This window comes from Sceloporus occidentalis, unplaced genomic scaffold, assembly GCF_023333645.1.
Source record: "Sceloporus occidentalis isolate IW3139 unplaced genomic scaffold, rSceOcc1.0.p SCAF_1, whole genome shotgun sequence".
Lineage (NCBI taxonomy): Eukaryota > Metazoa > Chordata > Lepidosauria > Squamata > Phrynosomatidae > Sceloporus > Sceloporus occidentalis.
In genome coordinates, this window is record NW_028316981.1 from 280,078,833 (window position 1) to 280,204,024 (window position 125,192).

At 40.8% G+C, this 125,192-nt stretch overlaps 2 protein-coding genes across 6 annotated transcripts in view; one reads left to right on the plus strand and one right to left on the minus strand.

Moving 5' to 3' along the window:
• The window catches only part of MTX3 (metaxin 3), a 25,935-nt gene extending 4,375 nt beyond the window's left edge, over positions 1-21,560 (minus strand). The window contains exons 1-9 of the mRNA XM_089494786.1: positions 21,469-21,560; positions 19,985-20,054; positions 17,945-18,021; positions 13,351-13,443; positions 10,773-10,955; positions 8,550-8,626; positions 6,595-6,752; positions 6,219-6,307; positions 1-2,474 (exon numbers count right to left, since the gene is read on the minus strand). The exon at positions 1-2,474 is cut by the window's left edge and continues 4,375 nt beyond it. Of these exons, the coding sequence (XP_089350912.1) occupies positions 2,364-2,474; positions 6,219-6,307; positions 6,595-6,752; positions 8,550-8,626; positions 10,773-10,955; positions 13,351-13,443; positions 17,945-18,021; positions 19,985-20,054; positions 21,469-21,549 (939 nt within the window). The 5' untranslated portion in view covers positions 21,550-21,560 and the 3' untranslated portion in view covers positions 1-2,363. The remainder of the gene's footprint in view (positions 2,475-6,218; positions 6,308-6,594; positions 6,753-8,549; positions 8,627-10,772; positions 10,956-13,350; positions 13,444-17,944; positions 18,022-19,984; positions 20,055-21,468) is intronic.
• A 15,375-nt stretch (positions 21,561-36,935) lies between these two features.
• Positions 36,936-108,282, plus strand: THBS4 (thrombospondin 4). Of its 5 annotated transcripts, XM_089512957.1 has the most exons (23): positions 36,936-37,103; positions 39,513-39,773; positions 52,424-52,627; positions 69,265-69,512; positions 72,483-72,588; positions 78,643-78,737; positions 79,687-79,738; positions 82,122-82,294; positions 83,201-83,338; positions 84,516-84,593; positions 85,539-85,691; positions 87,754-87,858; positions 88,995-89,102; positions 90,332-90,491; positions 91,153-91,271; positions 93,277-93,329; positions 98,117-98,310; positions 98,854-99,032; positions 101,096-101,144; positions 103,190-103,386; positions 103,612-103,784; positions 105,436-105,575; positions 108,078-108,282. In XM_089512957.1, the coding sequence occupies exons 2-23, from the start codon at positions 39,677-39,679 to the stop codon at positions 108,137-108,139; spliced, it is 2,883 nt and encodes a 960-aa protein (XP_089369083.1). In that variant the 5' UTR covers positions 36,936-37,103; positions 39,513-39,676; the 3' UTR covers positions 108,140-108,282. The 5 variants fall into 5 exon arrangements, with proteins under 5 accessions (XP_089369083.1, XP_089369092.1, XP_089369121.1 ...); XM_089512995.1 differs by lacking the exons at positions 36,936-37,103; positions 39,513-39,773; positions 52,424-52,627 and adding an exon at positions 54,361-54,385; XM_089512966.1 differs by lacking the exons at positions 103,190-103,386; positions 105,436-105,575; positions 108,078-108,282 and having other exon boundaries at positions 103,612-103,738.
• The last annotated feature ends 16,910 nt before the right edge of the window (positions 108,283-125,192 follow it).

The window sequence follows — 125,192 nt, forward strand, 5'->3', positions numbered from 1 at the left end:
AAGGTTAGTTACGGTTACAGCATTCTTCATGATTATTTGTTATGTTAGATACATTTTGGAAAAACAAAGTAACATAATCTCATTTGATGTTCTTTGTTGAGCATAATGTTAACATTTTCCTCTTTAACATACATTCTTAGGATTATAACCATGTGACTATATCTGCATCTTCAAATAAGTAAAGAAGTAAATTGATTCTTGTTATGCATTCAAAATAATTATTTTAAATAAGATTTGTGAAATAGTTTTACATTCATTCTTTTATAAAGTAATATTCTGTAACTACATTTGTACATACAATTTACAGGCTTATTTGTACAGCTGTTCCTGTACATATACAGAACACTGAAAGTAAATTGAGAGAAATGTATCAAGCTTGTTTGATTTGGCAAAATAAAGTTAGATTAAAAGAGATCTGCATTTTATACCTATCCCAAAGTTATTTATCTAAAATCAGACACCAAATGATCAAATGTTTAAGGGCAGTTATCACTCTGGCAGAGACTTGTTTCAAAAGTATTTGTGAATATATTGAAAATTCAGAAAATTTTAGAATAATGAACAGGTCCCACCTCATTTCTGTGCAGCCCATATTCCATGCTGAATCTATTGCAATTTTCTGGTGTTTGCCAAGTTGGAAAAAGTGCCTGAGAAAGTGGCAAGACAATCCCAAAATATCCATGATAAGTATTTTTCAGATTTCTTCCTGCTCACCGTAAACTGTGTTCTCTTGATGAAATGAGCTCACTCTTCTGTTAAATATGGTAATCAGGTCTAATTTAGAATAATAAATTAGCTCAGTCTAATTTAGAATAATACAATTGCTGGACTACTTGAGACACAGCTACTGTTAAGATAAACGTATCTCACATTATTCTAAGTTAATGCTACATGGTCAACCTGATTTAAGGATTTTCTATGCATACAGACATTGTCAGGCATTCAGAGATACTGCAGGGCCATTTGCTTTACTGCAGTTTCTGGAACAAACCTATGACTGCTTCAGGACTGAATGGCAGTCTGCAACATTAGTTTTGTTGCTTGGAGAAATGTATGCCTAACAGTGCCTCTGGGCATGGCAGAGTATCTGCAAAGCTTTGTACCAGATTGACATCCCCTTATTCAATTAAGTTACTTATACAACTTTAAAAATTACTGTGGTCTTGAGAGATTTATTAGGGATAAATGCACAAAAGCAAAAGCTAATGAATCTGGAAGAAGGCCACGTACACTGAAATAATGCCAATATGGTATAATGAGCTGGATCCAGATTTGAAATAACCAGAAGATGTGGAGAGGGCAAGCCCCTGAAAAGCTGTTCTAGGGGCTTGGGGAACGATCTGTAGCAGCATGAAAGGTAACACTAAAGGATGGAGGGGGGGGGGGGACAGCTAAACCTGCTGCAAATTTGAAGGTGGTGATGATATTATGGTCAAGCCTATCCTATTCTTGATAACAGCCAGATCTGAATAGAGCTTCTATATGAATATTATTTTTTAAAATGTACTTTTTAAAAACTGCATAAATGTGAAGCATTGGTTGCAAAAACATAGTACAAAGTGTCAAATATCTCCTTTTGTTCCTCTTTGTGCCAAGTAAGGCCTCAAACAGGAGTCCCACAAGGGCTGCCATCAGGCCGATCCAGGGGCGGGGTGTGCACATGACACATGTCCCCGCACTGCTCAGAGGCCACACAGACGCTGCACCAGGGCCGCCAAATGTGGCCAACAACCAGCCATGAAAGGAGTGGTTTCTCACCACTCCTTTTCGTGGCCCTTTCAGGATCATGGCACCAGGCACCCTTGGGACTGCAGCATCTGGCTGCCACTGTCCCATGGCAATTGGGGCAGGAGCAGTCTCTGGCCACTCCTACTGTCCCATCTGTTTCACCCCATTGTTGACAATCTGATTTCCCTAAACTATTTTAACCACATTAAAAATCTATAAAAAGTGGTGATTAAAGAAACTATTCTGACACACAATAACCCGTTCGAGCCATAACATGATTGCAAACAAAAATGAAGCTTAATCTGACAGAAGAGACTGATGTATTTGCATTATTTCCAAGGACAGAATTTTACCTTTTGGTTAAGCAATGTACTAACCCTAAAAGGCAAGCATTATGCAGCATCTGAGGTAACCTTATACCATACAGTACAATCAGTCAACAATTTGTAAGTGGTCAGCTTGGACATTTACAGTTTCCATTATATCCATAGGATGCACTGGTTAAGAGATTGTGCTAGCTCCAATTAATCAATCCACCTTTCTCCCTATGTTCATGTACATACACAATTAGTGCAAAGATCAATTAGAACAAAACACTGTATCAGAATACCCATATAAATATGACATGAAAACTCTCAGGGTGATAAGCGATTTGGGGAACTATTTCCTTCCCCAGCTTTAGACAGTTTGAGAGTTGTCAGCTTATGTGGAGGGTGCTGTGGGCTCTTTCGAAGATTATCATCCATCTGCAAAAACAACAGATGTGCTAATTCAGATATTAAAGAAAGGTATCTATAATAAAATCTTCATGAGCTAGCATTAAATTAGAGTGGGACTTTGGTATCCACAAAGGATCCATTCCAGACCCTCCCCCCCAATCAATACCAAAAAATGCAGGAACTCAAGTCCTGTTCTCCCTAATGGCAGCATGATGTGCACACACCCACTAGTGCAGCCAATAATGTGAACACACCCACTAGTGCAGCCACACACCCACTAGTGCACATGCTGCCATTGGGGACAACAGGGGCTTGCTATCCATGGATGGTTAAATCCACAGATGGCAGGTCCACAGATAAGGAGGTCCCACTCTATAGTATTTTACAAGGCAATTTATTAAACATACATATGATGCAGTCTCATCAAAATCTAAGGAACCAGATAAGACTAATGTTCAGTGACTCTCTTGCAGCAGCATGATTTAGCATTCCTTGATATTTCAACTGGCAAGTATTTCAGTATCTGAAAATATGAACCACCTCTAAGTAAGTTGTATTAACTGTACACAAGTTTAAATGTTAAATCTTAATGTATGAGAGAAGTGTTTCTGGTATTGCTCCTGCACAACTGGCATAAGGTACAAATAACTAACCATATGGAAACCATAAGAACTTGTTTGTCTCACAGAACTGGCATTCTGCCCTCTCATTACAGTGCAGATGCCACAGCTAAGACCCACACAATTACTCCATACTCCTGCTGCCCCCACCATAAAACAGAATACTACTACAGTTCCACAGGAGCCATTCATAAAACAAATCTCTCACACGACAGGATAACATTTAATAGACTCCTCTTACTTTTGAAAGCAACTTGCACTGGTGATTGTCACTCAGTACTGCTAGGCTGCAGTTTTAGAATTTAAGTAAATTTAACCTGAATGCAGGATTTGAAGTAACACTGACAAAAATTTGCATCCAAATGCATCCGAGGAAGTAGACTGAAGTCTACGAAAGCTCATGCTGCCAATTTCTTTCTTTCAGTTAGTCTCAAAGGTGCTACAAGATCTCTCTACATACTGATTCTACAGACTAACATGGCTATAACTTTGAATTCATTAACATAAATTATTAGCAATAATTAGGAACAAGCAGTGGCATCACTAGGGGAGTGCGGACTGCACCAGGTGACACTCGAAGGGAGGGGTCACACCACTGTTCCTCAAACATCTACCTTTGGGAAGAAACAGGCTGTGGCATTCATCTGCTACTCTTTAAAATACTTTAAGAGATGGTGAGAGTGGGGTGAACCTCAGTGGGAGGAGAAAAGAGAGGCTCCAGAATTTATTAAAATTAAAATTTCAAATTTCAATTTTTTTTAAAAAAATAAAATTCTAAAAAAATTCTATTCTTTTTCCAATTTCTTTTAAAACATCACATTTTAACCAAATCCTTATTTTGTATATGTAAATACATATAGGTTGTGTGTATGCTATTATAATTTGAAGGTATAAGTTTAATTTTACTTACAACTGTTAGTATGGCATTCGGTAGTATCTGGGAATTATGAATGATGAGTAAAATGAGTGCAAAAAAGCATTACTCGGGATTCTGTATAGCGTGAAATGTGAGGAGGAGGTCAATGGGGGAGGGGGTGACACCAACCCTAGTGATGCCACTGGTAACCAATACTGTTCAGCATGACATGAACATGATTCATTTAAAGAAAAAGAGAGGGATCAATCCTGATTAGATGGGGTTATTTAACAATATCCTCATAAGAATGTTATGTTTCAAAGGCAAATTATATGTATAAAATTCACAGTGTGCCTTTATGCATGTCTACATAAAAATGAGTATGACTGAATTTAGTGGGACTTGCTCCTAGGTAAATGCATACAGTGCTGCAGCCTTACCTACTTCTGCTGGGAACTGACAGAACAATCAACGTAACATGTGACCAAATTATTTTAAGTTTCTAACATTCTGTCTGATGATTACTGGAAGCCATAATCAAACTGTACATTATGAACTGATGTGACCAATGTCAGCCTCAATGTTCGCATGACTGTTATTGCTGGTAAAAGACTGCCTATTCCAAATCTGGATATGATGCCAAAGTTTGGCCTTAATTGTAATATTCCATCTAAGAAAATACAAGTGATCCAAGTACTGCTGCCTAATTCAGTTTTGAAGCAAGTGAATATGTGGATTTTAATAAACTAAGCATTATAACCTTTATAATAACTTTATAATTATTATAACTTCCAACTGTCATCCCCTCCCTCCTTCCAACTGTCATCGTCTGGCCTTAGAGGGAGTGAAAGGACAGGACCAACGCCATCGGGCCTGAAGAGGAAGAGCCCTCCCCTCCCTCCTTCCAACTGTCATCTTCTGGCCTGGGAGGGAGTGAAAGGACAGGCCCAACACTATCGGGTCCAGCCTTGATTAAAAAAGAGCCCTCCATCTGCCTTGGTCCAGGCCTCAGAGGGAGAGAAGAATGCTAGACCTGATCCCCTCCCCCCTCTCCATTCCCTTCTCCTTTTGTGTCGTGTCTTTTTAGATTGTAAACCTGAGGGCAGGGAACTGTCTATTATCCCCTCTGTTGTAAGCCGCCCAGATTCCCAGTGATTGGGCGGTATATAAATAAATCCTATTATTATTATTATTATTATTATTATTATTATTATTAATACTGTGCAACAAGGTCACTTAGCAGTGTATTGCTAAAACAATTTTTAGGACCAAATTAGAAATGACAGTGTCATTTTTATGTTTTTAAATAAGGCAGTAAAACTGATTTGGAAGGGTGCAAATCTAAAAGTGAAAGCTAAACTAGGATGAGTAAATGCAGAAATTATCCCTTCCTTTCATTTTTCTCCTTGCTGTTTCTTTCTTCAAATACTTTTCTCCAAGCAAGAGTAACTTTCGACTAATTTGGATGGGGGGGAGATGTTTTGTGAAGATAAGGTAGGGCAGCTAGGATAAATCCTACTCTCATCTATATGTCCACTTTCCTTCTGAGTCCTACACACTTTTTCTAAATGGCTGAAGACACAATTGACACAAACACACTCAACTGCTATCACTGGGACTGTGTACATGGGTGAAAAAAACCATCCTCATCCCGAGACTAGTGCTGCCTGTTCGCACAATGCAGTGGCTTCTGACGGAATAGTACAGGCTTTTCCCGTCAACCTGCCTTTGCCCCAGATGAGGTTTTGTGGCATGTGAACAGAAGGATCATCCTGAATTGGGCTGAGCCGGGTATTCACACACCAGATGTTATGCCACTCCCGTTCCTCATGCTGAGCAGTGCAGGGAAAGGGGATGACCTATCCCCGGACCCACCACCAATGCATACCTGCAGGTCCCAGTCATATGACTGAAGGATCCTTCCACTCTCTCTACACGTTGGTCACACAAGTGAGCCCACTATCAGAAGAAACAGTGGCACACTAAGTGGCCTGTGCATGGAGCTCCTGCAAGCACAGAAGCAGCAACAGCAGCTCCAGGGACAGGGGATGGACCAGCCATGTTGATGCAGTATCAAGCCAGCTGGCCTATGCAAACAATGCTGTCCTGCCTCATGGGTGTGGCCCAGTCTGTGTGGCTGCCATCATGGCCAAGCCGGGGCCAGTTCCAGAGCATAATGCTCTACACTGACCCCACACTTTTGCCCAGTGCAGACAAGAGCATCATATCCAGTTTAGTTCTTAGTGAAGAAAAAGATGATTTAAAAAACTGGAGATGGAATGAAACAAGGAGAACCTTTTCAATCAGGATGGATTCCTTATTTACAAGCTGTGTGAGTTTCTGCAGATTTGCATCAACTGTGTCTTGACCCACTGGAGAGACACCTAATAGCCAAAGCGCACAAGAAGAGAAACAAAATTAGAAAGAATTACAAATTCTCTTTGCAAGCTTTTATGGATTTTTACAGGAAGGAGAAAGTCAATACTTGCATACTCTAACCAATACAAAATTCAAAGTCCTTTCCCATCTCCATTTAAAAAATCCTCCAAATATTAAAAAATAAAAGACTTCCAAAATACTCTGGAAAAATAATCCTAATATTGTTTCAGTGCAACTACAGACATCCTTCTTTTGAAAATGGCACATGCTGAAACATAAATGGGTGGCTTACCTGATAATTGTAGTCTAAAGTAGCAACTGAGAATGTCATCACAGAAGCGACATAAATTGGGAAGCAACTTCAAATGATCTTGTAACTGGACTTTAGGAAATGGTACTTTATAGAGAGGAGCAAGAAAACCAAACACAAAGGCATCCAGAGTTGTAGGCCTTGAGATAACAAATAGTGGACACAGTTACCCCAAATTCCATAAGACACTTTTGAAACAGAAAAATATAAAACACCACTATGTTTTGAAGATTCCCACATTAGAATGCAACCTAATTCATGAGGGAACCACATGTATCTCACACAACATGTAGTGTCACTCACTATTTTCATGGTGGTTTACTGAAGTTGGGCTTTGTCATCATGACACTATCTTTATCAAATGGGTTACAGGAATAAATTGTTCATGGCATCCAATGGCACTTTTTTTATGTCAGGCAATATGACAGACACAAACTTATCAAACAAGGGATGTAACCAAGGCCCGGTACACACGGGCTAAAAGCGGCGTGGTGCAGCCAATACTAGGATTTGGAAGCGCGCAGCAACCCTACGCTCCTGAACCTTAGTATGTATGGCATCATGGCGGCCTTCCATCCATACAGGGGCAGCCATGATGCCACCACTGCCATACAGCGACCAGACGTCACTAACAGGAAGTGGCATCATGGCGGCACCCATTCCTGCTTCCAGCATCACAAAAAAGAAGCCACTCTAGGCAGCTCTTTTTTTGCAGCACATCTGTGCTGCAGCATGAGGATGCTGCAACACAGACATGGGGCTTACAGGAGTGGCACAGAACCTCTCGTCTGTATTGCCCCCAAGTTCACAGCCTGTTTCAAGACAACTGCCACATTCACACATCGCAATAAATAACCCAACATGCTAATACATGTTACAGAATTGCTCCTATTTGGTTCCTCTTGAAAATAGAAGCTGCTAAATCAGTCACATGTCTTCCAAATGTGGTATGTTTACTGATATTTGTGAACCAGGAACTTTAGCTTATCTCCAGAGCTTACAACAGATTACAAGTAATGATTTACAACCAATTACTCCAAGTGTGTAGTAACTGAGTACTAATATTATTACTTTTTAAAAATATAATGACATGTTGCAATATTTTTGAACAAAGAGTAGTGTTTACTTCCTAACATTAATCTATGGTTCTTTTTGATACATTTTGTTAAAAAAATCAACAGCTATTAAAAATAACTAAAAAGTAACATACCCCTAAAGGAAAAATATCAACAAGTTACTTTTTAAAGGCAACAGGGAATAAATAACATTGTTTTAAAAATAATAATTTTGCAAGCCTTGTCTGTCCCCTGACAAAGCAGTTAGAAGCCTGGGATTGTTGTTTGCATGTCTGAAGAATGACAAGTCACAGTTGCCCTTTTGCACACAGCCAGGAAATAAATTGTGAACAAAAAGTCCAAAGACTGTTTAGCCACTCCCACTTGCAGTGGGAGAAATGAGGCAGTGCGCCTAAGCAGACAGTTTGTAAACTATGGATGTTATACCCAGATTTGTTCTAAACTATGTCTGAACCAGCTGACTGTTATGCCCAAAATTAGCAAATATCAAACAGATGGAAACAGCCATTCAGTGTTCAGTTGAGATATTTTATTACTCCCTAGAACAGAGGCCTAAAAAGACACCCAATTCTGCACATTTGCAATAAAAGCCAGCGTTGCATAGCACTGTCTGACTAGTCCCTATGAAATTGATATAAAAATAACCTCTCAGATCCTAAAGCAGGTTTGGACTTCAGAAGACTTAGTCACACTACAGTTTGTGGCCATCACAAGTTGAAGAAGGGCTGATACTAAACCTAGCATACAAAAATGGGCCTTCCCAATCTGCAAGAATCAAAACAAAAGAACATTTTATATTACAATAATCATTTCGGCACTGACACTTCCATGGTATCTATGCTGTAAATATTCTGTACTCACATATTTCCAAAGAAAAATGGAGATGTCCCCAATCTGTGTGACAGAAGATTCAGGCACTCTTTGGCATCTCTGTAAATCTAAACAGAATGAAGAACTCAGTGCTTATCTGCAAACCATTATTTATAGATATTAACCTCAATTAATGCAGTACCTCTGTGATGGACAGCCAAGCATCCATGACAAACAGCCTGATTAAGCAAGGACCAAATATATAGTTCTAAATACATGACTTTATTAAACCTTAAAGCAGGGGTGGGCAGCTTGTTCAAGGTGGTTGCACATGACCCCTGTTGGGTTTCAGAGGGCTGTACCTCTCCATTTTTAATTTTTTAAAAAAACTCAGCATCACTTGTTTCATGAAGGAAGCATGGGGACAATTTTATCATGTACTCCCTCCTGGGTTGTTTTATGCCCACGAGAGGCCTTCTTAAACCAACAAGTATAACAGAAGTCATTTTCAGTTTACTTCCTGGTTATAAAAATTCTTAGGCCTGAAAAACCAGCTACAAGGAATGGGGGGAAATTTTGAATAAATAAATAATCTTCCCCCAGTGAGGGGCCTTCAGATGCCACAAAAAAGCCTTAGTAGTCCACCTGGGGCTCACAGGATTCACTTTTCCCACTCTTGTCATACAAGAAAAAGCAAGAGAAGTATAACACACAAAACAAGTTGAAAACACAATAGCACACAAAAGTGTTGTCCTTCTGTATGATAGTTTATTTTCTATTTTTTTTGCACATTTCCTAAACAATGCTTTTTTGTGGTATGAATTCTTATTCCCACATTCTGCTTAATGACACAAATCACATACTATTATCCGTGATTTGGCCATCTCATGAATTAATCACCACAACTGCTGTCTGTGAGTTTCCCCCTGAAAACTGTGGGTTTTGTTTTGCTTTATTCTATTTATTTTGCATTTTAAATCAATAATTACTTTAAGTAGTTTTTGTTTACTGTACCTGCCTACATGACAGAATATAAATATTTTGATAAAAATAAAGAATTATGTGATGTATATCTAGTGTACTTAAAAGCAGAGCTGAAAGTAAACAATGTCACTTGCACATTTCTGGTGGACACCAAGAGCTTAGCAGTGAAAGCAGCATACTTGGAAAAAGATTATCTTAGGAAAAGATTATGGATGGGACAAGCAATCAAACGTTCCAACATTCAACAATTCTGATGGAGGCAGCTTCTCAGGGCTACTAATGGCAGCCCCAGAACAGTGATTCTAACTCATGGAAAAAGTGGGTGAGAGCTTGTTTTGAATTGTTTCCATGCCTCCCCATGACTGCATTTATTACCAAATGATACATTTGGTAATCATTTGGTAATGATGCATTTGGTAATCTGTTACCGAATGATACATCACTATTATAAGAGAAACTTTATTGGTGGTATATGATGCAGGCGAAGGTCTATAGTAGAGGAAGCATCACCACCCTTTAGCAAACGGGTGCCAGCATTCGCTCACAAGAGGTGATAGAACAGAGCTTCTAAGCAATCAATTCTACCCAAACTATCCCACAGCTGATGGTCCAGTTCCCCATAGCTGGCTAAGGCTCCTTGGGCTGAGGTGCATGCCAATGGATGATGCCAATGGGAGATGGACTCCCAAGAATTATCAAGTGCAGAAGCAAACAGAAATCCCAGTGTGTAGGCACGATGCATCTGCTATACTAATAACTATGAGAACAGCAGGTTGGTTTACAGGTAAGTGTATTTCCCCAGACAGTTCCCATCTCAGACTTTCCCCAGCCTTGAACAGTCAAACTAAAGTGAAACTATCTGGCAGGGCTCACTAAAACACATTAACCCTTCCTATAGACAACTGTTTGGCCAGGAAGCTGACCAAAAACTCCAGTCCAGCAGTATGGCAATAGAAGTCACTCTAACTACAGGGCTGCAATAGGATTAGCCAAGAGTTACATAGTATCCTGGGCACAAGGATAATGCATGCTTACCTTAAATCATATATGTGGACAAAGAAAATTAAAAAAGAACACTCTTCATCCAGAGGCAAGAAAAGAAATGCAGACATAGAAATGCAAATGTACTATAAATAGATTTGGTTTAATACAGCACAACAGTCTACCCTGGTGATACAGTATAAATTTAGTATCTTCAAAATCAGGGAAACACATAGTACATTTGTATCCATTTTAGCATTAAATCAGTCATAAAATAATTTCCCAGAGGAGTAAACAAATAAAACATACCTGTGCTTCCACTTCAGCAATGCTGAAGAGTGGAGGACCCCCTTTTGTCAGCAAGATCCTATTAAGCGCTTCCCCGGCCATTTTTCGAGGCAGATACCAACTCAATGGAAATGGAATCCTTGAAGCAAACCATGGTTTTGTCACACTGTAGTAATTATCAGCTTCAACCCAGAAAGTGTGCATCTACACCATGACAATACAGAAAATTAACATTTGAGAATAAATATGAGGCTTATGTCCTAATTTTGATCTCTTGGTAGATTTTAAATAATCCATGAAGGAAACTCTAGAGTTTAACCATAGTGTTATTTTATGGCTAGGCTCAAAATTCAGTTATTACAGATGGTTACATACAAACAAGAGTTTGAATATATAGCCTAAACTGAGGCTCAATATGATGGAATTGGTTGACCAAAGATACAGTATTCAGAAAAGGTAACAAAAAGATCAAGTATTCCATTACAGTAATCCGTTTTATATTTTATTTTGATTCTTCAGGCACAGAGGTCTCCTACTCTGTCAGCAGTGAAACAAGCTTGAAAAGTACACCTTCAGGCTGAGTTGAAAATCCTACCTTTCTATTATTACCTGAGGTCCTTTCACGTCACAGCAAACAAAACAGACAGAAAAGTTTGCATGCCATGGACAAATGTAATTCTGAGATTACTGTTGTAGCTGTTCTTCCACATGTCATTTGGTAGACAGTGTCTGTTGTATAAAATATTTGGCTAATGACTTATTGCCAAACTGTATTTTAGTTAAGGGATGAGGGATGGAATTTTGTTGTATATATTATGTTTTGTTTAGGTATTTTATTTATTTGCTTATGCAAATCGTTTATGTATTTTATGTAATTGTTTATGTAATTTTGTTTAATGTTTAATGATGGCTGTATTTTAGTTAAGGGATATGGGATGGAATTTTAGTTTGTATACGTTATGTACTGTTTAGGTATTTTATTTATCTGCTTGTGTAAATCGTTAATGCATTTTATGTGTTTTTATGTAATTTTGTAAACCACTTTGATCGTTTTGGAAAGTCGGAGTCAGTATATTATCATTATTATTATTATTATTATTATTATTATTGCAACTGACTTATTACTTAAACTTAAGTCTAATCAGCACTGCTGAAATAATGTACAATGGGACCTCAATATCAGCAGAGGATCCATTCCGCCCCCCCCCCCCCCGTGGATACCAAAATCCGCATTGGGGACAAGTCCCGTTGTGCCCAATGGCAGCACATGCACGTGGCCGCACCACCATTAAGAACAATGACCCTCCTGTTGCCCAACAGCAGTGAGAGCAGCGAGGTGGGCTTTGGGCAGCCGGGGCAACAGTGACTCAGCCAGCCAGGTTGAAGGGAGGGAGGGAGGAAGGAAATATGCAGAGGGCCATGGTGCTCAGCTGCCCAAAGAGGCATCTGGATCCACCCAAAAGAACCCCACATCAGGCCCCAGAGGAAGAGGAGGAGGCAAGCTTCGAAGCCAAGCTCAGCCCCCAGCGGCTCTGCAGTGGGTTGGAGCATGAAGCCAGTACGAGGTTCCTGCTTCACTCCCTTGGACCTTCTGGGTCGACGAGTGCAGCTGGCTGGCTCCAGGGCAGCCTTCTTCCCCTGCCACCTTCAGCCTGCCATTCAGGTGAAGTCCCATTGTCCCTAATGGTGATGCGGCTACATGCACACGCCACCACTGGGGACAATGGGAGCTGTCCCTCATGGCAGCACAGCCACGTGTACACTCTGCCACTGAGGACAACAGGAGACTTGTTGTCTGCAGTTGCTTAAATCCACGGATGGCAAGTTCGCAGATACTGAGGTCCCACTGTAATTTGATACCACTTAAATGCCATGGCTCAATGAGATGGAATTATGGGATTTGTAGTTTTGTAATATATGTAGCCTTCTTTGTCAGAGAGCTCTAGTGCCATAATCAACTACAAATCCCACAATTCCATAGCATTGAGGCATGGCAGTTAAAGCTTTGTCAAATTGCAATGCATTGCAGATTATATCTTTGTTTTGGTGCTGTTAAGCTTTATATGTGCCATTTTGTACCTCAGAATGGTGGCACATAAATGCTATGCCTCTACTCATCTAGTTGCTTAGCGGTACAAACCAGACACTTATTTGTCATCTCATCTGCTGTTTATAAGAAATGAGCCATAGAAGCGTAGGCTACAGAGTTGCTAGAGCTTTTGTTTCACTTTAGCAAAATAACTTGGTTTTCAATGTTCTACTTATCTGTCTTAAGGTCGAATGCTGATTTTAAAGAGATCTAATTTGACTGCCATAATTAACACTGGCTTACATTTCTCATAGAAAACACACATGGAGCCAAAATCCTACTGCTAGTTCTGACTAGAATAGAACTGTTTAATCAATTTACAGATATGTAGATTCACCATTCAACAATTTATTGAATCAGTCTACTTTAGCTGGAACTAACCAGCCAAATTCCAGCTATGAAGGTCAATCCAAATTTAAACTCTATTCAGATAGTAAACTAAACATGTCTTTGATTTAGGAAAGATGGGCCAATGATGCATAAACTTTAGTCACAGAATAACTATTTTACCAAAGCAGGATGTAGTTTTTCTTCAAGTAGTGCAATATATGCCAGTGTATCAGCTCCTTCTTTTGTAGACAGTTCATAATCAGCATTGTATTTCTGGCAGAAGAAAGAAAGAAAGAAAGAAAGAAAGAAAGAAAGAAAGAAAGAAAGAGCAATATTATTTATGCAGCTTGCATGGGAATCTTTTTTTTTAGTACAAAAAAATTGTAATGTTAAATAGATATACATTTCTTAATTAAAATCATGTACAGTAGATAATAATATTCTAGTCTCAACATTTCCTCCAAGTTAACAGGCAAAGTAGAATTATGATGTAACTGTTAGACTTATACATTCTAGGCTCACATGGTGGAACATGTGAATACTTGCCCCAAACATCAGATATCTGCATAAATTTGGGCTAAATGAAAACATTCTAACAAAATTAACTATTCATAATTATGTCATAGCCTTCAGATGTGCCTGTCATAATATAGTCGCCCCTCCTAATGTGAGGATCTAAGATCTGCACCCTTGAATATACACCGAGGGGCAACCTCCACTATTTGCAATGGCGCACACACTCTTGCCGCGCACACAGGGGCACGCTCCATTTAATCCTATGGGGCTTGAATAAGCGCAAGTCTCCATTTTCGCAGGGGGGATCTGGAATGGATCCCTCGCAACTGTATTTAGTATTTAGAATATGGCAAGGAATGGCAAGAAAACACCTTCTCTCTTCTAAAATATGTAAATGGGTCATTAATAATATACTGGTGCTCCTGTTTGCCTTCTTTATTGCTTTCCATGAGTAAGCATACAGAGATTGCATTGTGATATGGCTTTCCACGGGATTCAAGCAAAATCCTTCCCTCCTCTGCCCTGTGCCACATTCTCAATCAAGGTACAGCCATTCCTGAATGCTCTGTCACTCAGGAATTTTACATTAAACAGAACGTTTTCTGTGCTTAAGGTAAGAACAGAGCAGTGTGCTTGTCCTCTGATTTTATATACACAGGTTGCTAGCAATAGGAGCCTTGATATATTCAGGGTTAAAGGAAGTGGATTGCTGGAATGTCCTATGCAAACCACTAGGTCCTGCTTGAGTTAGAAGTGTCTACTAAAGTCACAGGTATGGTTTGGCTGGCACAAAAGGAAATGAGAGTGCCAGAAAGGTTTTGCAGGATCCACTCTGCAGGCTGATTCCCAGGGACTCACACAGACTATGAAAGAAAGTTGTAGAAAGACTGTATTTTTAAAATTCAGTTTACTCTGCCTGTCTTTTAGAAGGTTTGATGGTATATTGTTGATTTCTTAGTACATACAGCTTGTTTGCTTTCACACCTTAACAGGAGAGATGGTAATCAAGCCCCAGCAAGGGTGTTCTTTTTCCAGAATGTTCCTTAGTCACTGACTCACGATCCCTTCATATCGTCTCTCCCCCCCCCCCGCCCCCCCGTCTTTCCTGTTCTTGATGTTCTGGTTTTCTGAAAAACTTCCAGCAACTGAGTCTCTAATGTTCTAATTTCAGTGTTAATACTAAGCTGAAAGAAATTCTTAATAAATAAAAAACTGAAAGACTATTTCTGTCCTTCTCCATAAACAATCAAAGAATCAAACAACAGAACAAGCAAATTTAGTTTTGTCCTTATGAATATTAAAGATATTAAAGTTGGAACATTATCAGAAATAAAGTAATAAGTAATATTTAAGTGACAACCTAAATATTCACAGTCTACTTCTTATTTAAACTACTGTTTAGGTATCTGCAGCAGAATTCATTTTTAATTAAATTACCTGATTTAAATTTACTAAATCCATTCATGAAATCCTCTCCTATTGTCTTGGAAATCTGTAATAAATTCTCATAGAAATTTCTGAATGTTCTGTTTGAACAAAATATGAATAAACAGTACTTTAAATATATGTTAGACATCTTCCTCTTTCCCAGCTTTGAACAGCAGAACACAAAATATCATAAGATAAATGATACAAAATCCATTCAGATTTCAAAGTGACTTGCCATGTAGCATGGGGGGACGCTGCTATTCAGGTAACACAAATAATATTTACCACAAGCCCCAACTCCTTTAGCGTCACAGAACTAGAAGGGAACCGTCCAATTAAAAAGATTGTATGTACAACGCTGTGTAAATTTACAGCGCTTTATAAATAAAGGTTAATAATAATAATAACAGGTTTGGGGATCCTAATTAACACTATGGTCTAAATCCAATTGTTAGTTCCAACTACAGTAAACCTGGATCAATGGGAACTTAGTAAGTCAACACTTACATAAATTTTGCTGATTCCATGAATCTGCTATAGTTGGAACTAACAACTGGATTTAGGATCATACACTTCAACTGACTATTTCATTCATATTCTGTTGCATCACATAATGTGAATGAAGAATTTAAAATGAAATCAACCCAAGGGAGAAGTAGCAATATGTTGTAGAGAGAGACACAAGGAACCTTAAAATGATATTAGATTTGTTATTACACAGTTATGGCAAAAATGCTAAATCTGAAAAACAGATTTAGGGGCTGTACAGACCGCCCTGAAGGGGCTGTCTGCAACCACCCCTTTCTGTTCCCGAGGGACACCACAGCAGCCAAACCGTGCAGCGTCCCTCCACACCTAAAAGAACACGGAAAACCCAGGTTCTATTAGGAGCGCACGCCCGATGCCATGAGTGTGCCATTAGCGCGCTGTGGTGCATCAGTGACACAGGCACAGCGCAGCAACATACAGATGCTATGCAGCGCTTGCATCATGGACACGTGCTCCATGTGGGCAGGGCCGCGCAGTCATGGCGGTGCTCATACGTACTAGGGTTTGGGAGCATGCAGTTGCTGTGCGCCCCCAAACCCTAGTATCACCGGCGCCACACTGCTTTTGGCCTGTCTGTACTGGGCCTAAGTCATACTTAGATTCCACCCACTTAAATAGTTAGGTATAGCTTCCCTCACACATTGGCATTCCACAATTCCAGTTCTTTAGGGTTCCCAATAGCATGGAAAGCATCTACACACAGGGAAAGCTGCCATGTTCAGGCTTATCATTCTGCACATGAAAAAAAATAACACATCTGAAATGTAAGGAGGGCAAAGCAAGTGCACTCTTCCCCTGGCATACTTATTGAACATTATTTGCAAACATTTGAATAAGGATATATTGCACACGTTTCTGCCACCACGGGCTGACTTACTCCCTAATCCAGGTTTTGTACTGCTAATAAGAGTCTACAGTGGTACATTTAGCCCATATCAATGGCTAATGACTGTGTGTGACTAGCTTAGCATAGACTATTTTAATTCATTTCACTGTTTTATTGTTGTCATTTATTAGTGATGTATTGTTTTATTCTTTTTTTGGCAAAAAGTTTATCACAGAAATATTACTAATAATCTGTAATAATAAAAGAAAATACCTGTTTGTTAAGAGCCACAAGACAATGAAACCTAGTCTCCTGAAAGTTGGCATGCATACTAAGATCCAAAACACACTGCAGAAATAATCCAGTTTGAGACCGTTTTAACTGGCCGGGATCAGTGCTGGGGAATCCTGGGAATTGTAGTTTATTGTGGCACCACAGTTCTCTGACAGAGATGGCTAAATGTATCATAAATCTACAGTTTTCAGAATTCCCTAGCATTGAGCCAGGGGAGTTAAAACAGTCTCAAACTGGATTACTTCTGCACTGGACCTAAAGGAATTTAGGGGTGGGAATTACTTTAGTTTTCAAAAATGTATTAGTGTAAATATGTAAGAGTTTAAAGTTTGCAATACTTCATCAGTCATTAGATGAAAGCTTTGCAGTAGGTACAAGGTGAAGCTGAGGGGAGGGCAGTCAGAGGGCATTACAGGGCTACCCTCTCCTCCATATGTTCGTTAAGGACATGGAGTGGGCAGAACTCTTCCTGGATAGTGGGCTGTAAGGATGCACTATGGGAGCAGAGGTTCTTAGAGAACCTAGGGATACCCAGCAGCTGTGATTTCATTCAAACTGAGTGGGCACATTGTCTTCCACTCTGATCACTGTGCAACCCAGGTTGAAGGCTTTGGTGATCGAAGGGCTATTCCAACCAATGTGAAATAAGAATCTGCGATAATAAGCAAGCCAGCAAGAACCAGGCTTTTCCATAGTCACCTCAACATCTAACTGCCATAAGAAACACTGTGTGTTGTTGAAATCCTTTCTGTCTACTTCTTTGGCAGGAGGATGCAACCAACAAATAACTTTTTACTTTGAAAAAAAATGGAAATGCAAATGAAAACAGTAGTGACAACCCAAGTCTGAGTCCTAAAAGCATCCATATACACAAGTCTGTGCAGTTCGTTTAGCATCAATTACTGCTAATGTTTCTTTTATAAAAAAACAGAAGCCTTCTAGGCTTTAAAACTTTCAAATGTTGGTAATTCTGATACAAACTTGACACAAATGAAACTATAGATGTTATCATCCATGTTTTATGGAGGAGTAAATGAGCCAGCACCAGCTCATCCAGTATCTTGTAGCAAGGCACAACACAAAGTATAAAGCAAGACCAAGAAAAGTATTCTTTAAACCCTGAATTTAGTAAAATACAAGATAGTACTTACTGAGACCCACCTGTTTTCTTAAGAAGTTTAATATTTTTGCTGGCTGAGAAATAACAGTGTCATCTAATATCAACAATGGCACACTGCCTAAAAACACAAGAACCAACCAGGCAACATTATACAATTGAAAGACCAGGCAACTTAACAGGCACAAAAGTTTACTCACATGAGAATTCTGATCAACTCAGCAGCAAGGGTTGGTGCTGCATGCGACACACACACACACACACACACACACATCCTGCCCTTTATCCGAAGATCTCAAGGCAGCTTACACTAAAATCAGTTTAAAACAATAAATAATTACAAAAGTTTTAAAATACTAAAAATATATAAAATAGACAATTTAATACTGGTTAAAACAATATTAAATAATATAACCATAAAACATGCAGCTTAGATAAAATCAATTTCACCTGAAGGCTTTTTTTAAAATTAAGTCTATTTATTGATGCCTGACTAGAACTACTAAGTTACACAGATGAGTAGTTATAAATTTTATATGTTAATGAGATGAGCAAGTAAATAAAACAAATCTGGAAACACATGCACAGGAAGCAGTTTCACATTTATACCATTAAAATACAGCATGAAGAACCTGCCACCTGAAGGCTTTAATAAAAATGCCAAGTTTTGACTTGGCCCCCAAATGATCCCAATGTTGGCATCAACTGGGCATCCAGAGGGAGGGAATTCCACAACAGGAGTGCCACCATAGGAAAGGCCCTCCCATATACTCCCACAATGTATTTTCCCTATTAGTGGGACATGGAGGAGGGCCCACATCCAATTGATTTCAATTCTCAGGCAGGCATGTATAGAAAGAGGCACTCCCTCAAGTATCCAGGTTCCAAACTGTTTAGAGCTTTAAAAGTCATTGCCAAAGCCTTGAATTCAGGACAGAAACCTATTGTCAGCCAGTGCAATTCCTTCAGAACTGATGTTATATGATATGGAATTCCAGTGAGCAGTCTAGCTGCTGTGGTTTGCACTATCTGCAGTTTCGGAGTCATCTTCAAGAGCAGCCACACAGAGTGTGCTGCAATAGTTTAACCAATGCATGGACTACTGTGGTTAAGTTATCCTTATGCAGGAAATAAACCCCAAGCAATCAACCACTGAGTCTGTCTGAGTGTCCAGTGACAAGGATGAAAATTATGTGCCTTTTATCTGTGTAACACCAAAGCATCCTATTTGGCCCCCTAAACTTTTATATTTCTATTCATATTTTTATGTTTCTACTCAACTACTAGATTTCTATTCAGTTTTTTATATTTCTACTCATATTTCATACATGACAACATTTCACAGATGCAAACTGGGACACATGTGGCCAAGCAACATGAGAATGTGGTAAGATGGCAGAAGTTATTAATGATGAAGAACACACACGTTATGAAAGACTGCAACATTTTGGTTTTGCCTGAGCCTACTGGGAAGGTTAAGATTCTGCCTCCTCTTCTTCTCTCCCCAGATGAAGACTGAAAACTATTTTTGCATTCTGAATACAGGTTGCAGTAAATGAAGTACGTTGAGGAGAATGGGGAAAAGTGGGAGGAGGAGAGAGAAACTGGACCATTTTAAAAGCATCTGAAAAACTGGAATGACAGATGGTTAATGGGAACTGTCTCTGCCAATCAGAAGAGTTGGAAGGTATGATATTTTTGGTTACTACATTGCACTAGTGCAATGGGATATACAGTGGTTCTTTCTCCCAGTGACAAATAAGGAATTATCATAAGCACTCAATCATCCTGGCATCAATTCCTCACACACTCATATCCAATTGCGATGAGCCCTTACGTTGTAGAATTTCACTGGCCTGAGTTACTGCACTAGTATGATATCCTAAATATCTTGCCGCACTGATACAATACCTGGTTTGCAACATAATGCATGCACCTCTCTAGTGGTTACTTTGCTAAACAAAACTTTAGGCATATTCATCCAACATTTTTTCTGCTTGTGTAGAATTAGGTGTGCATGTAATTGCTGCTTAAAGGCTGTCCTAAAAAAACTAATATACAGATTTAAAAAGGTAATGCAATACCTCTTGGTGCTCTCCAACAATGATCAATAACTTTCACCTTCAGTGGTGCACCAGAAAACCTGGCATAAGCCTGCAACAAAGGTTTAAATATGAATACGTGCAATTATTTATTCTTAACTATTTATAAATCTGAAATGTGAAAACAGCTAGGAAACCCAGATGAAGAAAAACTTACTTATTTGATTCACAGATTGCCCCATCCCCAAAGTCCAAGGCGCATAACTACATTTTAATGATAATTTAATACGCATCATGGCTTGCAATACCCAACAGTTAGAATACACAATGCACTGTAAAGTTCAGTGAAAAGTCAATTTACCCAAATGGCCAAAAGAGAAGTAGAATAAGTTACTGATTTTAAAATTCATGGTACTGGCCTTTGAACTAACTAGGTTTGATGTATAACACTGCCTCCTCTTCCCTTCTGAAGCTTTTCTGGGAAGCTAACAACACTAGAAATTCATGTGTTCTTATTGTCAGCACTGCTTCTTCTTATTATTATTATTATTATGCTTTATTTATATAGCACTGTTGATCTGTAAAAGCTACTTTTTTGTAGGGTGCATCTGCATTGTACAAATGATGCAGTTTGACAACTTTCTAAAGTGCTTTTGCTCCATCCTATGGAATCTTGAGATCTGTAGTTTTACAATGTCTTTAGCCTTCTCTGCCAAAGAGTGCTGTTGTCCCTCAGAAAAACAAACCCCAGGTTGCTGTAGGATGGAGCCATGGCACTTAAAGTGGTGTCAAACTGCATTATTTCTACAGTGCAGGTGCAACCGTGGTGTCCTCTCTAGGAATTTGTGGGTCCTTTGGCTAAAGTTGACCATAGAGTTGCATTGGAGGAGCTTCAAATGCCTAGTGGAGTGTCCTCTCTAGGAATCTCCTTCAGTGCGACTTTTGGCTAGAGTTGGCCACAGAGTTGCCTTGGAGGACCTAGATATTCCTAGAGAGAACGTATTAATAAAATCCGTGAATAATCAAATCCACAAAAGTCAAAAGCTGCAAACGTGGAGGGACAGGTGTATCGATGATGATGATGATACATTTTTCAGAGCCATGCTTCCCAGGTACAACTGAAGTGAGCCTTTTCCCACCCAGGGTGGCCAGACGTCCTCCATTCCCAGGAGGCGTCCTCCATTCCAACCTTCCGTCCAGGAGGAATGCCAAAAGGTCCTCCATTTTGAGCACCACTAAGGAGCATGACTTCTAACCTGTCTAGGAGTCTTTTGAGCCTTTCCTTTGGCCACAGAATATAGAGCTGGAAGAGGCCATATGCCCTCCCTTTCTTCCTCCCATTCCGAGGAGCTTTGCCCTCCTCCTTGGCGGGGAGGACACCCAGTCACCCATCCCTCAGCTAAAGCATCTTCAGAAGGAAGCCCAAAGCCCTGGTGGCCAGCGATGCCCCCAAACCAAAGGGCCGCCCCCCGCCCACTGTCAGCCAGGCCTCTGTCTGCCCGCTCTGGCCGCTAGGCCGCCGTCACCATGACAACGAGGCACTCCGCGTGTACGGACGGCAGCCCCCATCCGCCTCCCCAGCAGCTGAGTTCCATGGAGGACGCCATCTTGGAGGCGGCCAACCTTTGATCCCTACGAAGCCACGCCCCTAGCCACGCCCCTCCTCCTCCTCAGCCCTTTAGTTCTGAGGAAAAGCCGTTGCAGTTGTCGTTGGGCGCGCGCCCCGTGGCCTCGCCTCTCCGTGCGCGCGCCCGCCTGATCTGCAGAGTAACTGTCACTCACTCTGTGTGAGGCAAGCAGCCCTCCATTTCCTCCTCATGTGGGGAGGAGGAGGAGAGCCCCCTGCCTGGAAACACCTTGCCCTTGCTTATATATATATATATATATATGTAAACCATAAAATAAATAACATATAAAACATATACTTCATTTCCATACACAAAGGATTTTGAATTGACATTCTCATATATACCAATGTCACAAATATATATATATCAAATATTATACATATATTTGTAGCTCAAAGGGGCTACGAGATCTCTCTACATACTGATCCTGCAGACTAACGCAGCTGTATCTTTGAATATTTATGTTTATTTATATCTATATCAATATAATAAATAAATAGCATATAAATAAATTGAGCTACTTCACTTCTATGCATAAAAGATTTTGAGTCTGAATAGACATTCTCACATACCAATGGCGTCTATATATCTATATCTATCTATCTATCTATCTATATGTCCCCCGTTTTCCCTCCACTAAATGCATCTGAGGAAGTAGACTTTATAGTCTAGGAAAGCTCATGCTGTCAATTTCTTCCTTTTAGTGAGTTTCAAAGGGGCTAAAAAATCTCTATGTACTGATTCTACAGACTACAACAGCTATATCTTTACATATATATATATATATATATATATCAGTATAATAAGTAAATGACATATAAATTTTACAGAAGTGTATTAATATAGATAAATGTGTGTATACATATACACAGACACACACACATACTGTCTGTATATATAGTGCCTTCAAGTCATTTCTGACTTATGGAGACCCTAAGGTGACCCTATCATGGAGTTATCTGTGGCGGCGCTCCATCTCCCAATGTGGGGAAGAAAGCTCCTGGAAGTGCCCTGTCATTGCTTTTATATTTAAACTTATTTATATCAATATCAATAAAATAAATATTACATAAGTGTATTAATACATACAGATAAATGGGTGTATGCACACACACACACACACACACACATAGTTGAGTGCCTTCCAAGTCATTTCTGACTTATGGCAACTCTAAAGTGACCCTACTGGGGTTTTCTGTGGCAGCCCCCCCCCCCCCATCTCCCAATGTGGAAGTAGAGCGCTTGGAAATGCTCTGTCATGGCTCATATATGTTGCTTTTATATTTATATTTTTATATTGCTCCGAAGAAACCTTTCCAAGAAAACCACATGATAAATTCGCCTTAGGGTTGCCATAAGCAACTTGAAGGCCTACAACAACAATAATATGTTTTATTTATAGACCGCTATTCCGCGATGATCATAGCGGTGTACAGTAAAATCGTTAATACAATAAAAATACAGTTAAAGGAGGGAGAAGTCTCATCCTTCAGGCAGTCCAAGATGTTGCTGGTGTATAAACCAAATATCTATCTGTGTATCTAGCTATAAAAATAGAATAAATACATAATACATAAATTTAACTTAAATATTTTAATATAGATACATGTATGTAACTGTTATGGGTATGTGTGTATACACACACACGCACTTACATACACATAGTTGTAATAATACTTATTTATACCCCGCTCTTCAGCCAAGGCTATCGGAGCACCTGCCTTCAAGTTGTTTCCTACTTTGGGTGACCCTGAGATGGGGTTTTCTTGTCGAGATTTGTTCAGAGGAGGTTTGCCCTTGCTTTCTCCTGAGGCTGAGATTATGTGACTTGCCCAAGGTCACCCAGTGGGTTTCATGGCCATGCAAAGAATCAATCCCTGGTCTCCAGAATCATAGTTCAGCACCCAAACCACTACACACTCTCTCTCTCTCTCTCTCTCTCTCTCTATATATATATATATATATATATACTGTGTATCTTCAAGTCATTTCCAACTAAGGTGACACTATCGTGGTTTTTTTTCTTTTGTTTTTACTTAATATTTTTATTAGCATATAATAAACAACAACAACAATTATCTAGTAATATGATAAAACAACATATAAGGTTAACAAAACCTAACTAAACAGCTAATCTAAACAACTAGACTAACTACTAAAAACTAACATATCACCAAAGATAGGGGAACTATGTATCTCAGTTTCCCTGGATATTAATCAACTGTATCTACTCTTTCCTAGTTATTCAGAAATCAATCATATATCTTCAAAAATAAAATCTTATCTAAACTACTACAAATAAAACAATTCTCATCATGGAGCCCTCTCCTTTTCCATATAATCTATTAATAATTTCCATTCTTTTTAAAAGCCACACAGATTTATCATTATTAAATTATTAACAACTTGCACAAGATACTCAAGAGATCAGAATGGATTTGGAGGATGTGTAACTAAATAGAAAATGACTAACACAGTTGATTAGAAACCACTCTATAGAAAGATTTGAAAATGACTGGGCAGAGATGATAAGCTATTTAAAGTTTAAACAACTCTGAAAAACAATTCAATTGACATATCACAGGAATTCAGATTGGATATTAATTTTGAAAATAAAGTAAAAATGGCATAACTTTTTTTAAATGTTTGAAGTCACAGTGAGTGTTCTTGTTGAACTGATGAGGAATAATGCTCATAGAGGATTTATATGTAATTACAGGTTTAATCCTTATAATTTTTTTTTTATTTTCAGATAAGATAAGTAAAATCTGATGAGACAGAGAAATGTAAATATAATATTTACTACTGAAATTAAAAGAATAGTATATCTTAAGAATATGATGCAAAAATAGATAGGATGTATATCGTTTATTTTTATTGTAAATATGGTATAAGTAGATGCTTGAATCAATAAAGAATCCATGGATATGGAGGGCCAAGTAGACGGAGGAGGAGGAGGAGGAGGAGGAGGGGGAGGCGGCAGTGGCTTCACTTGCTGATGGACACCATAGGAATAAACAGTTTAGTCTCTCTAGGAAAGGAAAGAGAATTTTCCACCAGATGTCTTTGTGGCGAGGAAGACGATAGAGAAAAGAGATTTCTTTGAAGATCTCAGAATCTATATGGGAGAATATGATTCTTCACACGACCTGGACCAAGCTTCATAGGGCTTTATAAGTTAATGCTTCTCAAGGCATTTGATGTGTAAGACTTGTGTCTTTTCCTCCACAAATGTCAAAGGCTGGTGTCATTCTTGTGCCTGTTGGTTGCAACTGTTTCTTTCTTTCCTGGAAACTTGCCACAGACTGATAGCCAATGGCTTGCATACTGGCACTAGTCCAGAGACCACTACATTGAGCAGCACTGTTATAAGTCAAAGAGCTTTATAGGTTAAGGCTCTTCTAATCATATTGGGTTGGATTCAGTGTATTCACACTTAAATTAGCCTAGAAATTAATGGGACATAAGTTATGACTAAGTCTGGATACAATCCTAAATTTATTCCAAACAGTTCAAAGCAGGATATATGGTCCCCATCCCCATTTTGTCCTCCCAGCTGACTTGCAAGATAGGCTAAGCTCAGACTGTCACTGATCCAAGATCACTAAGGTGAACTTCACAGCAGAATGGTAATTCGAATCTAGGTCTCCCTAATCATAGTCTAATGCTGTAACCATCAAGACATAGTTAAGATTTCAGAGTTCCAGAAACCTCTTCAGGGGCACATCATAAGCAGATGCAAAAGTCTTTGCTGCGGTTTTTTTTTCTCATGTTGCCATTGTTTTGACAACAGTAGCTCACTCAGAAGTTATTTAATTTTAAGAGAGAACATTTGGAAAAATGAATGTTTATTGCACCTTGAGGCAGAAGAAAAAATATTTCAGCGGCACAAATATTTCTTGTACAATATGGTACTGAGTCAGTGTTACCAACACTTAGGATTTTTATGGAGAGTTTATAGACTTTACAGAGAGACTTGAAATATTTTGTGGTTTCAGTAAACCCCCTTTTCCTGGACTCAGAGATTTTGTAAGATTTATTCTTCACCTAAGACCTTGCCCACCATGGATATAGGAACTTTACAGCTTCAGACATGAGGCAACTAAAGAACACCCAAAGATATCCATCTGTTTTTCACATTTCTCATGAATTAAATAAACACATGCTTGACCAATTACAAATTAACCATTGAATGTACTTTCGTTGATCATTTCCCAGTATGCATCTTAACATATACAGTATGTCTGAAAAAGTAAAATGGAAACAATCTGAAATATGAGAGAGTTGTTGATCTGGAATACATTAAATCAACATAAAAGACCAATAACAATATATGAGAGGGAATAGCAACAATTTAGTAGTTTTCCACAAAGCCCCACTTAAGGATCATGGATTCTGGGGACTGAAGTCCAGAACATCTGGAGTTAATACTGCTAGGAACCAGTGCAATAACAGAATACCACAGAAGTAAAGAGTTGCATAGTATCAACCTTAGTAAGTGGCAAACATTAAAATCAGGGTTTTTTAAAATTAAAAAGCATTAAAATAACTGTATCCAAATAAGCCAGGTGTAGAGGTTTGAGCACTGGATTATGAGCTTTATTGCATTACAAAAGTAAGCCAAAACAGGGCAGTAGAGAAGCAGCTTTCTGTTTATCTCTCTGCATGCCCTAGAAGTATTTTTGTTCTCATCCCAAGGGAGATTTTTTGTCAGCTAGGAAAATCCATTTGGCAAAAAGCACACTTTTATTACTGTCTCTCTCTGGAACCAGAAGGTAAGTGCATTGGGGGCATGTGGAGAGGTAAACAGAAAGCCACATCTCTGCCTTGCCATCTGTTTATTTTTGTAATGCAATATTTATTTATTTCATTTTATTTCAAGGATTTATATCTCACCTTTCTCCCACAGTGAGAAAGGCAGGTAATAAGATAGGTTTGCCTTAGGGTCACCATAAGTCAGAAATGACTTGAAGGCACACAAAAACAACAAATCCAAATAAACAGCTAGAAAATATATAACAGCTACAACTGAACTGACAGTAAAAGTGTAAAAGTGGTCTAGAGAACAGAGCACTCTGATGTTTATGAAGCCCTGGATGATGGGCATGGCAGAACTAGCAGTAAGAATAAAGACATTTGTTGCCTTCTTGTCATGGTCTTTCCGCTCTTGCCCATTGGTGCACCCATGAAAATCCATCTCCTCCATCCTCCAAGGTAAAAATTCTGTTTGGGGGGAGCAGGTAGAGCCACTGTACTAAGAGTAGCCAGAAGAAGGGGATATCAGACATCAAATCTTCCTGCTAGAATTTCCACACCTCCCTATAGTCCTTTGCAAAGCCATCCTAGGACCACAGATTGCAAGCTAAATGCTCTTCAAATAAACATTGTAATTTATCAATCAAATGAATCTAACTATGTTGAGAAAATGCCCTTAGGGAGCTTATTTCACATCCCGAGGGTCTCTACAATAGAAGACTTTGTTCCTACTAATCAGCTGTCTGACCTTCCAAAGCAAAAACACTTGAAACATGTGTTTGAGGATGATCTTGGTAAAAAGACATGGAAGAGGTCTTGGTGTGTGTGTAATATATATGGTGTGTGTGTAATATATAGCACAGGGGTAGGCAACCTTTTTGAGCCAGGGGCCGGGTTGCTGTCCCTCAGACAACTGGGGGGGCCCGAAGCCAAAAAATAAATAATTAAATAATTTTTTAAAAAATTAAATATATAAATAAACCAGGACAAATGTAGGACAAAAATTTCAAATGGAAGACACTTTTTTTAAAAAATGGAGGACACACAAAAAAATTTGCTGATTTTTAAAAAAATGTTAATATAAATGCATCTTTCTGAGGCTTCTATAGACAATTGCCCCCCAAAGGCCCCGGCGGCAATCGGCGGCAGGACCGGGCAGGGGCCGGTCCCAAGGCCTTGCCGGGCCGCATCCGGCCTGCGGGCCGCAGGTTGCCTACTCCTGATATAGCATATGGTGTGTGTGTAATATATAGCAACTGGTTAACACACTGTAAACTGCTTAGAGAGTGCTTAGCACTATAAAGCAGTATAGAAATGTAATTGCTATTGCTATATCAGTGGAATAAATAAAGTTTTCCTACAAAGTTTTTTGTGGGTTTTTCGGGCTATGTGGCCATGTTCTAGAAGATTTTCTTCCTGATGTTCTGCCAGCATCTGTGGCTGGCATCTCTGATACCAGCCACAGATGCTGGCGAAACGTCAGGAAGAAAATCTTCTAGAACATGGCCACATAGCCTGAAAAATCCACAAAAAACTATGGACGCCAACCATGAAAGCCTTCAACTTTTCCTACAAACATTAACTTTAACTAATTTCAATATGCAGATTTCCATACCAATTACTAAAGTACACTTTTGAGAATGATGTATATTCTACAGAGAAAAGGCTGTGGTCTCAAGGCTCTCCTCTGTTCTTTTAAATATTCAAATGCAAGATGGAAAAAATGATGTCAAAAGTCTCCAATCTGTGATCTGAAGATTGCTACCTTACCTAAGCAGTAAAGAATGTCTCTGCTAAAATCATCTCTCTCTTCCATCCTTTTGTATTATCCCTTTAGTGAAGCTGCTCTGACTTGTCTCTTCGATAAGTACATTACATATCAAACTCTTACCCTCTCCATTTAGAACTCAGTCCAATGGGATCTAATTCTGAGTGAATTTGCATAGAATTACACTTTTAAGGATATTTCATCTTTTTATGCATGCTTAAATATCTGCCTTCTTCCCCTTTCATCCTTCATATTCTGAACCCTTCCCGCTTCTTCCATGTTGAATACCACTTAATAACTGAAATAATTGCATTGAATAATTGATACACACTGGTGTGCACCTCCGCTTCTTCATCTATCTTTAGAAAGACTTTGTTCCCCTGTCCCCAATGTCTGATGCACACTTATTTTGACACAAGAATGCATGTTTTGTAAGAATGTGTGTATCAGAAGTCAAATAGCCACTGACATACACATTATAAATATTAATGCTTGCATCAGAAAAATCAAATGTGTGCTTTGAGGGGGAACTGTTGCTGCTCACTTCATTATAACACCTGGCAAATTGTTTTGTACTGTATACACATTATGTTGTGAAGGAATTGCAGCATATTAGTAAAACAATGCTAATACACTTAGCAAATGAAGATATCAGAGTTTTTCGACATCACTATTTAGCAGGGGCATGGGAAATATGTGGCCCTCCAGATGTTGTACTGCAGTTTGCATTAGTTATAGTTACCATAGCCAATGGTGAGGGATCGTGGAAACTGAGGCATAGCAACACCTGGTGGTCCACACAGTCTCTACCTTTGATCCAGCATATTATAGCTGTATAAGAACCACTGCATGTTGGTTCACCCCCCTCATGCTTGGCACAATCTCACAAACACTAAACAATGAAAACAATGAAAACAAACACTTATGGCACTGTCTACTATACTTTTGTTGTTGTGTCCCTTCAAGTTGACTACAACTTATGGTGATCCTGCTGTAGGGTTTTTGGCATGATTTATTCAGCGCAGGTGTGCCATTCCTTTCCTCTTATACAGAGAGTTTATGATTTGCTCAAGGTCACCCAATGGGTTTCCATGGCTGAGCATGGATTTGAACTTTGCTCTCCCAGAGTCCTAGTCCAACACTCAAACCATTTGCACTGCACTTGCTGTCTCTGTTGTACTTAAACTGAATCTTGTGCATTGTGGACGAACACATCCACCTCACCATAGGCTGGCAGCCAACAAGTAGACTTTTTTTGGTCATTGCCACATGGCCAGATGGTAGCATGACTTGGCTGCAAGTTACTATGTAAAGAGATGCAGTTCTGCTTCATCCACAAAATTCCACATTAAATCCCTGTCATTTCCCAGCTGAAAGGATCTTAGGGAACATAACTGGCAGAAGCCAGAATTGGGTTAGACAGGGGTATGAATCATGTGGCCCACAGGCTGCAAGCATCTGCTTTACTGGTCTCTCCCTGCCTGTTTGTGAAGCCCCCATCATCCATGCAATAAGAGGCAGTTTCATTTGCCATCATTTTAATAGTGCTATGTACATGTCAATGCATGGGGTTTGCAGTTCTCAGATGCCAATCTCTGTCTTCCTTCAGGTCATACTGAAGTAGGATATATTCCAGAAAAAATTATTTGAGAATGTTGGGCTTATTTTTCCCTTAAAAATACTGACTCAGACCTGTTTCTATGAAAAACAGTAGGTCTTTTGTGTGGCATTATGGACAAATTGTAAAATTTGTCTTGATCAGTGAGTAATTTCTCTTAGCTTGGAATATGGACAAGACACTGACATTTTCTTAAGAAAAATTAACAGAAGTAGACAATTTTTCTGTTGATTATTTTATTTAAAAAGAGGAAAGGAAAATATTTTAAGAGTAGAGCTGAAACTCATACAGATGCCTGAATAGCCTAACAGTTGTATGTGGCTAAAAATATCTGTATAAAATTAAGAAGCTAAAGTGTCAAACTAGCTAAAGTATCAAAGAAGTATATACTTCATAGGCTCTTCGACACTGCGGAGGTATTGTTCTGTTGCAGTCATTTGGAAGCTGGTAGGTGTCTCATTGTAGCTCTATCTGAAACTTTTATAGAGCTCTTTTACAATACCTTTCTCCAACTAAAAAGAAAAGTGGGTTGTGTGTCACTGTACAAGCCATAGCAATCCTAACACAAACATATTCAGTATATAGACATTCAGTTAACAAAGCCTCTGACAAATAAGATCCTTTTTGCAAAGCCTTTTTTGACCAACTGTACCCTTTGCCCTCTTGTCTAGCTGACAGTTTTTAGCAGCATCAGTATTGTGAGGCTGGTGATAGAGGGCTGAAGACACATACTTTCAGTATTGGATTTCAACAGCATATCTGCAACAGACAATGCACTAAAAGCTGAAAATGGGAAACAATGTGATTCTACTCTAGCTGATTGTGATTGTAGCTGTGTACTGCCTGCAGCAGGCAAGGTAAATGGTAGCTGCCTCCAAATATTTACTGAACAAACATGAACAGCAAAACAGAGAAAAAAGGGAAAACCAGGTGACCCTACCTCAGCAGCTACACTGAGCCTGATCTATAAATTCTGGCCACCAAAATGGAAATGATAAGAAGAGTGGGGGCTGGGGACAGAAAATGTTATTCCTGGATGCATTTTGGAATAACTCTTCAAGTGATCTTTAGAAGGTTCAAAATGTTTTTCATTTACTTACTGTACGCAAGGCTTACCTGACCTGATTGTTTCATTTCATATGTGCATTTTGTTAGTTCTGGATAAAAAAAATGGTGAAACTATTGAACTGCTCTTTTGTGTGTGTGTGGGGGGCTATCCCTACTCTTTTCATGTGACAGTGCACCCACGTTTTACGCAGGCGCGGCATGCACGGCTTTCAGCATACGCTGAAAGCCATGCCGGAAAAGTCCCTTGCGCCCCCTGGAAGAAGTAATGGAGTAAGCGCCGGTGGTACGGGCAAGCTGCTGTGCCGCAGCACGCCACAGGCATGAGCCCCATTACTTCCAATGGGGCTTGAGCACATGCAGATTTTCCCTTACGCAGAGGGATCTGGAATGGATCCCCACATAAGGGGAGGGCCCACTGTATTTCTGCCTCTGGCATTGTTACCCAAAGAAAGGTGAGGGGCTGGGGTAGGGTCCCCATCAACAGTGTCAGCTTCTCTTTAAAAAGTTGTGGAATTTGTTTAGCTCCAGGAAGTGTACAAGAGGCTGGGTAACCTGAGGATCATTTCAACACTTGATGTTAGACCAAAGGCTGAGAAGCGATCATTTCCACTGGTGTACACCAGTACTAACTGAGGAGGACTCCAAGTTGGGTGAATTAAGAAGGTTTTTATTCAGAAATGTGCAAGAGTGCAATCAAACACACAACAGTGATTCAGATGGACACAGCCCACAGAGCTAACCGAAGTGAAGGCATGGAAATTGGATAGCTGAATTTGAGGGGTATAGGGAGGGCAATATTTACCTTTCCTGAAGAGTAGTCCACAGAATGTGTGAAGTGGCTCAGATGAAGTCTGCAAGTGATACCTTGAGCAGAAGAATCTCTCTGTACACATGAGGGGACTAGGTTTGGGACTGAGATCCTAGCCTCAAGGAGTGCTAGGTGCTATCTTGCAATGTAACAAAAACTTGATGGTCTTCCCAGGAATTGACAACGGGATTCCAGACATGTTCACGTCTTTAACTTTGGAGATACAAAAACAGCAATTAAATTTAGGACAACCCCAGGGTAGATGGATAGGGAAGTTGGCTGGGAACATGGCAGGGAAGCCTTGGCTTTCTTGTCTTGGTACAATGAGGCCTCCTTTGTCTCTCAGTACAAGAGGATATGCAGAGAGCCTGGGGGAGGAAGGAATGATAAGCACACTCATTGAGCTTTTGTCTCAGTATCAGCTGGGTCATTCCATATGTCTTTGGGTCTTCATGTCCTTCCCATGGGAGGTTCACCAAAGCTCATTGTGATCTCTTAAGAACATGCCTGGCCTCAGATATGAAAATGTGGAAACCCCATATATAATGAGGGCTATGCAGGGTGTACTAACAATGGGCCCGAACAGACAGGCCAAAATAAAGCTGCTTCGGGTCACTTTGGAAGTATGCTGTTTAAATGGCGCACATATCTTAAGAGACAAGAAGCTGTGCCAAAGCTGCACTCTAGTCCTTAAGTCTGGAGCGTGCCTTTGGCCTCTTGGGACGCATGCAGCATTTAAACAGCATACCTCCAAAGTGACCCAAAGCACCTTTATTTTGGTCTGTCTGTTCAGGTCCAATATCAAGTATTTTGTGAAAGAAGTAATCCTGAGGAATGCATTTACTTCATTAACTGAGTAAACTGTACAAGGATTGAACATTGGCTCTTGAGATTTTTTAATATTATTATTTTAATATTATTATTTTAATATTATAAAAACTATAAAAATATTATTATAGTTTGTGCTTTTAGGGCAAAAATGAAATAAAATCATTTTTATTGGCTCTATTGCACTTCAAGACAAAAAAAAAGACTCTTTACATTATTTTTCATAAATAAAAAACCAGCAGCAGTTAAAAATTAATGGAAGAAAATGGGATATTGTTGGATAGCTAATGGCAGAGTTTCAAGCAGCCTTATAATGTTAAAATCCTGCTAATAACTTCTTTGTCAGAAAGTGGAAAGCCTGAATCTAAGTGCCTCGAATCATCTTCTGATCAGAAAATCTGTGGAATGTTAGCTTTTTAATAAAAATTCCATGAGTTCAGTACATGTAATCAGATTTTGGAAATCCAATCTTTTGGATTACACCTCCTAGAATGCCACAGAACAGACTGTGGAAACTTTAGTTAAAAAATAAATAGTTTTCTAGTTCTATGGGTAATACATGGCAATATAACTGGCTAGTGCAGAGCACGCAAAACGCTGATCAGTCATATCACGAGCTATCATTGATCAATCACATCACCATTTCTTCCATTAGGAAGATCAGGAGTGCTATGAATGTCTGGCTCTGAAAATTCACTGAAAAAAAGAAAAACTGCCACAAAGCAGATCCCATAAAAGATAGGTGGATGACAGCAGAAGCACTGGTATGCAACTGTCTGGCTACAACAGTGCCTGAATTCTCTGTAATAACTAAATGAACAAATGATGTCAGTTTCAGAGAAACCATCTAAACGTAGATGCCTTCTAATATTCAACGCATGACCTCTGTTAAAAAGGCTACAGCTCTATTTCACATCAAAAACAAAGACTATAAGCCAAATCTTATGACAACAGTTTGTCAGTCAGCACACAAAAGGGATGTCTCACATTTTGTGTGCATCAGTCCTCATCGTTACTGCATACAGGATATACAAATACATTTTTCACATAGGTAAACAGTTATTCATGGGGACAGAACACAAAGAGTAATCGCCATGCCTTAGTGTCTTCTTTCAACAAGAGAACTGGATATTGGGTGGATAAAGAAGTCAACACTTGTTTTTTTGTTTGAAGTTCATAAAGTTACCAAATTAACCTGAACATGATGCAATCACTGTTTTCCCTTGCCTTCTATGCAAGAATAATACAAGAAGGCCAATGCCCTGGGCAGGGATGGGTCCCAATCCAGCACTCTGGGACCCCTTTCCCATGGCAAGAATATTTGGGGTTATCCAAATGATGTAACCCCCTTCCTTTGTCTAAAAGTCTGAAATACCTCTTCCAAGAGTTACTTGCTAGCAGTGGGAGCTTTAAAGTGAAATACGTGCAGGTATTTGGGATCCTGCCATTTACCTTGGGTGTACCCACTGCTAGAATGTGGATCCCAGTTGCTTGTCTGGATGTGACTTTGCCCTTTACAATGAAAGTGGTTCCACATTCTTGACCCAGAAGATTTATGTCAAAGCTTCCAAGCTACATCAGGTTCCTTCAGTAATCACACTAAAGACTTTATTGCACCATCTCTGCTGCCTGATTTACCTCTTCTGAATTGTGCTCAAATTCGGAGGTTGATTTTATCGCACTGACATTTTCCTCAGAATGGCTTTCCGTTCCTCCAATGCTGAATTCGGGCCCCATAAGTCACTTTGAACATTTTTTCCAATTCCCAAGCTGCTGAATGCAGAATTAATGCAGTTCGAAACTGCTTTAACTGGCATTGCTCCATCCTATGGAATCCTGGGATATTAGTTGCCGGAGTTCTCTGACAAAGGCGGGATACAGACCGCCGCTTTGCGGCGGTCTCCCGCCGACGCCATTTGCTCCGCGAGGGAGCCACAGCAGCCAAACCGCGCGGCTCCCACGCGGAGCAAAAAAGAAGCTCCATTTCGGAGCTTCTTCTTGCGGCGCCTTTATGATGTCGCGAGGCGCCTGGCACGGATTCGCGACATCATAGGCGTCGTGACACGTCTGGACGCTATGCGTCCAGTACGTAAAGATGGCGGCGCCCATGTGGAAGGGGGCCGCCATCTTGTACGTATTCTATACGTACTAGGGTTAGGGGGGTGCGGAAGCACCGCCCCTTCCTAACCCTAGTACGTATAGAAGACGTACTATATGGCGGTATGTATCCCGCCAAAGAAAACTAAATATCTCACAAAACTACAAATCCTAGGATTCCATAACATTGATCCATGGCAGTTAAAGCAGTGTCAAATTGCATTAATTCTGCAGTGCAGTTGTAGCAGATACTGCAACTTAAAGGCACTTTCACACCACACAGTTATAAGACTACAGCTTAACTTTAACTGTCATAGGCATTTCCTATAAAATTCTGGGGTTTTATATGTAGTTAGGTGAGTTTGTCTTGCTGAGAATTTCTAAATACCTCTTTCTAAAATGCAGACCAAGGATTTCATAGGATATTGCCATGGTATTTTTAAAATGGAATCATAGCACTATAATTGTGTAGTGTAAAAGATGCCTAATAGGAAATGTAGCACTACTTCCAAGCTAGCATAGGAGTTTGGATATGCCCATCACTGATTTGTACTTTGACATTCGTATTAATTCTGCTACTCTGTGTTGCAAATCAGCAGTAGCTAGGATAACCTGCTCCAAAGTCCTTAAAATTCAAAACTATCAGTCTATTGCTCTTCTATTAGTGAATTTATATTCTGAGTTCCATTGCAGAACTCTTATAAATAAGAGCGAGAGATTATCATGCTAAGGTGTGCCAACATGCAAAATATCTTTAAAATGTTTTGATGGTTATTGAGATTATTTTAGGGTTTTTATCATTTCTGTTTGACAAATTAGCTTCCTTTAGTGCTATTTATTTACTGGAAAGATAGGATCAAAGGTTCTTCATCCTCCTCCTCATCATTTTTTTAAAAAATCCATAGGGAAAACTTCAAAAAAAGAAATGATGGCTGAGCAAACTTGGTAGACTTGGAATGCAGAGTACAAGAGGGGAAATAAAAATAGAATGGAGTACGGGGAGTTAGATGCCATTGAAAAGAACAGCTGGCTCAGCTTCCAAAGAGAATTCCTTCTTTTAAGAAGAGGGATATACTCCAACATGGTTGCAGGTGTGTCTTATATGTAAGTCCTATACATAAAATTCCAATTATAAGGTGGAACTATACTCTCAACCACATTGCTACTGCAAAATTATTGTCATCAATCCCCATAAATGAGAGCCAGGATCTCACGTGGCGGAAGGCCAAAATGGAATCATTCTGAAACCCCAAAAGCTCTTAAAGAAAGCCACAACCCTCTAATTTTCCACATCTGCTGGTTATCGTGTGGTATCCTGCACACTCAAACTTGCCTTAAAACTTTAAACAATTCACTCTTCTATGCAGACTAAATGGTTTACTTTTAACTTGCCTTCCTGACAAATGATTCCAGAACGGGAATACAAAAGTCGTTCTGCAAAACGAAAAAGGTATGGGTTCAATTTGTCTATCAAAACATTCACTCACATTTAATTTGTATCACATTTTGTTCTACATGTCCCCCCACCCCCTGCAAAGAATGTTAACATTGTGTTGAACCTCTACATAGCAATTTTCCATCAGTGTTGAATTCTAATATCAGGTGACAAAAGGCACTGATGCATTTTCAGTGTGTTCTGATGGAAGGAAACAATATATCGCTTATTCATCATTTTTATATATATACTTTCTATTTCTAAGATGCAGAAAAGGATAGATTTTTTAAAAAGGTAATTAAAAATACACGCACACACACATTAAACCAAATTCTTACAAGAATGAAGAGAAGTAAACCCATCCTTATATATCAATCCTATGAATAGCTATGCAGAAGTTCGATTGAGCTGAATGGGGCTTATTCCCAGCTAACTGTCTATAGAATTATAGAACAGAGGCTGCATCTACACTGCAGAAATAATCCGGTTTGACACCACTTTAATGTTCATGGCTTAATGCTATGGAATTCTGGGAACTGTAGTCTTGTGAGAAATTTAGCCTTCCCTGCCAGAGAGCTCTGGCACCACAGCAAACTACAATTCTCAGAATTCCATAGCATTAAGCCATGATCATTAAAATGGTGTCAAACTGGATTATTTCTGCAGTGTGGATGCAGCCAGAGAGTTGTACCACAAAGAACCACAGTGTTACCACACCCTGCATACCCTGACTTATTCTGAGATACAAATATTTTGTTATATTTTATGATAATAGTAATTACAGAGTCCATAATCATGAACCTGGAAAGGTCAGAAGTGAACTTCTGACTGGTCACAGACCTGAGGGCATATGACAAGCCTCCCCCCCCCCCCCACTTCATGACTGTGAAGATTGCTGCCTCAGCCCCTGTGATGTGCATTTCCTCTCAAAGATTATTGAATCATGGAATCCTGAGTTGGAAAGGACCCTAAGGGCCATCCAGTCCAACCCCATTCTGCCATGCAAAAACACACAATCAAAGCATCCCCAACAGAAGGCCATCCAGCCTCTGTTTAAAAACCTCCAAAGAAAGAGATTCCACCAAACTCCGAGGGAGTGCATTCCACTGTCGAACAGCTCTTATGGTCAGGAAGTTCTTCCCAAAAACATACAAAGGTTTGTCATTGTAATGCATTAAGCCAATATTTCTGCTGAACTTTCCCAAACTCCATCCTATCCCAAATTCTCTGAATTTTCCTGATCTTATTACTGCTTGATTAACACAATGTCACCGTCATCAACCAAAAACGTTCCTTTTGTAGCTCTGAAGTTAAAACCATCAACAAAATGGGAATCCCATTGAGTGTGAAATCCACCCAACTGCCTCAAGACTATAAAAAGCCTGCCTTGGCACTCACACATTGGCTCTGTCTGAAATCAGGCAGGAATACTGCCAGATTTCATACAGACCTCTCAACACAGGCTGGCTGCTCTGCATGTTTCTGCTAGTCTTGTTGAGCCACTATCCCTTCCATCATTCCCTGACTGAGGTCCACTTCTGGATTGGTAAAGTATTGCCTTCTCTCAATCCTGCTACAAGCTACTACCTTTAAGTGTGTGTGTGTGTGTGTGTGTGTGTGTGAGTGAGAGAGAGAGAGAGAGAGAGACAATACTATTACATGACTGGTGATTTTTCCCTTTGCTGTTAAACAATAAAACTGAGGCCCGTTCCGCACAGGTGTAATAGTACGGACTGGGTCCGTACTATGGTTAGAAAGGGGCGTCCCTTCCGGACGCCCCTAACCCTAGCACGGATCGAGTCCATACAAAATGGCGGTGCCCGTTCCACATGGGGGCCGCCATGACTACGTCACCACTGCGCCGCCTCCAAATGAGGCGGCACGGTTGTGATGTCATCACGCCGCATGAGGGCACCTAGAGTGCCCTTTCTGTGGCGCAAGAAAAACAGAGCTCCTTCTGCGGTTTGCATTGCTGGCGCAGCCTTTAGACGGCTGCGCCAGGGACGCAAGGGAGAAAGGGGCCGAGTGGCCCCTTTCTCCTCCTCCCTGCCGCCATCGGGTGTCCTTGGGGCATGAAGCCCCAAGGACACCCCTTTCCAGGCCGCGGAGAAGCGGCCTTTTGTCGCTTCCCTGCGGCCTGGAAAGTGGCGGATTGGGGCCTCGGAGGCTGCCATTCTGGCAGCTGAGGCCCTGATCCGGCGAGGAAAGGGCCGGTTACAGGCCACCCCAAAGGGGTGGTGTGTAACACGCCTATGTTTTACTTTGCACTCTGAGAGTTCTAGTTCTTAGATCTGTTATGCAAAGGTGAGATCCTGATTCTTTGGGATTACCTGGAGCCCTGTTGCTGCTATTAATCTGAGCTAATACAATTCCCCTTTTATATATTATTTGTGGGTGCCATCTTGGTAACCAAGCAATTTGAGTAACAACAGTACAGTGCTCCCACGTCATACACGGGTGCACTATACGCAGCTTTCAGCTTATGCTGAAAGCCACGCGCCAGTACTGGCAATGGGGCACCATGTGCACAAGCCCCATTGTTTTCAATACTGCATTTGCAGTATTTCCTTTGCACTGGGGGGGGGGGGGGTCCAGAATGGATCTCCCGTGTAAGGCAAGGTCCATTGTAAATTAAAATCATTACACTAAAATTAACATGTATGGAAAATCCACACTGTATTAGGATTGGATAAGCTAAATTCCAAAAGTACAAAGGGGCTTTCCGTTCGGATTATTTTCGCGTTATTTCTCTTTCACACCAATGCAGCTGACAAACAACACCCAGATTTTAAAATCCCATTTCTGCATGGGATTTGACCAATTCGCCCTCCTTGTGATATACTCCATAGAAGAGAGATCTTGTAGTGCCCTTTGGAGACTCCCCGAAAGAAAGAAGTGGGCAGCAGGAGCTTTCCTAGGCTTCAGTCTACTTCCTCAGATGCATTTGTATATTATAATAATGATGATGATGATGTAGAGAGATCTTGTAGTGCCCCTTGGAGACTCCCTGAAAGAAAGAAGTTGGCAGCAAGTGCTTTCCTAGGCTTCAGTCTAGTTCCTTGACCAAAAGCATCTGAGGAAATAGACTAAAAGTCTAGGAAAGCTCCCGCTGCCAACTTCTTTCTTTCAGGGAGTCTCTACAAAACCTCTCTACAAGATAAAAAGCATCCGGCTAAGCCTGGGGGTTATATAAATGGCAGGCTTCTTGGTGAGGCTCCAAGGGAAGGCTTTTGGGGTATCCTGGACAGGGGGAGGTTGCAATGAAGGGCCTGTCCGGGAAAAGGAGGACCTGTGGCCATTCTTGTTGATCCTATTTGGGGGACACCTTTGTAACCAGGGATCACTGGGAGATCTGGCTTGCCTTTGGCCAGAGACCTAGCCTCCAGATGCCCCTGGGGCTGGGGGGAGCAGATCACTTTTTTTGGGGGGGGGGAATGGTTCTTCCTCCCCCTTGCTCTCCTTTAGCTCCTCCTTCCTTCCTCCCTTCTTCCTTTGCTTTGGCTGCTCTGCTCTGAGCCTTTGCTGATGCTGGAGCTCAGTGAGTGCCTTCTTGCCTTTGCAACAGGTAGCAGCTCCCTCCCTCCCTGCTCTCTCTGCCTGCCTGCCTCCATGCCTTTCTCCTAAACCCTGGCCCAGCCCTCTCCATCCGGACCCAGGCAGCAAGAGGCACCAGGGAGGCTCTTCCAGGCAAGGACCACCAGCCATCAGAGCGCCTCGATCGCGGGAAGGATGGAGCCCCTGGCCAGACGCAGAGCCGCCGTCTTGCTTTTGCAGATCGCCTTGCGCCTCACTCCTGCCTTGGGCGCCCAGCCTCCGGCCCCCCAAGGTAAGCAGGAGAAGGGGGCTTCCTTGCCTGGACGGGGAGGGGCTCCTCTTGGCATCCCTTGGGGCTTGGCTCCAGGATCCCCCCCCTTGATACCAAAAACCAGGGATACAATGGCATCATGAAACGGTGTCCCTTACATCAGTCAGTTTATTTCCTTCGACCAAAGTTAGGTGTCCCTTATAAAAAGTGGCTTGCTTTTGGAATTGATACTATTTTTCAAGATTTTCAAATCGCAGGTGGTTGAATCCCTTGATTTAAAAACTCCATAGATAGAGAGGACCCCCTCTAGATACCAAAAACCCAGGGATGCTCAATCCCATTCCATACAATGGAGTTTATCACACTGGGGCTAGTTTTGGCATTAAAGAGAGATTAAAGTGCATTTAAAGCATCCTGCAAATAAAGCACAAATGGTGAGTAATTGTGCGAATGATTATCATGCACAATTCCACAAATAAAGTGATATTGGATATCGTTGTTTGAAATTGTTTTGCCTAATTATGCGATTTTTCTGGGATATTCATAAGATAAACTCCCAATCTTCTTTGTGTGATAAACTCTAATGGCATCATGAAATAGTGTCCCTTATATCAATCAGTTTATTTACAGTCTTCCTTCAAGCAAAGTTAAGGGTCCCTTATATAAAGTGTCTTACTTTTGGAATGGATGTTATTGTTCAAGATTTTCAAGCCGTGGGTGATTGAATCCCTAGATTTTAAAAAAATCCATAGAGAGGACTCCCTCTAGATACCAGAAATCCATGGATGCTCAAGTCCATCCCATACAATGGCATCGTGAAATGGTGTCCCTCATCTAAAATGGTAAAATCAACATTTGCTTTTTGGAATCTATATAACTTTTGAATATTTTGAAGCTGTGGATGGTTGAAATTGTGGATAAAAAAAATCTGTGGCTACAGAGGACACTCTCCAGATACTTATGGATGCTCATATCCCATTCCATATAATGGCATAATGAAATGGTGTCCCTTCTATAAAGTGGCTTGATTTTGGAATTTATATTATTTTTGAATATTTTCAAGCTGCAGAGGATTGGATCCATGGATAAAAAAAAACAATCTAGAGGGCCAACTGTATCATTCTCGCCCAAGAAAGAGGGACAAGAAAAGGTGTTCCCAGAATAGAGATTCAGAGATTATTGTTATTATTATTTGCCTAGATCCCCCTCCCCTCCAACTTTTTGTTGATATTGGTTTGCTGGGTTTCTCTACTTGAAGTTTGCAAAGAAAAGAAAAGCAGAGGAAGAGAATGGGACTAGGTGGCCGAGAGGAGAATTCCCAACAGGATTCAGGAGTGTTTATTGTCCAGAGAAAGGAGTTTGATGGGAAACACATGGCAGCCCCCAAAGATCCTCAACCAGTGTTCCTCCTCCCTCTTCCTGCTGGAAGCGAAAAGGAAAATACACACACACCAAAACACCCCTTAAATTTATTCATCAGACTTAGCAAGGAGGTTAATTTTGGAAGTAATCTTTTGCCAGGGTCAGGAGAGTACTTCCAGAAATAAATCCTGCCTTAGGAAGTTTCTTTTGAATTAAAGTTTTGATTCAGCAAAATCAGAGCTGCAAGGTTTTTCATGACAGACTTTTCTCATTAAGGAATTCCTTTAGAATAAAAGATTACAAAGGTGTTTTAATTTGAAGTCTACTGCCTGAATTTATGCAAACAAATGTTAACTGATTCTTGTGGAGAATTTCTTACCTTGAAAAGGTTCTGAAGGAGGATAAGGACATATTTACATCTTTTCTTCATTTTTTAAAATCTCCTTTCCCGTGCTTCTCCTTTTTGGTCTGGACTGAAAAGATTAACAGGTTTATAAATCTAGCATCCTTTTTGTGTCTATGCATGAGAAATACTACAATTTTATAGTAAATGTATTAATCTTTAAGTCATCACAGGACTCCTTGTTTTTGCTGCAACAAACTACAAATGAATGTGATCCATTTCTTCATTCATTTTTTTAAAAAAAAAGACCAGAGCTTTAGCTATGAAAATATGCTATCTGAATATAAACAATTTTATGTGTATCTCTAACAATAACTTTAAATTTATTTTTCAAAAATAAATGATTGATTATATTACCAGAATTCTCCTCAGAAGTGAATGAAATAATGAACTTCTGAAATAATTCAGAACTGGATTATTTAGTTTAATGGGACTTACTCCCAGGTAAGCCTCCTTACAGGATTGCAGCCTTTGCTGAAGGCATCAATCCAAAACACACTTATTGGAGCATGTCCCATTGAACACAGTGAGATTTATTTCTGAGAAAACATGTATATGTTTATACTGTGATATATTTTAATTAAAAATTATACCCTGCTTTGTTTTGTAAAAATGACCCAATCAATCAAACTCAAATGAAACAAACCAATAGGAAGTGTCCAATGCAATACAACAAAGGGAAGGACAACAAGAACAAAAAAACAGCAAATACGAAAGTCATCATACCCAGCAGAAACAGGAGTAAAAGCCCAACCAGAATAAAGAAACAAAATTTTAGTTTCTCCAGAAGGCTACTTGGAAGAGGCTGGATTTTGCCTGATGTTGAGAGCCATGTAATGTCTAAGCCCTGGGAAGTAAGGGTGACCACTTATGCCCTGGCAAACAGAAAATGCATCTCCCAGAAAGAGGCCAGAAAAGACACAAATCTTCATAAACTTTGTATATGTTAATTTATACATAGAGGTGTCCATTTATAAATAAATGCTGTAATTTAAACAAAATACTGTAGATCTCACTGTGCTGGGGAAGGCTGCAAGTTGTTGTTGTGTGCCTTTAAATGGTTTCTGACTTGTGCTGACTCTAAGGCGAACCTATCATAGGGTTTTCTGGAGCTGAGAGTGTGTGACTCACCTAAGGTCACCCACTGATTTTCCTGGTGGACTGGGGAATTGAACCTTGATCTCCAGAGATTCAGACCAACCCTCTAACCACTATGCCATGCTAGGTCTACAACATTTTCACAGATGACAATTAGGAAACATGTGGTCATGCAGCATCAGAGTGTGTTCAAGATAGCAAAACTGATTAAGAAGGAAGAACTCACAAGCTAGGAGAGCCTGTAGCAGGCCAAGAGCAAGGTTCAGCCTCCTTTTCATCTCCCCTGCTAAGTCAGTTGAGAGCAAACTTCTTTTGCCCTTGGAATCCAGATTGAAGTAACATATGAAGTAAGCCCAAATGATGGAGGAAAGTAGGAGTGGGAACAAAAACTGGAACATTTTAAAAGCAACTGAAAAAATGAGACAACAGAGGATTAATAGGACTGCCTCTGACAAATTGGGACAGTTGGAAGGTATGAGATTGTGCTTGAGTGACTTAGGTGCTGTCAGGATGCTACTCTCTATCCAGGGTCTTTATTCTCCTTTCTTATAGTTCACCCTTAAACTGAATTTCAAATAGAGAGTGCCAGTGATGTCACTAGCTAGGGTGTCACCCAGTGTGGAGGGTGTTACACAGGAAGGGCACCTGTTCACCCCTCCTGTTGCTCCATCACTGACCTTCCATCCCAGGAAGGCAGCCCAGCAACAGAGCAGCCGGGAAGGCTGTGCATTCACCCCTCCTGCTCCGAAGGGGAAGGAGGGCCCAACCAGGTGTCACCCCTCCTCTGAGATGTCACCTGGTGCAGTCTACACCCTCCACCCCAGTGATGCCACTGGAAAATGTTTGCCAATAGAAGACTCTCCTTTGACAGCCATTCAAATAGGGTATTGCCTTCTGTAAAGTAGGACACATGGTCACTTTATGGGGAGAGCATTTTATAAAGTTCAACTAAAAAGGATGCATCTTCAATCTGCAAAACTGTCCAGAGAAGATTTCTGATGTCGATTAGAACACTTCTATTATCATTGTGATATGGCCTTTGTAAGCTGTAGATGTAGGAGGTTACCACAGGCAACTTATCCCATCTTTTCCCCGATGGGACACATGTGCAGTTAACTGTCAATGATGGATGTTATTGCATTCTTCCCTGGCCAGGCATATGCAGCCCATATGTAACCCATGCTTGTCCTGTGGCATTTCAAAAATTGGATTTTTCAATTTTTGAAAAGCTGTGGGATAAGCCTGGGTTGCATATGGGCTGCATACTCCCGGCTATGGGAGAATATGATAAGATCTGTCACTGACAGTTAAATGCACATGTATCCCATTGGGGGAGAAAGATGGGATAAATCATGTGCTATAATCTCCCGAAACAAACTGGAGCAGTGGTTTTCAACCTTCCTAATGCCGCGACCCTTTAATACAGTTCCTCATGTTGTGGTGACCCCCAACCATAAAATTGTGGTGTCACGGTTCCTAAGACCATCGGAAATATGTGTTTTCCGATGGTCTTAGGCAGGGGTCGGCAACCTCCGCCCCGCGGGCTGGATGCGGCCCGCGGGCGCCTTTCCGCCGGCCCCCAGTCCCTCCTGCCGCCGAAATCGCCGCCGATTTCGGCCGCTCCAGCCGCCATTTTGTCCTTCAAAATGGCGGCACCCATTAGGAGGCCCGCTGCGGCCTCCAGAGCCCTGAAACAGGGCTCCAGGAGCCGCACCGGGCCTTTGGGAGGCCTGCTGCGGCAGCCGGAGTCCAGAAACGGGGCTCCAGGAGCCGCACCAGGCCTCTGGGAGGCCCGCTGCTGCAGCCGGTGCCCTGAAACGGGGCTCCAGCAGCTCCAGCGGGCTTCTGGGAGGCCCGCTGAGGCAGCCGGAGCCTTTAAACGGGGCTCCGGCGGCCGCATCGGGCCTTCCAATGGGCGCCGCCCACCTCCCTCCTGGCTCCGCCCTCCCTCATCCCTCCTATAAATGGAAGGGCGGGGGGGAAGGAGGAGGAAGCAGAGAGAGAGAGAGGGAGTGGAGGAGGAGAGAGAGAGAGAGAAAGGGTGGGAGGGAGAGAGAGGGAGGGAGGGGAGAGAGAGAGAGAGAAAGGGTGGGAGGGAGAGGAGAGAGAGGGAGGGGAGGAGAGAGAGAGAAAGGGTCGGAGGGTGGGAGGGGGAGGAGAGAGAGGGAGGGAGGGGAGAAGAGAGAGAGAGAGAGGGAGGGTGGGGGGTGGGAGTGAGAGGGAGGGAGGGAGGGAGGGAGAGAAAGAAAGTGGTTTGAGACAGTGGCATGCATTTTTTGCTGTTTTGTGGCCTTGCCTAGTAGCTTCCATTCTTGCAAATATTGCTATTATTATTGTTGTTATCCTTTGGTATTCTCTTTGCAAAATCCCCCCACATGGACTTGCTTGCTCTTTTCTGGGTTGAGACAGTGTGCATGCATTTTTCCTGTGTTATGGCATTGCCTAGTAGCTTCTTGCAAATATTGTTATTATTATGCGGCTCCACCCCCAGAGGGTGGAAACTCCACCCCTGACATGTGGCTCTGCCCCGGATAGTGGAAGCTCCGCCCTGGCATGCAGCTCCGCCCCAGAGGGTGGTAGCTCCACCCCCATATGCGGCTCCGCCCCCGGAGGGTGGAAGCTCCACCCCCCGGCTTCAGCCCCCCAGTTGTCTGAGGGACAGCAACCCGGCCCCCGGCTCAAAAAGGTTGCCTACCCCTGGTCTTAGGCGACCCCTGTGAAAGGGTTGTTCGAACCCCAAAGGAGTCATGACCCACATGTGAGAACTGCTGAAGTAGAGAGTTAAGTTCCATTGAGTTCAGTGGCACATACTTCTGAATACAAATGTTAAGGACTATGCTTCTGGAGATACTCTGTTACTAACTGCTGGAGACTGTTGCACTTTGGGCATATCATGAGAAGACATGACTCACTAGAAAACATAATAATGCTTAGAAAAGTTGAAGACAGTATGGATGAATAGATTCAATCAAGGAAGCCACTGGCCCTGAGTCTGCAAGACCTGAGCAGGGCTGTTGATGACAAGACAACTTGGAGGTCTCTTATTCATGAGGTTGACTGCAGTTAACAACAACAAAGGGAGAGGGATTCTTTAAGGCTGAAACAGTAATATTAAATGTTTTGGTCCCACGAGTCATCTAAACAGGTCACTGTGGAATGGGGTAGGAATGTTTCTTTTTCTCTGTGTGGACACGGCTGCTGTCTTGTGGCTCAGTTGCATCTCTCCCTCCATCCCATCGCTTGGCTATTTAATGAGCGTAGATGCTCCTCTGGAATGTGGCAGCTGGCAGGAGCAGGTTTTTGAATGAAGCTTAAGGGGCTAGCAAACAGCTTCTTGTGCCTCATCCAAAATAAGACATTTGTGCACAGAACCTCAAGTCAAGTGCATACATCAGCAACAGCTTTCCAGCCTCATATTTTGGGACTGTGGCTGTAGATCACCTCAAAGAAGTTTGAAATGAGAAAATTATTGTCCACTTTGGCTGCATCTGCATTGCATAAATAATCCCGGTTGGCACCACTTTAACTGCCATGGTTCAATACTATTGAGTCCTGGGAACTGTAGTTTGTTCTGGCACCAGATCTCAGAAAGTTAAATATCTAATAAAACTAGAAATCCCAGAATTTCATAGCAGTGAGCCATGGCAGTTAAAGCGGTGTCAAACTGCATTATTCCTGCAGTGCAGATGCAGCCTCTGAGGTCTTTTTTCTGTTTTGCTTTACCTTAATTGCTTCATTATGCCTTCCTAAATATGGAGTACAGACAATGTTTAGCAGTTGTGAAGAGGAAATACAAGGCACTTGAAAGCAGAGAAGTGAAGGAAATTTGGAAAGAATGAATGCAGAAACACAGAAGGGGAGGAGAGAGTATTTAAAAACAAAGCACAATTCAAAGGAACCTTTTTAAAGGGCATGGGAATTTAACCTGTAATTTTCAGGATAACAGCTGTACCTCAGTTAATGGAGTAGATGTGTTCCTGGGTATTACTTATTTAACACAAAATTTGGTACCAGATGCAGAAATAACATGGAAAGAATAGGGATATGTTCCTACACTTACAAAAGAAGAGTAATTCAACATGTTTGAGCAATTTTTTTATTCAAAACTAACAATATGCACCTGTAAAAAGAAACCAGCTCAGGTGGGCCTTGCACAAGTTTTTTTTTTTTAAGGAACTTTCTATAGACCACTTGAAAGGTTTTTCCAAAATGAATTCAAGAATTTCTTTTTATTCCATGAGCCTCCATTTTTCTTAGGATCTTCATTTTGACAGGTAGATCTACTTTGTTTTTTGTTTTTTTTAAACATGCTTGGGGCATCTAGTAAGGCAACCTTACCTAACTTCTCTATTTCTCTATTGTTTGCTCTTTACTCATACTCAGTAAGGGATTCTTGAGGCAGTAACTGTTTGTCTTGCCTGGTGTAGGCAAGCACATACAGCTACATAAGAGTAAAGTAGAATCCTATTCTTTGGAGATTTTCACATGGGAACGGGATAGGGACAAGATTGCTCCCCTGACCTTATCCCCTCCTTAACCCATCCGAGACTGCGATGGCACAAAAGGCTTTCAAATCATAGTATCAATTCTGTCATTAACCTGGCATTAAAGTGGCATTGCATTAACGTAAAATTCCATTAATGCAAAATGCTGGCCAATGTCACTTTAATGGCAGTTAATGGTGGTGTGATAATGATGGGATCTGTGCGACTTCATCTGAAAGCCTTTTGTGCAATTGCCATCATTCACTCTTCCTGGATGGGATGTACGAATCCTGTCTGAAAATCCTTCCTGCGATCGCATGGGAAGGATGGGAACATGATCACTTGTCTGATAATCCTCTTCCTATTCTTCCCATTTTAAACTTTATTGCATTATTGCTATACATTGCTACAGCCTGATACTGAAAATCTGTGTTTCCCCAGCCCTTCTTCACCATCCTCCCAATGTTAATGCTACTAAAAAAAAATTATTCCATCTAGGCAGAGGACAACAAGGAAAAGAGAAGCTGGTCTGGCATAAAAACCTTTGTAAAAAGGAGCTTCTTTGTTAACTCTATGCCTGTATTACTTAATTATTATGAGTTTAAGTACTAAGCTATATCTTTAAAAGCTCCTTAATATTGCAGATGAAAAGACCTCAAGCTAATGTTCTCCCCAATAAATGTAGGACATGAGTCTAAAAAACTGCCTTCTTGTATCTAAATATTAAAAAATATATATTGTATCTAAATCCATCCAAAGTGATGCAGCTGAAAATGTTATCTCTTTCTTTAAAATTAGTGTATTAGATGTGGTTAAGTTATCTGAATTATGACTTTAATTTTCAATACGATTCCTCACAACCATTAATAGGTACTATGGAAAAGGATATCCTCCTCTCCCTCCCCACCACACATATACTTTGCTTTGAGAAGTTCATTCAGAAAATATTGAGCTTCTTTTTCTAAAGATGCCAATCTGTGTCCGAGTGACCTCTGGATTGTGTGAACAATTGGTTTAATTCACTGAGGGAAGTCATGCATTCTGTGTACACTTGCAAGCTTACATGTTTTTGTAGGTGCTCCATTCTTCTGTGTCAATTAGCTTCCGATAGTGTCAGCAGCTAGTTATTCTGACAAATATGGCCACAGCAATTTAGTACATCATCTTTGTGTCTCTTCGGTAAATGGCTTATCTAGCGAAAGATGAGAAATTTACCGCTTCTCTGCTTCCTCAGTTTTCATTGGTCCAGATAGGTGGTTAAATTCTCCACATTACTAGACAAGATGTTACAGATGGCCCACTTTGATACTGGCCATGGTAATTTGCCACTTAGTAAAGTGTCTATGTTGGCTGGAAGATTTTGGAACTGGCAGTCCAAACTAGTAACTTTTCCAAACGGTATTTTGCAAGCCATAGTCCTTGTTTCACACAGTGATGACAACATGGTTGAAGAATATAGTGTGTGCGCTTCTCCTATACAGTATTACATACATAAAAGAAATGTGCAACAATGCAGTGGTATCACCAGGGGGATGCAGGGGGTGCAGTCTGCACTGGTGACACACCAAAAGAGGGGTGACACCTGGGGGTAAGAAGGGATGAGCATGCCCTTCCAGGATTCACCACAGAGACAGCTTCCTCTCAAGGAGGAGGCTGTCCTTGCAGCAGAGGAGAAGGGCAACCATACCCCTTCAGGCTTTGTCGAGGTGGAAGTTTCCCCCTAACAAGGGAGCTGCAATGTCAGCAAAGCCTGGAAGAACAAGTGTACCCTTCAGGTTTCATTGCAGTGGTGACTCCCTCCTCAGGAGGAGGCTGCTGCCACGGCAGAGAATAAGGGTGAGAGCACCCATTAGTCCCCCTGGCAGCCCTCTCCCACACCGAGGTGGGGATGCCATTGCATAGATGTTCTATATGGAAGCCCATGAAAGTCTAATTTGCATCACCCAGTCCTTTTTTTTAAGGAGAAAGAATCACACGTGAGTAGTTCATAGTTAGGGCTGCCCCAATTCATTGTGTTATGTAAAGTGAAGAAAAAGATGGCACTCCTTCCTGTTCCATATACTGAGACAGTGTCCTTCACCACCCTTGAGAGCACCTGGATAAATTAGTGGAGATAGAGGAAGCTACATGGCATGCAGCCCTAACACACAGCTCTCCTACCTAATAATAATAATAATAATAATAATAATAATAATAATAATAATAATAATAATTTTTTATATATCCTGCCTCTCCCTACGGATCACACATTCTTGCATCATACATTCTTTGGTGGAAAAGAAGAATATACATTACCTCTACTGCCATACAATGATTATTACCCCTTGGTTGAGTATGAATGCAGAATAAAGAGAAGAACTTCCCTGCTTCTCTCCCCACTTTCTTTGCCTCTCCTCAGGATCTGTCTTTAAGTCCTTAAATGTATGCACTCCTATGTTTTGCTTGTTGTTGTTGTTGCTGTTGTTGTTGTGTTCCTTCAAGTCATTTCCAACTTATGGCGACCCTAGGGTGAACCTATCATGGGGTTTTTTTTTTTTTGGGGGGGGGGGGGTTGGCAAGGTTTGTTCAGAGGAGATTTGCATTGCCTTCCCCTGAGGCTGAAAGAGTGTGACTTGCCCAAGGTCTCCCAGTGAGCTTCATGGCCAAGCTGGGAATTGAACCTTGGTCTCCAGAGTCGTAGTCCAACGCTCAAACCAGTACATCACACTGGCTCTTGTGTTTTGCTCCCTTTTGCACCCTTTTGCAAATTATTTGGCCATGGCTCTCTGTTGCCTTTTCATGTGGCACTTTCAATACGCAAAGAGTGTTGTAACTTGATCTATTTAACAAGCCCATTCTTCAACAAAGTACCCACCCAGTGGAATTGTTCTTTGTGGCTAAATCCAGAGTGTCTCCACACAGAGCCAGAAATAAGTCCAGTGTGCTGTGAAAAATGAACCACCAACAGTGGAAGCTTCCAGGCAGCATGTTTTCCCCCATATCAACAGAGTGGCTTATATCAGAGTACAGCTTGGTCATGGAAACAGCACCATGTTAATTCCTGAAAAAACAAGAGTTTAATCTGGTTCTTGGCATTTTCATAAAGTCACATGAGTTTAGTTTGAAGAGCTATATTCCAAAAAGATCTCATTTTAATCTGGTGGTAATTGAGAATATCTTTCAAATTATTTCAGAAGTAATATATAATCAACAAACAAATTCACAAAAATAGTCACACTGAACATGATCCTAGCCAAAACTGAGTATGTTTCAGTCCCATTGATTTCAGTAGGAGAGATAACTGCATGCTTATGTATCCCCCCCGCCTTTGAAATCAGTAGGAGACTGACAGGACTTGTTTAATGTTGGTTCTCATATCATTGTACACTTTCAAGTGTAACATTGACTCTACATGATGGTATATGAAATGTGGAACATTCTGCTTTCCTAATGTTGTTTACATCAAATCTTAAGGCACAGTATCTATAAAAGTGCCATTTGTAGTACACCACTATTTCCCCCCCGAATGCCTGCCATTTCTTCTTTGAAAAAAATAAAATACTTAATTTCTTCTTGCATTGAAAGAAGAGCCTGTGGTATTCATGAACATGGGTGTAGCCACAGGATGGTGGAGGCAAACTGAAGGCATTGCCTCCCTCCCCAGTAGGGCAGCATCCTTATTCCCTGATCTGGGTTGTCTGAATTAACTTTCAGTTTGTTTGCCTTCATCCAGTCCATTACTAACAGCAGACATTGCTTCAGTACTGAGACAGCTTCCTTGGAATCAGATGGAAAGGAGAGATATTGGGTGAAATCAGTATATTGGTGACACCAAATCCCAAACCTCTGGATTACATTTCCCAGAGATTTCTTGTAGATATTAAACAGTTTTGGGGGACCAAACTGAGTCCTGAGGGACCCTGCAAACCAACAGCCAGGGCATTGAACAAGAATCCCCCTACAACACCTTCTGATTTCACCCCTTCAAGAAGGACTGAAATCACTGCAGAAGAGTGCTTCCAAAATTCATCCCACAGAGGTGGCCAAGAAGGATACAATGGTCAATGATATCAAAAGTCTAGTAGAACCATCAGGAACATGTTCCTCCATCCAGTTCCCTGTGTAGATCATCCAGCAAAGCTCTCTCCATCCCATAAGTAGGCCTGAAGCCAGATTGAAATGGATCTAAACAATCTGTCGAGATCAATTTCAATGTTTCACTCTCTGCAATGTTAGAAATTTGGGAAAGGAAGGAAAATTTCATTTCAGGGAACAGAAATCTTATCTAGGGGCAATGTCTGTGTTTTGTCCCCACTATATCTACCCTCTTCCTCATGGGGGAGAGAGGCAGGCTAGCTCCAACTGCCTGCCTGAAAGAAGAAAAAGCCCTCCTTCTGACCACCATCTTGAGGGGGAGAGAGGCCTGGCCTGAAAGACTAAGAGCCCTCCTTCGGACCACCATCTTGAGGGGGAGAGAGGCCTGGCCTGAAAGACTAAGAGCCCTCCTTCTGACCACCATCTTGAGGGGGAGAGAGGCCTGTTATGTTTTATTTTGACTTTGTATTGTATTTCCTGTTGTACACCGCTTTGATCTAATTTGGAAAAGCGGTATATAAATAAACATTATTATTATTATTATTATTATTATTATTATTATTATTATTATGACTCTGCAGCCTTATGTCTTGGCAGATAGTGATGTTTTTCCTTCTCATCCCATCCACTATACACACCCCAATTCTAGTACTCACAGACACAGAAAACATCATGCACATAGCCCTGATCACACAGTTGGAGAAGAATCTATTTTGGGCCTGTGGCTGCACCTATTCAGAAGTTATATTTATACAAATACTGATCAATGCCTCAGTATAAGGTAGCCTTCTGTATTAATCTATTTTCTTATTCCATGACTCAGAGGTTTTTGGTGAGATAGTTTGTCAAAAACCCTTTTAAATGGAGGGTCCATAACTCAATGGTCTGCATCAGCACTGCAGAAATAATCCAGTTTGATACCACTTTAAGTGCCATGGCTCAATGCTGTGGAATTCTGGGAAGTGTAGTTTGTTGTGACACCAGAACTGTTGTAACAGAGAAGGCTAAATATCTTGCAAAACTATGGTTCTCAGATTTCCCTAACACTGAGACATGGCAGTTAAAGTTGTGTCAAAATTGATTATTTCTGCAGTGTGGATGCAACCTTAGAGGAAGATGTGACTTCTTGCCAAGAGGTCTAGACAACAGTGTTCCTATTCAGTGGCAAGTTCCACCTCAACATTTTGTTGCAGGTTCCACTTGTATATTATAATCATCAACTTCTTATCATTCATTTTCTCTCCTTACAGTTTTTGATCTTCTATCTACACCCAACCAGAGGCTAGTAAAAACCTTCCTGCAACAGGCACTGTCTGATTCTACACTGAATGAAGTCTACGTGCTCTCGACATTCAAACTGCAACCCAAAACTACAGCTGTGATATTTGGGCTGTATTCCTCTACTGAAAACAGAAAATATTTTGAATTTACAGTGATGGGGCGAGTGAATAAAGGTAAGTTCTATGAAATGAAAATGATGAAAACATATTATGCATTCTCTGTTTAATTATTAAATTTGATTTGGATTCTGCAGATTTGGGGCATGCTGTATTAAAAGGATTTTTTGTATTGAGTCTCCTCACCAAGATTTCACACAATAATCTTTTTATTTCTGTCAGGGATTTATTTATTTGCCTTGGGTGTGAATCATGCAGTCCTGCAGAAGTTGTTGGACTGCAACTCCCAGCATTTTTTTTAATGTTGGTCATATTGATGAGAGCTGACAGGAGTTATAGTCTAACTACATCTGCAGGGCCCCTGCATTACATTTTAAACTCTCACTTTCTTTGAGGAGTTCAGGTCAATGTTAATTCTTCTCTTCATTCTCTACTCAATTTTATGCATGCGGCAACCCTACAAGAGGGTATAAGCTGGAAGAGAGTGACTGGCTCATGATTTGTGTGCCCTATGATTGAGCGAGGATCTCAATTGTAGTGTAGTTTTCTAATTGCTATTCCATACTGGGTGGTGGATGAGAGCTTGGAAAATTATATTTTGGACAGTGGTTCCAAGAATCCCCAGCCCTTGTGACCAGTGGCCATGTTGGCTGTGGGAATTTTCAGATGTCCCCCTTGAAGAGAATGCTCTTGTTATCCTAAGAATCCATATAGACAGTCAAAGTAGTTGAGAGGAACTCTCACAACCTGGAATAGCAACCTCACAACATAAGACACAAATACACAGGCTAAAACCGCATCTGATCAAACATTATTCCAACATCATACAATAAATCTACATCCATATTTACAAATCATTATTACTAAATGTGATAGAATTTTAAATTTAAAAAATTATAGTCGGGCCTCATTATCTGTGGGTTTGCCACCCGTGGATTTAAGCATCTGCGAACAACAAGCCCTGTTGTCTCCAATGGCTGCATGAGCACTTTGCACCACCATTAGGGACAACGGGACTTGAGGTCCCAGTTTTTTTGGTATCTCTGGGGGGGGGGTGTCCAGAATGGATCCCCCCACAGATACCAAGGTCCGACTGTACATTAATTTTAAAAATGTGTGTGTATATGCATGTGCAAAGAGCCAGAATTCTGTTTCTAGTTTTCAAAAAGAAGGCTTTTCATGTTAAACAGTGCAGAGAGGGGGATGATGTGGTACGCATGAGCTGGCAGTCATGGTGGGTTCCAGGAGAAACAATTTGCACTCTTTGTGGGGAGACAAAAAAAGGTGGTCCACGGAGTCAGGAGGAAATGAGAGCTTAAAAACAGCCATGGTGCGCAGTTGGCCCCAAGGCTAGACTTTCAGTTTGGTTTCAAAACTTCTAGAAGTTGGCCAACTTCTCAAAACACTATAAACACTGTGTTCTCCAGTATTAGTCTGAGTGCTGGAAATGTATTTTATAGAGCTTGGAAAAGGCTTCTTTTGGTGTATAAACTTCAGAATCCCCCACCAGCATAGCTACTGGCCATGCAGGCTAGGAGTTCTGGGGGTTCAAAGCTCTGTTATTTATTAATGTTAATGCAGTACAGCAGAAAGTGGTTTTCAGTAAATGGACCACCTGTAGTCAGATTCACTGCTTTGTGAATTAATGTATACATTCATATGTTCCATATAATTCAAAAGAAAAATGTATTTCCCCCTTTTCCTTATGAATGATTGCATGAGGTTTCTACAACTCCTGATTGAAATGTGGTAGAATGAAACTTCTATGAAGCCAAGCGGATTCAGTTTTTAGATCTACAGTTCCTCAGCCAACAGGTAGTTTCCCTAAAATATTATTTCCAGGCTCTGGATGGCTCTTAAGTGTCCCCTATTTGCTCTACCAGCTTGTCACAGTCTTGGATCTTTTCTGAATTCTTTCTAAGTTGTCGGTGTCTTCTTGGACTACCTCTGTACCTCAGAAACTTCAGTTAGTTCAAAACTAACAGTGGAGGGACCTCAAAATCGGAGTAATGTGGTCCCTCCTAGATGTTTCTGAGACAAGCCTGGCTGCCATGTTTTGAACCAGCTGTAATTACCAGCACACACTGGTAACCTCATGCCTTGACTTCTGTAATGCACTCTATATGGGGCTACCCCTGTGCTTGACTCAGAAATTACAGCTGGTTCAAAACATGGCAGCCAGGCTTGTCTCAGGAACATCTAGGAGGGACCACATTACTCCGGTTTTGAGGTCCCTCCACTGGCTGCCTATCAGCTTCCGGGCCCAGTACAAGGTGTTGGTTATCACCTTTAAAGCCCTAAATGGCTTGGGTCCAAGCTATCTCAGGGACCGCCTCCTCCCGTACAATCCTCCCCGCGCTCTCCGGTCCTCTGGGAAGAACTTACTTCAGCCTCTAAAATCTAGGCTTGCGGTGACCTCCCAGAGGGCATTCTCTGCTGTCACCCCCAAACTCTGGAAGGACCTGCCGGATGAGATCCGTCAGATAACATCATTAGACAGCTTTAAAAAAGCGGTCAAGACGGATCTCTTCTGGCAGGCCTTTCCAGATTAACCATCCCGGCCCAGTTTACCTGATTCCCTCATTCCTCCCGTGGCCCCATCTTAGTGATGGTTGAGGATCAACAGAGGGATATCAGGAATTTTAGTTTTTAATTGTTGTTTTTATGCTTTGATATTGTGTTTTTAATATGTTATACTGTTTAATACTGTCTTAAGGGGGGGAGGGATAAAGTGTTTTTAATTGTTATATTTTATATTTTACTGTTGTTAACCGCCCGGATTGGTTTCCCATAGGGCGGTATACAAATAAATATTATTATTATATTATTATTAACATAGCAACCAGATTGGTTACTGGTACATATAGAAGTGATCATATCACACCAATATTAAAATCATTCTATTAACTGCCAATTAATTTTGGACAAGGTACAAAATGTTGGTTATTATTTTTAAAGCCCTATATGGTTTGAGTCAAGGTAACCTACAGGATCGCTTCCGTCAGTATTATCTGCCTCGTACGCTCAGGTCCTCTGGTGGGCATTTACTCCAGTCAGCCAGGAATAGGTTGGCAACTGCCACCCAGCATTAAAGACCAGTCTCTTCTGCCAGGCCTATCCAGTTGATTTTAAAATTATAAATTTTAAATTATGAATTTTAAACTAAGGACTAATTGTTTTAATATATGTTGGTATTATATGTTATTTTAAGCTGGTGTTATGTGTTTTAACTGGTTTATGTGTTTTAATTGATGTTAGGTGTTTAAACTGATTTTATGTGTTGTATTTTAATCTGTTTTTGTTCCACACCTCAGTTCATGGGAGAGGTAGATAACAGCAGCAGCAGCAGCAACAACAATAGTATTTATAACTTTTAATTTAGTGAACTAAGCATGCTCTAAACGTGTTGCAATGTGTTAGACAATTGCCTCCCACAAGCTGGGTACTCATTTCACCAACCTGCGGGAGGATGGAAGGTTGAGTCAACCTTGGAGCCTTGGGATTGAATTCACGATGTTGGGGCTGCAGTCCCAGCATTTAACCACTGCACACTAGGGTAACAACAAACATTTCTTACCCACCTCTCCCCGTGGATCAAGGTGGGGATGATGATGATGATGATATTCTTGAATTGTGATTATAGAATCAATGAATCATAGAGCTGGAAGAGACCTCAAGGGCCATGCAATCCAACACCCACCATATAGAAATACACAATCAAAGCACGCTCCACAGATGGCAATCCAGCCTCTGTTTAAAAAAAACTTCCAAAGAAGGAGACTCCACCACACTCTGAGGCAGATGTTCAAACAGCCCTTGCCATCATGAAGTTCTTCCAATGTTAAGGAGGAATCTCTTTTCCTGTAGTTTGAACCCATTGCTCTGCGTCCTAGTCTTTGGAGCAGCACAACACAAGCTGTCTCCTTCCTCAGTATCACATTCCTTCAGATATTTACAGTAAACATGGCTATCATGTCACCTCTTAACCTTCTCTTTCCCAGGCTAAACATACCCAGCCTCTAAATCACTCCTTATAGGGCATGTTTCCAGGCTTTTCACCATTTTGGTTGCCCTTCTCTGGACACACTCCAGTTTGTCAATATACATCTTGAATTGTGTCCAGAACTGGACGCAGTAGTCCAGGTGAGGTCTGAGCAAAGCAGAATAGGGTGGTATTACTACTTCCCTCAGTCTAGACACTACTTCTGTTGATGCCGTCTAGGGTCATATTGGCATTTTTGGCTGCAGAATCGCACGGTTGACTCATGTTCAGTTTGTGGTCTGCTAAGATTCCCAGATCCCTTTCCCTTGTACTCTTGACAATCCAGGTGTCAGCTATCCTGTATATGAGCTTTTCATTTTTTCTGCCTAAGTTCAATATCCTACATTTCTCCCTGCTGAAATTTGTTTTGTTAGTTTTGGCTCAACTCTCTAATATGTTCAAGTCATTTTGCATTTTGATCCTGTCCTCTGAGATATTAGCTGCCCCTCCTAATTTGGGGTCAACTACAAATTTGATAAGCAAGCATGCCCTCTATTCCATCATCCTGCTCATTGATAAAGATGTTGAACAGCACTGGGCCCAGGACAGAACTCTGTGGCACCTCACTATTCACTTCTGTCCAGGAGGAAGGGGATGAGGAGCCATTGGTGAACACCCTTGGGTTCAGTTGATCAACCATCTGCAGGTCCTCACTTTAAGTCTTAGGAGGAGAGGAGGAAACAAGGCCAGTTTTATTGCAATTCTGACATATTTCTTCTGCATTTTACCATCTGTTAGTATATTTGTTGGATTCCACTTTTCAGAGGAATAAGAACATTATCTTATGGTGAGCTGCCTCTTCCTTTTGAGAATACTTTTGAACAGCCTAAAATTCCCTCATTGAGAGATGGAGATTGGCATCTCTCTGTCCACCTACCTTGGCACTAACAGTGGTGAACAGTTCTCAAAGAACCAAGTCAAAGTCCCTCCCCCCCTTTTTTCCCCTTTGGGAAATCACTGTTTCAAATTACTGAGGAATTCGATAGATACACGCACAGGCTGCATTCAGCATATGAAAGATAGGAACTTAATTTACTTGATCCCAAAGTTTAGTTCTGACTGTGCAAGATAAACATTCCGATTGCAAAGGCCTTATAAAATCAGCCACGTGACAAAAACTGCTCTTGGCTGAATGGAATGCACTTGTTTAGAGTCATGGCCCTGACTTGTGTAAAGCCCTGCCATGATTTGGTAATGTCATGAATGTACAGCATGAAAGATGGGTGATGTTATCTTCATAGGTGCAGACAACCAATGTGTAATTTGTAAAAGCCTAGTAATAGAAGGTTGCATTCTAGCAAGCAACTGTATCTAATACATAGTAAATTGCATTTAAAATAGGCTTCCAGTGGCCAGGATTTGGTGCTGTACATCTGTTGGATGTTGCTGCTTCTGCCAGAATCAGCAAGATGCACTCCACCTTACAGGTCCATCCCTCATTCACCTTAAAAACCTATTCCAAGGATTTGAAAAACTCTCTGAAGCCAATTTTGATTGCTACAGAGGACCTCAGTGGGAGAGGGAAGGGAAAGAAGTTGTGCTTTCTGCTGGTGTATACCATCCAAGTATGGTAGCAAAGGATATGGTGGCTTAGTGGTTAAGATGCCAGTTCTGATGATCGGAAGGTTGGCAGTTCAAGGCCCAAGTGCTGTAGGATGGGGTGAGCTCCTGTCACTAATCCCAGCTTCTGCCAACCCGGCACTTCGAAAGCATGCAAATACAAGTAGATAAATAGGTACCACTTCTTAGTGGGAAGGTAACAGCAATCGGTGCAATCATGTTGGCCACATGACTACCAGAGTAGTCCTCAGACAATGCTGGCTCTTTGGCTTAGTAACAGAGATGAACATCATCTCTTACTGTCAGTTACGACTGGAGATTCATGTCATGGGACTACCTTTACCTTTATACCATCAAATACACCACTGGATCTTAAGCCAAGTTTTTATCTACTGTACGTACTCATGCATACATTTAGACATTTTAGCCACAAAAATTAACCTCAAAACTTGGATCTACTTATCCACAGGTCAGTGTATGAGTATGTACTTTAACTTATATCAAAAAAGGAACCATCCATGTCTCTGAGTAGAGTAGAAACGCCAAGAGTTTAGTCCATCTGGGAGCACCAAAAAGAAGCACCGATCCCCTCCATTCTTTCCACTGTGGTGCTGCTTCTGACCTTTTTATTACCTGGTTGGGGAAATGATGGCAGTGGCAGCTCTTTGGTGTGCTTTCCCTCAAAGGAGCACAGAGGGGAATCGGGCTCTGAAGATTTGAATAAAACATTTGTGCACATTTGCCTGTTTTCTGGGTTAAAATCGGGCAAAGTTATCACATTAAAGTTAGAGGTTATAATCACTGCTAATGTAGATACCATTTTCTTTGCTTTGCCATTTCATCCTTTTTGACATGTGCACATTTTCTTCGCCCAGTCTGCACTTGGATGTCTCCCCCACACATCACACAGCCATCATTCACTGTAGTTCCCTTCTCATCCATTCAGCCTTTAGGGTGAGCACAAACAATTATGCCTGCTGCAATTTTCTAAGTCCTTTAGGCATTGTTTTCCTGTGCGTTGTCCTTTACATCCTTTGTTACATTCCCCTTTTACCCTCTACTTATCCATGGATCATATTAAAATCCAGAATTTTGGTCCCCAAGCCTGCTCTCAATTTATACAAGAAGTTGACTTACAGTTGAATATATATGGTAGTATGCTCCAATGTGGCCCCCTTCAGGTGTGTCAGACTGCAAATCTCATCATCCCTACATATCATAGGCATGCTGGCTGGTAAGGCCAGATTAAAGTGGTTGGGACCCTTGAGCAATTCTAAAAGTAGTCCCTCCTCCTTTCTGCATATGTGTGTGACCCTTTCTGGGGTGGTGGCACAAGTATTAAATAAATAAGTATTAAATAAATAGGGTAGGATGTAGTCAAGCTGTTCCAATCTGTCTGTCTGTTCATCCATCCATCAATTTACCGCTGCTCAGAAGTCAGCCTTACTGAATTTAAGAGGATTTACTCTCAAGTAATTGTGAATTGGACTGTAGCATATTAGTTGCATTGATTTCAGTATGAATTAAGTGCCAGAAATGGAAGTTCTGTGGTTAGCTTGACATACTTCACTTGGAAATAAGTGCAAGTGCTGAAATTCCTGTTTCAAAGTGTATTGAATCATAATGTGTTTTGGAAAGGACTGAAGAGGGCTTTTGTGTGGAGTGAATGTCTTCTTTCCATATGCAAGTAGATATCAGTAGCAAGCAACATCTTTAAAGTGCCCAACTTCCCCAACAGAACACCCCCTTTTACAATGGTGCCTGGTAAGTCATATGTACATCATCTAAAAATAAAAGACATTTTTTGCTTTCGAAATACTTTTACCTTTCTGCCAATTATTTTAAACATACAGTAATTTATTAATTGTGTAAGTCTTTAACCAGTGAATAGATTTAAAATTTCCTCTATTCCCTATTTAGGGAATTTGTTTGCCAATCAGAGCTGTGCAAATGGTGGCCCACAATCCAATTGAAATCAGTAATGCATGGCAACTTGACAGAGGCTTCATGATCCTTTCCCCCCCCCCCCCCCTTCATGCTTTGGCGGGAGTGTGAACTGACTAGGCAACAATAACAAAGGTGAATAAGCCAATTTTTCAATTTGTACTCATTACAATAAAGTTGTACTGTAAGTGAATTCTAGGTGTATTTTAGGCGTGCTGTACAGCAAGCTTCCTTCAGCCTTTACAAATGGAAAGAGAATCAGTTGTTAAGGGACAAAACTGACTTGGAAAAGAGATTCCACCTAAACATTAGAAAGAACTTCCTAATAGTAAGAGTTGTTCAGCAGTGGAATAGCTTCTCCTGCTGTGTAGTGGAGTCTTCTTCTTTAGAGGCTTTTAAACAGGGACTGCATGGCCATCTGTCGGAGGTGCTTTGAGTGTTTATTCTTGCATGGCAGGGGTTTGGACTGGATGGCCCCTGTGGTCTCTTCCATCTCAAGGCCAATGTGATTTTAGGCTGCATCAATAGAAGTATAGTGTCTAGGGAAGTAATAGTGCTATTATGTTCTGCTCTGGTCGGGCCCCACCTGGAATATTGTGTCCAGTTCTGGGCATCACAATTCAAAAAGGATGTGGAGAAACTGGAGCATGTCCAAAGGAGAGCAAATAAAATGGTGAAGGGTCTGGAAACCATGCCCTATGAGGAACAACTTAGGGAGCTGGGGATGTTTAGCCTGGGGAAGAGAAGGTTAAGAGGTGATATGATAGCCCTGTTTAAATATTTGAAGGGATGTCATATTGAGGAGGGAGCTGACTTGTTTTCTGCCGCTCCAGAGACTAGGACCCGGAGCAATGGATGCAAGCTACAGGAAAAGAGATTCCACCTCAACATTAGGAGGAACTTTCTGACAGTAAGGGCTGTTTGACAGTGGAACACACTCCCTCAAAGACTGTGGTGGAGTCTCCTTCCATGGAGGTCTTTAAGCAGAGGCTGGATGGCCATCTGTCGGGGATGCTTTGATTGAGAGTTCCTGCATGGCAGGGGGTTGGACTGGATCACCCTTGCGGTTTCTTCCAACTCTATGATTCTATGATTCATTGATTCTATGACCACCATTCAAGAATATCATCATCCCCAACTTGATCCATGAGGAGTTCGACTGGATGACCCTTATGGTCTCTTCCAACTCTATGATTCCATGAAACAAGTTTGTGGGTATGAAACTGACTATATTTTTCAACAAAATGTTCTTCGATTTCCATTCTGCCAGTCAGAGTTTGGTTTTGGCAGGTGTATGAATGACTTGATATCCGAGGGCCAAATTATCATTCGTGAAATTTGGTAAGTGGGTTGACTAATGATTTTTTTAAATAATGTATGTTTATGTTAGGATGTATGTGAAACACAATTTTTGAATTTATCTGTGGCAATCCACGTGCACAGCTTTGGTCACAGGTGCTGGCTTATGTCTCAAAAACTGTAAGGGCTAGATGGTTTGAGTACTAAAACACAATTTTCTGAATTATTTAATTCATAAAACAATTTGGTCCTGACATTTTGGTAAAGCACTCATATAAGAAAGCTAAGACAGTGTATACTCCTTAATATAAATTAAGCAACAAATTGAGTTAAAAGGAGCACACACAAACACCAGACCAGCCAGAAACCACTAGATTCAACAGAAGGAAATAATCCATAAATACCTTGCTTGGATAAACAGATATATGATATGAAAAAAACAGCTATACATTTCTGAGAATGTTAGAGAGCTTTGCAACTAAGCACACAATACTCAGAAACAATGTTGCTGCTTTTTTAAAGAAGATCTGGCAGCTGATCTAGGGTATGTTATTCATTGTAAGAGATTTTCATTGGAATGTTCCAGCTATGGAATACAAGTACTATCAGAAAACGTCCAGACCTGACTTTATAAAGTTGCTTCCATTTTATCTGCAGCTTGATTCGTTCCAGTGTGGTTTCAGACCTGATTTTGGAACTTCTTTCCACGTGAAACTGATTTAGGAGTTGTAGTAGACCACAAATTGAACGTAAATCAAAAGTGTGATGCTGCAGCTAAAAGTATATATTACAGTAGACCAAGTCTACAAAAGCCTATACTATAACTTCTTTTGCACAGTTAGTCTCAAAGATATTACAAGATCCGTTTGCATACTGATATTCTAGACTAACTTAGCTATGTCTCTGAAATATATATTTTAGTGTAATTGTCATGGATGCATACTGGATAGTTACATGCTGAGAAGCACACCTTTCATCATCAACAGCCTGAAACAGTATGAGAAATTTCTGTCTTTGTTTGCGATTATGCAAAAGAATGGTTACATGTCAATTTATCCCCAAATGCACTCAGGTAGCCCTTTAAAAAAGAAATATCCAACAGTCAAAATAATGTTTTTCTCTTACTATTACAGAGTATTTTCCTTTCTTTTCTGTTTTTCCCCAAACATTTCCCTTGTGGGTGAAATGAATTAAAACAGAAAGGGCTTTCAATCTGATCTGACCCAACTGAAAATTGCATTGTCTCTGAAAAAGAGTTCAGTCTCTCTGTCTCTTTCACTATCTCTTTCTCTCTCAGACAGACAGTTGCATTGGTATAACCGTGGTATATCACACAGGGGAAAAACAGTATTAAAAAGGCATTTTCCTGGCAAAGTCCTGAGATCACGGCAAGACACATCATGATTAGAGCAAATTTACCCTGGGAATAACCAGGGAATAACCAGCAAGAAATCATTCACAGGATGAAAATCTTTGTTGCAATCTCAGGACTTTGCTGGGGAAATACCTTTTTAATCCTGGCTTCCCCCCCCCCCCACCAATGTGATAAAGTTCCTAGAACAGTGGTTCTCAACCTTCCTAATGCTGCGACCCTTTAATACAGTTCCTCATGTTGTGGTGACCCAAACCCATGGAATTATTTTCGTTGCTACTTCATAACTGTATTTAAATAGGTGTTTTCCAATGGTCTTAGGCGACCCCCATGAAAGGGTCATTCGACCCCCAAAGGGGTCCCGACCCACAGGTTGGGAACCACTGCCCTAGAACCATTAGCTAGGCTGGAATCTGCTTAATATCTAGTCTAGTTAATGCCACCATTCCCTTGACTTTTAAAGGATTAGGGCAACTGTCACCAATCTGGTGCCTTCCAGCATGTTTGAGGTTTACTCCAGCACATCTGAAGGGCACTGGATTAGAGGAAGACACTGCAATTGGGTATTAGACAGCAGAGTGTACAGACTTCTCTTTCTGTAGTATTTTTTCATTACAACATTATCCTACCTTTCCCTCAAAAAGAGCACTCAAGGGAGCTGACAAACATCATTAAAAGAAAAACAAAAGCAAAACAGAATAGAATTATTATGTGGAAACATAATCAACCTAATGCATTAGCAGTGCTCATGGGAAAGTTTTTTTTTTAAAATCACAGATATAAAATTAACCTTAGATGTCACATATAAACCCTCACTTGAATACTGTTCTGCTGATACACATTCTGGTTTCTGTGGATTTTGTATTAATATGGTTAAATGTCTTGGTCTCTATATGTCTACTCACAAAGGTCTAACAAATGCAGTTTATCTTAAAGTTATTCCATTTTCCCATCTTTTCAAATTATAAGGGCTGTTTTTTTTCTAAAATGGGAAATGAAAACATTTCAAACCTGGTTAGTGTTTCAAAATGTACAAAATAAGCACAAAACCATCTGACTACACTAAATTCTGGCCCTCCAAATATGTACAGCAGACTCCCCAGGTACTTCTTTGTCTCCTCCACCTCGCTTCCCCAGCCTTCCACCTCACCTGGAGATACACTCAGAGAAAGTATTGCCCACCTTTTAAACTGTGTTTCCTTCACAAATAGTGTGAGCTCACTTAACAACAGCGCTTTGAAGCCTGTCCAAACATCTGATGGGATTTTGGGTATGCTAAACTGAAATCTTTTTTATTGCCTTTCAGAAATGGAAAAGCAGGGACTTTTAGCTTAGCCACAGTGAAAACAACTGAACTCTCCACTGTCCTTTAGCACCATTAATTCAAACCTTTCCAGCAGTTCAAGGGTGCAGAAACACAGATGTTTTAAATATAATTGTGTATTTGGTCCTTCTAGCAAGCATTTCCCCCTCCCAGCGCTTTAAAAAAATCCCCCCCCCCCATGAACCTTGATCTTCCATCCAGTCCTAGCTGCCCTTGGGCAATTCTGTCTCATGGCCACTGGCCAACTGTGGCCTCTTCTATCCCTTTTTGCTTTTTCTTTCTCTAATTCTCTGCTGTGTTTATGCAGCGTTCTTTACTCCAGATGGAGTGTCACACTTACAGGCTTGCCAGATAGGTTCTGAACTGAACAATGTTGGTTCCTCTCTCTGAAAATCTCCTGATACAGCAGGAGACAAGACAGCTGGAATGCCTTCTCCTGCAAGTTAGTTCTCTCCCTGAGCCTGACGCCCAAATGTCTGTTCAACCAGACAGCATGCTATTGATACCAAAGCAGCTTATATCTCAGTACAAATAGTTGCTAGGGTGTGTGTATATGTATGGCATTTTCACTGGGATCCAGTTCCTAGTCACCAGTGTCCTGATCTTGATACCCTCTCCCCATCAGTTTTTGTGCTTAAGTACAAGCAATACATACACTAGTTTAATTTATCACTGAGTTTGGCTCCTAAGTTGAAAATAGTTTGCCAGTTATTATAGTACCTTTAATAGGCAACATGCTATGTTGTTATTTGCCATCAGGTCAACTTTGACTAATGGTGACTGTATGAATGGGAGACCTTTCCTGATCATCAAGTGTCATGCTCAGGTCTTGCAAACTCAGGGCTGTGGCTTCCTTAATTGAATCAATCCTGGATCGTGATCTCCCTTTTTTTGTACTGTCTTCCACTTTACCTAGTGTTATTGACTTTTCTGGTGAGTCACATCATCTCGTGATATGACCAAAGTGCAACAGGCTCAGTTTAGGTTCTAGTAAAAGTTCAGGCTTGATTTGCTCTAAGGCCCATTTATTTGTCTTTTTAGCAGTCAGTGATATCCACAGATCTCCCCTCCAGCACCACATTTCAAAGGAAATGGTTTTGTTCATGTCAACTTGCTTCACTGCCCAGCTTTCACAACCATACATAGAAATCAGAATGTGGCCTGGACAGTTCTGACTTTGGTATTTAGGAACTCAACAGATGGCCACTAAGGGCCTCACCGGATCGGGGCCATGGCAACTGCACACAGCAGCCCAAATCTACAGCGTGCAGCCAGCACAGAAAGGGTGCCCTAGCTGTGGCTGTGGCTTTTCGGTGCTCCTTTAGCACAATGCATTTAAACACTGTGCCAGTAGAGTGTCATGACGCCCCCGCTGTGTGGTTAGGTGTGCGGTGTGATGCCAGCATGACATCAATGTAGGGGCAGCCGGCATGCATACGCCACACTCCCACACCAGTGTATAATGCTTGTCTGTAGAAACTCTTAATTATCTATCTTTATACTTGAGGACATTATCTAGTTTCTTCTTGCATTTTCAAATCTTATGAGTTGTCTTTTGATTGACTACAGTCTCCAGTCTTGACTACAGTCTCCATTTTGGTTAACAGCTAAGTGAAAGTATAGAAAATCTTTACTATTTCAATGTCTTTGTCACAGAAACACACAATTCTAGCACCTTGGGAAAATAGTGCCAAGGTGGGCAACATGCTTTACAATCATGTATATGGTTCCTCTCTAACTACTTACCTACCTTTCCAAAGTTAGTATTAGACAGTGGGGCAAGATGTTTGTGGACCAAATTAGATATGTCATCCATTGGAAGCTGGTCTCTTCCATGCCAGTTACACGGCAAACCCAGTGTGGATTTAGTTTTAACTTTAAAGGAACTATCCAAGGTACTGTTCCCCAAAATAGGTTTAGCATCTTGGGTCTCCTTTGAGGTTCAAACTAAAACCTTGAATGGATTCAGTGCCCCATTTCCGTGGAAGTCACTCACTGTCACTGGTGTCATTTTCAGTCCTGTGTCTAGTTTGGTTCTTTGGAAGCAGATCTGTGGCAATTTTAAAGCATTTTTATAATCAGCATAGGTAAAGAGGATATTATATGCATATTGTTCCTCATATTCCAGTGTGTCTGGGTCCAACACAGTACAGCCCTATTTTCTATTTATTAATAGGAAATGGAAGATAGGAAACAGGTTAGTTCGCAGTGTGTCCATGAGTATGGGGAAAGGCTTGAACTTGTATCGTCAGGTCCAAGAAGGAGAGTAGTACAGCCAAAGATCACAGGACTAAAATTCCAGAATTTTTAGATTAATGGGGATGATGAAATCATCTGTTACCCTTCTCAGCTTTCTGTATTCTCTCAGAGCTCAGTTGCAACCTGCAGAGTAGCTGTAGAAGGAGATGAATTTCTCAATGGCAAATATTGGGAGTTCTCCCTGTCATAATGCAAAGTATTTTAGGATTATTTGGACCGTGATAGACAATTAAAATGGGAACCACTTCGGTCCTTGCTCTAATGGATAAAGCCTGTCAGCATATTCCACTTCTGCATATGGCTTCTGTCCCATCTTCCACATGCCCTTAGTATCCGCTCTAGAGAGTTGGGGAAATTCTTCAGAACAGAGTTTTGGGTGTCATGGAGGGCTGAAGTGGTTGGTGGGCATGCTGGGGCTGCATAAGGTGGATGGGGGAAAAATTCTTCTGAGATCAATAGGGTTTCCAGTTTTAATAAGAGAAAAGGCCCTTTATGACTGCACAGAAAAGGGAATTTCAGTAGGTGTTGGTTGCCACACAAGAAACATTTGCTGAAATTCCCTTTCTTACATAACCATTAAAGTGACAGTAGCCATGTCCCTTATTTAAGCAGGTCACATTAGTGATCAGGTAAAGGATATTTTCCCATCAGTATAAGGATCTAGACCAGAGGTAGGCAACCTTTTTGAGCTGGGGGCTGGGTTGCTGTCCCTCAGACAACTAGGGGGCCAAAGCCGGGGGGAGCTTCCACCCTCCAGGGGCGGGGCCGCATGCCAGGGGCGGAGTTTCCACCCTTCGGGGCAGAGCCACATGCCGTGGGTGGAGCTTCCACCCTCTGGGGGCGGGGCTTTCTCTGCTCTCTTTCCCGACCTCCAGCTGTCTGACAGACAGCTAGAAATGAGGGGGGGGGGATTGGGAGAGGGGGTGACAGGCGCGCCTGCTCCTCCTGCCCTTCCTTGGCCCCCAGCTTCCTCTCAGAGACAGCTAGGGACCAGTAAGTCCTGTGAGGGGCAGGAGCAACAGGCGTGCGGCCCCTGCTCCTTTCCTCGGGGCTTTGACAGGCCTGAGGTGTTCTCCGAAGGACACCTCAGGTCTGCCGAAGCCCCGTGGGGGGGAGGAGGCATGTGCCCACCCTCTCCTCCTCGGCCCCTTCCTTCTGCCGAACGGGCTCCAAGGGGTCCGTTCGGCCAAAGGGGAGGGAGGCCGAAGGGAAGGGCTTGGGCACCCATCCCAGGCCATTCCCTTCGGCTCTTCCCTTCAGCCGAAACCACCATCATTGTTAAAGCAGACCTTTAAGCATTAAAATCACCGAAAATACACAGAAATGCACTTTGGAAAGTCACACTGTCTCACCTTCATAAAGAGTGAGTGCATGTCTCAGAAACTGACTGATCTCATCATCATCATCATCACCACCACTATCAGTTAAAGCAGACCTTTTAGCATTAAAAGCACCGAAAATACACAGAAATGCACACCGTTTCACCTTCTGAAAGAGTCTTCCTCTTCTTCCTCCTCCTCCTGCTCCTTCCTTCCTTCCTTCCTCCCTCCCTCCTCCTCCTCCTCCTCCTCCTCCTTCTTCCTCCTCCCTCTTCCTCCTCCTGCTAATTCTTTCCTTCCTCCCTCCTCCTCCTCCTTCTTCCTCCTCCTTCCTTCTTTCCTTCCTTCCTCCATCCTCCTCCTGCTCCTTCTCTTCCTCCCTCCTCCTTCTCTTCCTCCTCCTCTTCCCCCACAGGAAGGGCAGCTGCGGGTAGGGCAGGAAGGAGGAGGAGGACCCCCACCCCTTCCTTCCCTCCCCACGGCTGTCGCAGCCGTGGGAAGGGAGGGAAAGGGCAGGAGGCCTGATGCGGCCGCTGGAGCCCTGCAACAGGGCTCCTGCGAGTGCACCGGGCCTCCTGGAGGCCCAATGCGGCCGCCGGAGCCCTGTTGGAGGGCTTCAGGAGCCACACCGGTCTTCCTAGAGGCCCGTCGCCATTTTGTTTTTCAAAATGGCGGCGAAGTCTCGCGTGATCTTTCGTGTCGTGCCCCGCGATGGGAAAGGTCACGCGATACTTCAGTCGCCATTTTGAAAAAAATGGCACCCAGAGTGGCAAGGAAGCGGGGTGGCAATTGGCAGCAGGACTGCGCAGGGGCCGGCCGAAAGGCCCCCGCGGGCCGCATCTGGCCTGCGGGCCGGAGGTTGCTGACCCCTGACCTAGATGGATTTTGGCTGTTACTTCATAAATTACCTACTTGTGGTACTTATAGTGGAAATGAAAGCTAGATAACTGTATTGTTTATATGGATCAATCTTCAAATCTGTGTCTTCAAATCAACTATGACTTACAGTGAGTCTACCATAGTGTCCTGGCAAGATTTATTTGGTGGAGGTTTGCCATTTTCTCCCTTTAAGGCTAGGAGTATGAATTGCCCAAGGTCACCCAGTGGGTTTATGTGCTGAGCAGGGATTCAAGTTGTGGTTCCCCAAGATCCTAGTCCAACATTCAAACCATTACAATAAACTGGCTTCTGTGGATCAATCTAATTGAACTCTCCATGTGAGTGTAGCTATAGGAACTATCACAGTGAAGGTCACTAGTCCACAACTGATTACTGCACCACTGGCTTCTAGTTTAGGACTCTGAATTAGAAGGCTAACTTATTTCTTCTTTGCCTTCCTATTTGCCTATTTTATTTTATCTGTATCTAGGAGAATGCTCTACCTGGTATATATATCTACAAATGATCTGCTCAATAGAAGACTAAATTGTCACAGCAGGCATGATTAAACAAAGAACAGCTAAGCTGGACAGCTTTTTGCTGCAACTTTCCACATAGTTTCTTTGTTGGCAGAGATTTCAACCATATACCAATTATACCGTATTCTCACCTTACATTGATGTTATTTTGTGCTAGTTTCCCTCAGATATCTGCGGAATGATGGGAAATTACATGCCGTGATCTTCAGCAATGTACAGTTAGCTGATGGGAAGCGTCACATGGTTCTCCTCCGGCTTAGTGGCCTCCAACGGGGACACAGCAAAGCAGAATTGTATGTGGACTGTGCTCAGTTGGATTCCACTCAAGAACTGTCAAAAGCCTTCTCAGGATTGTCTCAAAGCTCAGAGCCAGTGGAATTAAGGACACTACAGAGAAAAGCACAGGTAAGCTACAGTGCAAAGCACCACTACCTTTGAGGAGAAGCACCAACCATCTTATGGTGGAGTTCTTTCTGATTGGTTGGCAGCAGGCCATGTATGGCTGGCACAGTAGATTTTGCTGCCTGAAGCAAAGGACAAGATGACAGCTTCCTTCATTCCATTTATAGACTCCAGCTGGACTGGCAGTTAAAATATAGGATCCTTCAACCCACCAAAGGTAGACACCTATTTTTGGGAATTCAGATGAGATTGTATGGCACACACAACTCTGGCCTCCTAGGGCCCTTTCACACTACATGCTTATATCACTATGATTCAGTTTTAACTGCCATGACTATATCATTTTGAATGCTGACGTTTGAAGTTTAGTGAGGCACTGTTGTTCTCTGGCTGAGAATTCTGAATACTCATCTCTAAACTGCAAATCCCAGGATTCCATAAGAGGAAATCATGGCAGTTAAAGGGAAGTCACACTGCCATAACTGTGTAGTATGAAAGGGGCCCTTGAGAAGTGAATAAGCATTTGGGCTAACAGAAACAGATGGGAGGTTGCCACTGCAAACCAGCTGAGGTTTTATTCTGCCTGATGGCTGGCTTTTGTTCCTGAATGACACATGCTATGCAGGGTCAGGATGGAGTGGGGGAAGATGAGTAAGTCCATCAGTGAAGTTAATCCCTTTGCCTTTAATTGCTTTCTAGAGAAAGCTGACATTATACTAACAATATTCAAGCAAAAACATGCATATCAGCCACTTATTAATTTACTAACTTATCCTCCTCCCCTTCCCAACACAGCAAGCAAAAATTCAACAGATGTAGCTTTCCCTAGCTCCTTCCTTTGGATATAGAATGATATGAAAGTACCTGTTGATTTTCTTCATGTCATACAGTTATTAAAAGTACAGGAAGCCTATCAAGCTTGAAGAGGGCAGAAGAGGAAAGGGGTGGCACATTATAGCCTCTAGTCTGTGGGAGGGAAAATATGTAGCCCTGAAGATGTTGTTAAACTACAATTCCCAGCATTCCCCACCATTCAGATGCCTGGTTAGGGCTGCTGGGAATTGTAGACCAACAGGCTCTGTTCTCACTCCTCCCCATGGCCAATATCAACAGTGTGGAGACATTTATTAAATTAGCAAAATTGAGCATGTGTGGACCTGATGCTTGCTTCCACAGCAGGGGACATGAAGAGAACAATTTAAACTGCTCTGAGCTTTCTGCAAGGGGGTGCTGAAAAGTTCTCCACCCAGCCAAGAAGGGAATGACTTAGAGCTATGAAACATACATGTTACTCCACATATTCATCCTGAAGTTTGATGTACTTGGCACATCATTTCTTCAGTTCAAAGAAATTTCTAACATCTGGTCACTCAAATACCACTCTCCTGCTGCTACCACCTCTGAATTATTTGAAAATTTCCTTCCTTTCAAATGTTTTTTAAAGTTTGGAAGCAGGAAGTAGTCATATGGAGCAAGATCTGGTGAGTAGGGTGTATGATCTATGCACTCAAACCCCAAATTCTTCTAAACATCAATCATCTTGTCACCCCTGTGAGCAGGTGCACTGTCCTGCAAAAAAAGAACACCTTTCCACAGCTTTCATTGCCCTTTCCCCCTCAACGCCTCCTTTAATCAGCACAGCAGGTTGCATTAGTATTCTGCATTAACTGTCTGGCCCTTCTAAAGATAGGCCCAATACAGACAGGCAGAAAGGAGTGCCAAGACGTTTCCCCTTTTTTGTCCTGGATTGTTGCCGCGACAACTGCATGGGCTCAGCAACGATCTGCTTTAAAAAGGAGCTGCAAAATGCAGTTCTTTTCCTCGCTGCTGCCAAGGTGCCATTAGTGCCCTGGAGTGGCGCTGCACTGCCCTCGTGCACTGTGCTGTTTAGAGGCAGCACACGAGGCACGTCATTGGCGCACGCACCATCTAAGCATGTGTCTGCCAAAATGGCACTGGAAGAGTTCGGAGCATGCAGACACTCCACGCTCCTTAGCCCTAATTTCGGCCCCAGGACGCTGCAAAGTGGCAGTCCATATCGGGCCATAGTAATCAAAATACCTTCTTTGTCCCAAAAAATTTGTGGCCACGATCTTTTGCACTTACCTTTGAGTCTTGAATTTCTTTGGCTGTGGAGAACCCAAGTGCCATAGCTGCAAGGACTGTTGAGTGGTCTCCAGATCACAGGGATGTAATCATGTTTCATCAACAGTGATGAGTTGTTCCAAAAATTATCACTAGATCACTCAAAATGCTGCAAAATTAACCCAGAGGTATCCATTTAATTTTGTTTCTGATTAGCATTCAGACATTTTGGCACCCACTTGACTGAAAGATTCTGCTCTTGAATTATAAACCCAGTGTGTTCCTGGGATATTTCTAGTGTCTCAGCAATTGTTTTAGCTGAAATCCACCAGTCAGCCAAAATCAGGCAATGAACATGCTCAACAATTTCTGGAGTTGACATTGTTGAAAACCTCCCAGAGAGACCTGGCTGCATCTTCAATCTCAAAATTTCCACCCTGAAAGTTGGCACACCACTTCTTCATGGTAGAATATGATGGGAGTTTTTCACTCAATGTTTACATCATATACTCATGGATTTCCTTTGTAGTTTTCTTCTATAAGAACAGGGATAGGAACTTCATGGCAGCCTGGAGTTCAGCACTTGAAAATTCCATATTTTTTGTTGACATGGTTTTATAAATGATCTGAAAAAATCAGAAATTATAGCTACAATCCTGAAAATTGGCAGTTTACAATACAAAAGAACACTCTTTCAAGATATAGTGACAAAATTGTGCTCAGATATTGGGAAGCAGGTCAGGCTGAGAACTTTTCAGCATCCCCTCATAAAGGGAAATGTGGAATACATCATGAATTTTAGGGGAAGGGGGTCACCATTTTTAAACCATATCCTTCTTTCTCTCTTACATGGCTATCTGATGCCCAAAATCACCTTTGTTCTTCCAGGATGTTTTGGAAGAGTTGAAGCTAGTAGTAAGAGGGTCATTGTCGCAAGTAGCAGGCCTACAAGACTGTTTTCTTCCACAGAATGAGCCAGCAGTTCAATATCCAGGTAATCTACCTATCAAAAGAAATGTATTTAGCCCTATGACTTGTATTCCAAGCACATCTTTTGTCCATTTTAATGGGACGGTAGTTGCATCAAAAGCTGTTCCTTAAAAATAAAATGCATGTGTACATTTTGGGGGAGACTGTCTCCTTCAATGTACATCCAGCAACATTAACAGAGCTGGGAGCTCCACAACAAGTGTTCCTCCTCCAGCTGTCCACCAGTGAGGCCATAGATGGGTCGGGAAAGGACAGCTGCAGGTGAAACCTGTTGTGTGGAAGGTGAAATAGGACATGTACCTTCATCCTGCTTAATGGAGCTTTATGGCACTTTGTCCTGCTCCATGATCTATTAAAGATTACAATTACAGGAGCTTCATCCCATATCCAATCTGGCAATATCTTGTCACTAGGTTTTTAGACAAAACCATGCGAACTCATTTTCTTATCTATTGGAACGTCATACTGTAGGAAATAGTTTAGGGGCTGAACAGACTGCCCCAAGACTGCCCTCTCAGTGCCAGATCGGGGCTGTAGCAACTGCGGCCCCAATCTAGCCTTTCCACAGCACAAAAATGACCCACAAAAAGTGGCTCCTTTTTGTGCCATGGAAGGGTTCCATAGCTGCTGCCGCAGCAGCTTTTTGGTGCTCCTTTGGTACTGCATCATCTGGACACAATGCCAGAGGAGTGCCATGATGCCGCCTGCCGTGTGGTGGGGCATGCAGTGTCATGCTGGCATGGGGGTGGAGTCGGGTTGTGTGTCCGCCCCACTCCGCCCTGATGCTGGCCTTAATGGTCGGTCTGCTGAGGCTGTTAGTAAGGACACATGCAGCACTATCTGTTCAGATTTCTTACCTAGTTTAGGAAGTGCACTAAGATGTTGATCTTACACATAGGGAAAGATGGGAAGTAGTTTGGAGGGAGGCATGAAAGCCTTTTATCCCATTTTGCTAGCAGTGTATGAAGTCATGCAAATAAGCTATTTCTTCTTTAAGGTTAGATGAGTATGTTCTTAGAAAAGTATTAGCTTGGCTTGTGTTGCACTGTGGGCATGTTTTCTAATATTTTTCTAGGAAACCTGTTAAACAGATACATCAAAACAGTAGCCAAAAACAATTTAAACTGAATTGCTTTACCATATGTAGACTGAATCACATCATCAGGGCAAATAAGTAAGTGAATGAGTTTTTTCCTTTTCTTCTCATTGTATTGGTTGAAATGACGTTGTTGATCATTGACCTTGAGAGAGCTGATGCATCTGGGATGCTATTTTATAGAATGCAGTGGCAGCAAGAAATATCAAAGTTATATAGGGGCCTTAGATACTTATGTAATGGTGTGATGCCTGCATATGTATTTTCTGTGAGGAATGGTTGTATAAGTCTACTAGTTCTTGTAGCAACCTTAATTTGTTGGAAGAGGGAGTGCAGTGGCTTACATGGTATCATTTCAGTGTTCTTACCATTGCCACAGTGATTGAAACTTTCCATGCACATTTAGGAAATAGCTTAGGGGCTGAACAGACCTCTCCTAAGATTGCCCTTTCAGCGCTACGGACCTGATCTGGCCTTTTCGTTGCAAAGAGGAGCAGTTTAGCACAATCAGCCCTCCATAGCCTTGGATTCTTTATTCATGGATTCATTCATTCATGGCTTGAAAATATTTTAAAAAAATATAAATTCCAGAAAGCAAACCTTGATTTTGCCATTTTATAAATATGGGACACCATTTTACTACACCACTGTATATAATAGAACGTGAGCATTCATGGATTTTGGTATCCATGGGGGGTCCTGAAACCAAACTCCAGTGGATACTGAGGGCCTACTGTATTGCCGCATAGCTACAGTATGCTTGCATAATTTGGCCATGACAACCACTGAATAGGTTTTGTAAGGATTGCTAAGTCTACAGCATACTTGCCTAGGAGAAAGCCCCATTTAATTGATCCTACATTTAGTAGTGTAAGATTGCATTGGTAGTGAAAATATGATATTGCACTGAACAGGTGTCAGGTGAGCCTTATTTAAATAATAAAAAGGGAAGGAACTAACCATTTCAGGTCTGCCAGTATAGCCCTCCTACTACTACTGGCCAGCCATTCAGATAACCAGTCATGGTAGTAATGATAGCCAGTATGACTGTGCTTGCTTCCAAACATTTGCTGTAACCACAGGAAATGGCCACAAGCTTCCCATGCTCTCTCACAGGTTGCCTTTCCCTCTTCCAGTGTTTCTCTTTCTCTACAGAGCTTGCTTAAACCACAGTGTTGGTATGATAGTAGACATTATTTTTAAAATTATTTGGGGTCTTTTCTGTATGAACATTATAACTGCTCACCTAATTAGGCAGGTTCATCTTAGATGTGATAGTTTGCTTGGTATGTGCCTTCAAGTCAACCCAAGCATAAGCTGATCCTACCATAGGGTATTCTTGGACAGATTTCATCAGAGGAATTTTGCCATTGCTTTCCTCTGAGTCTGAGAGAGGGTGACTTGCCCAAGGTTACCCAATGGGAAGTCGAAGGCTTTCATGGTTGGCATCCATAGTTTTTTTGTGGGTTTTTCGGGCTATGTGGAAACTCTGCTAGAACATGGCCACATAGCCCGAAACCCCCCCAAAAAAACTATGGCCTGTTACAGACTGCCAAAATAAAGCTGCTTCGGGTCTCTTTGGAGATATGCTATTTAAATGATGCATGGGTCCTAACAGTACGGAGGTCGTGCCAAAGCCACACTCCATTCCTAAGCACTGGAGTGTGGCTTTGGTGCAGCTTCCGGATTCTTAGGACGCATGCATCATTTAAATAGCATACCTCCAAAGAGACCTGAAGCAGCTTTATTTTGGCAGTCTGTAACAGGCCTATGTTACCCAATGGGTTTCTATGGCTGAATAAGGATTTGAACTATGGTCTCCCAGAGTCCTAATCTAACACTCAGACCACTACATTGCACCATTACCTGCAGACAGAGTCTCTGGGATGCAAGATGAGATAAACTTTATATTGCTGAGTAGTCTTGAAACATGTAAAGCATTCTTGGTATTTAAGCTATGAAACATCAAGAATGAAAGCTTTTCATGCATTTGGATCTTTATTAAAATAGTGGCTAGCATCTAGTATTGCAGGTACAGATTGATAACATAAAGTTATGGCTCCATTAAGTATTCAGTAAGACTACATAAATGCCTCCCTTGCTCACCTTAAGAGACAGGACCTAGATGGTGTCAGCTTCTGATTGGGGTGTAAGGAGGAGGTTTCCACACCTCTTCCACCAGTGAGCAAGACAGTCAGAAGCAGTGACAGTCAGGAGCAGAATCCCTGTTACAAATCTTTGTCAGAGCCTCACTCACTGATGGGAGGAGGTGGAAACGTCACCCTCCTTGTACACTGACAAAGCTGACAATTCTTCTTCACTGCTGGTTCTTATGGTGGGCTGGGGAAAGAGTTGGATCGGAAGATGCTGCTTAGTTAGTCAGATGTCACAGTATCCAATACAGAATATCAGCAGGTATTGGAATTTGTAGCTAATATAGCCTATTGTAAAGTTTAGTAGGGCATAGTAAAATGTATAAGTGTATAGAAGTGACTACATATTCAGTTTACAGTGAGATGATCATCATCAGGGCCAAGGGCCGATTCTGCTCCCTCCCAGCAGTAGGCTGCCTCCCCACAGCCATAATTCAGTTCCAAGTCACCCTGCTGAATTTTGGTGGCAAGACACTAAAAATAATTAAAACAATTAGAAAGAGCTTTTTTAATGAATTTTTCCTAGTTTGCCACAGGATCTTGAAAATCTAAATCTTAAAGTAAGCACTTTCTGCTTGTTTTAATACAATTTATTGGCTTGACACCAAAAGTCAGTGGCATGTATTTTCAGGGGACTTGAGTGGATTAAAACCTATCTTGGGAGGGCTGCATGTTGCTCATCCCAGTCTAAATACATTTTCATATTACATGTTTATACCACTATTTCAGTCTTGGCTCCAGCCTATGGAAACCTGGGATTTGTAATTTGAGGAGGTACTAGACGTTTTTGGCATAGAAATCTAAATACTTAAAGAAACTACAACTCACGATTCCATAGGATGGAACCTTATCAGTTAACAGTTAACACTGTGTCTATGTGTTATAATTTGGAAAAGTGAAAGGAGAAACCCAAGTCATTTTCTACATATTTACTCAAAGTTAAATTCTGTTAAGTTCATTTATGTCAAATTCTAATGTTTAGAATTAAAAAGTAATAATCAAACTACACATAAACCTGGCCATTGTGTGTCCCAAATTTGTATTTTCTGGGACTGCATGGGTGCAAGTTAGTATGATTACTTAGGTGGAAGGAGCAATATTTAACCCTTCTAATCTCCAGAAATCCTACTCTCGACCTAGTAATGCCATCTCTGAACCATGCTTGGGTTAGTTCTGGTTTTGCAGTCTATTTGGGGAGATGTTTAAAATGACAGAGGGATATTTACAAGGAAGTAATGAGAAGAGTAAGTATAGATTGCTATCCATTGCCTTACATTTGTATTAGGAGGCCAACATGTGATCATGATGCACTTAAAGTGCTGTCATTTATTACAAGGATAAAGTATCAGTATATATATTGATTGTCTTTTTTATTTATTACAATTATTAAGCATAATAATATTTATTTGTTACAATTATTAAGCATAAAATAAATTCTCTAAAGATTCTGTGGTTTAATTAAAACCTACAACGGTATCACAAAAGAGCAATAAAATCCAACCCAGCACAGAGCTAATATTTCAGAAACTGTCTCTGTTAAAATAAGCAGGGGTGTATCACAAGCTTGTAGAATTACATGCACAAGTTCCCTGGGTCATGATAAGTGTTTTGCACTTGACTTTGAAGGCTAGGGTAAATTGGGAAAGCATCTTGACACTTTTCTAAATAAATGAAATTTCCCAAAGGAAAACAATAACATCCTGCTAGCGTATTATCTAACGTTTCATTTACTTAAAAATTATTGGGGCAGTCTTCTTTTTAAAAAGCTTATGAGGTCTGTTGGCTTTGCATGTTGTGCTTGTTTCCAGCAAAAGATTCACTGCTTTCATTGTCTGGCTGTTGCATGTTTTTTTTTAAACAAATGTCAGTCAAAAGGTGAATATGGAGGATTTGTTGTTGTTATTATTATTTGCTTTTCTATATGGCTCTTCGACTCATCTTTTTTAAAAAAACAGGATAATAAAAAAGTCTTCATTTGCCATCTAAATTGAAGTAAAGACAATACTTGGAAAGTCAGTCAAAGGAAAGAATTTTATAATTGGGATGCCAACCCTAAGAAGGCCTGTCCCTTAGTAGCCTCACAGTCACTCAGTTGCATCATGCAGGAGCAACTTCAGTAGACCATGCTCATCTGGTCTTAAACTTTATTGGTTCTGATTCAGCAAAGGCAATGCATTACAAGCACACATTGTGAAGTTGGTCTGCATGGTGGTTCAGTGACAAATTAAGGTCATTGCTTGCTCTCTTCTAGTTGTTCATCAAGAAGCTAACATTCATCTAGACCCATCCACACATTGCAAACTTTCATCCAGGCTTGGTGTGTATGTCCAGTTTAATTATAAGAGATGCATGGGCATGCAAACCTTGTTGACAAAAGCTAAAGAAAAAAAAGCATCAGTCTTTGCCATAGCTGTGGCTCATTCAGTGGCAACATGGTGTAGGTTCTAGTGGGGGCAAGCTTGGCCCTTAGACTTAAAGAAGTTGCCTCCCCTTTAACAAGACTAAGACCTCACTCAATGCTTTGAATAATACCTTGGGAGCAGGTACCATTGGAATAGTGTGAGGCTTGCTTCAAGTAAACATGCCTAAAATCAGACCAGGAAGTAAATTTTCTTGAAATTTAATGGGCCTTCTGTGTCAACCATGCTTAGGATCAGATAGTATGTTATTTGAGACCTAAATTCTGGATTAATAGGATAACCATATGTGAAGCAGTTTGAATGCTTAAGAGGACTGCACAAGTGTTCATATATTGAATTTCTAAACTTATTGCATTACACTATGTAAGTTATTCATTTTATTATTGTAGGTGTTTCTACGAGTGACTTTAATAGACAGTTATTAGGTCACATGATGCAAATGAACCAAATACTGGGTGATGTGAAAGATCTTCTCAGACAACAGGTATTTGAAGGACCTTTTGATACAGAAAATTATATTTTGTTCTGTTCTGACAAAAGTGGTCTTTTAATCTCTGCAGAAAATTTACCCCCATGTGAGTGAGGTTTCTCTCCAAATCTTTTTTCCTTTGCAGTAAGAAATATGTCTAATAAAACAGCCTACTGCAATTTGAGTGAGACAGAGCTGGTGGCTTTTTAAATTTGCATGGCATCGTTCATTCCTGAATCACACCATTGGCTTCTGTGGCCTAAATTCCAGGAAGGAACCTGACTCAGAATGTGAAGATATGCTGAATTTTTAAAGTTATTTATGAGTGGTGAAACTGACCTTGCAGTCTTTTCCAGACTTGGCAAAACTATGGAGACCCCTGGAGCTGATTTTGTGAGATGTAAAAGCAATAAGATGAGACCAGAATGAGGTCAGGCATGTGCCACGGTGCACTCCAAATTTTTCAGAAAAATCTCAAACACTGTATATTTAACTACCTGAAGACCACTCCGTCACTAACCCAAGTGTGTGATCTACCTAGCTTGTGCTGCTTTTTTAATGACAAGAACTGAGTTTGTCTAATTATGAAGCGATAATATACAGTTAATTTTAATAGAAAAAGGTCGTATTAATTCTCCAAATTATGAACACTAAATGTTATGTTTAAGCATTGGTGTAATATTTAACATCGGGGCCATGGTATTTTTGTTGATGTTGTTTTTCTCAGAGATTACTGTTTCGTGCTCTGTATAGTTCAAACAAACCCTCAAAAATCATGGCTGGAGTAGAGTTGTCTTGTGGTCTAATATGAAGAATTATGCCAATAGAAATGGAGTATTGAATAACTATTTGGAAATCTAGAATATATACCATTGTAGTAATTCTGTTTATTTTTTGTGTTTAACACCTACTGTGATTGTAGTAAATGAGACTGATCAACATGTTTATTTTATACATCTGAAAGGTTAAAGAGACAACATTTTTAAGAAATACAATAGCAGAATGTCAAGCATGTGGTAAGTGCTTTTATACTTTCTAATTTTAAAAAATGATTTTATAAACAGTACCATCAAATCAAAGTAGAAATATGCTAAAGTTTTATTTGTCTGTGGCAGAGCATCAGTTACAAAACATTATGATACAGTATATCTGGTACAACAAATCATATATTGCTGACATAGTTACTCACATTGGGCGAAGATACTGAAGGTCAACAATGAAAGAAAAAAGCCTGTAAGTTACTGGATAAAATGTTGGACCATAAAGGGAGCTACAACTGATCTCTTTTGCAGTCCCTTTAGGAATGTGCAACGGATCTTTTGGGCTGCTACTGCAACCTTGAGTATAATGAATTTAAAGTGATCTACCAAAGTAGTCACTAAGTAATGCATTCTTAGTTGGCAATAAGGTTCACTAAATTTTTGGGTCTTCTTTCCATGCAAATATATATAGAATTGGATAGCATAGTTTTAATCAATGCATGCACAGGTTAAATCAATCCACAACCCAGTTTAATGCACAATTACTCAGAAGTAAGCCTCAGTCCTGTAAATTTCAGAAATAAGTCCAGTAGATCTTATTCCCAAATAGCTGTGTATAGAACTGCAGCCTAAATATGCATCCAAATGAAGTTTTTTACAACTTTCTGAAGATAGTTATTTATATTTCTCAGGCTAATATCGACAAATTTATATATTTATAAGTCAAGACAAATCTGAATGAGAAATGACAGAAGCCTTGTCTACGTGATTAAAATACTCCTTATTGGAACCTAATAGATTGTGATCTGGCCACACATGATTCGGAGTAATTCAGGCTTTTGAGTAAGAGAAAACACCATAAACTGCTGAAAAAGGATTTGTGGTTTTTACTGGAGGATCCATGAGGATCCAGAGGATGCACATTATCAAATGTGTGGCCAGTTGTCTGCTTTGTTTGGATTTGCATGTATTTCCATGGTTGCACATTTTTGGCAGAGATGTGAATAGATGTGAATTTGCACAGAAAGTGAAGATAATTAAGTGTCAATTTGAATGTGCAAAAAACTGCAGCAATTTGCATAATACATTTACACATAGACTATCTCCCAGTTGTAGACAAGTTTGCTTTAAAGTGCATATAAAGGTTGAGTCTCCATTATCCAAAATACTTGGGATTGGAAGTGGTTCAGGTTTTGGAAATTTTGGGATTTTGGAATGTTTGCCATCCTTTTGCCTTGTCAGTGGATGACCAGGAATACCACTGCCACCACCTCAAAGGTGGAAGCAGCTGGTCAGAGGGCTCCCAGAGATCTCCTGTACAGTAATGAGATCTCTTACATAAAATAAAATGGCAGAATTCAAAGATATAGCCATATTAGTCTGTAGAATCAAAAATTATATGAAATCTCTCTACATAAAATAAAATGGTTTAGTATTTGTGGGCTGCTGGAGGAGACATGAGGAGATTTCAAAAACCTACTGTAAAAAAAACACATGAAAAATAGAGTGAACTTTCCAATAGCTGGGAGGACGCAAGTGGCAGTAGAAGTTGGTGGGTGATAGGACCCAGGAAGAGAAGCTGGAGCCTGTGCACTGATAGGCAGCCCGAAATCCAAGTTGCCTTTAATTACAGTAAAGAGAAGCAGAAGCTACCTCCACTTGCCTTACTCACTCTGTTTGGGCACATTGGTTAGAGCTTGGAACAGCTTTGGAGAATATGGGCCCCAGTATTCTCCAGCCAGCAGTGATGTGCCCATGATGGTGTCACCTGTTGTGGGGAGCTGTCAGGGAGTGGCAGTGAACAAAAGGGCATGCTTCTCTAGCCCTGGGCTTTCTCCTTGGGAGGAAGTCTGGGGCCAGAGCAATGGGCAAAGGTGCACGGTCACACCACTTGCTATTCCAGTCCCAGACTTTCTCTCTGGGAGGAAACCTGGAACAGAGCAGCCAGGAAGAGCGGCTGCAAGTTCCTGCCCCAAAGGGGGATGAGGTCCCAAACAGGTGTCACCCTCTTCTGCATGTCACCTGGTGCAGTCTGACCCCGCCCCCAACACACACACACCTGGTTATGCCACTGCCAACCAGCTGAGGAATTTTGGGCTTCATAGTCTCTCAAAAATTTAAATTTCTAAACTCTAGTTGGCAAAGGAGGAGGAGGCCTGCACGTGGCAGATACATGGTGGAAGCCTTCACTGAGGGCAGCCTAAGAGTTCCCCAAAATCTGGAGCCCAAACTGCTCCAAGTGGAGTTCCTGAGGCATGCACAAGCCTCAAGGTAGACAAATGCTGTGTTTGCCACACAGTGATATCATAGGACAGTGTTCTCATCCTGCAAAAAGACTGGTCCATTCCTTTTCCAGATGTAATTTACCTTTATCATTCAATTGCAAGATAACTAAAACACTTAACTTCTGTAATCACAGGACTGGGTGCTGGAAACTTCCCCACTCCCCCACCACCACCCCCTAAACCCAAATGTGAAGCCAATACTTGCTTCCGAGGAGTGCTATGCACAGACACAGCTGATGGGTTTCAGTGTGGGCCTTGTCCTGAAGGATTCACTGGAAATGGAATTGTTTGCACGGATATTGATGAGGTAAAACATTCTCTGCATAGTTTTTTTTAGACCTAGCAAGAAGGCAGTGGGCATGTCTCCAGATATCATAACTACAAAGGCGGACAAGACACCACAAAATGTAGGCCATTCAAGAAAAATATAGGACATTACCAAATAAAAGGTAAAAACACTAATATAAATTCAACACTAATATAAATTCATTTCGTATGGTTTATTTACATCTATATTACATATATTGTATTTTATTACATACTCAGCCATATTTTTCTGATGAATTTATCTTTCCGCTTGCAGAAAAAGATCTATTTGTTGTTGTTGTTGTTGTTGTTGTTGTTGTTAGCAGCCCTCGAGTCGACTTCGACTCATGGCAAATGAGACATCTCGAAGGAGTTTATCACATGGAGGCCCTTCCGTGTGGTAAACGTCACGCAAGCGCCACCCAAACATCACGCAAACGCCATGGGTGTGATCCTCCATGACACTACAGAAGTGGAATCGCGGCTTCCACTCCATTCCTGTCATGCACTTGTAACTGGGGAAGCCTCCTGGAGTGCTTTTCTTATTAATGATTTATCCCTCAAGAACACAAAATAATAATTTCCAAGATACATTATCAAAGCGTTTTCGATATATAAAAAAAAAGGCTGCCATCTTTTTATCTATATGAGTTTCATGGTATTCAATCAAATCTATATAATGCCTAATATTGTCTTTAATATATCTTTTGGGTATAAATCCCCTTTGATCTGTATGTATGAGTGATGAAGCTCAACTTCAAGCAGCAAAATATCTTGGGTGTAATATTGACTGAAGAGACTGAGGAAGTGAATCAATTTATACTTCTAATAAAGGTCTGAGTGGGTTCTTTGCTGATGGATTCCTTTATATTATTACATTGAATTAAACTAAATGCTTGTGTTTTAGTGCCGATATAATCCGTGCTTTCCAGGGGTGAGATGTTTCAACATGGCTCCTGGTTTCCGATGTGAAACTTGCCCACCAGGATACACTGGGCAGATTATCCAAGGTGTAGGAATAAACTCTGCCAAAAATAACAAACAGGTAGGTTTTATCTCATTGACATCCTTCTGTGTCAAACTCAAATGAAGTTTAATAAGCTCATTTAAAGGAATGAGCTTATTTTTAAAAAAATCTCCAAATTGAGGTCTATATAAATCTCTCTCTCTCTCTCTCCATATATATGTGTGTGTGTGTGTGTGTGTAATCTAGAAACTGGAGAAATCACCAAATTATTTTTTATCACAGACTATAGCCACTACTTTTTAGTCCCAACTTCTGATTGGTTTGTTGTTGTTGTTGTTTTTAATTCAAACACTTACCAGATCAAAAAAGTCCCAAAGGGCACATGTGCATTTACTATCATTCATGTGAGGTTTTTGCCACTCCCCAATAAGGCATATTGTGATGTTGGTTGCAGTGATTGCTGGATGATTTCAAGATGGGAAAGATAAAGACAATTATTTCATGATCTTCTCCTCCTGCTTTTGCCCATGCATCTGAGGAAGTAGACTTAGGTCTATGAAAGCTTCTTTCTTTCAGTTAGTTTCAAAAGTGTTATAAGATCCCTTTGCATACTAATTTAGGAGTTTATCACATGGGGAGAAATCAGGGGTTTAAACTGTCATTATCCCAGGAAGGTTGCATGATCCTGGGAAGATTTTCACAAACATCATGATTAAAGAGGACTGATCCCGGCAATAACCAGGTAATAACCAGCAAAAAATCATTCACAGGATTTCCCCATGAATGATTTGTTACTGGTTATTACCTAGTTATTGGCGGGATAGGTCCTCTTTAATTGCAACGTCGTGTAAAAATCTTCAGCGTGATCGTGTGACTTTCACAGGATAATGACAGTTTAAACCCCTGATTTTCCCTGTGTGATAAAGTCCTTCGGGAAGAGTCACACACACATACCAGCAACACATTCACCAGCCACCCCTCATCACTTCTACAGTCTCTTTTCTTACATAAAAGAAAGTTGTTTAAGGGAAAGATGAAATAGCTGCAATCACCCTAGATTTGCCTTCAGCTATATGGTCACATGATTCCTAACTATATTTTTAGATTATTTTTCCATTAGCATTAATGCTAGATAGAGTCAGCTTATTTGATACATCTTTTTTAAACAACAAAAAGCATTGCTTAATATAGGCATTTTATATTTGGATAGCAGACTTGTTGGCATTTACTATCTTTTCTTTTTTTGATCATTTAGGTCTGCATGGACATAGATGAATGTCAGAAGAATGGAAATGGAGGTTGTGTTGCAAATTCCCTCTGTATAAATACTGTGGTAAGAGTATGGTCATTTTAAGTGTGAAAATCTGATCATTCTGAATCAGTGGCAACTGGAGGCTCCCAGTTCAGTGGAATGATGAATCCACTCTAGATTTTAACCTGAATTTTAAAGAGCTATACAAAGTGCTAACCTATTTAGGGATAAAAGAAACACTTTGGATAGCTCCTTCATACTTACATCTGGAGCAAACTGACTGTTCCACTGAAGTGGGAACCACTGGTAACTATTGTTTTGAATACTCCAAAATCCAAAACTTTTTTCATGGGTGGCTGAGATAGCACACCTTTGCTTTCTGATGGTTCAGTGTATACAAACTTTGTTTCATGCACAAAAGTATTAAAAATATTGTTTATAAAATTACCCTCAGGTGTATAAGGCTACATATATAAGGTGCATATGAAACATAAATTATTTTCATGTTTAGACTTGGGTCCCATCTCCAAGATATCTCATTGTGTTTATGCAAATATTCCAAAATTGGGGGGGGGGGGCAAGAAACTTCTGGTCATAAGGGAGACTCAACCTGTATTTTAAAAACTTATATCCTGTCTATTTCCTTGACAGAGAAGTCAAAGTGATAAATAAATTAACCAATATATAATGATCTTAAAAACTCACATTAATGAATGGCAACAGCAGCAGGATTGAAAAAACAGGCTGTGAAATCTTTTAGCTGAATGCTTTTTAAAAAAGTGAATTTTAGCACATTATCTAAAATGGTAAAACACTGAAGAAATAGTTTACATCCATGTTATAAAGCCTGGGCAACTCTCAAAGGTTGTGCAACGTCTGAGTAAGTTGAATTGCTCGCATAACTCCATGAACACCAGTGTAAAGCCACAACACAATTCCAACCTAAGATTTTTTTTTTTTTAAGTGGATGAGTGCTCTTGTCAAAAGTAATGACTCTGGTTTATGGATTTATTGCTTTCCTTAAAGGGTTCCTATCGCTGTGGAGCATGCAAGCCTGGATTTACTGGAGACCAAGTCAGGGGGTGCAGAGCTGAACAAAGCTGTAGAAATCCATCCCTAAACCCTTGCAGTATCCATGCCCAATGTACTGAAGTAAGACAAGGAGACATCTCATGTGTTGTAAGTTGAAACTATTGCATTTTAAAATAAGAACAATAACAACTTGATCCCAGAGCACTGTGAGCAATAAATGGTGGCCAGAATCCTGTCTCAACTACTTAGTTAAGTATACTTAATTAAATAACCTATCCTGGCCAAAACCTGATGGAAATGTCATTCACCTGTGCTTTTATCCTTTGCAGAATGGACCTCCTTCTCCCTATGCAGTAAATGACCAGTAAAGTAAGTTTGATGGGTAGTTACGATTGTGGCAATACTGCCACAATCATGAATAAGTAGTTATTGTGAATAGAAAACAGTTATGGATGACCAGATCTAGGTAACAGTTTCACGATGTGACACTATTGCCATAATGGTAACTCCCTCACCTAGTTAATTGGGCATGAGCTGTATGGGGAGAGGGAGATTCATTCTGCCAGTGACTGGAGCATAGGAAATGATGTTACTATCAAGTGTGTGTGTGGTCGGGGTTTCAGGCCAGAAAGGTTACTTAGTTAAATATACAGAGGTATACTTAGCTAAATATCTGATGCAGGATTCCCGCCACTATTTTTATATCATTCAGTCAAATTATATTGTTTATTTAAAAATGTGTACTCTGCAGTCTGTTGATGTGAAATACAGGGGGTCCTTGTTATCTACAGGCTTACAATCTGTGGATTTATGCATCTGCGGACAGCAAGCCCCCATTGTGCCCAGTGGTGGTGCGTGCATGTGGCCACACCACCATTAGAAACAATGGGACTCAGGTAAGCCCCCATTGTTTGGGCACGGGGGGAGGGCTTATCTGAAGTCCCATTGTTCCCAATGGCAGCATGGCTGCATGCACGTGCCACCGTTGGGAACAGTGAGGGCTGTCCCTAATGGTGGTGCTGCTGTGTGCACACACCACCATTGGGGACAACAGGACTTAAGGTCTTGCATTTTTTTGGTATCTGTGGGGGAGGGGTCCAGAATAGATCCCCCGCGAAGACCAAGGTCTTATCGTATTGTATTTCCAGGTATCAAGGCATTCTAAGTTAAATTTTAAAAATTATTCCTTTCCTACTGTTTAGAAACAACTTTCTTATCAAAGCAGATTGTGATTCTCCTACTTACTACGTTTCCAGAAGTACAGTGAGTCAGTTCTGATTAGGACTAATCAAAGAGAGTAGGGGCGGCCAATTGTGGAACAGTCAAATCCCTGCTTCACCTGCTCCTGTAAAAAATGCTTCCAAATGCCCTCTAGCAGACAAGAGGGCATTTTGGCCATTTTTTCTAGGCCTTCCTGAGCCATTTTAGGTGCAGCAGAGACCTTTTTTTTTAACAATAGGGAGGGAAAAGAAATACTGTATATACTCATGTATAAGTCTAGAAATTTTAGTCAAAAAATTGACCCCAAAAACTTGGGTCAACTTATCCACAGGTCAATGTAAGTACTGTACTTTAACTTTTATTTTAAAAAAGAACAATACCCTGGTTAAGGCATGAGCATAATCTGCCTTGGAAGCACTAATCCCCCGTCTATTCTCTCATCCATCCAGTGCTCCAGTATGAGCACAAACAGTTATACCTGCTGCAACTTTTAAAAGTTCTTTGGCATTGTTTTCCTAGATCCTTTGCCACATGCCCCTAACTTTTACCCTAACTTAGCCCTGGGTTATATCAAAATCCACAATTTTGGCCCCCAAACTTGCCCACGACTTATACATGAAGCTGACTTACAGTCAAGTATATATTGTAATTTCCTCCTCCTCCTCCTCCTCCTCCTCCTTCTTCTTCTTTTAATAAAAAGGCCTCTCTTGGGCATCAATGGTCCTCACATGGACTCCAAACTTGAAATGCCTCCCACGCCACCTAAGGGATATTTGGGGGCAAAATATTTCTGACATCCTGAGGACCTCTGAGAACCACAAAAATTGTGGTGTGACCCAGAGCCTATACTTCGCGCACCCCCACCCCCCCCGGATTGAGAATCCCAAACGTAATTTTAGCCAAGCTCTGCATATATATACCAAGAGGACCATACATAGAATGGAATTCTTAGACTTGCTTTTGTTCTGTAATATTTTTGCTCTTACAGTGTGGCATTGGCTGGGCTGGCGATGGCTTTGTGTGTGGAAAAGATATTGATATTGATGGCTATCCTGATGAAGAACTTCCATGCTCACTTGAAAGCTGCAGAAAGGTAAGATGATTCGTTGAAGGATTCATTGACGTAGATCTTTAATATGTGCAATTTTTAGACAGCAGATATTGTGAGGAGGTGCAAAGGAGCACTTTAACTGTCTTGAGTTCTAGTTCTGGGAGAAAAGTGCATTATAAATGAAGGTGATGGTTATGGTGACAGTATAACAGTGATGGTAATAATGATAAAGATCGAACTGATAAACAATTAAAATATAATGTGTCACATAACTCTGGCTGAGAAAAAGAAAGCTTAGATTACAGACTTCACAATCCCAGAGACAAGAGAACGTAATAAAAGAGATGGGAAAGATTGTAAAATATTAAGATTTATTAAGATTTACAAACAGATTCAATGCCTCTTGGAAAACAACTGTGATTCCAGTACTGATAATGCTTTGTGACAAAACACTAGAATACAATCACCATAGATAGGATCACAGTACCATACTTACAAAAAGTGGCACTTATTGCAACATGCCACATTTATCTGATGACAATCCATTGATTAATAGATTCTTCAATAGAATTCATATCATTGGTAGCTCAAAGCTCTAGTCAGTACCACCTAGTAGACTATAAAATAATGCTGGGGTGGGGTGAGACACCTGTGAAACTGAGATAGAGATACTAATAATGCTTGGGGTGAGGGAAGATGAGATGCCAGGCAAAACCAGTCTAAACCAACCTTCATACTGGTGCAGGATATATATATATATATATATATATATATATATATATATATTCATTTCCTTTTCTTTTGTGCTACGATAATGGTATTAAATGGAAAGTTAGAGATATAAACTATAAGTTAAGCTAATGGAAAAGGAAATAAATCTTAGGTAAAGACAATAAGACAAAGATAATAAGACAAATCTAGGAAATTTTAAGATAGGCGCTACGAAGTCTGAAATATCAAAGTATATGTATTATTTTTTGTTTGTTTGTATATATATTTCTCATTGTATGTTTGTTGCTTATGATTGTGTGTTTGTTATGTATATAAAAAATAAACCAACCTTCCAAGTTGATTGCCTTTAGATGTGTTAAACGATAGCTCTGATATTCTTCCGGCACCAGGCTAGAGAAGGTTGCAGTGAACAGTGTTTCTGTATGCCCATCCTGTTTCCCCTACAGGACAATTGCAAATTTGTTCCAAACTCTGGACAAGAAGATGCTGATGGAGATGGAGCAGGAGATGCCTGCGATGATGATGCAGATGGCGATGGCATTCCGAATGAGCAGGTATTGGTTACAGATATTGTGTTGGATGCAAACTCAGGTTATGATTATCTTAAGTCCAGTTGGTTTCAGTGTAACTGCTGTAAGCATAATTAAAATCCATTATTTATTTATTTGTTTGTTTGTTTATTTAAATTCTAGGTTTAGATCTGCGCCCAAAAAGCTATTTTTATATATATTTACGTTCCTCCAATACTCAAGTAATGCTAGCCTGGAATCAGACAACATTAACTGCTGCCATCAAATATTGATTCATTGATTATCTATCCCTGAGTTAAAAGTACAAAGGTAGTTTGTATTCATTTAACTCCACAGGAGGGAAAGGAGTGGACAGAGTCTTGCCTTGCCCAAACTCAGTAGATGAATTTCAGTGGTTCTGTGCTTAATGGACAGTAGCGTTCTTCTTCATTAATAATGTTTGCCTTTCAGTGTCTGGCTGCACCCTTCTGATTATATTCTGATATGTCTTGGCCACATGTGTCACAGTTTATATCTTTGAATTGTTGGAGGTTATGTATACTACCCTCTATCAACAATGCTCTCTGTCCCACATACAGCTCATGCAGCCTCCTGACTGTCTTTGTAGTCTCTGGACTATCTAAACCACTGCCGCCACCCACCCACACACACACACACACAAAATTCTGCAGTCGACACTGAGAGTTCCTGTGCTTCAGTGACGACAACTGCAGCAACCTTTCCAGAATAAATTCCAGTGTGAAGTTAACCAGTTTCAAATCATTAGAAAATTTGATACTGTGAAACGTAGACTCAAGGGAGACTAGCTTACTGTAGAAGTCTATCATTTGTCTGTAGGTGTTTATTTTGACTTCTAGCTTTGCCATACAGTGGAATGGAAGGAATATTGAAAAATGCTCATAAAATAGCCTTCTTATAAAGACCTTTTGAATTTCATAAGATTTTCTTAGGCAAGGAATACTTAGAAGTGGTTTGCCAATTCCTTCCTCTGAAATAGCCTACAACACCTGGTATTTGTTGACTGTCTTCCATTCAAAGTAGTAACCTGGGTTGACTATACTTACCTGCCAAGTTCAGGCAGGATCTGCTGTCTTTAGGATATTTAGGACCAGCAATGTATTTGCTATAAGTCTTTAACATGCCATAGGACTTTCAACTGTTTTCACTTGTTGTTTCGTAGAAAAGCAATGTCTGTGAAGAAAGAAGATGAATTCTCCATAAAGATTTTAGTTAAGTTTCTTTCTCCATTTCAGGATAATTGTGTGCTTGCTCCTAATGTTAACCAGAAAAACAGTGATCAAGATATCTTTGGCGATTCTTGTGACAATTGCCGCATGGCCTTGAACAATGACCAGCGAGATACTGATGGAGATGGCAAAGGAGATGCTTGTGATGATGACATGGATGGAGATGGTGGGTAAATCTCAGAACTTTGGACTACTATTTGTAAAATCCCAGTGGCCATGCTGTGTAAACGAGTCTGGGGCAAAGTAATTTTTCCAGGTTTTTTTCAGCCATGCAGCTATGCATTTTGCATTCTGGCTTGTACCATTATCACCATGTGGTGGAATTCAAAGATATAGCTGTGTTAGTCTATAGAATCAGTACATGGAGAGCTCTTGTAGCACCTTTGAGACTAACTGAAAGAAAGAAATTGGCAGCATGAGTTTTCATAGACTGAAGTCTATGTAAGCTCATGCTGCCAATTTCTTTCTTTCAGTTAGTCTCAAAGGTGCTACAAGAGCTCCCCACATTATCACCATGTGTTCTTTTATTTTGTATCTGTCCCTTTATTTATGTATAGCACATAGGCCCATCCTATTTTCTTCTTACAAGAGACAGGCTGAAGCAGGTTAGGTGGGGAGGGGCTGAAGGGTACCTAGAAAATTTACGGTACTGATTTGAAACAAGTTTCCCATTCCACACCTAATATGTTCCCCATCCTTCCACACCCACTGTTATCAATCAGAGAAACTTCAAAAAGTTCCTTTTTGGGAGTACAGCTCCTGGTTCTGTTAGGAACTAATAAAGTGATCAAAAGATAACACTGATTGTATGTTGTCATTTCATCTAGGCATTAAGAATGTTTTGGACAACTGTCAGAGGGTTCCCAACCAGGAACAGAAAGACAGAGATAATGATGGTGTCGGTGATGCTTGCGACAGTTGCCCAGATATTAGCAACCCTAATCAGGTGAGTGGGAGCAGGAAAATGCTATAAAACAGCAAAGATGTTGGTTTTCAGAGGAAGCAAAAAAATGGGACACTGATTTAAAATAATTAAAGGTACCAGCAGGTTGGTCATTCCTAATTTCACAATTGTTTCTATTTATCTATTTTTTTAGAGGGAGGGGAGAATTCCTACCTTCAAGGAGTTCAGGGTCACAACAAACACAGAAATTTAAACATCAGAAAAATATTTTCAATTACAACAAGCATGGATAAATAGAAGTTAGATCCTAATCTACTGGTAAATCTCCAGGGGATGTGAAGCAGACCATCAAGGACGTCTGACTGCTGATTGTTTAACATTAGCAACAAAGTTGTACTAATAAAATGAAGAAAACTTGGGGTAACCAGGGGTGGGTTTTGGTGTGGAAGAACTGTGCAGCTCTGGTACGCTGAATGATTTGTGAGCTCAGGGGCACTGGCGTCTCTTAATCAGATTTTATAGTAAAAAACTAAAGATCTTTCATGAGCCTTAAGCATGTTTATGTTTGCATTACACCATACAAAACTTTTTTAAAAAACTACTAGCATAGAATTAAACTTGGAGCAGCAATCTTAAAAATTAAAGTGTTTCTAAAGATATTTTTAAATATAGTGCGTCCTCGCCTTAGGCGGGGGATCCGTTCCGGATCCCTCCGCCTACTGCGAATTCCGCCTATGCTTGAGCCCCATTGGAAACAATGGGGCTCGTGCGCAGCAGCGCGGGTGCGCGCAGGGCGCAACGGGCGTGCACGCCCATTCAATTGAATGGGACGCGCCGCCCCGCGCCACGGCTTGAGCGCATATGCTCAAGGCCGCGTATGGCGCGCCCGTGTATGGCACGAGCGCACTGTAGAGGCAGATTGTAATACAGACAGGTTTAAACCAACTACTTAAAATGATCTAATAAATGTCCACTTAAGAACCGTTCAGAACATCTTTCATAAAGTAGTGTGTCAAGACTCTCTTGGCAAGAAACATTTATGGGAGGAAAATATTAGAGCATTGATAATGATAATTGTTGACAGTGATGATGATGAACACATTGTTTCTCTCCATCAGGCAGGTCTTGATCTAACATTTAATCAATCTATACATACATGTATGCATTTAGATGTGAACATTGTTTTTAAGTGGGAAGCCTGAAAAGGTTCATGACTGTAATAGCAAAATCAGTGAATAAATGGATTGCTTATGTTGAGTCCATGAATTTCAATCCTGTATGATCTCACCTGACAGGTAGAGGGTGTCAAAAGGATCTCAGGTGGAGTTCCTCCCCCCCCCCCCCCGAAAACTGAGATCCACAATTCAAAGAGAGTAAATTCAGTGAGACTTTCACATACACTCCATGTCTGTTTTCCCCATGTGTTCTGTATCAGCATGTGCTCCACATCTGTGCTCTCTTTTATCCAAATCAGTAAGCTTGATGTCAGTAAATACTCTTATTGATTCATGTTGGTAGTTTTAAACAGGAGTTAAAATTTCTCAGCTGTCTTAAGCTCCTCATCCTTTACTGTGTTTTATTGGCTTGATTTTCTATTGCGTTTTTTTCATGTTGGCTTTTGCTTCCCCCCCTCCCCCACGTTTTCCTGTACTTTTCTGTTTGTGTTGTGGTTTTAAGGTTTTGAATGTTAGTTGTATTTTTGTGCATTATAAAATAGTTATTTGATGCTAGGGAACTGGTTTTATAGGTACCTTACAACTAATTAAATAAGAGAGATGTCATTGCGGTCTTCTTTCTTAAAAAAAAGGGGGGGGACCCAAGAGGTGTTTATTATCTATTTCTAAGAATAAATAATCTCTCTGTACATCATAAAATTTATTCACAAGTTGGATCGACTGCATCTTTCTGTGTAACAGCTTCCTTGATAATATAATTAGTTAGAAGGCAAGGGTTACATTTTAATGATTTTCAGAAGTGTAATCACATGCCTTTTGTTCTCTGCAATATGATAGTGTAAAATGTTTTCATCTCTTATTTCTTCTTACAGTCAGATATTGATAATGATCTAGTAGGGGATTCTTGTGACACCAATCAAGATAGGTAAGATCACTCTTGATCTAGTATATGTAAAAAGAAAAATGTTGTGCTTGTGCTCATTTCACTGGGGTCAGTTTTAGGTTTACATCATTTTCAGTACATTGTCCCCATTACTGGAACTAATATACATGATAACTTTCTGCACAAAATATTTATTTTTTGAGTCATACATGGAGTGGCCACATGAAATGAAATATTGAACTGCTCATGATTGGATATTTCATAACTTTTCATTTCATTGAAAAAGTAGTTTGGGAGAATGATTGGCAATTAATCTTCCCCCACTCTGTGCCATTTCATTTCATTGGTGTATAACAACTTCCCCAAAGTGTGTACCACAAGCCAACAGTAAGGCCAGGTTATCAGAAAAGTCAGTCCAGAAAATGTTCTAGAAACTGTTCTGATTCTCTACTTTTCCTATGGAAAATTGGGCACACCATATTTATATATTTGCGTTTATCCATAGTTGTCTGGGCTGTTGTATTGAAATCAGTAATTTAGTGAAAGAGAATGTTATACTGAGTCAGATTTTTTTCAGCTTGAAATGGAACTGATAAATAGTGTAGTGAGTGAGTGAAACTGAAGGTATCACTCTCAGTTGTACCTCAGCAAAAGAAAGTTAAACTGTTAATATAAATTCTACCAGGCACAGTTTTCTGTAAGTATGCATCCTAAAAAGTTGTCCTTTCTGGCATAGTCATTATTTTTTATAAATATAAGGGACTATATCAGGGGTAGGCAACCTACGGCCCGCGGGCCGCATGCAGCCCGCTGAGCCGTTGGGACCGGCCCCTGCTCGGTCCTGCCGCCGATTGCCGCCGCCAAAGGCCCCATGGGGCAGGCGCGTGGGGCCTTGGGCCTCTCGCGCAGCCGCGCAGGGCCTTAAACCTCCCACGCAGGCCCCTCAGAAGCCGGGAAGGAGCCTGCGAGGACCCCCGCGCAGGCGTCCTCCGCCTCCTTCCGGGCCTCTGAGGGCCTTGGAGGCCCCTCAGAAGCCGGGAAAGAGCCGGTGAGGACGCCAGCGCGGGCGTCCCCTGCCTCCTTTCCGGCCTCTGAGGGCCCCTAGCACAGTGTTTTTGAAATCGGTGCAAATACCGTTTCTTTTGGAAAACCCCGGGTTCTGGGAATGAGAACTTGGCATCGATCACAATCGAGGCAAATTGAGGGAGGGATTTAGGTCAGAGGGTGGGCAAAGGGCAAGGCATTTCCTCCCCTCATCGGAGGGGAGGGGGAGGAGGAAAGAGCCCTGGGAAGAAGGGAGCAAGGGAAGGCATTCTTTACCGAAGGAGCCTCTTTTCCCTGCATCCCCTGCCCACAGCCCTCTGTCTCTGGGCATTCCTTCCCTTGCAGGAGGAAAAAGTTCAGGTCACGAACGGAGCTCACATCAGGCAACCCCCCCCCCTTTTCAAATTTAAACAATTTTTTTTTAGCAAATATGCACATTGTTTGTATTCCAGAGGCAGATAGAGCCAGGCTTGCAGTTTATATCCTTGGATCTCCTTGCTTACAGCAGAGGGGGAAGCTACAAATGTTGCAGAAGACCTCATTTACAATCAATGTTACATTTTTTAACAATTTTTTTTAGCAAATATGCGCATGATTTGTCTTCTTGAGCAGATACAGCAAGGGAAGCAAAGGGAAAGATACAAATGTTGCTCTTAAAAGCATTAAAAAAATGCATGACAATTCCATCCTTTGCCTGGAACAGGGGCAGATCTGACCCAAATGCCCACAGGTTTATAAAAAATTGACCCTGTGCCTGACTCTTTAAAAAAAGGGAGGAGGGGGAGGACACTTTCCGATGCCCTTCAAAACGTCACCATGACGATCGCTTGATTGACAGCGGCCACCTCGCCAGCAGACACAGAATGCATTCGATTTAAAATTTGTAGTGGGCACTTGCTAATGGAGCGATTCGGGGGAGGGGCATCCGAATCAGGCCAGTTCCTTCCAGGTCTTTTATGCCAGTATGAATGAGGCCTTAGAGGGTAGGCAACCTGCGGCCCGCGGGCCGGATGCGGCCCGGCAAGGCCTTGGGACCGGCCCCTGCCCGGTTCTGCCGCCGATTGCCGCCGGGGCCTTTGGGGGACAATTGTCTATAGAAGCCTCAGAAAGATGCATTTATATTAACATTTTTTTAAAAATCAGCAAATTTTTTTGTGTGTCCTCCATTCTTTTAAAAAAAGTGTCTTCCATTTGAAAATTTTGTCCTACATTTGTCCTGGTTTATTTATATATTTAATTTTTTAAAAAATTATTTAATTATTTATTTTTTGGCTTCGGCCCCCCCAGTTGTCTGCGGGACAGCAACCCGGCCCCTGGCTCAAAAAGGTTGCCTACCCCTTCCTTAGTGTGTGTCTGTTTCCCTCTCTGCTTTCCCATGCAGCCAGACCTAACAAGTTGCTGCTAAGGAAAGGAACATGCCCTGGCTTGTACCCCGTTTTGCCTGGAAGCCCTGGGAGTGAAAGGTAGAGAGAGAGAAAGGCCTGTCCTCCATTTCTGCTAGCTATGAGCTTGGGTGTCCTAGGGGTGAATAGCAGAGAGAGAGAGAAAGGCCTGTCCTCCGTTTCTGCTAGCTATGAGCTTGGGAGTCCTGGGGGTGAATAGCAGAGAGAGAGAGAGAAAGGCCTGTCCTCCGTTTCTACTAGCTATGAGCTTGGGAGTCCTGGGGGTGAATAGCAGAGAGAGAGAGAAAGGCCTCTCCTCCATTTCTGCAAGCTATGAGCCTTGGGAGTCCTGGGGGTGAATAGCAGAGAGAGAGAGAAAGGCCTGTCCTCCATTTCTGCAAGCTATGAGCCTTGGGAATCTTGGGGGTGAATAGCAGAGAGAGAGAGAAAGGCCTGTCCTCCATTTCTGCAAGCTATGAGCCTTGGGAATCTTGGGGGTGAATAGCAGAGAGAGAGAAAGGCCTGTCCTCCATTTCTGCAAGCTATGAGCCTTGGGAATCTTGGGGGTGAAAAGCAGAGAGACAGTGGAGTCTGTCCTCCTTTTCACAAGTCATGTGCCTTGGAGATGCTTTTGGTAAGGGGAAGAGTGTGTGTGTGTGTGTGTCTGTGTCTGCGTGCGCGCGCATGTGCACACTGAGGTTTGTTTCCCCTTTTCCATACTGAGATTGATGCTTGGGAAAGGTCCAGAGAGTGAGATATAGGGAGGGAAGTGGTGCTGTGTTTCCCCCACCCCCTTTAGATCTTTTGTAACATCCTCCAGTGTTTGCCCCTCAACCTATCCACGGGTCATATCAAAATCCATTATTTTGGATCCAAAAACTGCCCTCAACTTATACATGAGGTCGACTTATACATGAGTATATACGGTACTTTACAGCTACAAAGTAAGCAAAGATTGCAGCAAATGCTGAAACCAATTGCTGGGATTCCCTTCAATAATAACACACCAAGACTGATGATGATAATCATGGACCTATCTGTAGAAATGATATCTCATATGACTAAAGGTCTCCGTTTAGATTCAGGAGGATCTGAATCATCTACTATTGTTAGGGCATGTATGAGCTTTCTTAGCATTTGGTTTTTTGTTCCACTTTATAGTGACTGCAAAGCCATGAGAGAGACACAAGCCACTCTTTGAGGATACATGAACTCTGATCTCCAGAGTTATACAGTCCAGTACTCAAACCACTACCATGCTAGCTCTCTTTTACTTTTTCTTTAACATGATCTCTACATAGGGTTGCCATAACCCGGCTGCAACCGGGTTTTTCCCGGTTTTGGCGGCACCTGCCTGGTCACGGCACAGATGCAGCCAAAAACCGGGAAAAGCCCGGGTGCAGCGGGGTTGCTAGGCAACCCTCGGGGCCTCGCTGCCCTCCTCCTCCACCGCACATGGGCACACGGAGGAAGAGGAGGGCAGCGAGGCCTGGGGCGGAGGAGGCTGCAGGGAGGCGGCGCCTCTTGGGCACAGCTGCGCCAACCTCCCCGCCTCCCTACAGCCTGCTCGCCTCCCTCCTGGTCCCCACTGGGGCCAGAAACGAGGCGAGGCCCTGGCAATCGCCGGCGGCCTGCTTGCCTCCTTCCTGGTCCCCGCTGGGGCTAGGAACGAGGCGAGGCCCTGGCAATCGCCGGTGGTCTCCTCGCCTCCTTTCTGGTCCCCGCTGGGGCCAGGAACGAGGCGAGGCCCTGGTGATTGCCGGCGGTCTCCTCGCCTCCTTCCTGGTCCCCGCTGGGGCCAGGAACGAGGCGAGGCCCCGATCCTGGCCTCCGATCGCGGCGAGGCCCGGAGCCCGGCGGGGAGGGAAAGCCTCCTTAAGTGGCTTTCCCTCGCCGCTTGGCTTCTGCTCCCTGCCGCGATCGCGAGGGAAAATGTAAGACAAAATTTTCAAATGTAGGGCACATTTTTGTGTGTCCTACATTTGAAAATTTTGTCCTACATTTTTCCCGGTTTGGAGGTCCGGCAGTATGGCAACCCTATCTCTACATAATCTTTTACTCTTTCCTAAATAGGAAAGTTTCATCTGCTAGCGTAACAGAGCTAGGATAACAGAGCTCAAAAGACTTACTTCTTTTGTCATATGACTTCCAGAATCCTCCCAGCCATCATGGCCAATAGTCTTTTCAAGCTCTAAGGCTTAATGACCACAACATATGATCATTAGAAGTAATAATTAATATGAGAAGACAAACAAAAATCTTCCTTGTCAGTAATACAATCAGGTTATCTCAAATGCCTGTACTTACAAACATAGAGGTAGGCACTAATGGGGTTTTTCTATCCATCTGTTTGTCTGTCTGCCTGCCTCCATATATAATTTCTTCCCCTTGGTTTGTTCCTAGTGATGGGGATGGACATCAAGACAGCACAGATAACTGCCCCACGGTCATTAACAGCTCCCAGCTAGACACTGACAAGGATGGGATAGGCGATGAATGTGATGACGATGATGATAATGATGGGATTCCAGACCTTATCCCACCAGGCCCAGATAATTGTCGGTTGGTTCCTAACCCAGGGCAGGAAGATGACAACAGTAAGTCCAACTTATTTTTTACTCTTCCTTTCCGTTCTAGCTCATTTTTTTTAAAATGTGCTGCATCGATATGACTCCTTTGCAACTGTGGGATGGGATCATGAAGCTACATGCTACATATATGGTTCCCACAAGGCCTCTTGCTCCACCCCTGCCTTTCTTTCTTTATTTGATTTTTTTTTGTTTTATTTATTTACTGAATTTCTATCCAGATTTTCTCCTTTGATGGGGCCCAAGGTGGTTTACAATAAGTTAAAGCAAGATTCAGTTAAAATCTTATTTTAGTGGAATTGTAAAGGAATTGAACAACCATATTATTTTAAAAAAACATGGTTTAAAACAGTAAAAAAAAACCTCACATGTATAGCATAATTACTAATAAATGATTGAAGCATTCCAAACCCTTACAGTAAAGTCCTTGTACAGTTCCTTTATGAGTTTTGGAAATGACCATAAACATAAAACCTGTTGGTTATTCTCTAATCATCAATTTTATGCTTCAATAGCAGCTATGCCATGAGCATTTTGTGCTTCTGTGTTCAGGTGATGGAGTGGGTGACATCTGTGAAGCAGATTTTGATCACGACACTGTGATTGATCGGATTGATGTCTGTCCCGAGAATGCAGAGATCACTCTGACTGATTTCCGGGCTTATCAGACAGTCGTTCTTGATCCGGAAGGTGATGCTCAGATTGATCCAAACTGGGTGGTTCTGAACCAGGTACAATATTTTTTTTTTTAAAAAAAATCTTCCAAGTAAAATCCTGAAGTTAAAAAGCAGCGCTGTTTTGCCACTTTTTGCTAATGCTTAATTTGCATGACATGTCTGAAAACAATCCCGCTCTTGCAGAATTTCCCCATTTATCCATGGGATTTGGGCATTTTTCTTCCTGTGGGATAAACTCAATTGACTCATGGATTAGGCATTCATTTCCAAATGCAGAGGTTGGTAAAGAGCATGAGAAGTAGAGGTTTGGTTGTTTTGGGTAGTGGTGTTTTGTTTTTGTTTTGTTTTTTAAAAAACAACCAATGATCAGGAGGCCAAATTCTGTTTCTCATACAATAGTTAACAAAACTGAAGTTGAAGTTATGAAAGCATCTGTGGGTGGATCCAAATGGGGCAAATGTTGTTGAGGACTGTGGTAACTGTAACTCTAGTTCTTGGTTTTGTTTTGAAGAATAAGATGAAGTTCTTCTTATTCTGGAGCATTCCCAAGGAAGTCCAGGGAGAAACCAGACCCTCCTGAGGTTTTTTCCCCTGTTCTGCTGCATCCCAGAACAGGTTAGTCAAGCAGGGGTAGGCAACCTTTTTGAGCCAGGGGCCGGGTTGCTGTCCCTCAGACAACTGGGGGGGCCCGAAGCCAAAAAATAAATAATTAAATAATTTTTTAAAAAATTAAATATATAAATAAACCAGGACAAATGTAGGACAAAATTTTCAAATGGAAGACACTTTTTTTTAAAAAAATGGAGGACACACAAAAAAATTTGCTGATTTTTAAAAAAATGTTAATATAAATGCATCTTTCTGAGGCTTCTATAGACAATTGCCCCCCAAAGGCCCCGGCGGCAATCGGCGGCAGGACCGGGCAGGGGCCGGTCCCAAGCGGGCCGCAGGTTGCCTACCCCTGGGTTAGTGTAAACACTTCCCACTTCTCCTCCAGCCACTGCTGGGAAGGAGTGGGAGACAACACTCTGTGTCTGGAGGCGGAGGCAGAGGCAGCACCATCAGCAACTACCCAGGATGATCTACCCTGGCAGGGTTCTGCAGGGCCATCTCTAGGTATTTGGCCACCCTAGGCGAGAAATATTTTGGCACCTCCCATCACCCCTCATAATTATTTTCACCCCTTGATTACCACTGTTTCATTTGTTAAAGCTAAACATGACATAAAATTTAGGTTCCAATCTCTCATCATAGTATTTAGAATTTGTCAAAAAGCCAATTAGGTTTTTACAGGTTAAAAACTTTTTTATTCTGCTTATATTATTTTTTTTACTGATTTCTGATTACGTAATGATAAAAGACATAGGATACAGGGCAGCTGTGTGCCCCCCATTCCCTAAGATAGTGTAATAATAAATAGAGTTCTCACCTAAACAACTAAAATTTCCTCTTTACCTAGCTTTAAACTTGTCATAAGAATGCAACACAGTATTAAATGTACTAGGCAAACATTCAAAATCAAACACAAACACTGAAACACTATTGCATGATCACTACCAAAAATGCAAAACATGAAAACAGACTAGTTTGTTGTAAACAGTAAACTCAAGGCGACTGGCGGGTAAGACGGGTGGGTGGCAAGAAGAGAGGGGGCTGTTCACCTTGAGGTTAAATTCAAGGCTCATGTGGAAGGCGGATGAGGTACCATGTGACCGTACCACGGACAGAGGGGGGCACATATTTATGTTTTGGCTATTGTATAAAGAAACCGTCATACGGTAGCTTGCTTTTACGACGCTTGCTGTAATGAGTTTTCATTTTAATATTGTTTAATTACACAAAAAATTATACAAAAAAAACCCTGCTGTGCCGCCACTAAATTTTGCCATCCTAGACGGCTGCCTAGTTCGCCTATATGGATTAGTTTTGTTTTATTGGTGAAGTTTTAATTGATTGTCCATGAAATGTTTGCAATACAGCCCGAAGAGACTTGTGTGGAATCAGGTGGTACAGATGGAAATCAACGAAGAATGCTGTCTTATGCGTGACCACAGCAAAACTGAACATTCTTTACACCTGTCCTATGTTGTGTTAATTATACTGCTTATATTTTACAGGGTATGGAAATTGTACAGACCATGAACAGTGATCCTGGACTTGCTGTAGGTGTGTGCAGTTTTTGGTAGACATATTTATTTACATATATCCTGCCTTTCTCCCAATATAGAGACTCAAGACAGCTAACAAATTTAAAACAGTACAGGTTTAAAATAATACAAATGCATTAAAATGTGGACATAAAGTTTAAAAACAAACAATTTAAAAGGTTAAGAATATTTGCACATTAAATGTATTAAACTGTATTAAAAACTACATACAGTGGGCGCTCCTTATCTGCAGACTTACCATTTGAGCATCTGCAGATGGCAAGCCCATGGGGGGGGGGGGGCAGAGGAGGAAGAGGAGAAGGAGAAAGGGGCAGTGCAGTGTGAGGCAGGAGGAACAGGAGAAAGAGTAAGGCAAGCCACAGCATGAGGTGGGAAGAGGAAGAGGAGGAGAAGGAGGAAGGCGAGATGCAAGGCAGGAGAAGGAGGGGGAAGAGGACAGCGAGGAGCAAGGCAGGAGGAGGAGAAAGAAGAAGACAAGGTGCAAGGTGGGAAGAGGAGAAGGAGGAAGGCACAGCAGGAGGAGAAAGAGGAAGGTGAGGCGGGAAGAGAAGGAAGAGGAAAGCAATGTACAAGGCAGGAGGGGGAGGAAGTGGCAGCAGGGAAGTGGTGAAGGTGGTGGGAAGAGGAGGTGGAGAAAGAAGAGGTTGCAAGGGAGAAGATGAGGAGGAGGCAGCTCTTCCAAAGTGCCATTGTTTTCAATGGTGGCGCAGCCATGCCACCATTGAAGTCAATGGGACTTGAGCATCTGCAGATTTTGGCATCCAGGAGGAGATCGGGAATGGATCCCCTGCAAATACCAAGGGCCCACTGTACAAACCTTCACATCAGAATTGCACAGCATTTAAAAGCCCAATCCTTATCAGTTTGAAAAAGCCTGACCGCACCACAATATTTTTACCAGTCACTAAAAGGAGAGCAGGGATGGGGCTATACTGGCTTCTCTAGGGAGGGAGTTCCGAAGCAGTCCCCAAACACAGATTTCTTCTCTTGATTTACCATGTTATTGTCTTAAAATATTGCTGAAAGGTATCCTATCTCCAGAGTACTAGTCTCTTGTTGGACAAGGAGAGGGGAGTTTTAGAATCAATTGTGATATTGCTTTCTCTCCTAAGACCAGGGCCATAGCTTATTGCTGGAGACATATTTTGCATACGTAAGAAAAGATCCTATTGGCCCTCTGGTGATGTGTAAATAAATGATGGTGGTGGTGGTGGTGGTGGTGGTGGTGTGTGTGTGTGTGTGTGTGTGTGTAAAAGCTTCTTATTCCTTCTGGGCATGCATTGGCAGTCATGGGTGAGCTTCATATCTGTGGCACAGATTGGCAGCAGATGCATATCTGATTATCATCTAGCTGCCCTTGGGAAGGCAGAACAGCTGAAACAGCCTTATCCCACCTGACAAGGATGAAGATTGCTGCTTCTTTCCCAAGTGGGCAAAGAGGGCCAGATGACACCTGGGTACAACCCTGTTGTTCAGTGGCTGAAGTATGTGTATGGAGCTGTGGCCAGGAGCCTCCAACTACCCTTGGAAAGGCATTGTGCAAGAAGGTACTGGATACCTCCTTACACAATGACTAAAAAATGAACTTATGCTGGCATAACTAGGGCTATGCCAGTGACCAATAGGGTTCTGATCTTAAGGCCCAAGTTCAGTCCCCAGCACCTTTGGCTAAGTTCTCAAGGTTGCAGAATGGGAGAAAATCCCTGCTTGAGCTCTGATTTCAGACAGAGGAGAATAGTAGATCTGTGCCTACTGCATGTTGGACCACAATCCCCTCATGTCAGCACCACGTTGGGGAAGGCTGGAGTAGGCATCAGGGTCCTAGATGGCCCAGTGGTTTGAATATCTTGTTGCCTATTAAATGAGTTTTCCAGGTGGTTTGGACTGGACCTCTTGGATCCAAAGGAATAACAATTATTAGTGTAGCTTTCTCTACATGATGGTTTCCAGATGTTTTTGGAATGCAGTTCAGCCAATACAGTCACTGGTCATGAGTAATCTGAATTGTATTCTAAAAGATTCTTCTTACTATACATTGAACAGGTTACACAGCTTTCAATGGAGTTGATTTTGAAGGCACTTTCCATGTGAACACAGTGACAGATGATGACTATGCTGGCTTCATCTTTGGTTACCAGGACAGCTCCAGCTTTTATGTAGTGATGTGGAAACAGACAGAACAGACCTATTGGCAAGCAACTCCATTCAGAGCTGTTGCAGAACCTGGGATTCAACTCAAGGTACTGGCTTGTGCCAAAAAGGGCAAAATCTCATTAGTATGCACTGAAATTAAATTGACAGGATGTTCATCAAGTGTGGTTTCTAATGTTGGTTCATTTGGGTGAATTTCGCCTATTATAGAATGGAAATTTTTGTTTCTGGTTTTCCTCAGAATTCTCTGGAAAAATATTGTTATATTGTCTGCTTTTTCTATTTGAGATGTCTTTGTACTTGTTTTTATGTAGGCTGTAAAATCAAAGACTGGGCCCGGAGAACACCTTAGAAATTCACTTTGGCACACTGGGGACACTAACGACCAAGTCAGATTGCTGTGGAAAGACCCTCGAAATGTTGGCTGGAAAGATAAAGTTTCCTACCGTTGGTTCCTCCAACACAGACCTCAGATTGGATATATTAGGTAAAGTGATGGTGCAAAAAAGGACACTTCTTTTTAAAAATTTCCTTCATTCTTTTCTTTCTTTAGCCTTGCCCACAGCTGGAATACCTCAGACTCTTCTCAAATTCAAGTTTTGACCCCAGACCCAAAAATGTTTCACACCCTTTGGCAATGAACTAGGAGACCAGGGTTTAAATACCCACTCAGCCATGGAAACCCACTGGCTGGCAAATCCCACTTTCTCAGCCTAAGCCAGGGGAAGGCAGGGACAAGCCACCTTTGAATAAATCTTGCCAACAAAACTCTTTGATAGGGTTGCCATAAATCAGAGGTGACTTGAAGGCACATTATAACCACTTTTGGCATAAAAGTTGCAAATTTCACTTGTTATGACAAATTGATAAAGTGGTTTGGAAATGAAACTTGTTTACAAAAAGAGTATGGACACCATAGAGACACTAAAGTGATGTTTTTAGGATACTTAAAATATTTTTCAGCCCCTTTCCTGCAGAGTAGATGAATCCTGCATGTTTTGAAGTGTAATTTCATAGTTAACACATTTACTGGCAGATACGTATGGTTATGATATAAAGGGAGCTGAGTAGTCATAAGCTTCTTATCTCCCCTTTACTTGGCTCTTAACATTTATCAGGATGTTTCCTCTATATTTGCAAGACACATCTTTACACTAGGGTGGCATTTATGCTGGCTTTACCACTTTTTCTGACATTGCATAAAGTGGTATCCAGTGTCTCCTTACACCATAGTTTTGCCCAAGCTGTAAAGTGTCTGATCCATAACACCTGTGTGCAACACTCCATCCCCCAAACTAAACAGCCTCACATTGGCTGCTGGGATATGCTGCTATCTGGATGGTGATTTTTGCTTTTCCAGGCCTCTATGTAAGGTTGCTGGCCAAACTGTATGTGCTCTGCTAGCCTCAAACAGGATCTTGGCCCATTCTTTTGATTGTTTTATTTCCAAATTTGTCTCTGAAGAGTCTTCATGCTGTGCGATACATGAGTGCTGAAGCCCAGGATGTAATGTGTAGATCCAAGCAATGCTGCCAGTAACAGTAATGTGGGCAGAAGAGAGATTAGCAAGAGAGAACTGAAAGACAGCAGAATACATAATCCTTCCTACATCCACCATTTCTCAGCAACATATTATATGGGATCCATACAAGTGCTGTCATAGCATATCTAGCTTGATATTTAGTTTCAATCTAAGCCTCAACAAAACCCACGTACGCTGTAGATATTGTACATACTATACATAGTGATCTAGGAGCAATGGTAGCCCTACTGTTAGGCAATATTAGATGGTCACGTTAGGCAACATATTTTGGCTGTTGTAAAAGAGGAAATATTAAGATAATTAGTTTGATTTTATTGTATTTTTACAGTCAGATAGGGGGAAAACATGATTGTGGTGTTTTCTTCCTTGTGAGCCAAGGTAACATGACTGGTGTTGGTTACTATGCACCTTGACTTGGGTGGATGTGGGGTTCAGCATTTAGCTTTGTCTTAGGATAGCAAAATGTTGTGCACTATCTTTACTTGGGAATAAGCTCTTTTGAAGACAGAGGGAAGTAGTTCTGTATGGATATATGTATCAGTAGAGGACCAGGTGACACAAATCTCACATAGACCTATCTGTTCCATTTTCAAAGGGCAAGATTTTATGAAGGCTCTGACCTGGTGGCAGATTCTGGAGTGACCATAGACACAACCATGCGTGGAGGGAGACTTGGTGTTTTCTGCTTCTCTCAGGAAAACATTATTTGGTCCAATCTAAAGTATCGCTGCAATGGTAATTGCACCATCTTCTGGTCTTTTCAAAGGAACAACTAGAAAAAGAGAAAAAAACTGCTGTAGGAGACTTGAATAATTGAGTCTGTATCTTTGCCAAATATATGAGATACTCCATGTTGAATGTGATTTAGCTTGTCTCTAGGCTACTCAGGTGTTGATGTTCATCTGCTGTATAAATGCAAAAGATACACTTGAGAGAATGACAAGTTTTCAGTTGGCTGTTACATGAAAAGAAAAACATTAATTCTGGCACAATATAGAGCATTTTGGAAATAGGAAGACAATAATGTATGCTCACAAAAATCACATCTGAATCACCACTCCCTTCTCCTTTTGTGTTATGTCTTTTTAGATTGTAAGCCTGAGGGCAGAGGACTGTCTAATTAAAAAGATTGTATGTACAGCGCTGTGTAAATTTACAGCGCTTTATAAATAAAGGTTAATAATAATAATAATAATAATAATCTGAATAGTTATGGGATGCATGGGGTGACCATAGGTTGAAGCAGGGCAGAATCCTGTGGTCATTATGCTGGTGTAACTCCTGGTTATGCTGGTGGTTTTACATTTAGTCCAGGGTTGGAATTGTGCAGCCTGAAGGCCACATGTGGTCCCAGAGCAAGCCCTGATACCTCACCAAACCACAAGGGGACCTGGCACTCCCCCAAATAAATTTAGCAAAAAAAAAAGATATTTAAAGAATTAAAAAAATTGCAAAGTTGTTACCTGCTAAATCATGATCCTCCAACATTCAAACAGCCAGAGAGGTAGCTGGAAGTCACTTACCCAAAATAATGACTGCAATGAGGCCTTCCAGAATTCTGGAGAAGCCAAAAATTGGGTTGTGCTGCCATCTGAGCTCTGGATCCTGCCCAACTGTGATCTAAATACTTGGTTAAGGAGGCATCCAGCATCTGTTTGCACAAACTATTTTCCTGTTGACCCACAGGGCAGCAGCACATTGACACAGCTCTGTTTCCCCCCTCTCCCCCCCTAACAGTTAGAATGTCTGGGAAGATACTAATCACACTGTTCCACTACCACTATACCTTCTGTCACCTCCATCCAGATGTGTACTCTAGTGGAGCTTTGTGCTCCACCAGCATTAGACATCTTAGCCATGGCCTCCTATAAGTAGTTGATTCTCGGAGCAGCAGGAGCCATCCTACTGGAAGCAATTTACAAAGAGTTTGAACAAGCACTGAAGTCAGAAACCAGCCACATGTAACTTAGTCATAGATACTAGTCATTCCAAAGGATATATACCTGCTGACGATAAAAGTAGCTCTTGTACTGTGTCTGTGTGATGTTACTTGGAAAGAAGACCCATTGAATTTTCAGGTAAATTTGCATAGGATTGAGCTACTTACCTTAGCTAATTTTATGGGTTCTTATGTTGACACAAATCCAGTCTCTGATTGACTGGCATGAAAATGTCAAGAATTCCCCTCACCATAGCAAATGTGCCATCCTCTTGCAACTGTTCTTCATTCCACTCTGAAGCTGCAAAGATAGGCAGAGCAATCCCAACCAGCCATGCACCCAGTTGGCCCTTCTCTTGGGGCAAGAGATAAGGAGGAATGGCAATTAGAGTTTTTGGCTTGGCTATCAGAACCTGCATATGTATGAGCTAGAGTTTTCTCTACTTTCTGCACAATGATGTGGTTCCCATGAAGGCCACATAGAGAGTCAATGAGGAAATGTAGGTGTTGTTCACAAATGTGTTAGTTTTATAGGTCTTGCAATGTTACTTTTGGTGATTACAACTCCCAGAAACCTGCAGTATTCTGGCTGGAAGATTTTATAGTCCAAAAAAAGTCACTTTGCCAAAATCTGTTTAAAAAGAAATTAATATCTCACCCAATCTAGATTTTCACTTAGTGTAGTATGTGGGAAGGGAATGTTTACCTCTTCATTCCTCAGATGTGATCCTGATGGAATAGCAATAGCAAGTACATTTCTATACCGCTTATCAATGTACTTAAGCACTCCCTAAGCAGTTTACAATGTGTTAGCTAATTGCCCCCAAGCTGGGTACTCATTTTAGCAACCTCAGAAGGATGCCAAACTGAGCCCCTGGCTAATATTAAACTCACAACCTTGTGGTTTGTGAGTGAGTGGCTGCAGTACAGGCATTTAACCACTGCGCCACCAGGGCTCCTAAAGATTCCCTTTCACTGGATTTAGAAGAAAAACTCCCATTTAGTGGTGATGGGAGCCTTTCCCCCTAAGAGTAAGTTCAGTGCAGGAGTGCAATGGGGATTTTGTCAGGATTGTGACTGGAGTGGGACAAAACAAAGAACTGAGCCATGACACATGGTTTCATCATATTTGATTAGTGAACAAGAGAGTGGATTTTTTTTAAAGAAAAAAAGCTTTATGCTTGTCTCTTAACAGATATACAGCATTTACTAATCTAAAGTTTGAAAATAAAATGCTCATTAGTTTAATAGAAACAATAGAACAGAGACTGATCTTTTGTCTCCCTTCCACTTTTCAGATACCATCCCAGAGGACTTCCAGGAATTTCAGGCTCAACAGTATGGAGTTGGAGATATTTAAGAAATGCTGGGAATCCAAGTGGCTACGGCAAACAATAAAGCAGTATATATTAAATGTGTATATTATTTTCTTTTGGTGCAAGCCCACACATTTGTTCTGATTGGTATAAAACTGTCAGACCATTTTTAATGTACATATATATAAATGTGAAAAATAAAAAGATTAAATAGGCTAGGGTTTCACTTTGTTCTGAATTTGTTTGAGGTTTAATCAGTTAAGCAGTATAATCCTGCAATACAATTACAATATGTGTGCAAAGGGGCTAACCTTGTGCTGCACAAAAAAATATCTGTAAGCCAGGGAATTGCTATACTAGGTACTCAAATTATTTGGGGGACAGGTGCAATGCATGGGATGCAAGTATCAAAAAATACACATGCTCCTTTCTCTTATCTAAAATTAGAAGTACTTCCTAGAACGTCTTTGTATTTCCAGAACACAAGCCAAACCAATTAATGTTCCCACCAAGTAAGTGCCACCAATTTCACACAAATACTGTGATTAACTTGTACTTCGTATACAGACCATCCAAAATCAGTCATACCTCTTCAACTGCAATTAATTTTCAGTGATAAGGAACAGCGGTGAAAAAAGTCCTATCCCTTGCACACATACAAAAAACATCAGGTAGCAGTGTTGTTTATGAGCTTTGTCATGTTGTTGTTTTGTTGTTGTGTGCCTTCAAGTTATTTCTGACTTCACTAAGGTAAACCTATCACAGGCTTTTCTTAGCAAAATTCATTCAGAGGCAGTGGGGTTGCCTTTGCCTCATTCTGAAGTTGAGAGAGTGTGATGTGGCTAAGGTTACTCAGTGGGTTTCCATGGTTGAGTGGGAATTTGAACCCTGGTCTCCAGAGTCATAGCACAGCTCAAACCACTAGCTTTTTCATTCACACCTAAAGTGACAACTAATCAGTGAAGAGACAGAGTGTCACCCAAATACATTAGACTTCTAAAGGAACATAGAGGTGTAAAATTGCCAGAAATTTTGAAACTATTTTTCCAGGTTTGGAGGGGGGGGGGGAGAGAAAACAGAACTTTTAAGAAAAATTGAAAAGTTGCAACATTATTGAAAATTCATTTGTTACTATAGGAGTATAAAATGCCCTATGTATGATTTGATGTATCACAGATGATATTTTTATGCTACGTTAAAAGTCCAGTTTACTCAGGATATAATTACAATTTAATCTTTAATATTTTTAAATATTATTGCTAACAGATAGAACTACAAGCCCTTGAACTGTAAGGGACAGTTGAACTCTAAGCAATCACTTTTGCCAATATATGAGGAGCATACAAAAACAAACAACATTAGTAAAACCAAGAAGATTGTTTTGTCTTCTGTAGTCTTCATAGTGCCAAGCAGACATAAAGCACTCATTCCCATAAAAAGAATTCAGAAGAGTAACCAAGACCAGGAATTACAATTAAGTGATTACTAGGGAAAGACCATAGCAAGCCTCCTCTGAACAAATCTTGTCAAGAAAACCCCATGATATTAGGGTCATCATAATTCAGAAACGACTTGAAGGCACACAACAGCAACACATACATAATCTTACATAAATGTCTCCACCTGCTACATTTTTTTAAGAAATAATGTGGAGGGGGCAGTAAATATACAAACACTTTGTCTTAAACATTTTATTCATCATCTAAAAAAAAAATCCATAATGTGTGGTGAAGTCCTCCTGCAGGCAAGCACTATTCCCCCATTGTTCACTGCACAGGCAAGTGCAACCTGAGATACTCTGGCAAATGGCATTCATTTGCACTTCCCATTCTCACAGTTGCTCTGCTCTTGCCTCTTTTCCACATTCCTCCAGTTGTGTAGTTGATGGGTGTCCTGGGTTTTCTAAGGGCATGGTGCTAAAAATGGGGGACACTATTACCTTGTACCCATTGCACCATGCACCCATTTCTAATAAAACTCCTTCCTGCAAGAAAGTCTTCTTATATAACTTTAAAAAGAAACAGGCTGCTGCATAAGGAGTTGGAACTTAGAGAAGAGATATTGTGGATGCTTATTAACCAGTTTCTCTACTTCAGAACGACTATATTTGGCACTGTCTCATACACACAAACACACATACAAGCATTGCAGCAGCATGAAGCCCTACAAAGGGAATCAATTCACAGCAGAGAAGGCCTTGCTTTTTTCTCTACTCCCATCCTTCTTGCTATCTTCTCCCATATGACATCAGCTTTGCACTTTTTAAAATAATTATATAGTGGCTATTTTATATATGCAGTTAGTCCATACATTCAGCCATTTTTATCCTGTCTTTCTTCCAGTTAGTTCAAGGCTCTCATCCTTGTCACTTTATCCTCATAACTTACACAGTGTGGTGGGTCAAACTGAAGAAAATGACTGCTTGGTCATGCAGTAAATTTCCAGGATCAGGGAGATATGAAAGTGGATCTCTGACGTCTCAGTCCAAAACTGAAACCACTATGCCACACTGGCTCTCAACAGGTACATACAGCACATTGCAGAACTGCAGAGTTTCAGAGCTTTTTTGTGCATAAGTATGAAATGAGTGTGTGTCTGTTTTTTGGTGGGGAGGTCCTCTATGCTTGTCATCAACTGCCCTGTGCAACCAAGTTAAGACAAACACAGGAACATTCATCCACGATCATTCCCAAGCTGGCTAGGCAATTCACACTCAAACCAAATTCTCTGTACATGATCTAGCCAGCTTCAGTAGCAGAGACACTTCCTCTTTAGGAAGCAGAAATCTCACCACAGAGGTAGTTTCCCTTTCTTTTCAAAGCATTGTTTAGGGCAACATCTGTGAAATAACCTTCACTTGGGTTATATGCACTTGGTGCTGCCACACACTCTCAGATTGGCAGTCAATTGTGCAAGTGATCCACTATTGGGTTATCTTGGTCCTGGTCCCTAAATGGTTGTGCTTGGTCTGCTACTCTCTCACCTTTTGTACTCGGCCCCAGCTGAGAGTCATATGGTTCCCACCAGCTTCAAAGCCATGAGAACCAGCCAACATTACTTTCACATGAAGTCAGCCAACTCACTGAGTGCTGAAACAGCTGCTAAGCGCAGACTTTGGACCCAGGGCTGGAGGTTTCCAAAACCCTCACCTTGTATCTAGTCCATATGTGACTAGATACACAAGGTTTTCTGCTTGAGGATTTTTGGAACATGTCTCAGATAGCAACCAGTGCAACAGCTTGAAAAGGTGTAGGCTCATTCCTTTTGCCTGTGATTCTCAGGAATGCAACACGGTGCATCATGTTTCTGTTATCATATGAGCCTCCACAGTTTCATGACACTTTAGAGTCCAGGAAGCAGATATGTAAGCTGTGATGGTTGGTGACACCTATGTTAACAGGGTGGCAAATCCTTTCTGGGTTTTCAAGAAGCTGTCCAAAGTGGTGGACCTATCTGGTGCTGAATTAAAACCCAGACTGATGTGGAAGCCACCAGCTGTCATTGTATATAAGTACATGATTACAGAAGAATGCTAAAGTTATAATAAATCTGAAGCTAAGTGATCCAAGTGAGCTAACTGGTTTCTGTAGTTTCTTGTGGTATGTTTGAAACTTAACATTAAGTCTACATCATACAACAAGGAGACTATTGCTCACCTAAATTAGGGGACAAAAGGCTTGTCTTTAATTAGTATGGATGTTTCATACAGGTCCATCAACAGAATATTCAATGTTGTTAATGCTTTCACTTTTGTTAACCTTTTTGGCAAATCACAAATTGCACGTGTTCTGTCATGGCCATGGGAACCATCATGCCGTGTTTGGAAGCCTAATTATCTAAACACTGTTTAGATAAATTGCCATTGTCATAATTGGTATAAACAGCAATGAGAAGCTAGAATTCTACAAACAGAAGAGATATTTTGGGTTTCTTTGAAACCATTATGTTCTGTTCATAACTTAGTTTGTGGGTGTAAACTCTTCTAAGCTAGTGTATCTCTTCTAGGTTTTTTTAAATAAAAATCAGCTAGAGATGATCCTATACAAATGACTTTCTTTGTGAAAAGGATTTTTTTTTCTATGTGTAAGTTCTAGAAAAAATGTTTCAAAGGGGAGGCAGGTAATGATTTGTTGAAAAGCCTGCAAAGCAAAAGCCCTGTCATTTGATATTGCCAGCTGGGCTGTTTTGGACTTTAAGAAAGTCTTTTTTTTTTTTTTTTTCAAATTTTTTTAAAAATTCACTCCTGGTCAGTAAGTAAATTGAGATAGATAGATAGATAGATAGATAGATAGATAGATAGATAGATATCTCAAACTTCACATGCCAAAGAGAAGCAGCCAGGCCTCTCCAATCTCAGGAAGACATTTTTACCTTCCAGATTTACTCATTATTCAAATAAGTCTGGATTAAGATTTTCATTGGCGTGCATCCTATATACTAAGCATGGGCAATTGCACCTGGGTTGGGGAGCAATTTTTACCCTTCCAGTCCCACCCCTTGACAAGGTGTTTCAACCCCAAATCAAAGATGAAGCAAAACAGCTGTTCACATCTGGATTTAAACTGGACAATTTGGTGGAGAGAGAATTTAGCCATTCTGAGAGGGTAAATAAAGCCCAGCTTCTGCTGTTTGATGTGCTTTTGTAGTGGTTTTAGCAATTAGGAGGCAATTATTTTTCCCCTTTTTTCCCCCTCTCTAATAATCTTTATTTATAATAATAATAATAATAATAATAAAATAAAAGTGAACAATCATCATGGTGTATTCAATGAGTTCCACACTTATTTCATCCTCTTCGTGTTTAGCCAAGACCAGGTACAGATAGACAAATAGTGTTGCATAATATGACCTTGCACATTCTCTCTATTTAATACATTATACGTATTCTCTATTGCTGTTCTTCCTCAGTTATATCTCTTCCATTCGTAATATCATTGTATCTATTCGTATAAATACTCTATATCAACATAATATAAATGAATTACAAAACTATTGCCTAAGTACTTCACATAACTTTGTATTTTTACTTTACGCTTTACTTACATTCTTACATTCCATATTTTGTTCACATATTCCTCAAAAGGTGTCCAAATACTGCTTTTATATTCCTCATTTCTTAATAATGCAGTTAATTTATCCATTGTTTTAATTTCCAAGACTTTTTGTATCCAATCGTCTATACTGGGCAAGGTTATCGTTTTCCACACTTTAGCAATTAGAATACGAGCAGCTGTCACAAAATATAACGCTATTTTCGAGTACCTTTTCTCCATCTCGGACCCGAGAAATGCAGTCATATTGAGCAAATAAAGCTCAGGTGTCATAGTGAATTTTACTCTTATTATTTTTTGTATGATATCATGAATTTTTTCCCAAAAACATTTAACTTTAGGACAAGACCACCATACGTGATAGTAGCTTCCTTTCCCTACCACACTTCCAACATTTGTTTTCTTTTGAATTGTGTATTTTGGATAACCTTGACGGCGTCAAGTACCATCTATTAACAACTTTTAGATGATTTTCTTTCAAATCCTGAGCTACCGTAAACTTTTTTGTTTTTCTCCATGAATTTTCCCAGTTTTCTACGCTAATCGTGTGACCCACATCCTGAGCCCACCTAATCATGTTGGATGTAATTACCTCATGTTCTAGATCTCTTGACGATAATAACTTGTAAAATTTGGCAATCTTTCCGTTATCTATATCCCAGAATATTTTATCTAAGTCATTTGGCTGTACCTCCAGTCCTTCTTTTACTAAGTCTTCCTTAAATCTGGCTTTGATTTGTAAATATGCGAACCATTGAACATGAATCCCCTTTTTTCCAATTCTTCTTTGGTCCTTATTTCTATTTTACCTTTATCCGTCATTTTAATTAAGTCTTTATGCTTTAACCAAGTTTGAGTCTTTTCCCAACGGCCAAACAATGCTTCTTGAGCAGAGGCCCAATACGGTATCTTAGTGTAAAACATTGATTTAATTAATTTCCAAATTCTTAACAATGGCTTCCTGATTGAATGATTTATGAACTCTCTATTTACCAAGTCTTTGCGGTACCAAAGGTATCCATGCCAACCATACCTCATGTTGGATGTTTCAATATTTAGTACATTGAGATTTTCCAGTCTCACCCAATCTTGCAACCATAACAGTGCCGCTGCCCAGAAGTACAATTTAACATTCGGCATGGCGCAGCCTCCTGCTTCCTTCCTTTTCCGTAATACTTGCATTTTAATTCTTGCCCTTCTTCCTTTCCATAGAAATTTGCTGATCTCTTTTTTCCCAAGCCAAAATTACTTTATCATTGTTAATAATTGGCAAATTTACAAAGAGGTACATGATCCTTGGAAGTATATTCATTTTTACAATACTAATTCTTCCTAATAGTGATAAGTCCAGGTTGCTCCATCTTTGCATATCCTTTGTAATCTGCTTCCAAGCTACCTTATAATTGTTTGCAAACAACTCTATATTCCTATTTGTTAACCAAATACCTAGATACTTTGCTTTCTTTTTAACTTCAATTCCCGATTTTAATACTAATTCCTTATCTTCATCTGTTTTCATATTTTTCGTTATCAATATAGTTTTGTTTTTGTTTACCTTAAACCCTGAGAATGCGCCAAACTCATTCAATTCCCCAAGAACACGATCAATACAGCTACAAGGATCTTCTAATATTATAATCATGTCGTTGGCGTAAGCTCAAAGTTTATATTCAATTCCCTTGATTTTAGTGCCAGTAATTGCCTTGTTTTCTCTAATTGAATTACATAATACTTCAAAAACGGTTATAAAAAGTAAAGGGGAGAGGGGGCATCCTTGTTTTGAACCTTTTTCTACATTAATGTAACTTGTCTTTTGCCCATTAACTATAATTTGTATTTTCTGATTAACGTATAGTTGAAGAATATTTGAAAGACATTTGTTCCCCATCCCCATTCTCTTTAGAACCTCAAACATAAACTTCCATCTCAGGTTGTCGAAAGCCTTCTCTGCATCGACTAGCATAAGTGCCATCTTTTTGTCATTGTGTATAGTGTAGTGCTCAATTATATTCAGTATGGTACGTGTTTTATATCGTATATGCCTCCTGGGCAAGAATCCATTTTGGTCTACATGTATTATCTCCTCCAATACCTTCTTAATTCTATTTGCTAATATTCCAGTGTATATTTTATAATCTATATTTAGGAGTGCAATAGGTCTATAATTGGCAGGTTCTGTTTTGTCTTTACCCTCTTTTGGTATCAAAGATACGTTTGCTAGTCTCCACGTATCAGGAACTCCGTCTTCTGCTACGTTGTTGAAGACTTTCTCCATTTCCTTTATGATATCCTTTTCAAAAATTTTATAGAAACAGACTGTGTATCCATCCAGCCCAGGAGCCTTCCCTTCCTTTAATGCCCTTATACCTATTTTTTCCCCTTTTCTTTTTTAAAACAACGATTCTTATTGTTTTGGGTCTGTCCTTCAAGGCTTTGAAGTACAGGGGAAAGGGTTTGGAACTACATGCAACTTCCTGAGTTCACTTTCCCTACTTTAATGAAGCTGCTTTTACTTTACCCATTTTTGCCCATTTCTGACACCTTCGCCTCCACAGATGGAGACGTTATACCTTAAAAGACACCACATCCTGTCTGATCATGGAAGCTAAGCAGGAAGTTGGATGGAAGATCACCAAAGAATACCAGGTTTTGTAGGCTATATTTCAGAGGAAGGGACTGGCAAAACCACCTCTGAGGATTCCTCACCTAAGAAAACCTATGAAATGTATGTGGTCACCATAAGTTGACAGTTCCTGACCTCAAGATGCAATTCTCCAGCATTTGAAGGGAAGTAGCTTCTGAATCTATAGGAAGTTCAGCTGTCCAGTAGGTGGCAACAGTTAGCCTTTGCTTTTCATAATAGTAAGGCTAGTCCACACATGTTATTAACACTTAAGACACTTAAAAAACAAACACTACTTCAACAGATTCTTTTTTAAAATGCCCTACTTTCCTAAGGTTCCTTTCAGAGGGATTTGAACTCATACCACAATTAACATAAATACCAGGATGCTTCTCCAGCAAACAGCCCACCCCAAATACGTTGCCCATCGCTCAAAATATTTTACTACTATTATTACATTTTTTTGCCTTAACTTTCTTCAACAAGTCCAGCATTCATGCCTTCTATCCATATTATCATCAAAAACCTAGACCCTGTGAAGTTAGGCTGGAAAAGGACAGCTAGCTCATGTTCCCCCTACCACCACCACCACCATCTGACACCCTCAATTTTCTATGGTATGGGATTACCAAATCTTAGGGTGCTGGTTGAAATCTCAAGAGATTGCTCTGTGTCCCTAAGTGACCAAGCAGGAGACAAAACTGAAGATAAACAGGCAAAAGGTAAACGGGTGACTAGGCGAAAGTCTGGGTTTTGTGTGAAAATTAGCATTAAAGTCTGAGTGTATTTCTCATCACCATGTACAGAGATGTAAGAGCTGGACAGTGAAGAAAGTGGATAGAGAAAGGGGAAATCAACTCATTTGAGATATGGTGCTGGAGAAGAGTGCTGAGGATACCATGGATGGCCAAGAAGACAAATAAATAAGCCCTTGAACAGATCAAGGCTGAACTCATCCTAGCAACCAAGATGCAGCTGTCATTCTTCGCACACATCATGAGAAAGCTCAGTGCAAATATATTTGAATAAAAACCTTACCACAAGGAAGCTGAAAAATGCTAAGATTATACGCCCAATCCCTGTTTTGTACTTGGAAACAGATAAAATGAATTTTTAAAAGAAAACAGATAAAATGCATTTTTAAAAAGCTCATTTCTAATCCAGCCCATCCAAAACCCTTTTCCAGCATAGAATACAGAAGAGTCATCTAGAGCCAGAGGAGGCCACTTTCTTCCATTGTAATCTTGAAATTAGAATCATGGAATCATAGAGTTGCCATGCAGGAACCCTCAATCAAAGCATACCCAAAAATGGCCATCCAGCCTCTGTTTAAAGACCTCCAAGGAGGGAGATCTTAGATGTTTAGGGGATACTCAGCTCAGCCATGTAAAACACAATGGTTGGTTTGCATTCCCCAGTCCTGAGAGACTAACAAAAGTCATTGTGTCATTTTGCAAAAATACAAGAGAAATTGGCTTTGGGTAAAGAACCATCTGGGAGAGTTTGCATTTCTTAGCATTTTAGCACTCTCTGTCATGTAATTGATTAATAAATTAATGAATAGCGCAATCCTGGAATTAAGTTAATGCTGACATTCTAAGTGCAGCCAATCATTTTGGTAAAAAAAAATACATTTAATTCAGTTGCCCTTTCACATTAGAAAATTCAGTTGATACCTTGATTGGTTTTAACCAGTTAGTTCCTATCTTTGCCTATTCCACATACAGAAACTGACTGGATTGGCAGCTGAATCTTGTTTCAGGGCTGATACTATGTCAGAATGTTTTTGACATGCCTGCAGAGAACAGGTTTCTTTAGGCTTTGCAGTGGACTCACAGTACACAGTTCTGTCCTCCATCAGAGGAGAAATGGGGAATTGGAGACACCAGTTGAGGAGTCCACATCACTTTTCCTAATGGTTGGGCTTGTGTGTGCATGAATGCATGCACATATATCCATACATGCACATATTAATGTATACATGTGCCCAACACTTAGGCAATGTGGCATTCAAACCTCTTTATTCTGGGTTTTGCATATGCTGGTGATATGAAAATATAGCACTGCAGGACATTCTGAACATTGCTCTGGAAGTTTCGTTACAAATGATTAAAAAGAAGCAAGATGTTTCTGTGCTATTTTAAACATCACTTTTATACACTGGTCCTGGTTAACCTCTATTCCAACAGCAAAGTGAACAGTTTTATTCTTGGAAACCTATAATTTACATTCTTTTTAATGCTGTTTTTTTCTTTCTCTAAGATCTGTGTTACATTACACACCAGAAATAGAACAAAGGAAAGCCTTTTACCTAGCCACTTTGAAATAAGCCATTTAGCAAATTTCTCTTGCTAAATTACAAGGGCCAAGAACCTCCCTTGGCAATTAAAGGACACATGAGATAGCTTACTACTGTTAGACAGCAATCTGTACTCTTACCAGGGAGTAAACCCAGTTAAATTGAGATGGGAGTTACTCCAGAATAAACATGTTTAGGATTAGTCTTTCTTTTAGTTGCTCTCCCCAGGCCATCAACGACCATAGTAAATGCGGATATAATCCATGTTAAATCACTGTCTGAACAAAACTAAGCTTTAATTATATTCCAAATTGAATTCAACTTAACTAAGTTTTTGTACAGATAGTGTTGCTTCATTATTGCTACCAGTGGGATTGCTCAATAAAAAAGCAACTCAGGAAAAAGTGGGAAGCTATCTTTATCACCTTACAGTCTCTGACAATGTTAAAAGGGGATTAGACAAATCCATGGAGGGATAATGATATCAATGGCTAACTAGTTCCCAGGATGATAAACTACCACTGGGATAAAATCAGCATAACTTTGAATGCTCTGCTTCTGCCAAAAGGTGAAGGCCTTTAAGTGCAGATGGTCTTTTAATCTGAGTTGTGTTGTATTTGTAATTATGGCCTGGTACAGACAGGCAGTTTGTGACATCCTCACCGTAAACTAGGGCTAGATGTGGCTGGGCATTTACATGCCCAGCAGCCCTAGTCCACGAAGACACTCTACATAGGCGGTGCCATGATGGTGCAAGCATCATGCACCGCCCAAATGGCGCAGGCAGGAAGTGATGCAATTGGGGCACATGTGCGCCAATCACACCCCTTCCTGCTTTAGGCAGGTTTTTTTTGCTCCCAGGAGGGAGTGCATCATTGCTGCACCATTTGGTGGCTGCAGTAACGATGCGGAGCTAAAAGGGGCAGCACAGAGCTGCCCGTCTGTCGAGCCTCTATTATTGTTATTTGTATATTTTAAGTGACTTTTTAAAATGGTTTAAAATAATGTAATAAATGTGGCTGTTTAATTTTTTTTAAGTGTAGTATCAGCCATACTTTTAACGGTGTTTATAGAATCATAGAAGAGATCCGAAAGGCCATCCGGTCCAACCTTCTGCCATGCAACATTCAAAGCACTTCTTACAGATGGCCATTCAGCCTCTGTTTAAAAATCTCCCAAAAAGGAGACTGCACCACACTCCAAGGGAGTGTCTTCCACTGTTGAACAGCTTTTACCTCAGGAGGTTCTACCTAATGTTTACATGGAATCTCGTTGCTTGTAGTTTGAATCCATTGCTTTGTGTCCTAGGAGGGATATACAGTAAACCGGCACTTTGTGCTGGCCTGTGGGAAGACTCACGGTGGAGCCGTGATTCCTCCCCCAGGGTGCCATTTTGGCATACGCCCATTTACATGGCACACACCATGATGATACACCTCTGGTGCTGCATCTACACAATGCAGCGCCAAAGGGGCAGCATCATGCTGTGCTGCAGTGGATATGGCACCCTTTAGAGCGTGCAAGAAGGAGCTGAGTTTTGCTGCTCCTTTTTGCATCCTCTGAAGGCTGGATCAGGGCTGCGGTATTTGGTTGCCGCAGCCCCGATCAGTGGTGAAAAGGGGTAGCATCTCACCACCCCTTCATTCCAATCTGTATAGCCCCCTAATCTCTGGAGCTTCAGAAAGCAACCTTTCTCCTTCTTCCGGATGACAATCCTTCAAATATTTAAACATGGCTATCATGTCAGCTATTCCCCAGGATAAAGATACCCAGCTCCCAAGTCTGCTCCTCATAGGGCATGGTTTCTAGACCTTTCACCATTTTGTTCACCCTCCTCTGGACATGCTCTAACTTGTTAATATCCCTTGAGTTTTCTTGCCTAGAACTGAACACAGTATTCCAGGTGTGGTCTGCCCAAAGCAGAATAGAGACTACAATGGGCTGCTCCTTTCTGTCCTTTCGTCAGCAGGCCAAAACTTTTTTTATTCAGATAAGCTTTTAGAATTGGGAAAGGTCTGTAAGTGCTGTATTGTTTTAAATTTCATTCTTCATTGTTTTTAAAATATTTTAGAATGTATGTTTTTAATATAGTTCTTAGTTTAATTCAGTTTTAATGTGGCTTTTTATATGTTTATAATTTTTTCATGAGTAAGCTGCCTTGAGTCCCAGACTTAGAGAAAAGATGCAATATAAATGAAGTTAACCATCATCATCCCTGTCGTTGTCGTCTTAATAAGCCATGTGCACAAATAAGTGCTGAAGGGCCCCATATATAAATGCCCATTATTGAACTACTATGGCCAGAAAAGCATAATAATGATGACAGAAATTCCATAGTTTTACCATGACAGCCTCTGTGAATCAAAACCAGACCTTTTTTGAATATCCAATAAGGTTTATATTAACCAATTCTGAGTCCTGTGAAATAAAACAATGCATAAATTAGCAAACAATGAGTACACAAGGGTCAGGGTAGGTTCAAAGCTAAGTGAATCCTTGGTTGCACGAGTTCAGTTAAAGTGAATAATTAGAACCAGGTGCTAAACTAATTAGGTGACTTTGGGCGGCCCCATCCTACAAAAGAAACAGAAACATTGTGAGTTTGACTTCAACATGTATTTGAATGAAAATACGCAGTGCCATGATTAATTAATATATATGAGGGCCTCAGAAAAGTTGTTGCTGTTCATCAGTCTAGATTAATTACAAAGAAAGCCAGATTAACATCCAAGGATCTGCCAGCCAGTCTCACCTTGGCTAATGTGAGTGGCCATGACTAGAAAAAGACTGGTCAAGAATGGTGTTCATGGTAAGATGTGCCAAGAACATTGCCATCTGTCTGAAGTTCAATAAAATATTATCTCCAAAGTTTCTGGAACAATGTTCTATTTTGGCCTCAGGGAGAAACATCATTGCTGCTCATTGCTAGACACTAAATCTAAAGGTTCCCATACTTTTTCAGACATGGTTTTTCACACAATGGCTGACATCCAGTTAGGGATTTATTGTGTGCCTTCTTGTGTTGTTGTAAGTGTGTAATTGTGTGCCTTCAGGGCATTTCTGACTTAAGGCAATCCAATCATGGGGGTTTCTTGGCAAGATTTGTTCAGAGGGCTTCCTCTGAGGCTGAGATAATCTGACTTGCCTAGAATCACCAAGTGGATTTCCATGGCTGAGTGGGGATTCAAATGCTGATCGCTGGTCACAGACCAGGACTCAAACCACTATGCTATGCTGGGATGTATGCTTATGTCAGTCATACTAAACATGCAGGGTCAAAAAGTCACCATGGCACAAAAGATGTATTCTGCTGATAGCAGCAGAAGTGGAATTGTGCAGACAGCATGCTCCTCTGTGCCTTATCTTTGCACACTGCAATTGTACGTTGTGTGTTGCATTTACATATTGTGCACTGCAATTACACATCATGTATTAGAAAGAACTTCCTGACCGTAAGAGCTGTTTGACAGTGGCACACACTGCCTCAGAGAGTGGTGGAGTCTCCTTCTTTAGAGGTCTTTAAACAGAAGCTGGATTGTCATCTGTCAGGGGTACTTTGATTGTGAGTTTCTGCATGGCAGGGGGTTGGACTGGGTGGCCCTTGTGGTCTCTTCCATCAAACAACATAAGCTAATAATTGACATGTATCATGCATGTTGCTGTTCTGCACAGAGGATGTGTAGCGCTCATGCAGCATATATCCATGTGTGGATATTTACACTACACCGAGGGGATGCTGGACTGCAGCCACTGACAGAATCAGTTGTGGATAAACTAATGTTAACAATGCCTAATTTTTAGTGTCTTTTGTTTAATCAGGTTCTTTATTGTTCTTTACCATTATGAAGTTAGATCAAGATCTAATTACATTTTAGGTTGGAAATACAGGACAATTCTCAAGTTTCACAGACTTTTTCTCACCCCTGTGTACTGGGCCATTACATCCAACAATGAAATTATGAATGTTGATTCCTTTTGCAGCTGTAGCATAAAGTTGTGGTCAAAACGTGAGTTCCTTCCAAAATCTGAGTCAAAATTCTCATCTGTAGGTATGAAAAACCAGTCAGTCAGCTGATGCCTTATTTAGATACTAGCTGAATTATACTTTGTGGGTCCATACTTGGTATCCTCAAAACCATCCATGTGCCCTTTTCTTTAATTATCAGGAATCTTACCAGCACTTTCTCCTAGAGCCCTCTCTTGTTTTCCCACCTTTTGTTTTTATTAATCTCAGGAATCTTAGCAGCTGTGCCTTGATCCTCTCCTGTTTTCCTGCCTTTGTTTCCTGTTTTAGGAATTTTAGCAGCAGTGTCCCAGAGAGCCTGCTCCTGTTTTCAAACCCTTTGTGAAAATTATTTTCCACTGAGTAATAGCCAGATTGCCTTTTTTTTTTCTTGTTCCCTGTAGCCATGAAATCTTTGTTATCTAATGAAAGCCCAAATGGCATGGCTAAACTAAACATCTATATATTCATATTGGACCATTTTAGTCAAAATGTTTACAGTTGGACTGTGATTTCCACCATTCCTCCCCACCTACTATGCCTGCTATGGCTGATGACAGCTGCACTCCATATCACACTCCTGATATAAATAAATGCAATAAAAAATTAGCAGATGAAGTTTCAAACAAACCAAAGTTTATTGTCGATTAAACAATTACATCTCAATATGCAATTACTCTTAGAAAAGAATGCTTTAAAAACATATACTGCTTGATTTACACTTCAGGTATCTCTCAAAATCTCAACTTAAAACACATACACACACAATATAGTTTTAAAATTTGCTATGAGATATACGTAAGACTCAAACGGAAACCTGTATCAGCTACAGTTGAGAATGAACCCCCCCCAGTAAGTTTATAAAACACCAAGATTGTATCAAAAGTTTTGTTTTTTTAAAAAAACTGAATACATTTTTAAAAACCTATTTATGTAGAACATCCTATCCTATATTAATTCTTTAAAACTGATGTGAAAAACACTGTAAATAAAAAATAGAAAAGGAAGTATTATTTATTAAGGTAAAGTATTAAAAAGTTGGTAATATATCTCAAGGAAAAAAAGGCTGCTTGATGAGAGACCATGGCTACAAATCTGCCAGGAAGATTTATGCAAACCCTACTGAAAGGAATGGGAATGGAATGGATTCTGATTTCTTGGACAACTGCCATTCAATTCAATGGAAAATTGGGCTCCACACTTTGTTAACATTATGCTCTCAGACACTGCCAAGAAACATTTAGTAATTTATGTTATGTGGAGTAGAATAAAAATAAGGTTTATTTGCAATCTTACATAATTTCCTTCAATAGATTTCCATAAAATTCTTGCTTTCCGTAGAATTTTTTGGTAAACAGGCAGTGGCTATGCTGCTGAACTCCAAACCCTCAACTAAATGATTGTTCTAAAAGAGGCATTCAAATGTTGTAAAGATTTAAAATTTGATAGTGCATAAGTTTTACACATATTCTTCAAATGGCTTATGAATTACGGCAGTTAACACACTCCAATTGACTTTAGAGGGGAGAAAGCCAGTTGTAAGAATCTATGAACATCCGGGTGAGATTGCTTGATAATGCACTAACTAGACAGATGTAGAAGAAAGTGTACCACATTACGAGCCACAGCTGTTAGTAAGGACCGAGGAATTTATGGCTTTTAAAAGCCATGCGGTAACACGAATAAGCGAACATGCTGATCCTCACTTATCACACAATAAAAATATCTATGCTACCTTTAGGCTCACTATATGCACAATGCATTTCTATTTGTAGAATTCTGTCCTTCAGATTTCAAAATACTAAGCTATATTATTAAGAAGGGAAGGGAATCAGTAGTTTATGAAATTCAGTACATTTTAAATTGTTCTTGGAGATTCCCTTTGGCAGAGTCATAACTGAGCACCACCATTTGATCTCTCTGTCTCTCTCTCTGACATTTCCAGTTACAATCCACCGCATTCAAGAATTCACTTTCTTTTCTCCAAAACATCAGAATACAAAGGCTAGAGAAGTTTCCAAGGAACAATTCTAGCAAGAACTAGAGATGATAAAGGTCAGTTTTGAACATTAGCACCATTCTTCTTCCTGAGCTTATGATGGCTCCCTTTGTAAGTGCACTCAAAAAAGGCAACACACTACTGTATATAAAAAGCCTTCAAGTTCTTCTGAGCTATACTTCTGAGCTATATACCACTCCCAAGTGTTTCAGAGACTGGAAAACCACACCAGTTTTCAAGAACATTTGACATTAAGACACTAAGGAGAGCTTCATAAGAACCTAGTACAGGCAGTCCAATACCCAAAAGTGAATTAAGGTCGCACAAATTAGAAAAGGCTTGCTTGGTGCAGCATATGTTTACTGATGAATATGCTATTAGAGGTATTTAATTTCCAAGCCAATATGGAGAGCAGTTTTCCAACAGATTTTCAGGAGTGTTGGTAGTGTGCTTTTCATTTAAATATAGTAATGAAATTTATTCTAGTTGTAAGAGTCTAGAAGTTCAGAGACTCTTACAACTGAATTGAATATTCTAATCAGTTGTGTTTAGACAGGCGTCACTAGCTCTGCTCAAAAAAACAAAACAAAACAGAAATGGGCTTCTCTTTAACACCAATAGACTGCTTAGGGTGGCATTGCTCCTTCCTACTGCACAAGAATCGGTCTGTCTGTTAGCATTAGTACATGCAGTTACTAGCTCTGTAAAATCATTGTGGAAGAAAAATAAATAAATTAAGGAAATAAATAAATTGAGTGAGATAAAACAGCAAAGATTATACTGTCCGTTAGTTCTACCTTTGGTGGTGGTTAGAGAAAGCAACAAAAAAAAGTCATTGTTTTCGAAGCTGGAATTCTTGTATCGCCAAAAGATAGTTGCCATTTCTAATTAGCAGGAAATACTAAATGAAGGCTGCTGCTGCAGTTAACACAAGACATAACCAATGCATGAGAACACCATCACATAGGTAGAAAACACCACCCCTAATAAGACACTTTAAAACTATCACACTACTTTGAACTATTTTTTTTTGAAGATGGAAAGCTAGACACCACAGTTAATTCTCAGCAGAACATTTATACTAAATGATTGCTAATCACTTCTTTTGAGCTGACAGAATGC

Excerpts from the sequence above, each read along its gene's own strand:
- THBS4 (XM_089512957.1), top strand. The coding sequence starts at position 39,677 with ATGGAGCCCCTGGCCAGACGCAGAGCCGCCGTCTTGCTTTTGCAGATC. Across the intron at positions 72,589-78,642 it reads GCCAGCAGTTCAATATCCAG|GTGTTTCTACGAGTGACTTT; the intron begins GTAATCTACCTA and ends TTATTATTGTAG. Across the intron at positions 103,785-105,435 it reads CCTCAGATTGGATATATTAG|GGCAAGATTTTATGAAGGCT; the intron begins GTAAAGTGATGG and ends CCATTTTCAAAG.